General features: G+C 38.7%; 3 protein-coding genes and 1 long non-coding RNA gene across 6 annotated transcripts; 2 read left to right on the top strand and 2 right to left on the bottom strand.

Moving 5' to 3' along the window:
• Nucleotides 1–6794: 6794 nt before the first annotated feature.
• On the bottom strand, nt 6795–9404 carry gbx2 (gastrulation brain homeobox 2). The gene is made up of 2 exons (XM_067458350.1): nt 8473–9404; nt 6795–7442 (listed from the first exon to the last, which is right to left on the bottom strand). The coding sequence occupies exons 1-2, from the start codon at nt 8981–8983 to the stop codon at nt 6928–6930; spliced, it is 1026 nt and encodes a 341-aa protein (XP_067314451.1). The 5' UTR covers nt 8984–9404; the 3' UTR covers nt 6795–6927.
• Nucleotides 9405–19774: 10370 nt separating this feature from the next.
• LOC137093532 (uncharacterized) lies at nt 19775–22276 on the top strand. The gene is made up of 3 exons (XR_010908480.1): nt 19775–20867; nt 20998–21091; nt 21468–22276. It is a non-coding gene; the product is annotated as an uncharacterized lncRNA (long non-coding RNA).
• Nucleotides 22277–32278: 10002 nt separating this feature from the next.
• Nucleotides 32279–98649, bottom strand: iqca1 (IQ motif containing with AAA domain 1). 3 transcript variants are annotated; one of them, XM_067459334.1, is made up of 19 exons: nt 98398–98649; nt 95151–95478; nt 94761–94880; nt 94435–94620; nt 91053–91124; nt 89904–90106; nt 82869–82953; nt 82558–82707; nt 80064–80139; nt 54289–54395; nt 53891–53989; nt 51367–51431; nt 50875–50957; nt 48838–48945; nt 38376–38575; nt 35610–35696; nt 34303–34480; nt 33122–33360; nt 32279–33020 (listed from the first exon to the last, which is right to left on the bottom strand). In XM_067459334.1, the coding sequence occupies exons 1-19, from the start codon at nt 98406–98408 to the stop codon at nt 32868–32870; spliced, it is 2550 nt and encodes an 849-aa protein (XP_067315435.1). In that variant the 5' UTR covers nt 98409–98649; the 3' UTR covers nt 32279–32867. The 3 variants fall into 3 exon arrangements, with proteins under 3 accessions (XP_067315435.1, XP_067315436.1, XP_067315437.1); XM_067459335.1 differs by having other exon boundaries at nt 94435–94617; XM_067459336.1 differs by lacking the exons at nt 94761–94880; nt 95151–95478.
• A 3050-nt stretch (nt 98650–101699) lies between these two features.
• ackr3b (atypical chemokine receptor 3b) lies at nt 101700–108513 on the top strand. The gene is made up of 2 exons (XM_067458349.1): nt 101700–101849; nt 106679–108513. The coding sequence occupies exon 2, from the start codon at nt 106727–106729 to the stop codon at nt 107813–107815; it is 1089 nt and encodes a 362-aa protein (XP_067314450.1). The 5' UTR covers nt 101700–101849; nt 106679–106726; the 3' UTR covers nt 107816–108513.
• Nucleotides 108514–130692: the final 22179 nt, after the last annotated feature.

Here is a 130692-nt window from a genome sequence, read left to right as displayed (position 1 = left end):
TTGCTACGTGGCAAACAAGTTACCAGTAGGTTCAGTAGATTCTCAGAAAACAAATGAGACCCAGCATTCATGATATGCACGCTCTTAAGGCTGTGCAATTGGGCAATTAGTTGAAAGGGGTGTGTTCAAAAAAATAGCAGTGTGGCATTCAATCACTGAGGTCATCAATTTTGTGAAGAAACAGGTGTGAATCAGGTGGCCCCTATTTAAGGATGAAGCCAACACTTGTTGAACATGCATTTGAAAGCTGAGGAAAATGGGTCGTTCGAGACATTGTTCAGAAGAACAGCGTACTTTGATTAAAAAGTTGATTAGAGAGGGGAAAACCTATAAAGAGGTGCAAAAAATGATAGGCTGTTCAGCTAAAATGATCTCCAATGCCTTAAAATGGAGAGCAAAACCAGAGAGACATGGAAGAAAACGGAAGACAACCATCAAAATGGATAGAAGAATAACCAGAATGGCAAAGGCTCAGCCAATGATCACCTCCAGGATGATCAAAGACAATCTGGAGTTACCTGTAAGTACTGTGACAGTTAGAAGACGTCTGTGTGAAGCTAATCTATTTTCAAGAATCCCCCGCAAAGTCCCTCTGTTAAAAAAAAGGCATGTGCAGAAGAGGTTACAATTTGCCAAAGAACACATCAACTGGCCTAAAGAGAAATGGAGGAACATTTTGTGGACTGATGAGAGTAAAATTGTTCTTTTTGGGTCCAAGGGCCACAGGCAGTTTGTGAGACGACCCCCAAACTCTGAATTCAAGCCACAGTACACAGTGAAGACAGTGAAGCATGGAGGTGCAAGCATCATTATATGGGCATGTTTCTCCTACTATGGTGTTGGGCCTATTTATCGCATACCAGGGATCATGGATCAGTTTGCATATGTTAAAATACTTGAAGAGGTCATGTTGCCCTATGCTGAAGAGGACATGCCCTTGAAACGGTTGTTTCAACAAGACAATGACCCAAAACACACTAGTAAACGGGCAAAGTCTTGGTTCCAAACCAACAAAATTAATGTTATGGAGTGGCCAGCCCAATCTCCAGACCTTAATCCAATTGAGAACTTGTGGGTGATATCAAAAATGCTGTTTCTGAAGCAAAACCAAGAAATGTGAATGAATTGTGGAATGTTGTTAAAGAATCATGGAGTGGAATAACAGCTGAGAGGTGCCACAAGTTGGTTGACTCCATGCCACACAGATGTCAAGCAGTTTTAAAAAACTGTGGTCATACAACTAAATATTAGTTTAGTGATTCACAGGATTGCTAAATCCCAGAAAAAAAAATGTTTGTACAAAATAGTTTTGAGTTTGTACAGTCAAAGGTAGACACTGCTATTTTTTTGAACACACCCCTTTCAACTAATTTCCCAATTGCACAGCCTTAAGAGCGTGCATATCATGAATGCTGGGTCTTGTTTGTTTTCTGACAATCTACGGAACCTACTGGTAACTTGTTTGCCACGTAGCAATAAAAAATATACTAAAAACCTTGATTATTCTGGTTAGTCACATTGTACTGCTATTATTTTGAACAAGACTGTATATATATATTGTTTATATAGTCCTAAATTAGCATTTACTTCACAGATTTTAAATCAACCAAATCTGTTTCGTGAAATGTTAAGTTAATCGAAACACGTGTATGTTTTGTGCTTCTCGAATGTCCACAGCCCGAACGCCTACTTTGGGTTTTTCCGCGGGTACGGTCCGCTCTCTGGCCTCCGCGGTGCAGATGAAGGCGTTAAAGCCGGGCCCTGCCGACTCTCTGTGTCTCTAATGAGATAAAGATCCTCTAATCCCCTTCTCATCCTTTCCCTCGCAGGAAGAGAGCCACAGCTCCACAAAGCATCCAAGGAGGGGATGTGGGGCTTGAATCTGCCCCCTGACCGGGAGGACAAAAGAGGCCTCTGCAGCCCAGGAAAACAGATGTAATTAAAGAGATTAGACAAAGCAGAAAGGCAGAGAGAGAGAGAAAAGAGCAATCTATAGAAAGAGGAAATGTTTCGTGGTTGAGAGGGGAAGTAGAAGCGTGATTATGAGTGACTGGCAGGAAGTGTGTTTGTTTTCTTATAATTCCTTTCACAAACATTTGCAGCTCGTAAGCTGTTGAAGGTTGACAGGCCAAAGGAGGCATGGGAAATGAATCCTTAAAATGTCAGTGGTGGTCCAGAAGCACAAAACCCTGAAGCATCTTGTCCAGATCTAGTCTGATCATCTCTCATCATAAATCAGTTCCACTTAGAAATCCAATGAGGCAAAGCACTGGTTCAGTGCATTAACAGAGCTGTTCATCTATCATGATATGTGTGTGTGTCCCTCTCACACACACAATAATGGCATTAGAAATGCTAGAGAAGCCCTGAAATGAGGCGTGAGCTGCACCATCATGTTGTGATGATAATCCAAATGTTCAGAGAGAAAGAGCTGGAAAATCACATTCTCTAATACGCGTGCAGGCGGGTGTGTTGTAATGCACTTTGTTTTAACTGCTGTAACTCAGTGTCTCAAACTTTGATATAATAATCTCATATTTCTCGGCTACAATTTAAAGTAGTTAATAAATCTACTAAACTAAATTGTGTGAATTAATGCCAAGTGCAAAGAGTGCGGTTCTTGATCATGGAGTGGGGTGAAACATTGATGTTTAAAATTGCATGCATAAATATACTGCTAATCAAATTTGTTCAAACTTTTTCAAAATGTCTCTGTGTGTGTGTGTGTGTGTGTGTGTGTGTGTGTGTGTAGTACTATATGTTGTCCCCACAAAGATGGCAATATCTGAAATCCTTGTCCTTGTGGAGAATTTTTTTTTTTGGTCCTCATGAGGAAACCAGCGTATAAATCATACAGAAGGTTTTTTTTAAAAATGTAAAAATGCAGAATGTTTCCTGTGATGGGTAGGTTTAGGGGCAGGGTTAGTGTAAGGGGATTGAATATACAGTTTGTACAGTATAAAAACCATTAAGTCTATGGAGTCCCCAAAAAGATAGCAAACCAGACGTGTGCGTGTGTGCGTGTGTGCGTGTGTGCGTGTGTGCGTGTGTGTGTGTGTGTGTGTGTGTGTGTGTGTGTGTGTGTGTGTGTGTGTGTGCGCGTCTCTCCCAATTGTAGTCTACTGTCCTTTTTTGTGCAAAATGCTAAAGTATTTCCTTTTTTGTTTTTTTAGCCTTGGAACTTTTTAAAAATGTATTTAATATATAAATACATAATCTGTTATACAGTTTATATAAAACTGAACAAAAATCAGATGATACCCCTTCTGTCATTTAACATGAATTCATATGATCTCAACTCAAATTATAACCCAGTCATGAAATTGTACTTACCTCAAAATTCAGTTTTTTCAATTTAAACAGTATTTTACACAGAATCTGTAAATATTATACATACTGTGTGTGTGTGTGTGTGTGTGTGTGTGTGTGTGTGTGTGTGTGTGTGTGCGGCCATGTTTTTGTGACATATGAGGACACAAATGTGTATAATGACATATGACATAGGCATTACAAGGATAGGGTGAAATATGAGGACATTGGCCATCCCCACTTTTCAAAATGCTTATAAATCATACAGGATGAGTTTTTTTTTTTTTTTTTGAGAAAGTAAAAATGCAGAATGTTTCCTGTGATGGGACAGTGTAAGGGGATAGAAAATACGGTTTGTACAGTATAAAAACCATTCCGCCTATGGAATATCCCCGTGTGTGTGTGTGTGTGTGTGTGTGTGTGTGTGTGTGTGTGTGTGTGTGTGTGTGTGTTTCTCATCCCTTTAGCTCATTTCTAAAAGGTATTATAACTCACCCGCTCTCCTTTACATACACAAACTGACTGCTTGATGCTCACTGAAAAAAACATGTTTAATAATTAATAGCAGTTGTGATTGTTACTATAAAATCATAATATAGGAATTTCCCAGTATTCGTCTAATTATATATATATATATATGATAAATATTAAGGAAAAATCAGCATCTATAAACTACTGCATTATTGTGATAGATCTCTCATAAAGCACTGACATATTGTGTACTTAATATACTGGTAAAAGATTAAATGCTATTTAATAAATTAGGTATTTATTTAATTTGTCACTATACAGATCTATAAATGAAAATGAAAAACAATTTTAATTTTAAAAGTTTTTTTAACTGTTTAAAAAGAGAAATGAGAAATGTTTGTTAAAAAAACAGAAGTTTATAGATGTTAATTAATTAAAATGAGTGTTTGTCATTCTCTCATTAGTTATCACTTTGTTGTTTATTACAAATTTGACAGAAAGTTCGCGTGCGTGCGTGCGTGCGTGTGTGTGTGTGTGTGTGTGTGTTTCAGTGCTCTCCGTCAGGATTAATCATTGGAGGTTAATTTGACGCTGTTAATTTAGTGCAGGAGGGACAAGCTGGAGTGAAAAGCTGAGGCTCGAGCCAATCCCCGCGGGCCCATTTATCTGTCAGCCACTACGGCCAGCCTTGATTACAATTTTCAAAAAAATTCATTAGAGTTTAGGCAATTGTCAGATCTCTCGTTCTCTGTCTTATCGGTTCTTTCTGAAACGTCTTTCTGCTTTCTGCCCAGTTCTCATGTCACTTATTGGACATGAAGCATTGTCTATTTTCTAACATCATTTAGACCAGCACATTTCAATTGTGTGTGTGTGTGTGTGTGTGTGTGTGTGTGTGTGTGTGTGTGTGTGTGTGTGTGTGTGTGTGTGTGTGTGTGTGTGTGTAAGTGATTATGAGGCACTGATGATGTCTGATCTATTGCAATGCTCAGGACTTGCACTTGTATACAACAATAAATCTACTACCAACAAAAATTATATTTCTCCAGGAAGAAAAATTTGTATTCCAGTTTGATAATCTGCAGTCATAACCACTGCAGTCATAATAACTTTTTGTTTCACGTTACATTTTTTCATTTTGCTCTATATACAAAGGTACATGCTACAATAAACAACCTATGTTTTATGATTTTGCGCAGTAGACTGTAATTAGCCTACACGTTGTTTTTGTTATTATTAAAGTAATTAATTATAATTGCATATATGTTGTAACATGGACACAGAATGTACTAGATTATTTTACTCTCATTTACCAAGTATTTACTCATTTCTACTTGAATAAAAAAAACTATTAAATAAATACGTTTCCTAAATTAATAAAATGTTACATAGATCGATACATATTACAAATTCGAATTATATTAATTCTGTGTAAATAAATCATGTTCTTAAATGTCTGAAATGAATGTGTAATTTGGACTTTTAAAAGACGTAATTGACACGATAACTGGGTTTTAAGTTTGCTGTAAATAAAACTCGTTTCAATCTGTCGAATTTGGAATCAAATTTGAATGATCCAGTACGTTTGTTGAGAATAATTACGACATGCTTGCTGACACAAATGCTAAAATATATAGCTACTATTATATGATTATATTGATCAATTAAATATTAAAATTAATTTTCTTTTTAAAACGATGTTATACTAATTAATTGGCATGTGTTATTTGTCGAAATGAGTACAGAAAACAATATGAACATAAAAATATAGACATTTCAAGAGCAGCGAGGAGTGAGTTATTGCATTGTAATCGATTGCATATAGGCAGAGGCTGTTTGCGAAATTATATTTGATTTACATTTGCGTTTTAAGATTTCCCGACATGCCCCGTGTGGGACGAATAGGCTCGTTACTTTTCATCCTATAAAATAAGGCAGGTCCAGCAAAGTGACGCCGGCCGGAGATCAAGGCTGACACGCGCTTGTGTGTCTCTCACCCTGACCCTGAAATCTATTCATGACCACACCCTCCTGTCACAACAGCAGATTCAAACCTGACAAGGTTAGATGATTTCACATCATGTGTACTAACAGAGCAGCAACTGCGCGGAACAGATGGCGCCAGCACAAGTCATACTGCAAGTGCAGTAAAATATCATTAGTAGGCTAGTAATTGTTATTATTACATATCATTTTTTAAAATATAGATACAAATTATAATGAAAAAAATAATAATAGAGACAAAAATCTAGTCGTAATGGATTTGATATATATATATATATATATATATATATATATATATATATATATATATATATATATATATATATATATATATATATATATATATATATATATATATATATATATATATACACATAGAATTACGCGCACTTCAGTGAATGGGTGATTGGGTTTAAAAAAAGGACAAATTTCTTTACAATTGTTTATGGTCCAGCTTTAATCCACACAATAATCTGAAGTCAGTAAACTCATGAAACGTTAGCATTTTTTTTCTCTCACAATATTAAATAAATTAGCAACGTGCCCGTGACGTCTGAAAGGGTTACAGAAAAAGGGAAATGAATGCAAGAAAAAAAAATTAAATAAAGGCTATTTACCATTAAAAGAAAATAAAAAGCACATATTTAACAGGTCGTTTTATAAATTCGAGGGAATGGTGTTAATTTTACAATTAACTGAATTATATTGTGTTCTTCAGCAGAGACCAGAAGTGCTCCTTTTAGGATAATATTCATCTCTGCCAAAAGCACATGAACTAGACAGTCACACAAAACTAAACATAAAACTGATTATGCTTTAAATACAATTTGTTCGTGATTTGGTCCAAGGTTACAAATAAAACTGCAGTTTGAGCTGAGTCTGTTGCTGCTTTTTTCCCCGTTTGAAGAACTTTGTAATTTAAACGAAAACTATATATATATATATATATATATATATATATATATATATATATATATATATATATATATATATATATATATATATATATATATATATATAGCACAAACTAGGTTGAGTGTCCTGGGTTCCTCAGAAACATCAGCCTCAAGAACAGTTTGGTCATATTTAGGATTCGCTGATTTGTGTCCTCTCGCTAGAATTGTCTCGGTCCTCTATAGTGTATCAAGGTCTGGCCTGTTCTAACTGTTGGTGTTGGCTGCGTATTGCAAACCGACTAACATGCACCGGAATGGGCACCACAATTTTCGGGTTTCTGGAGGGCTCTCCGGTTTTGGAGTTCACGTTTCCCGCTTTGACACGTTTCCATTTGGCTCTCCGGTTCTGAAACCAGATCTTGACTTGAACCTCGCTGAGCTTTAAGGCATGGGCGATCTGTGAGCGTTCTGTGAGGGATAGATATTTCTTACAGTGAAACTCCTTTTCCAGTTCTAAGAGCTGCTCGCTCGTAAAAGCCGTCCTCCTTCTCCGATTTTTTCCGGTGGACGTGGTGTTTCCGGTCCCATTCCCACCGTGGACGCCATCGTCCAGTCCTCCGTTGTCTCCATCTTCCTTCTGACACATCGCGTTCCCGGGCCCGTTGTCGTCGGAGCTGTAATCTAAATCACTGTCCATGGAGAAGCTCTCATCTTTCCTGTGACACTCGTCCTCCTTCGCGTCGTCTTTGCTGTGACCTCGCACTATCAAAAACAAAAAACAAAAACAGATTTACTGTGAGAATCATCTAAACAATAGTTTAAGCATCTGCTGTGAAGACACTGGTGTTTTTATTTTTAAATAGTGTGCTTGGGAAAACAAGTTGTGTGTTTTCATGAGAATCGTATCTAGTCTTGTCTCGCAACACATTCTTCCTGTTTATTGCTGCCACTTTTACGCGCTATTACGCACGGTGATGGATCTCTTAGGAAAGTAGTTTACACAGCTCAAAACAGGACCTCTGAAACTGGCCTAAAAGTTTCTCCCCTTTCTACATCTCTTAAGATAATTTGTGTTTTTTGAAAATGCACTATTGTACATTTATCTTTATTTATTTTTTCCAGTTTTCAATTACATATGAAATTATACCTTTAGCTAATATCCCTTTTCTTTACGTTGCAGACATGGCCTATTATAATAATGTGGAGTACATTTATTTTACACTGCATGCATATAAATGATCCAGGCGACAGTGAATTTTGCTTACGGTTTTATGGACATTTAAACACCGCTGGCCCTCCGATCCCTCAATTAAAATGAGCTAATTTAGTCTTTGATGGCAGCTCGGCCTCGGGCACTTTTCCCTGGAAAACTTGATATGAGCCTTTAATTCACGTTTGTGACTGAAATTCCACAATCATGACATTTTATTTCCGGGAGATTTTGTATAATTATATCCGTCCCTCCTCGGTGCAAGTCGGTAAATAAAATTTAAGTGACAAAATCAATTTTAGCGTAGGCCTAAAGCAGACGGGTTAAGAGTGGCCCACACAATTTGATTGAAGCAGTACGAATAAAACGTATAACATGATACATATAACAATTTCAATTATTATTTTAGGCTACACTTTGACATTTGAGAACACCAGAATCAAAACTATGCGGGACTGTTTTACTTTTATTTAAGTGCATGGGATGATCAGTTTTGCTCTTCAAATACTATTTTTAAAGGCTTCTCAAAACAATAAGGACTTGGTTCAACGCAAACCTATATCACAGTGCGGGCTGGCTTACCTGTGGAGGTGTGCACGGACTGCGAGTCGTGAAATGACGGAAGGGTCGTTGAATCTTTCGTTGGAAACGTTTTGCCATCCTCTCCATCCAAACGAATATCCTGAGATTTATCAAACATGGCGTGAATAGACTGAGACCCGAGCTTCCTCGCCGCGTCCTGGTGCTGCTGAGATGGCGAGGCGGAGAAGCCGCCGGGTAACGTGGCCATTAGCGTGGATGTGAGCGCCATGCCCTGCGCCAGACTGGAGCAGAACCCGCTGGGTAAGCCCGGGATCGGGTGGTGCGGATGGGTCGCGGGGAGAGCGCTCTGAGGGAGAGTTGGAGGGGGTGGCGGTGGCGGCGGAGGTAGCACCACTGACCGGTAGGGCATAAACATGGGGTAGCCCGTGTACACGAAATGTCCCGGACTGGGCTGCGGTGGACCCCCGATGAGCGAGTCGATGCTGAATGCAGTGGTGCTTCCCACCGGACGCTGCATCATCATGAACGGTGAACTGAAAGCTGCACTCATATGATCTTATATGGACAGTTTATAAAGTCCTGAAATCTGTGGGAGCAGCTGTCTCCCCTGTGCTTCTCAGATGAGGATCTCACTGATGGACAGTGTCATGCACTGACACTCTCTGAGGTTTTGGTAATCCTGCGAATGACTCTCTGTAGGCGCAGTTCGTAAAACCTCTGCATCTGTTTCGACTTAGTTCAGTGCCAAGCTGATTTTGTTCGTTATAAGAACAGAGCGAGACAAGTGCACTGAAACACAAACACACGGCGCAAATCCCTTGCTGAGAAATGTCTGGACGAGAAAAAGGTCGAGCATCTCAGATGCGCTTTATCGTCCTCCCTTGAGTTATTTCAGCGTCCTTGTCCCTTCTGCTTGGCGGCGTTTCATTCCGACCTGATGGAAGTCACAATAAATTGTTCCTCGCAGTATCAGCTGTGATCATCCACTGAAGTGTGAGTTTGAATTACGCTCCTTCGGTTTAAGCGTCTCCACCGTGCGCTCTGGACACGCCCACCGCGGCTCTGCGCTCGCTATTGGTCCGGTTTCATCCGCTTATGTGGAACCGTCCTGACGCGCCAGAGCCGCGAGCGCTGGCTGCTGTCTCTTAAATTAGAACGTCACTAACACAGTCTCACATTCCAAAACAGTCAAAACAAGAATCATGTGAGATGTGATCTGATGTGTATTTTGGCAGTGCTATTGCTATTGCATAGTCTAATGGTCGTGCTAATGTTTTTTTTTTTTTTTTTTTTTTTGCATTTCAGTTAACAAAAAACACCCTTTTGGCCACAGCCCATGCATATTCTTAATTTTTATAATTTAATTTTGTAAATGTAAAATACATAGTTTACCGTTCCGGCCCCTACTAGTCGCCCCACTAGCGACGGCCCAGCACATGACACTGACATTGGCCTGTTCATAATGACATGAGACTCTGGCCTTTATAGCAGTCAGTCATTTCAGACACCTCATGCCCCGATCTGTGAATCAGCGGTTATAACCCTCATTCGCACGCACGCTGTGTTCTTCACATCAGTAAACAATCCGCTCTGCATAAATACATAGTGAAGTATGAAAATGAAAACCTATAATTCTCTGACGTTACTTCAGATAAAGCTTGAACCCCAGCAGGCAGGCACAATTCTAAAACCCTGAATAAAGGGACAAAACAATAATGAAATTGTTAGTGTTTTGTGGAGGAGGGGGATTAAATAATGAATTATTCAGTAGAATTGCTGATCAATAAATGTGTCTCAATGTTTGTAAGATCTTTGGTCGTGTGGGCATCCTTTAGGCCACATAATTAAAAGGAATGCCCCGTTTTCCTCGTTCACGCTGGTGATTAGTCCTAATCTTTGGGGACCCTAAAAACCTTGACCTGAGCCCCCACCTCTGCCTCCGTGCCAAATCAAGGGCAATCCCCTTACCCCCTCCCTCCCCAGGGTCACAAGGACACAGTCTCATTAAAGACAGGCTGATCCGCAACTGCAATGCAGACATTAAATAGCAGTATTTTTCAATTAACGCTGACAAATTCAATCAAAATTCCATAGATTAGGATGAAATGAGGCATGGGTCATTTACAAGGGGATTTAATTGCACCACCATTAGACAAATAGTACAGCAGTCACCGTTCCATTATCAATCATGTGAAGGCATCAATAGTACAGGGAGAGGATGGGGGGATGGGGGTGCTTTCTAATACGCTGCACCGCGGAGGAGCTAATAAATACCCTCTTTTGTACTTATAAATTATCCAGTTTAATTAACAACATGGATTATGATTGGAATATGATTTAATTAAACCTTTCCTGCATGGTGGAGTGCAGAATCATCCATTATGTAGAAGCGAAGGGGAGCGTTACCGTGGGCTAAATTAAGAAAGGCCCAGAAACACTGACAGACCCCGAAGACATTCTGAACGGGACGACAAGCGCGCAACTGTGTGGTGATAACATGCGGAGGAGTTCTGCGCTTTAAACAGGAGGCTGCGCCGGCCCTCTACATGCTTTTAATTGTATAGCATACAGAAGGAGGGCCCGGAGAAAATGCCCCGCATCTGAGAAAGGTTTACTCAGTGGGCAAACCAATTAAAGACCTCTTATTGCTACTCGATGCAGTTTTGCAGGGGAAATGGATTTTGAAATGTTGCCTGCAGCATTTGACCATTCAACATTATTTAGTTACTGTGTCTCAGGCTCAACCTTTTCATCAAGATCCAAATGTCAGCTATAATTTATTCGGCACAGTTCGCTTCTCCCAATGAAAACACGAGTCGCTGTTTCCCTCTCTCTGATCCAGTCGCATTAGGAAAGGGCATAGGCTCACTTTCATATATATGTTTAATTTGCTCTCAAATTGTTTTGGTCATAGACAAACGGCTATTAAAAGCCTGACCTTCGATTTCAAATTATGAGATCTATTTGAAATCAATTGATTAACCTTTAAATGATCCCCTGATGATAGCAGATCAGACCCATTCAAGGCCTGGCCATGCGTGACTGGTTCTCCCTGAGGCTCAGGGCTAAGCACAAAGATTGATCTATCTCAGTCAACCAGTCCTCAGGGCTCCACACTGTGCCAGTCAATAACCACTGAGTTTAAGGCTGCTCGTATCCTTACACTCACCGCAAAGCGATAGTCTAGACATGTATTATATACTGTGTAATATGCACTACATCAGGACTAACCCCCCCCCCCCCCCCCTAAAGGACTTAGGAAAGTATGATCATCAAAGAATCAAGCATAATATTTTTGATAATTATTACTCAGCATCTTTAGCTTCTATCCCAACCAGTTTTCTGTTCATTTAATCATTTTATAAGAACTATACATTTTTGTTTTCAGCAAAGTACAGTGCAATAGAGCTGGAGTGTTGTTATTTCCCTAATGACTCTCCATTGTGCAATGTGAGCACACTCTGCACATCCTTCACAACAAATCTAGTCCTTCCCAATTATAGAAAACAATTAGTTGCACAACAGGTATTTTGCATCTGCCTCTTTTGCCTCAAACTGCCTAAAACCTAACAGCAATTTTGGTGATTTATTTTGGCCGCAGTGAATCATTTAGCCCCTTCAGCTGAGATTTTTACACCAAAATCTATCCCTTACACCTATTTAAACGTCTCTAAAAAATGGATTCCACTAAAACTAAAATTGAAATCATTGTAGACACTTTTTTCAATCTTATTAGCTACATGTACAACTCTAATTACAGCAATGAACCATGTCATTATGCACAATGACGTCATGGTCAGGACACGCTTGCAGTGCATTGAGACAAACAGGTGTATTGTCACTTGTGAAAAAGAAGTAGCTTACTTTTAAAAACGTTAAATAATATACTATAAAAGAATATCCTTAAGTGTGTATGGGAAGTCATGTTTAGACACTTATAGGGAAAGTTTAGCCAAAAATGCTAATTATCCCATACTCATATCCCATCCCATTTACTCACACTGCAAAAAATGCTCTTCTTACTTAGTCATTTTGTCTTGTCTCTAGTCTAAATATCTAAAAATTCTTAAATCAACATGCATTTACTAGATAAGTATAAGATAACATAAGATTTTTTTTCTTGTTTAAATGATAAATGATTGACATCTTGTTTCTGTCCCAAACAGAACAAAGATTTTTTTCTCTCCCCATTGGCAGATCATTGTGCTTGTTTTAAGCAAAAACTCACTTTTTTTGGATTTCCCCCCAGAAAACAAGACAAAATATCTGATCTCATTTTACTTACATAGTAAATATATCTTGATTTAAGAATTTTTTGATATTAAGATTGGAAACAAAATAAAAACAAAATAAGAATATTTTTTTGCAGCTGAATATGACATACAATAGGAGTGATATTAAAAAAGATCCTGGCTTTATAATCCAAGCTTTATAATAGCAGTGAATGGCAGCCCAAAATTTGAAGCCCCAAAAAAAGTGCAACCATCCATTATAAAAGTGCTCCACACGGCCCTGGGGGTTAATAAAGGCCGTCTGAAGCGAATCGAAGGGTTTGTGTAAGAACAATATCCATTTTTAAAACTTTATAAAAAGTCATCCAGACCATTTTCCGTATTTTAATTTATGAAGAAAGTGTAAAACCAAATTAAATTAAATGGAATGAGTTGATCTTAAGTATAGGACTTAAGTACATCTTTACATGCAATTTCATATTTGCTGCTGTTGAAATATGGTTAAAGTCTGCTGCTGAATTTACTAGCATTTTGGTAAACTAAAATATAGTTTAACTTCAATTCTTTTGGAACTTATATGTTTATTACGTGTGTTAAGATACACTTAAATATACTCAAAGCTTTAGTTCACCCCAAAATGTAAAATTAAATGAAAAATAAAATAAAAGAGAAAATGACCCACCCTAATGTCCACGCAACTACCACTGTCACTTTAAAAAGATTGTAAAACTAATCCATATGAATCGAGCGGTTTGGGCCAAATTTTTTAAAGAGACCAGATCACTTTTTTTTGATGAACAGATTAAATTGAGTCTTTTATTCACATATAAACATAAACAGAAGCTCAACAGCAGTTGCTTGACACGCGAGAACAAACCTCATTGGTTCTTGGACGCTTAAACGTGCTGCATAACTCACAAGGACAAACCTCGTTGGTTTACGCATTTTAAGCAAACATGCTTTTGTGATAAAAGTTTTTTCGATCACTCAATTCGATCTGTTCATTATATAAACCGATAATGTCTCCAAAAAATGTGGACTAAACATCTAGTTTTATTAACTTTTTGAAGTGTCAAAGTGGTGGTTGCTTGGACTGTCAATGGAGAGACAGAAATCATTAAGATTTCATTTAAATAACTTAATTTTTCTTTTAAAGAGGAACAAAAGTCTTGTTAGTTGACGTGGAATGACAGGGTGATGACTGAATTTTCATCTGAACTTTTGGCTTAACTAACCCTTAAATACTGGTTATTACATTGCTTTACATCAATCAAAATAAAGTTGACAAGAATTCCATTCAAGTCTATGCAGACACAAACACTGTCTGGCAAGTGCAGACTGAATGGAGTGTAAAAGGCAGGTCAGTGTCATAACTACGCTAGGCATGTGCTTTACGCCTGTTCAGACTCCCACTTGATTATGTCAGTTGGCTTTGTGAGACATATACTTCTATCTCAGGACACATTTTCATTGCCAGTTATACTTGGTAAATAGGCACAGAGCTCCACACAATACTCATAATAAAGCGTAATTCAAACCTTCAGTCCATGTTTAATATGCCCCACATTAAAGGGATCACACCACGACACAAGTGTATGCCATGGTCCAATTCATCTTGCTTTATTAAAGCGAGGAAATGAGGTGAGGCATCAGTGCTTTGCACCCTCAGGGCACGTTCAAGACAGATGAACAACAGGGGCAAGCACAATGATACCACAGGATTAGCACCCCACACACACTGGAGCTCTGTTCAAATGCATAAAGCAGCAGAGAATGGCTTAACAAATCCTCAAAAGCAACATTCTGATACTGTCACAACCACCTCGCACATTGTACAGCTCAAGGAAATCAATACTGCTACTAAGTGCATCTATAAAAGACCACCATAAACATGCCAGCTCATTCAGCCCAGTCAGTGGACTCCGTGGAACTAAGAATCGACTGTATGCTCCCTTATTTATTAGTCGTTTTTTTGTCCATAAATATATTTTCAGCAAATTATGTTATTAAACATACAGTTTATAATAAGAAGCTATTTTCATTTATTGACAATCAACATCTAATGTCAAGAACTGATGGACAAGGAAAATAAAGTTGTAAAACTTCACATCTAGTATTTGTTCTGAGTTCATGTTAATCAATGTTAATGGACAGAAAGAAAATAAATATTGTGGCTGACCAGATGTGGAGGGTTGTAACAATTTCAAAGTACTTGACCCACAAAAACAAAAAAATAAGAATAAAATAAAAATCTTGTTATTAAAACACACCACTGTTATGTTTTTAGAATCATTAGTTTAGAATAATTATGTTTTATGTATTTGTTTTAGAAGTGTCCTTTTTCTGTTTAATCCTTTTTTAATTAAAAACCTTAAAATGAAATAAAAAAGTGAGAATATTGGTAGAAGATTTATACAGTAGGCTATATATATACTTTGTGGATGAATACACTGTTTTAACCAGATATGTATAAGATATTATGTCAAAAAGATACTAAATTGTGTTCTAATTATAATGTTACAAAACTGGCAGTCTCCCCTACACAGTAGGCCTGCACAGAAGACAGTCACATTAATCGACAGCGACACTTGCAGGACATAAATAAAACTACACACTACACACAAAACGTGTATCGCTCTTTGATTAAATATTATTATTTTACAGAAATTATTTACAGCACATATCCAGGCACATCATATAGGCTACAAAAACATCTAGAGTCGCCTTTGTGCACAATACAAACTCGCACATGAACACAATCTGTAGGCTACATTTTAAAGAGCTATGAGGAATTAGATTACGAACAGAAACGAGACCCTTGAAACCACAAATTAAACATCCTTAATTGTCTTGCCCCAACCATCAACTCCGAGAAAAACTACCAGACATGTCAATCACAAGCACTTCTAAACGCCCATGAAAGGGAAATCCAGATGTGCCCTGATTATAGTCATTTCAAAAGCATCAGCAGCCTTCACTCTCTAGGCCTCCAGAAACAGACATCGAGCTCCATGACTAGACATCAAATTCTAGCCGTTAACAAACTGAATTAAAGCCGTTAAGACTTTCACGGGATAAACTGTCCAGACGGTCAACATTCCCAGTGCTCTGTTCCCATTAACGTATCAAAATTAAATTTCCTGAAAGTTCACCTCAAAAGCTCTCCGACACGTCCCAAAGCACATTCATTCAGCGTAATAATATAAATAGTTAGTCAAAGTAATAAACACAATTAAAGCCATTTTCTGACGACACAATTGGGTTGAAGTAGACCCAATTTATTTTCTCTCTCAAGAGCAGTCTGACTAGCATTAGTACCCGGGGCTTGTCTTGTAATAGATTGGCTAGACAAGACAAGAAGTGTTCATGTGCTCTTTAACACGTGAAAACAACTACATTAGAACATAGCTTACACACACATATTCTCCTTTATAATGTAGCCTATTTGTATGATCTTCCACTTCTGTGTAAAATATAAACTTTGAAAATTTTAGAAGTCAATGTGAATGTAAACTTAATCTATTAAAAACATGGTTAAAATTGATTTCTTGTCTTGTTACAGTGCCTGCACTAATGGTAGCTTCATAGGGCTGTTTTTGACAACTCTGAGAAAGAGCTTTGATGGATTTAAGAGCAACCTTATACTGCTCCCATTTAGTTCAGCCTCATCAGTGGAGGTGAGGAAGAAAAAAAAGAAAAACAAAACTCCAGGTGACACACAAATTGACCTTTATGCGCTAGAGAAAAGATAGGTACCTGTAGCCTATAACTTGTTGCTTGTCTAATGCTTTGGCAACATTGTACTATCCGACAGTCATGTCAATAAAGTTGAATTGAATTGAATTGAATTGAATTGAGAGAGAGAGAGAGAGAGAGAGAGAGAGAGAGAGAGAGAGAGAGAGAGAGAGAGAGAGAGAGAGAGAGAGAGAGAGAGAGAGAGAGCGAGAGAGAGAGAGAGAGAGAGAGAGAGAGAGAGAGAGAGAGAGAGAGAGACTTTTCATTTATTACAATAAATACCAAACCTTAAAACATCTTTCACAGTAAATTCATTAACAATTCATTAATGGTTATTTATAAACTTGCTGCAAAACACAACTCTTCATTCACAACTGAGCATAAGGCTTCTCTATGACACCATATAGATTCAAACTTCATCAAGTTATTCATGACTTTATAAAATCGAAAATCAACAACAATTCTGGATTTCATCATTACTTTAAAAACCCTCTCCACATCACTATCATTCCTTTGTTCTATACGATTTCTCCTAGTAATGTAGATTGCCATTTTCGCTTTTCCAAGTACAAAATTCAACAACTGACATTCACCACGTCTACTTTTCACATATTTAAAACCCAAAAATTAAAGTCTGCACAGAAAAAACCTCATTGAAACAATCAAAAATTCCTTTCATCAATTCAACAATGGTTTGAGAGAGAGAGAGAGAGAGAGAGAGAGAGAGAGAGAGAGAGAGAGAGAGAGAGAGAGAGAGAGAGAGAGAGAGAGAGAGAGAGAGAGAGAGAGAGCGTTAACCCTGTACAGATATCCGTTTGATAAAGTGTAATGTGTCTTCAAGGATGGTGGATAAACATCATTATGAGAAAAGGGCCACCATTTGCTTAGACCTTCAGAGCTTTAATGAGTCTTTCTTTGCTAATTAGTCTATACGAGCTCAACTACAGCACAGACCTTTCACTGCAAAAGCCAAGCCTGCAGAACACACAGAAATCCGCAGAGCACTGTGGCAGACATGAAGAGATTTGTTTCTTGTATGTTTACAAGGTTAAGTGGCTTACTGGCGTTTATTAAAAATGCATTTAAAGTGCAATTCAACATGATTAGTATGTTTTTAATGCCTGAATTAAGTACATTTTTATTTATTTATTATGATAATCATAATGATTCAACTGCCTTAAAATCATAATAAAGAAAAAGGTCTCATTAATGTAATAAAATGACAGAAAAGAAAATCATCCAAACTAGTTCCTGGACTAATCTTTTATTATGTTGTAGTAAAAAAATGAACAGAAGTGCTTCACTTCTCATAAATATTTAAAATCTTTGTCTACCAGGTCATGCTGTCAGCAACATTCAGAAATATGCAGTAAAAAGCATAAAACAGGAAATGACATCATAGTGAGGCACTCGTAGTAATGCAATGTAACCTTTCAGTGAACAGTTCTTTAAAAGAACCATTCTTAGTGTGAAGAACAAAAAAATATAAAAAAATATATAAAGAACCTCTTCCTGCTGTAAAAAAAATGCCTTTTGTGGAATGAAAAGGTTCCATGGATATTTGAGGTTCTTCAAAGAACTAATGATGCCAATATGGCAATATTTTATATACAGTATTGAAAAAAAAAACATGAATACAAAGTGTTTTTATTTTAATGTTAATTTTAAGATTTTCCTTTTATTTGGTGTGGACACTTGTTTTTGACTTTGATGTTGTTTTGGGAAAGACAAATCAATCACTTTGGATTTAAAGATAGTACCAGTTCCTCTAACATTTTTCCTGCTTTAGTCTGATTTTGGAGGGGACATCTAAGTAATTAAATTCTGCAGAATGGATTTAAATATGGTAAAAGGAACAGAATGTATTATGTAGCCAAATTTACTAATAAATGAGCAGGATATAAGTTTGTGAATGATGAGCAATTCTGTGGAAATCTGCAGAGCTTTGGTCATAACTACATATGCTGGCTTCTTCAGCATGTCTGCGCTTGCAACATAATGGATGAATCGTCCCTCTTGCCCTCATGTTCTTCTATAATAATGATCTCATCCTAAAGACCATCTAAATGCTGGATCTACCTTCTGCCCACATATATCATCCATTCATCACCTCTTACTTACAGCAGGAGATGGGTGAGTTATATGTGTTTTTTGTGTATGAACATTTGCTTGAAAACATATGAGAATATGTGTGTAGACGTGTGTGTAAATGGTGTGTGTGCGTGAGCAGAAGGGGGAGTGTTATGGGCTTTTCTAATGTAGCTCTGCTGACAAGGGGGTGTGGATTCTGAATGGCTGTGGTTTGCAAGGTCACTGTGTCAGATTGGGTTCTATAATGTTTCCATGATCATAATAACAAATCCTCAAGGTTACAGAGCGTTGATCTTGATCATGAGGGAGCGCAGGGGTGGAATACATTCAGAGGTCCAATATGCCACTCAGATCAGAATTATGCAACCATCTACATTCCTTATGTTAACCGTTGTCCTTGAGTGTTCTACTCCCCATAAATAGATGTTCTTGAATGGCGGGACCTTCATGTGTGGAACTTTCTGGACCCTCAGGATAGAGCTGGTAACATGAAAAAACATTTGTATTTTTTTTTGGCTTTTACATTTAATGGCATACAAGCATCTTGTGAAAAATGCATGGATCTATAAAAGAAAATCAGGCATACAGAAACAAGTTAAGTTTAAGGTGCATGGCAATTGTAATGGGCATTGTGGAAAGATGTGCCAGTTGCTGAAAAAAGAGATGGGGGTAGTGCTTTTACCCCAAATGTCAGGATGTGACCTGATAATTAAAACTTGTACAGAAGCACAGATAAACAGATAAAATAGGGCCATAAAAATATGAACTTGTTCCATGTTAGGGGTAAGTTGAAATATGGGATTATACTGAACATGTACAAAGTTCTTTCATTAAAGGGTTAGTTCACCCAAAAATGAAAATTATTTCATTAATTCCTCACCCTCATGTCGTTGGACACCCATAACACCTTCGCTCATCTTCGGAACACAAATTAAGATATTTTTGTTGAAAGCTGATGGCTGAGAAAGGCTTCAGATAGGCCTCCATTGGAATTCAGTAGCCTACATTTCCACTGACCCACTCACAAGACGCATAAAGGCACTAAAGACGTCGATACAAAGTCCATCTCACTACAGTGGCTGTACAATAATTTTACAATGTAAAAAAAATTCTAAAAAAAAATTCTAAATAATGACTTTATCCGCCAGAGACACGAGACCCAACACTCTGGACGAGCTTAAGGCCGCTATCGAAGCATCCTGGGCCTCTATAACACCTCAGCAGTGCCACGATCGCCTCCATGCCACGCCGCATTGAAGCAGTCATTTCTGCAAAGGATTCCCAACCAAGTATTGAGTGCATAACTGAACATAATTATTTGAAGGTTGACTTTTTTTTGTATTAAAAACAGTTTTCTTTTATTGGTTGGATGAAATATGCTAATTTTTTGAGATTTTGGAATTTTGGGTTTTCGTGAGCTGTATGCCAACATCATCAGTATTAAAACAATAAAAGACCTGAAATATTTCAGTTGGTGTGCAATGAATCGAAAATATATGAAAGTTTGATTTTTATCATTATATTTTGGAAAATAATGAACTTTATTACAATATGCCAATTTTTTGAGAAGGACCTGTACTATGGGTAATTCATGTATGCTATATTGTACAGCAGCAGCAGGTCTTACTTGCTCACAGCAGCGTGTCGTGTATGTATTGGCAGTAAAAAGTTCTGCAAGCAGTTCTATTCTGCCAAGATCAAACATATCAACAGTGGCATATCCATTAATGGCCCAGTATACTTAAGGGTTAAATCGAAGCACAAACTGATGAGACATCATTTCGAACAAAATCATGCCAGAACAGTCATTTTCACACATGATTTGGTACCTCTTAGTCCAGACCTTAAATTCATTGACAGTCTTTGGGATGTGCTAGAGTAGACTTTACTGAGTGCTGGACTCTTGCATTGTCAGTACAAGATCCTGACTAAAAATTGATTCCCCCTCAACATTTATTTCCATCAAGAGGTACATCATTTTTTGGTCAAGATCTTGTACTGACAACGAACTTAAGGTCTGGACCCAGAGGTGCCAAAATGTGAAAATTTTTCTTCATGCTTCCTCTCAACTTGTCTGCAGCTAGTGATGTGGGACAGCAGTCTCTGTGCTGGCCTGGCAAATAACAAAACTTACAATTGAATAAAGAGTTATGTGAATAATCACATGTACTTCTGTTTCGTAAAAGAGTCATGTTAGGGCTTCCCCACCCCTGTCCAAAAAGCGGCAGCAGTGGCCTGTGATTTCCCAGATTCCCCTGCTGGAGCTTCTGACTGGGGCAGGCTGGCTGGTCATTATGTGGCAGGGCAGTGGTGTAATTGAGATGAAGCACACCTGGACTTTAATTGCTCACTCACCTGGTTCAGCAGCCCCTCTTTGTAAGTAGCACTGCCCTACCCTGTCACTCTCACTGTGGGACTGAGCAGCAGCATAAACAGCTGACATACAGACATTAGTTGACCTTTAAAAGTAGTTATAAAGGTGTAACCAGTCTGCTGTCCTCCCCAGGTAACTCCTTGTATGGATAATGATCATCTGAAATGCCTGAGTAGTCAGACCTCTCTCATCCACACAACTGGCCTGATTCCTAGACACAGGTTTGGTGAGTTCATGCAGTTTACACTTTTTTGAGAAACTGCTATTAAAAAGCATATTTTTCAGACAAGCCGAACAATTCTAACTGTTCAGAGGACTCATATTGTGTTCCTGCATTATGTAAACACTATGTAAAACAGGTTGAAGCCGAATTAAACCCATGCTGTGCAGCTCTGCAAAGGAGTTTTTTTTTAAATACTAGAATATGTTCAAATTAATCACTCTTGATTTGCTGCATTAAAAAGTCAGACTAATTAACAAATGATTAGCAAATGATAAAGAATTACATGATGTTGGGCTAATTAGCATAACATTAATTGCTTTGTTTTATAATACCCAGCTGGCTAATTGTTCTTTCTCTCTCTTCTCCATAATTATTCCAGAGAGAAAGCGACTGGGGTTTTCTCTCCTCCTCACTGATGGGTCCTGAAGCTCATGGTTAGCTGCCTTTAGATGAAGTATGTATATGAGGATGATACTGCCAGGTAGCGGCTCCTGACTGTAAATTTAGGTAGCTAGATTCTGGGTCTATGATAAACATTTTGTAAGCTTTATTATTGTAATCGTTGAGGACACACAGAAGAAGAACACTTTTTGGCAGAGGCTGTGTTATTCAGCCTGAGGCTGGCGCTCCAATGTTGATTGATATGATTTAAAGGGATAGCTTTAAAATTAAAATTCTGTCATTAATTACTCCCTCTCATGTTGTTCCAAACCCGTAAGACTTTTGTTCATCTTTGGAACTCAAATGAAATCTGAGAGCGTTCTGTCCCACCATTGACAGAAAGCCAACCACTCATTTCATATGGATTTGTTTTACAATCTCTTTATGAACTTTTTGAAGCATCAAGGAAGTAGTTGCGTACCTGTCAACGGAAGGACAGAAAACTCTCAGATTTCATCAAAAAGATCTTCATTCTTGTTCCGAAGATAAAGAAATATCTTGCGGGGTTTGGAATGGCATAATTAATGACAGCATTTTGGGGTGAACTAACCCTTTAAAGGTGCACTATGGAACTTTCCGTCCACCGGAGGGCGCCTATTCAAAACGAATGCGTAGTTTAATGACGCAAAGTGTGAGCGCAGCATCTTGGGAGATGTGGTCTTCTCATCACAGCCGGTGGAAAATAGGACTCGGGCAGAAGTCACGTTCATGCATGCGGTTATTAACGTTACTGTAGTCTAAAGCAGAGCAGGACCGAGTGTTATGGACCTGATCACAGCTGCTGGAGTGATTGTTAAACAAATACCCGCCTCGCGAATACCGGGACTTTTATTATGACGGGACGGGACACAGTCGCCGGGCGCCTGCACAGATCCGCTCTTCCGGTTATGATTTTGAGGTAATGCTGCTCTGTTTATCATATTAGATACATTTAAGTGTGTTTAAAACGATGTTATGACTTTACTCCGTGCGTTCAGTTGTTCACACTGCTAAGAGTAAAGCGCTCCTGCCAAATAAAAGCCGAAACCGAGGGTAACGCAGATATGACGTAATTGACAGGCGACTCCCTCAAATGCAATGCTGAAACGTCCCTGTCCTTAGTTAAAATAGCAATTTTCTCACAATTTACAAATAGTTGGAAACATCTGGGATATTGTAGGTACTCAACTGAACAAAATATATAACACTGGCCTAGTGGTTTTTGGATATTTTACTGCAAAAATACTACATAGTGCACCTTTAAGAGCACAGGACATAGGCATAAAATGATATCTTAGAATTGCCTTAATGTAGTATTTATGGTCTCTGAATTTTATTTTAAAATATTACAAGTTGTGGAGGAATTCCAGTGAGAAACAGAAAGCTATGTCTATTCTCAAACATAAAACACCACAGATCTATAAAAAGGCTATTCACATTGAGCACATTTAAATGAAAAGGATTTATACTTTCATTTATTTTATATGCTATAGGAAGAACAGACATGTTACTGACCTGAGGCTGTCAAATACAGTATATCCGGAAAGTTTTCACAGCGCTTCGTTCAGGTGCATTCTGTTTCTACTGATCCTCCTTGAGACGTTTCTACAACTTGACTGAAGTCCACAAGTGGGAAAATTTCGATGATTAAACATGATTTGGAAAGGCACACACTTGTTATAGGTCCCACAATAACAGTGCATGTCAGAGTACAATCCAAGCCAGAAAGTCCAAGGAATTGTCTGTAGACTTCTGTCCGAGAGACAGTATCGAGGCACAGATCTGGGGAAGGGTACAGAAAAGTTCTGCAGCATTGAAGGTCTCAATGAGCACAGTGGCCTCCATCATCTGTAAATGGAAGAAGTTTGACACCACCAGGACTCTTCCTAGAGCTGGCCGCCCAGCCAAACTGAGTGATCAGGAAGAAGGGCCTTAGTCAGGGTGTTGACCAAGTACCTGATGGCCACTCTGCCAGAGCTCTAGTGTTACTTAGTGGAGATAGGAGAACCTTCCAGGAGAACAACCATTTCTGCAGCACTCTACCCAATCAGGCCTGTATGGTAGAGTGGCCAGACGGAAGCCACCCCTGTAAAAAGGCACATGACAGTCTGCCTGTAGTTTACCAATAGGCACAAGAAGGGACTCTCAGACATGAGAAACAAAATTCTCTGGTCTGATGAAACAGATTAAACTCTTTGGCCTGAATAGAAAGCGTCATAGCTGAGGAAACCAGGCACGCTTATCAACTTGCAAATACCATCCCTACAGTGAAGCATGGTGGTGGCAGCATCATGCTGTGGGGATGTTTTTCAGCGGCAGGAACTTGGAGACTAGTCAGGATCAAGGGAAAGATGAATGCAGCAATGTGTAGAGACATCCTTGATGAAAACCTGCTCCAGAGCACTCTGGACCTCAGACTGTGGTGACGGTTCATCTTCCATCAGGACAATGACCCTAAGCACACAGCCTAGATTACAAAGGAGGTACTATGGGACAACTCTGTGAATGTCCTTGAGTGGGTCCAGCCCGAGCCCAGACTTGAACACGATTGAACATCTCTGGAGAGATCTGAAAATGGCTGTGCACCAGTGCTCCCCATTTAACTTGATGGAGCTTGAGTGGTCCTGCAAAGAAGAATGGAAGAAACTGCCCAAATACAGGTGACGTGAAAAAGACTTGAAAAGTACTTAAGATTTGAGGCTATAATTGGTGCCAAAGGTGCTTCAACAAAGTATTGAGCAAAAGCTGTGAATACTTATTTATGTGATTTTTTTTTCATTATTTACTTCTTTCACATTGTCATTGAAAAAGAGAAGCGCTGTGAATACTTTCCAGATGCACTGTAAAAGCATTTTCCCAGTATTATTAATAGAAAGTTTATTCTGAGTTATCTGGTCTTTAATAATATTCTTAAAATGTTAGTACAAAAATGTTATTCAAAAATGCTTTTTTTTGTTGAAACATTTTAGTTGGATGTTTGCCTAATGGTTCTCAGATGTTAGTATTTAAATCAATATTTTGGGAAAGTAATATAATTTCTGGATTATCACATTATGTTTGCTTGTGATCAATTCTGACTAGATACATACAAGATATGTGAAAATTTTTCCTGAACAAGTAGTGATATTTTATGGCATTTTTACTGCTATAAACTTAAATGCTTAAAATATAAATCATTGAAGGCTTGCCATAGTTTATCAGGGTAGAGAACACGTTTGAACACAGCTTTTACTTGTTGAATAGTGCAATGTTGTTCATTGTTATCCAACGTCTGCATAGTTAAATTTTTAATAATTCAACTTGGAGTCAGTAAGACATGGTTTTTTTTTAAAGTCACAGACTGTATGTTCAGCAGACTTTTTTTTTCTTTCAGTTTTACTGATTTGGTGCCCGTTGACAATAATGTATAAAACAGTTGCGCTGATTACAATTTTTGTAGGATCTGCATACTTTTCCAGGATTCTTTGATGAATATAATGTTCAGAAGAACAGCATTTATTTGAAATAGAAATGTATCTATTTATATTATAATTATCATCTCTGATGATCGGGTTGGCTTTATCTTATCTAGAGCAACACTGTAGGCCACCAATTCTTCATTTTAATAAAATTTCATACACATTCCCAATGAGCAAACTATGCACTCTACACACAGAGATTTAGTCAAATGTGACAGCTTAAGAGAGGCTATCCTGTGGGTCAGTTTCCCAGATAAATCTCCTGTCATCTGGCCTATTTCGAAGGCTCACTTAAAAAATCTCCATTAAATCAGGGACAACTTCTTAATGGCTCTGTCTCATCCTTCAGCCCCTAGGCCAAACCTAGGGTTACTAAAGTTGTAAAGGCACAGGCAGGCTGCATCACTATAAACAGTACCTCAGAGGTCAACGCTTGCTGCAGGAAAGGCAGAGCTGCATACGAAAGCCCTGGACCCTGGAGCAACAGGACAGGGAAATAAATAGTAATTGCAAAACAATGGTTAAAAGGCTCCTTGAAATGAAGGAGTTGCTGTACTTTATTTTACAGCAACGGCCACAGGGCGAGAAAGGACTGCGTTCAGGTCTCAATGAGACAAAAAGATGCATCTGACTAATCCAATCTGAATAATGTTTAATTATTAGCACTCCTGAAGGGGAGAAATGTAGGGGGAATGACCTATGAGAATAATGTACAGCCAAACGAGGCATTTAATTAAAAACAGTAAAGAGCACTGCGGGAAAAGATTACTTCAAATCATCTTTTTTATTTTCGGTAATTAGGTGTGCAAATATAAGCCAGTGCACTTGGGCACGTGCATATCAACATCTCGCATTTAAATGAGCAAGTCAAGAAAAAAAGAAAAAAGAAAAATTAACCCTCTTAACAGCTTAAGCTTTAGGGCTCTTTTTGTTCTTTGGGATAACACACACACCTATTTGTTTTTGTGAAATGTGGGGACATTCCATAGGCGCAATGGTTTTTATACCGTACAAACCGTATTTTCTATTCCCCTACACTGTCCCTGCCCCTAAACCTACCCATCAGGAAACATTCTGCATTTAAAAAAAACCTTATAAGCCTTTTGAAAAGTGGGGACATGGCCAATGTCCTCATATTTCACCCTCTCCTTGTAATACCTGTGTCATTATACACATTTGAGTCCTCATATCCTTATGGGGACATTTGGGACGCACGCACGCACGCACACACACATACACAGAATATTAATTCAATTAGATGTGAGCTGAAGCTACAAAGAGCACATTGAGGTGACTGTGGTTGTCATGCCCTAAAAACCTGGTGAGGAGGAGGAGATCCGGTAAGATCAGAGTCGAAGACTGGGGTAAAGATAGAACAAGGCAACCCCCCTCCAAAAAAAAGAAGAGAAAAAAAAAAGAAGAAGGAATATATCTGGAACAGCCAAGGATTAGTGGTGAGGGAGTTGATGATGTTGCAAACAAGGGGTAGGAGACATTACTGAGAATGAAGGAATTTAAAATAGGTATCTCGTCCCAGGGGAAGAGTCTAAAGAAAGAAGGGAAATGGGTCAGCTGTTTGGCAGCACATGCTGTCTCATAAGCAACCAGGGCAGAGATGTCGCACTGCAGCCCTTCTGGCAGACACAGCATGACTGAAGATTACATGGGCCAATACGCTCTGATACTGAGAGCTTCCATTCTGTGGAAGAACCTACAGTATTATATGGCTTGTGTTTTACTCTCTCTGTGAGCATTAAGTAGTTCTGAAAAGTGTTTGAACAATTAAATGCAGAGAGAGAGAGAGAGAGAGAGAGAGAGAGAGAGAGAGAGAGAGAGAGAGAGAGAGAGAGAGAGAGAGAGAGAGAGAGAGAGAGAGAGAGAGAGAGAGAGAGAGAGAGAGAGAGAGAGAGAGAGAGAGAGAAATAATGTACTCACCCTCATGCCATTCCAAACCTGTATGACTTTCTTTTGGTAGATAAAAGACCTTTTTAAGAATGTTGGTAGCTAAACCAGCAGTCTCAGCTCCCAGGTTTTCCAATGAAACTTATTATCAACATATCTTCTTTGTGTTAAAATGCATGCAGTATTGGAACAACATAAGAGTAAATAAATGTGTAAACAATTTGGTGATCTATCCCTTCATAGTCAGCATGAAATGGAAGTTGCAACAGGATTTTCTCTCCTATTGTGATGTGTATTCAAGTGAAACTGCTTTTCAAACAACAACAAAAAAGTGCAGAGTGATCACTCTGTAAAGTGTTCACATTATTAGACATTACCGGGAGGCAAAGAGCAAGGTGATCAGATCCGCAGCCGAAGCCACAAACCACTAGGTGGCTTTGGTTTAAGAGCAGAACCGTGGGCATGCTGCTGGGACACAGGCCGGGGTCTGATCAGCTTTGGCCGGGTTGCCCGGGTAGGGTGTCTGATGTGAGAGAGACTCGAAACACCCAATGCATCTGCATGACGTATCTTTTACCTACACTGTAAAAAAATATTGTTGGTTTAACTTAAAAAAGTAAGTAACCTGGTTGTCTTAAAATTTTGAGTTAATTGAAATAACAACTTTGAGTTGATACAATGAAGGAAATTTGTTTCATAAATAGAAACTCAAAGTATTATTGTATCTGAACCACATAAAAATTTGATAAATCATGAAAATAGCACAATTTGGCATATTTCACTGCATCATCACAAATACAACACACAAAATTACCCAATATGCTTACAAAATCTTTTAATAATATTTGAATAAAGGTTGTCGATTCTCAAAAATGTTCATTGTATTAACTCAAATTTTTTATTTCAATGAACTCAAAATTTTAAGGCAACCAGGTAACTTATTTAAAAAAAAAACTTATCCCCGCTATGATAACAGTAACTTTATCAAATGTTTACAAAACAAGTGGGAACCCAGTGTGCCTGCCTCTTTCTCTATCTCTGTTCTGTTACGTGAAAGAAAGTCTAAGGCCTTGTCAGGCCGTTTAACAAACCAATATAATCTGCTGCCTGTTACCTGTCAAACTGAGACTAATGTGGGTGAAAAAATTAATACTGTTAAGTTAGCACTTTTAAACATCTGTTCACTTAAGAACAAATCATTCCTAGTCAGCGACTTAATAACCACAAACAACCTTGATTTCTTGCTTCTAAATGAAACGTGGTTAGAAGAAAACTGTAGTGCAACAGTCCTCAATGAAGCAGCCCCTCCTAACTTTACTTTTATGAGTGTCTGCAGAGCTGTTAGGAGAGGTGGGGGTGTTGCTGCTCTTTTTAAAGATTTCTATCAATGTAAGCAAGTATCATTTGGTGACTATTTGTCTCTAGAATATCTGGGTATTGTGTTAAAAGGTTCTCCACGCATCCTGCTTATCATTGTTTACAGGCCTCCAAAGTACTCTCCAGCCTTTATTGAGGAATTTACAGAACTGTTATCAATAATTTCCTCAGAGTTTGACTGTTTTGCTATTGCTGGGGATTTTAACATTCACATAGATAATATTGAATCCAGTACAACAAAAGAGCTCATGACTGTTCTTAACACTTTTGATTTGACACAGCATGTAAATGGACCCACACACAATCGTGGACACACTCTAGATTTACTTATCAGTAAGGGTCTAAACATTTCATCGATTGTTATTAAGGATGTGGCACTGTCTGATCATTTCTGTATTTTCTTTGACATATCAATCTCTCCTGCCATTGAAGCTAGATCTGTCTCTGTCAAAAAGAGATGCTTAAATGAGAACACTAATGTGCTGTTTATGAAGGCTTTATCTCTAAAACCAAGCATATCTGCAGACTCTGTTGATTTTCTCCTTGACTCCTTTAACTCAAAAGTTAAGAGTGTAATGGATGATATTGCCCCTCTGAAAGTCAGGAAAAAGAGTGGCAAACAAAAGGCACCATGGAGAAACTCAACAGCAGTTCAAATAATGAAAAGACAATGCAGAAAATCTGAACGAAAATGGCGGAAGACAAAACTTGTAGTCCATTATAACATCTATAAAGACAGCCTTCATGCTTTCAATGTTGAACTAGGCAAAGCTAGACAGACCTTCTTCTCAAATATTATAAACAAACACATAAACAACACGCGCACTCTTTTTGCTACTGTAGACAGACTAACAAACCCCCCGAGTCACATTCCCAGAGAAATGCTCTCAGACAGCAAATGCAGTGAGTTTGCTTCCTTCTTCTCAGAGAAAATCAAAAATATCAGAAAGGCGATCAGCACATCCTCTAGTTGCTCTGGGGTCAGTCAGATCAGACCAAACCCTCGGAAAATTACTATGTCTGATTTCGAAACAATTGACGGTAAAATTTTAGAAGACACAGTACAGCATCTTAAAACATCAACCTGCGCCCTTGACGCACTCCCCACTTATTTTTTCAAAAGTGTGTTTAACTGTTTGGAAGCAGATCTCCTAGAAGTGGTGAACTCCTCACTTCTCTATGGGACTTTTCCAACCGCCCTTAAAACTGCAGTAGTTAAGCCTCTTCTGAAAAAGAGAAATCTAGATAACTCCATACTGAGCAACTACAGACCAATCTCAAATCTCCCCTTCATAGGCAAAATCATCGAAAAAGTTGTTTTCAATCAACTAAACAAATTCTTAAACTCAAACGGATTCTTTGACAATTTTCAATCTGGTTTCCGACCTCATCACAGCACAGAGACAGCACTCATAAAGATTATAAATGATATTCGCTTAAATACTGATACAGGCAAAACATCAATTGTGGTTCTACTCGATCTCAGTGCTGCATTCGACACTGTTGACCACAACATACTTCTAGACAGACTGGAAAACTGGGTCGGGCTTTCTGGGATGGTCCTCAGATGGTTCAGATCATACTTAGAAGGGAGAGGTTATTATGTGAGTATAGGTGACCATAAGTCTGAGTGGACGTCCATGACATGTGGAGTCCCACAAGGGTCAATTCTAGCACCTCTCCTGTTTAACCTGTATATGCTGCCACTGAGCCAAATAATGAAAAAGAACAATATTGCTTACAACAGCTATGCTGACGACACCCAGCTCTACTTAGCACTATCACCTAATGACTACAGCCCCATTGACTCCCTGTGCAAATGCATTGATGAAGTTAACAACTGGATGTGCCAAAACTATCTTCAGTTAAACAAAGACAAAACTGAAATCACTACATTTGGAAACAGATGAAATTCTCAAGGTGAACGCGTATCTTGAGGCTAAAGGCCTGATAACAAAAAATCAAGTCAGGAATCTTGGTGTGATTTTGGAGTCAGACCTGAGTTTCAGTAGTCATGTCAAAGCAATAACTAAATCAGCATACTATCATCTGAAAAATATTGCAAGGATTAGATGTTTTGTCTCCAGGCAAGACTTAGAGAAACTGGTTCATGTTTTCATCACCAGTAGGGTGGACTATTGTAATGGACTTCTCACTGGCCTTCCTAAAAAGACCATTAGACAGCTGCAGCTCATACAGAATGCTGCTGCCAGGATTCTGAGCAGAACCAGAAAATATGACCATATCACACCAGTCCTCAGGTCTTTACACTGGCTTCCAGTTACATCTAGGATCGATTTTAAAGTTCTACTACTTGTTTATAAATCACTCAATGACCTAGGACCTCAATACATCGCAGATATGCTGATTAAATACAAACCCAACAGATCACTCAGATCAGCAGGATCAAGTCAGTTAGAAATACCAAGAGTTCAATCAAAACAAGGAGAGTCTGCTTTTAGCTATTATGCCAGCCGTAGTTGGAACCAGCTTCCTGAACAGATCAGATGTGCTCCAACAGTAGCCACATTCAAATCCAGACTTAAAACACATCTGTTCAGCTGTGCATTTACTGAATGAGCACTGAGCCACTGTACGTCCGACTGATTGCACCTTATCTATGCATCATTTTTTAAATAATTTTTTATAACTGTTTTAGTTTACCTGTTCTTTTCTTTATCATCATTTTATTATTTTTAATTCTCTTTACATTGTATTCTTTTTCTTATGCATTTTTTAGCCCTATTTTAATTCCTTTCTATGTAAAGCACTTTGAATTGCCATTGTGTATGAAATGTGCTATATAAATAAACTTGCCTTGCCTTGCCTTGCCTAAAAAAGAATTTTTTTTTAATGTGTAATGTCCAAAGGTATTTTGTCTTCTATATATCTATTATTTTGTAAATTTAAACCTAACACATTTCTTTTTCTGAAAATGTTTTTGCATTTAAATAGTGCTTGTATATTGTATATTGTATATAGTGCTCTATATTGTTATCCGATGCAATGACATCCATTTTTAAGTGTGATTTAAGTGTGCCAACATGTTCATGAGCTGCTGTATCAGAGTCTGAACTTCAGGATATTGACGAGAGAAAAGATTTCATGTTCAGGTTTGTCCTTTAATGGCTGTTTGGCTTCAGGTCAGGTTTGGAACGCTTTCATTGGAGTGACCAAGCTCTTGTATCAACTGCGAGAAGCTTCAGTAAGGTATAATGTTTTATGTTCTCAGTAAAACGGTCTGATAGTCATTGCAAAACAATTTTTCTCCCAATGGCCAATCTTTAAACTACAGTAGTATTAATGCACACTTTATTCAAGTAGTATATAATTAGCCAACAATGCAACTGAAGAGGGCACATGATACTAACCAAACACACAGATGAGAACTAACATAATCCAAACTAGTTGTGGAACGAGTAGTTTTTTTTTTCAAAAACAAAAACAAAACACCATACAGAATGCACTAATTGATAAACAATGGAAAGGATTACAGTTTTTCTCAGTCGCTTTTCTGCATTTCTCACATCACTAGTTACATTTGCACAACAGTTAGGTCAACCAATACAACATTTAGTCATTTGTGCACATCATAGTAGCAGTTTCTCATTCCTTCCAACAAATACAACTCTCTGCTTTTATAACATTATCATTTAACTTTGTCATGTCAGTCAAAATGAACTTTACTTGTAAATGCTGAATAGTCATTCCATATTATATTTCTCATATCATTGCTTGAGTCATTGTTTACAAAAAATTTGAACTAGTTGTCAAAATCTGTCAAGCAAACTTTACATTTTTTTTCTCCTGGAAATGTCTCCTAAATTGACAAATTTCTCTCAGGTGAATCTCTATTTTCACTGATGTGAAGGGGTGTGTGAAGCATTAGTTCTATGTATGCTGTTTGTTCAGTTCCAATATGTACTGCAATATTGTTTACAGTTGTGCACATCTGGGAGTTTATGTTTGATGTAAATCAGGGTGTATTTGTTATTTTTCACAATGCAGTGAACAAATTAGAATTGCAAAGAACATGCAGTAAAAATGTGAAACATACTCAGTGTCTTATACTCAGTTACCTCACTAAATACAGTTGTCACGTTTCTGTATTTTTAAATGGCTGTGCAAATAGTATATAGGCTAGTGCTGTCTTGAGCATTTTCAGATAGTGTCACCAAGATCAGACTTTTTTGCATTGTAAAACATTTACAGAGTACATTGTTATGATGAAAACATGACAACGCCATTTGACTATCTTGTTCATAAACAATGGTGTCAGGAATTTTCCTCTTTATGACACTGACACTTTACTTGCTCATGAGGAATGAGCTATCCATTTTGAGTAAGTGACACACTTTTTCAGGTTATCAACTAGGTTTTGCAGTTTGTACTAATTGTTTTGAGAACTGCATTATCTGTTGTGCAAATGTAAATAGTGATGTGAGAAATGCAAGAAAGCGACTGAGAAAAACTGAAAACACTGAAGCAGACTTTTCTTTGGGAGATGTGCTATTGCCCTCTGCTGGCCACAAGATGAACTGCGACTGTATTTTTTTAGGCTCTGCTTGAATGACCACAACCAGCTGTTTTGCCAGTAAGAGTGTCCATTTAAAGAGAATTTTTCACTTCTTTTTCTTTCTCTTTTTATTCTTCCCCTCTTTTCCTTTCTTTTGTAATTTTCCTCCTTTTGTCTTCCCTTTCTTGAGGTCTGCTTCCTCACTGGCCCTGGCCTCCCGTGCCCTTTTTTTGCCCAGAGGTGTCCGGCTGTACCACACCTATCATTGCAGAAAATAGAATCATAATTAACAATCAGTATGCAAATAAATAGCTGGGTTCAACACATGCGTCCCTCCAGAAAGCACCATAAAAAACTGACCTTAAAAGCCTCCTCCTCTTCTTTGTAGACAGGGTCTTGTCTTGCAAGAGGGGGGATGAACTCCACAGCAGTGAGGGGTCTCTTGGTCTGCTGGTTGAGGCGGTGAGAATTTAGGACAGTTTGGACCGCCTGAAGAATGTGACCCTGAGTGTAACCATCTGTAACTTTAGCTAGAGAGCTCAGGTCCAGCTTAGGGCCCAACTGAGCACCACCTGCTTGGAGCAGCTCCTTCCACAAAGCTAAACATAAAACATATAAATTAATATAATAATCTAGATAAAAACAAACAAAAAATTCAGGTCTCCAATTGAAAATTTTCTAGTGACTGATCACATCTAAATTTTTCAGTTGGCCGAATTGAATTTCTGTGAATTGATGCAATTGAATGTGTGTATATGTATAAATGGTATTAGTATAGCAATGCAAATTGGAATTACAAAGATAAATATGATACAAGTATGATAATTATGTAATAACTTAAAGTTACAGTTCACCTCAAAATGAAAATCACCCCATGATTTACCATCCCAGGTATATATGACATTCTTCTTTCAGACAAATACAATCAGTTATATTAAAAATGTCCTGGCTAATCCAAGCTTTATAATGGCTGTGAATGGGAGCCCAAAATTTGAAGCCTAAAAAAGTGTATCCAAATCCATCCATTATAAAAGTAATCCACACGGCTCCGGGGGGTTAATAAAGGCCTTCTGAAGCAAGGTGACACCTAGCTTCTGCCAGAATGCATTCCATATTAAACTTATGAAGAAGTATAACGCCTCTCACAGTTTAAAATGCTTACGCTATGTCCTACATTTACGTCAGTTATACTTTTTTTTTGTAAATTGAATATGGAAGGCAGTCTGGCTAGATATATTGTAGTTTACAACCTGTTAAATATGGATATTATTCTTACACAAACTTCTCTTCTCTTCATTAAGCCCACAGAGCCATGTGGATTACATTTATAATTGATTTTTGGGCTTCAAATTTTGGGCTGCCATTGTGAAACTTGGATTAGCCAGGGCATTTTTTTTATATAACTCAAATGTCATATACACCTGACTTAAGGGTGAGTAAATAATGGGGTAATTTTCTATCCCTTTAATATGTGAAATGAATCTCAGTTTTCAAAACTTATTTACATATGTTGTTATTAACACAAACAGATGATTACTTACTAAATCTTGAGGCATAATCTGGTCTAGGGATCAAAATGATCTTCTTGAAAACTTTACAGAAAGGTTTGATGTCTGCATCAAAAGGTCTGTGTGTCGTTCCCACCACTAACACACGGTCCTCTGGTTTAATAGATTTCAGGACCTTCGGCAGGTTTTTCTTTAGTCTTTTGGGTTCCATCTAAAAAATTAAAAATTAAGAAAAGGCTGAAAGGAAGAAAACAAAAGAGTGCTGCAGGGAAGATGTAGGCCCTTTTAGCACTTTTGGTTCCATCTTGTCCCGATTCTTGTCGTTATATTGACCAAACAGTACAAACAAGACCAGTACTGCATATTGATAAAAATATGTATTGCTCTCTCCACATGTAAAATCAATCGATTCATTCAGGAATTTTCAAAATTTTGTGTTTTATATCTGCTGAGGTTGGCCTGAAGTCTCTGTCCAGCCTCTCTCAATGTCAGCCCATGGGTACTCAGTAGTACCAGTGGGTACCACGCCTGCCCAAATCGCATCTGATTCCCCTCTTTCCTTCTCTTCCCCTCTCTACCCTTCTCTTCTCCTCTCTAACCCTTTCCCCTCTCTACCCCCTTTACCTCTCATCCCCCCCTCCCCTGTCTTCCTCTCTTCTCCTCTTCCTCCACGGGCTCCCCCTCTCATCCTCACTTTTCCTCTTACTGCGCATTGCTTTCCATTTTTGTTGAAGACATGGTGAACTTACATTTTGCCTTTTCATAGTGCTTAAACCTGATCAATGTGTCTAGAATTAAGCACCAAAGTGTGTGCACACCTGGTGGCTGTGTTTAATCAATTTGTGCGTGGGTGTGTTTTGCTTTGAAATTGCAAGGAAGTGACATCATGATGAATTTCAAATGCAGTTGTTTTGCAAATAGCTGTGTGTAGTGTTTTGCAAAAGGTGTGAAGCTAGCAATGTGCTTACAGTTGTGCAAATCTAGGCCAGTGTTTTGGTCCTTGAGTGTAAGGTTTTGCTAATTGTGGGACAATTTTAATTTTAGTGTGTAAGCCATTAAAAAAAAAACTGTAATATTAGCACAGCGTATCTACATTTTTAACCACAAGAGGACAGCAGAGTCCACCCCCTCACATTGACAATTGCTTTAAAAAAGGGGTTTACATTCATAGGATTTTGTGAATGAAAGGCTGAACAAATGAAGAAGAATATCACAGTTTATAGTCTGGTTTTAGACTTGTATGTAGGTTTCAAAGTTGGTTCAAAGTTGTGTTTATTTAGTAAGTGTTCTAATGACTGCGAGTGTAAGCCGACACGTTCTCTCACTGCTGATTGACAAACCTCTTTCTCCAGCTTTGGAACTTTCTTGTAGAATGTTTTCTCAGCATCGCCAATCCAAATGACCGAGGGCTGCAGCTGGCGAGCCACCTGCCAAAACACGACAATGTTCCTCCAGAGCAGGCCAAACGGTACAACAACACAAACAATCATCAGCTCACACACACAAACAATCACTTATCGGCCAGAGCAGAAACAACACTGACTGTAATCAACATTGCCCTTAAAACATGCTACCACATTAGTGAAGGCAGTGCATGCATGCTTTAATGTTATTTGACTGAAAACAATGCCTTCAGTTCACTACGTTTAACAGAAATTGATGAAAATTCCACAGACTTGCATTTGTTCCCTCAAATTTTAGTTGTTTCTGAGCAAAAACAGACACCCTGTGTACATTTTTTTTTTTTTACAGAAATTCTATAAAATACTACTTAACTATAACTACTTCTACAACTAATAGATTAAAAACATATATTATTTATACATTTATACATTTTTTTTATACATTACGAGTGTTTGAGAGTGTTCTAGGGGGAAATGTGAGACATGTTTTATTATTATGTATTCTATTTTCCTAGTGCTGTATGTGTACATTTTTTTTTTAATTGATCTGGAAAGATATATACTTTGAAAAATGCTATAAATTAAAAATTTAATTAAAGGAGTGGTTGTATGCGATTTCACTTTTTTAGCTTTAGTTAGTGTGTAATGTTGCTGCTTGAGCATAAACAGTATCTGCAAAGTTACAATGCTGAAAGTTCAATGCAACTGGAGATATTTTCTTTTAAAGTTATGGCAGATTATTGCCTACAAAAACGGTTTGGACTACAACGGGCTTCTTCCTGGGTTGGGGACATCATAAACCCTTGCTAGTCACCGCAGATGTGACTTCTGCCCGTAATGGTAAGGGACGTGGCGTTTCCGGAGAACCTGTGCTTGGCACTTCAGCCAATAAAAATACATGAAACTACATTTGGCCATCTAACCGATCTAAGACCATTGTGTTTTTTGGAGGGATGAGCTTAATAGAAGCAGGAAGCAAAGGACAGTGGAGACAGCGTTGTGGAATAAAGGTAAAATATAAGAAAAATACTGCGTGTTTAAGAAAAAATAAAGACATGTTATACTGCGCCCCATACACACAACCAAGCCTAGAAAAAAAAAAAACACGGAACCACCCCTTTACATTTTTTTTAGCATATCAATTTCTAGATTATTATTATTTTTTATTTTTTTGTATATATTTTTTTGAGTATATATGGCATATATGTTATTAAAAAAACCTTCTTTAAAAAAAAAAGAAAAAAAAAAGAGGCAATTCTTCACAGAGAAATGGTTATCATGTTTGGGGCCTTTGGCATCAAAAAAGTTGAGAACCACTTGCCTATAAAGGTCATCCTGTTATGCTGCATGCATAAATATGCATACAATGCATTGTATACATACTATACTGTAAGAAAGTGTAATAGAATGTTTTCGCCTCATTCTTGATTTCCTGAGAGAAGTCAAGTGTGGCCTCTGAGAGCTGTACGTTTTGGAAGTCAGTATATTTGAACTCCTTTTATTAACCGATGAACTTGAAATCTCGGCTTGTGTTTTATGATGCAGTCCATAGCGAATTAATCAGCACGGCATACTTGCAAACAAGATTTCTCAGATTCAGTTCCACAATGAAAATCAATAGATATGGGGATCCTGTTGAGTTGAAACCCTGTTCATTCATTTAGCTGTAATTCAAGAAAACACTAGCCCCTTTCCCACATATTTGAGTTAACCTTCTGGATTTGTGGATCTGTTTTGGCCTCCACAGGAGCAACATCAGAAGAATGCGGTTGAGATTAGAGGGAACGGTAACCACAAACTAACTTCCCTAAATATATGTAAATAAAACCTTTCTCCAATGTTTGTAAAAGAGAGCTTTGCAGTGGACAGGAAATTTGGAGAAGTGATTCATCTCAAAATGGCTAAGTGAGCAGGAAATTATGCTGGCACCTGGTTTTATACCCAGCATGCATTAGGAGAGGTGCTGAAAGACCACCATCCGACACAATGCTCAGCGCAGAATTTTAGAATCCCCCTGCCTCATCCTGCCCTGTTTATCTGCTGTGCCAGATGCTCTCAGGAAAAGTTCTTCTCTCAAAAAAACTTCCAATCGTGGTATTCCCCTCTCTTAAAGGACACAAATATGGCCACAAGAAATTATCCTGGAGGGTTACAGCACAATTTTCACAGCCAATTATTGATAATCTGTAAATTATTTGCCATTATTCCATTATTATTTGTCCATTATTTGTAATTTATTACTAAAGCTTTATTTATAGAAGGAAGAGGTAATATGGGGACAAGTTGGCCTCCTAGGTTAAACACGCGAGTTTATTTATGTACAGTACTAAACACTTCTTGAAATGTTAAACAGCAAGTAAACAAAGTCTTTCTAGAAGTATTTTGTTGCTACATTGACACAGGGAGGAAAGTTTTTCCATTTGCATTAGTGTTTATGTTTGGAAGGCATGCCAGAATATTTCTCATAAACAGAAAAAAAATAATGCAAAGCCTGATGTTTCACTTCATTTTAGAAGATAAATTGATGATTCTGACGATAAAGCTTGACGCAAGCTGCAGTATGCATATCAATCAGGTGTGTTGGTCCTATCAGCTTTTATGAAATGTGGAGCTAATGGAAGCTCATGGAATTTCAACATTTCACTTTCTTAGAATCTTAGCTTTCTATATTCCCAGAATGAATCTCAGATGGTTTCCCCTCACCTTGAAGACCATGTGCAGGAGGAATTGCAGCCCGCTTTTGCCTGGATATTTGCCAGCTAGTGTTGCAGGGGAGAGGTCAAATAAGTTAGCACCAGTCTCATTACACAGGGCATGGACCAACATCTTCTTGCCAACCCCTGCCGGCCCTGTAAGCAGCAGAGCCCGGATTAGGGGCCCTCTCTCATGGACACACTGAGAGCCTATGGAGAGCAGAAGAGGGAGCAGTGACAGTGAGTTTTCATTCTAAAGGTGAAATACTTATACTAAGCACTTTTAAACGCAAGCAAAAGCACCCTCAGTTGATACTGTAAAAATATTGGTGAAAAAGATTTGGCATATTTGCAAATTTGTGTCCGAACTCTGGAGAGCAACATTTTAGTGACCGTATAGTGATCTTGGCTCACTTTCGAGGCTACAGTCTATAACATTCATTGGATAAAATTATTGTTGCTAGGAGAACCAACAGCCAATTGCCTGCAGCAAAATTTTCGAAATTAACATCTAAATATAAATGCCACTCTGCAGGAGACAGAAATATCCTCCTGAGACCCAGAATAGAGGTTTTGCCTCGGTAGAGGGCATTACATTTTAGCAAATTTCTCTGACAACATGCACAGTTTTAAGTCAGGAAATATATGACTTTCTTAAGAAAATATTATTGCATGTCTTTTTACATTACATATTGTCCCAAAACACATGCAAATTAGATACCAGAGGCAGACAGTTTTTCTTTCTTTCTACTCAAGTACATTTCAAGTATATACTTTATCGGTGTTTTTCTTTGGGAAACTTTTACTTCACTACATTCCAAAGCATAATATTTAATGTCATACTTTTTAATGCACATTTCATAAAAAAAAAAAATCGTTTTTTTATAACCTTTAAATTTTAATTACATTAAGCATATAGTACTTTCTTACTGGTACTCAAGTAGGGTTGGGTATTGTTTTTTTTTTTTTTTTACTATACCGGTGCCAAACCGGTACTTTTAAAATGGTACCGGTGCCTAAACGGTGTCTGAACCGAAAAAAAGAGCCACAATATGATAGTGGATGACATTAAAGAATGGCTTATTATTGATTTTTTTAAAATGTTATTCTTTAAATTTAACAATTTATTAAAAGTTTAAAGTATACTTAAATATATAAACAGATACAAAACACAATTTACTTAAATTGACAGTAAAACCTAAGCCACCTAACCCAACTACAATAGGCCTAATTTAACACAAAATAACAGTTACAGCACTAATAACAGCAAAGTAGTCTGTATTCTTTGGTCTCCTATGAACCAGCTTCAGTTCAGTATTATTTTGAAGAAATATGACCATATTCTCTGGCTAAATATTTTAGAATGCCTTATTTTTCCATGGCGACACTTCGAACTTCTCCTATGACAAACAGCTGCCACAATAGCGCTGTATGACTGCTCAGCTGTATCGTTTTTTTCTTATTTTTTTCTCTTTTTATTCAAAATATTAAAAAACTTGTTACCTATGTCATGAACTATCTGATATTCTGATTTTCAAATATGTGTAAGTGAAGGTTTTGTCCTTTAAAACCCTTATAAATGATCATGTTACTTGATCTGTAATGCCTGATGGAAGCCGCCATGTTAGTTTGCGCCTCAGAGAATCGGATCTGTCGTATTTACATCACGTAAATTCATCCACGTCTCACAAAATACATGCGAGTGAGTGACCGAAGTCGAGGAAGAATAGAGTAAACTACAGTGTAACTTATATAATATGTATCTGATATGAATAAAACACAGTCAAGTTATAACTGTCTGAAAGGTTTGTCATTGTCGCTATAGACATCAGTGTGTGTTTGCTAGTGTTTATGCATTTAAATAGTTGAAACCTAAAATAAAAATGATGTGGTTGAAAACACTGAATAGTTGTGATATGTGACGAGTGCTGAGTATCTGTCTCTGGCTCAGCGCCAGCCAAAGCGCGAAAGCACGTTTGAACTTAAAGGGTTAGTTCACCCAAAAATGAAATTGATGTCATTAATGACTCACCCTAATGTCATTCCTCACCCTTAAGACCTCCGTTCATCTTCGGAACACAGCTTAAGATATTTTATATTTAGTTTGAGAGCGTATGCAAGTGTATGCACACTATACTGTCCATGTCTAGAAAGGGAATAAAAACATCATAAAAGTAGTCCATATGTGACATCAGTTAGTTAATTAGAATCTCTTGAAGCATCGAAAATATATTTTGGTCCAAAAATTTCAAAAACTACGACTTTATTCAGCATTGTCTTCTCTTCCTTGTTTGTGTTCAAACCTCAAATAAAGATTCAAACTGTTATGAGTTATGAGTTATTACCGTGGGTTATGAGCATTTTCTGAGAGGAGCGCAGGTGACGTTGAGACTGATAAAGGATCAAAATGTCCTTTATATACTCAGGAGCATGCAATGCTTTATAGACAAACATTAACACCTTGTATTGTATTCTATATTTTACAAGTAACCAGTGAAGAGATATCAATACATGTGTTAAATGTTAAAAAAAGGTTATAGGACTTGACTGAAGAGCTGAATTGCAAAGCTGGTGCAAACATGTCCATATCACTATGATAATATGCTTTATTAACTGCTGTTTTCTCACTACTGTCATTTTTGTTGAGTTTATTTTGTTAGGAAAGTGTGCAGCACATATTTTCAGAGGGAAGTTCGCTAACAGTATCGCTGGTGAGATATTTCAAACTTCTTTTTACCCCTATGCGAAGATGGAAAAATAACTTTGCTGTGAGTATATAGGGGCCTTAATTTTCTGTGTTCTGTCCCTATGTTATCAATCTTGATCCTCAGATAACCATCTGTATACATCGGTGGAATAAGAGTAACTGTTTATGTCATCTCAAGAGTATTGTCAGATAATTTGTCAGAATATAACATTGCTCTTACAAAGAAGCAAAATCCCCTTTGACTCCAGCTGTTTAAAGTCTAATGCACCACACCCAATCATTCACCTATATCTAAAGACAGGGAGGAACTCCCTACAAACTCTATACTCATTTGATTAGGAAGTCAGATGTCAGCAAAGGTTGATTTCTTTGGCTGCCGGTGCTCGGTAATAGAAGAACAATAGTTTAATGGCTCTCTGGGGCTAAGACACAGGTGGTGTGAGGTTCCTCTCATGGATGCAGTGGTAAAAGGGCTCCAACTGGACAGAGCTCAGGATGCAGTGAGCTAGCATGAGACCACACAGGCACACAAACAGAAGCGTACACAAATATACGTCTACCAGTGCGCACACAAACGTCCGGCCACACACACACACACACACACACACACACACACACACACACACACACACACACACACACACACACACACACACACACACACACACACACACACACACACACACACAAACATGTCCGCCCAGAAAGAAGGCTTGCACATAACAGGTGCTGCGCAATATCACGTCTCTGTTCTCAATGAGTCCCAAAAGTGCTATAAAAGTATAGTGTTCCAGATTCGATATCTTTATATTCAAGTCATTATTCACTGAAAATCTTGGCATCCACCCATCCCTCGCATGAGAGTTCATGAAAGCAATGTCAAAACTGCTCTAAACGATTAATTTACAAATCAGAATGAACCAGACCTCACTAAAAGACTTAAAAAAATGGTCATTGAATAATTAATTATTAAAATAATAATAACTTAAAGTTCTCTTTGTTAATTACAAAACTTGTAAATATTAGAATAAATAATCAGAATATTTAATACCAACTGAGGAGTATGTCTGAATGCATATTACTCAAAAACTACTTCCACGGGAGAGGATATGAGTATTGAGGCGAATGGACGCAACTCATGCTGCTATATATGAAAGTAACAACATAGAGGATGTAGTATGTCTTAATTTAATTCATAACCCATATTCATACTATATAGAATGTACTTTTTTAAAGTAAGTTCAAATTCAATATATTACTACACAGACAGTGTGATTTCAGCGTTACTCCCTTTATTAGCAGTAAAATGATGTTAGAATGGTAATTTTTCTTTTCAACTCTTCCTTGAAGTGAAAAGAAATACGCACAACCCTGCCTAAGACAAAAGGCAGACATTGATAACATAGAAAGAACTGCAGTGATACAGGCTAATATTTTGTATGTGTGGTTATTTTTTCTCACAATTCCAGCTCTCTGTCATCTCAGTGACAACTTCACAAATATAAACCAACCCAGAAACGTCACACTTTAAGGACTATAAACACCAGGGGCGATGTAATTAGAAAAATCACCACATTGTGCTATAGCTGTGTTTGCATGAATAGGGCACATACTAATTCAAATTCTAAATAATATACAAGAAGTCTGAAATCACAGTAGGTTGATGCCAGGTGTAATGTTTTTTTTTTGGGTGAATTTTCAGTGTACATGCTTTTTGTGCCATTACCCACAATCCCTTGGACATTGGAAAAGGATGAGTTTGTAATGTTTTACTTTTTTGTCAATAATGAAAGGCCAAAGCTGCTACTGCTGCATTTTATTAAACATAAAAGTTAAGAAATCATTTATTTTAAGGTATATAAATTAGCTTACTGTTATTAAGACACATGACGCACATGAATAGTTCTACTTTTACTAGACATCAGATAAATGGGATAAATGTGTGTTCCATTTGTACAAAGAAATCAGAAATTCCCAGTAACCGGAATGCCGCCTCAAGTCGGTGTTCCAACTTTGAAACTCGCAGAGGTGTAAAGAGTACCTAAAAACCATACTTATAGATACATTCATACAGATTGTACAGATCTTTATACAGATCTTATAGCAAAAATGACTCCATTATAAATGACCAGTCACTAATTTCAAAACTACTTGAGTAAAAGTCCTAGAGTATATGATTTGAACTGTACTTAAGTATTTTACTCATACTGGCTCAAAGATGCACCATACCTCAACACCTTAGACCAGGGGTCCCCAATCTCAGTCCTGGAGGGCCTCTGTCCTGCAGAGTTTAGCTCCAACCCCAGTCAAACACACCTGAAACAGCTAATCAATGCCTATAAATCCATTGATTAGCTGGTTCAGGTGTGTTTGATTGGGGTTGGAGCTAAACTCTGCAATCCAGGACCGAGATTGGGGACCCCTGCCTTAGACACATGCCAGTGAACATAAGAAACTATTGATTTGCAAGATGAGAAATCATGTTTATTTTCTAAAATCAAAATAAAACGGATCACTTCAATATTTCAATAAATAAAGGTTAACACAACAGCCTAAACGTCTACAAACTCTCCAGTCATAGTTAAGCTCAAGCACAAAAGGCCATAAGAAAACTGATATCCACCATAAAATAAAGTGAATTAAGCGACTTGCACTGGATGTGCTGGTTTCGGCTGCATCACCAGCGGCAGTCATGAACTCATCTCAGAAATCAAACACCTGCAGTTCTCAACTACCCACTCGGAATAGCATGAAGTAGCCTTGTTGACCATTTTGGGTGAGTAAAGGCAAACCCCACAAGATGTAGTCAAGAACTGTCAACTGCTGCAGAAAAAGTTTGGTGCAATGCAAAATGTGCATTACTCATCACAAATGTATTGGAGTAAAAAGTACATTTACTTATTGAAGTCAAAAATGTAGTCAAGCAGAGATTAAAAGTTACAAATATATTTGATACTCAGAACTAGAACTATAAAGTAGCCAAAAAGATACTTAAGTACAGTAACCAATTACATTTACTCAAATAACCATTGAAACCACCATTGAACTGCAACAACCAAATGAGTATCCAAAATGTCGGCTCAGCACATCAACAGTAAATGAAGCTAGTAATATATGGTTGATTAGCACTTCTTGCGGTTTAATGGAGAGTTCAGCTTTTTAAGCAGGTAAGTGCCACCTTGAGGAAGCCCATTTGTGTCACATAAGCCCCGTTTCCACCACAGGAACTTTACCCAGGAACCAGGAACTTTGGGTGGTACTCGGTGTGTTTAGACGGCAGGAGCCAGGGTCTAAATGAAGTTCCGGGTAAATATTTCCCCCTCCAAACGGCCCTGCTCGCGAGGTAGTACTTTTTCAAAGTTCAGGAACTTTCGAGGGCGGGACTTGGGTGCTGATCATGCTGATTGGTTTAGCATTTTATTTCAACCGAGGTTCGGTCTATACGTTCAGTAAATATCAGTCTTGCTCTCTGTCTGATGGCCCGCGTTCATCTCAGCCATCTCACGTGCAATGTCCGTAATCGCTGATAATAATATAAATTGTCATTTTAAATCTAGCTTTACAAGCTTTCTGAATATGCTGCATGCTGCTGAATCTGCATATAGTGCTCTTTTCTGTCGTTGTTAATTACCTTGTAAACCTTTACATAACCAGCAAAAGCAGCACATCTTGAATCTCTTCCATACTCATTATTAATTTTTTTTCACCATGTAAACGACCTGACCGATTACTTTGTGCTTCCTTACATGACGTGACAGCGGGCCGCGCTCATGTTGACAAGAGAGGAAAGTTAATTTTTCTGATGGGCAAACTTTTTATTTCATAAGTTGTGAAGATAATGTTGGAGTAATGGCACAGCGTATATTGCCCCAGGCAGTTTTTCCCTGAACTGCGCCTGACAGAAGAATTTTTCTGAGATGATTATTGCAATTTACAACAAATAAATAGCTTATTATATAATACTGTATTAGTCCTGGTGGCCGTTAAGAGTTGCTATGGCCTCAGTTAACACATTCCAGCTACTGGAGAAAACAGCATTGGCATTTTTGATGCGGCAGACAAACTGCATGTGACAAAATGATTGCGATTGAAAGTCATCACATGTAAACACCAGATCGGTTTAGATAACGTCTCATGTAAACAGTCCACTAAATCTTTCAATCGGTACACACAAAAATGATTACTGTCCATTGTCACTGACTGGAACAGTCGCACACAGTCCTACATCACCGGACTAATTTGCCTTATCTTCTCGGAACTTTAGATCGCGGTGGAAACGCAGACAGTTGCAGGTCTGGGGGGGAGAAAAGTTCCTGTAAAAAAGTTCCTGGTACAAATTGTTCCGGGTAATTTTGGTGGAAACAGGGCTATAATGTTTCATGTTATTAGCCGATAGCATTTCACACACAGTGCTACACAATCAAAAGCATGTACTTCCCCAAATGCATACTTTTATTGCGCACTGTAAGTTAGCAGATTGGAGCACAGCCCATATGTGTGTTTATGCGTGAATGAATGTGTACTTGCATGTACACTTCCCTAGTACCACGGTTTAAACACAATTATCCAAAATTGAATTACACTTCCTAATCTCTCCCAGCAGCTCTGTAAAAGGGTCATTGTGTTATGGAGGAAGTTCATTTGACCTCAGAATATCTGCATGTTTATCAAGTATAAAATGGTTTACAGACAAGCACAATGAAGAACACTGTGAGAAACTTGTGCTTTTATACAACCACTTACAAGGTGGTTGTACTAATCATAGAGCACAGTTCATGAATTTCACACTGTCCCAGTTAACAGCTGCTGGCTTTGATTTGCTCAAATCAGATTAACACTAGTCTGCCCTTTAAAATGGTGGGAGTGATTATATTTCTAGGGATGGGTAGGTGAGAACTACCTGAAATGCAAGAAAGTCAAGATCTAACAAAACTTGATCTCTGGAGTGAGAACACAGATCAACTTCCCATAGGCTAGGGCAGTTAGTCACTTTTAAAGAGGGAACAATCATCTAAAGAAAACTAAAGAAAACAAGGATTTATGTCACGCACAGAGTATAGAAAGTGGATCTTTTCTTCCTCTTCGTTCCTCTTTTGTGTTAAAAAGACCAGTTTAGACCAAACCTTTTTTTGTTTTGTTTTTTGTTTTATGATGGTTTGTGTTTATTTGATAGGGAAGACCGGGGTATCGTTGTAACACTTTTTTCTTCTGTACTTAAAAATACCCTTTTTTTTAAGCTATAGTCTAAAGCTTTTAAGCAAAGTACCCACATTTGTATACTACAAATGGAAACAATTTAAAATTCTCCAACTATATGACAGACTTTGTGAGATGATGACAAATACTAATTGGTCCTTTATTACAACCTACCCCACTATTGGGGTTGGCTGTAACACATACTGGGGTAAGTTGTAACAGGTAGACAAAATGCACAAAAACTAAGGGTCCTCCAAGTGATATGCCACAACAACAGTTTTATTTTAAATGAATGGCTACAACAGGGGTCCCCAAACTCGGTCCTGGAGGGCCATTGTCCTGCAGAGTTTAGCTCCAACCCCAATCAAACACACCTGGACCGAGTCTGGGGACCCCTGGGCTACAACAACAAAATATGTGTGAATATGGGGAGTGTATGTGCATATTGTTTGTGTTTGTGCATACACACGTGTGTTTGTTTGTGCATGTCTGTATGTGCACATTCATATGGGTGTGTGTGTATGTATGTGTGTGTGAGAGAGCAAGAGTAAATTAACATAAACATAGGAATTCTGTAGAATTATAAAAATCACAGAAATGTTCTTAGTTGCATTTAAGTGAATGGTTGTTTCAAAAAAAAAAAAAACTTGTTACAACCTACCCGCCACTGTCACTCATTGTGTATCTGTATTAGCACGGTGGTTTAAAATTGGCAGGAGATTAATACACCATTCCTTACTAGAGAAACTACACTTTGACCTGATATAACTCATACAACATTATTTAAAATGATAGAGGTACTAAATAAAATATAATCTTGTTTTTTATTTTTACTGTCTTACCTCAGAATTAGATTTTCTGCTGTAGCTTTAGGAGAGATAGCAACAGACTGGAAAACCTCCATGTGGGATTGTAAAGGAAGTCAGAGGAAACTGTCATGACTCCTATCTTATCCGTGATTCGTGGAATTGGTAGTGTTACAACTTTCCCTGTGTTACAACTATACCCAGTCTCCCCTGCTGATTTAGATCGATTTTTGACTCAACTTTTTTCAAGGACAATAAAAACGTCTTTAAAATGAACCATGCCAAAAATGTTCTGTGTGAGGAAACAATTTTGTAAATTAGACAAATAAAGAACATTCTAACAAAAAGCACTTGCTCAGATATTGTATTGGTAGTAGACATATTACAGGTGAATTTGGGCCAAAATACTGCTAAGTTTGATGAGGCACAGTCTTTGAAGTCAACAACAAAAGATATGGAATTATTTGGATGAATTGTTTGCAGAAGAAAACAGGGTGAGTTTTCATTTTTTATGTTGACTTTGAAAGTTGATTTATTTCACTCTGCTTTCGCTGTATTGGGAGCAATCTAGTTTTGCACTTGCAGTGTTACTATCCTCTGGGAATGCCATGATGACAGACCGCTGGAGAGACATCACACTCTCTATACCACAGAGATCTTCAGGGATACAGACGTCCTGACTCCTTTGTGTGATTGTTTTGCTGCTGCTGACTGAGGTGTCTTTGTTTTACCGCTGAGCTCTGTTTATGTGGTAACCCTTTTCTGCCTAGGGCCACGAATCACTGAGGGACAATCTAACGCTCCCTGCAAAACGTTGTTAAGGTAACAGCCCACCAGGGCAGTGTGTGTATGATCTGGCCTGATCCCTGTGCTGATCTCATTGTGCCCATGACTGGGTTATTAAATGAGAAGTGTGTATAGAGTGATGTTGGTGTTGATACGGTGACACAGGACACCGGGCCTTGCTATGGCAATGAAGCATTTGCTCCAGAGAAAATTACAAAAGACCATGAGCTGTTTAGTAGGGTCAAGTACAGTTCAGAAGGGCAGACAGGGTGCGTTCTATTACCTACATTTACCCAAACCAAAACATGTGTGCGTGGATCTAATAATGCTGCTCCTGAAAAATTGATGAGAGCCACTCTAAAGTTCCCTAGAGGCTCTCGAGCGCAAAGCTTGTTCATAGCTTCAAACTGTTTGGAGCTACATAATGCTTGTCGGTCTGTTTGGACCCAGAAGAGATACATAAAAAAAGCATAGTTTTTAGTATGGAAACCAAACTTTGCAGATGAGCCAAGACTATACATGATTTAATTATTTAGTTAATATATTTTTTTAAAAGTTTAGACTTTTTTAGACTTTTTGTTCTGGGTATCTAAGGCTTTATACATGAAGTTATATAGTCTTAGTGTATTATTATTAATATTATTATCCTTTTACACCAATTAGTTAGATGTCCCAAAAAAAATGTGTAAAATATTTGTTATCCTATTTCCTATCTAAAGCACATTACTGGGACCAGATTTTTTTTTGATACACATGAATACAAAATGCAACAAAATTCAAAATTCCTATCAGATTTAAATGCATAAAAGGAGTACATATTTAACTCTCATTTTAGCAGTTTGGCAGAACGTTTCATTACAGTGACATCACCAGAGTAATGCCAGACATGTCCAATTGTTTTTGAACATTGCATGATGACTAAAACAAAGAGAAGCAGAGTTGACTAGGTCTGACTAGTTAGAGCTGGTTACACTCACCCAAAGGGAGGATGCCATAAAGTGCAATGAGCTGTCTTACATCAGAGAGAGATGGCATGGGCTCAATATCTGCCTGCCGCAGAGTTGTGCCCAAGTAACTGTATTCACCTAGAGAGACAAGGAAAAATATATACCATAATGCTTTAAATATGCTATCAAACATCAGGCATCAATGGCTGCTTGCCAGCATTGGATCACGTCACCATTACACGCTTTCCATGGAACGTAAATAACGTCAGAGTGACAAAGTTGTTCCAACACATAGCAGTCAATGTTATTTCTATATTTTAAACGCCACACCCTGTTCCCGAAAAACAAACTAAATAGAAAGTACAATTTTAAGGTTTCAATTTTTTTTTGCCATTTCAGAGATACATTTGGTTGCTGTGCTGTGCAGATGAACAACTGATGACTCATAAAATCCATTGTGATACACACACACGTTGACAAGGGTGTGATTCACTGTGCATGTGTCTGTGATCAAGTCGCTATAGCAGTAAAACCCAGTCTGAACCCCTGGGCAAAGCATTTATCATAAAACTAATTCACTTGATTCAAACTCTGAAGACTTGATTCACTGATGTAACCGTCTGATTTTAATGTGAGATGTAACAAATGGCAACAAATGAAAACCAATGAAAATAGTGCAGGTACAATGTAAGTTCACATCAAAGCTATAGCTCTGACACTGGACTTTATGTACTATATGTGTACTAATTAATTCCAAGAATTATCAGCATGAATGTTAAAATGTTTAGCAAACAAATGACGGCGGTTTGGAGCCCCCATATGTGTGACCACAGCCATTGAACTGAGACTAGAGTCTCTGTTTTCATGTGGCATTACACTGTGCCAGGAAAAAGGATAATGTTTTTTAACAGGCTGTGAACTTCTGCAGAACCTTATTTCACCAAGTATGACATGTTCCTGGATCAACATCTTTGTTGATCGTGGAACATCATTCTAATCAGCCAATCAAAGTTTCCAGTTTATGTCAAGTTCATGGTTAGGTGCTTCATTTCCCTCTGAGTTTAGGGAGAAGAAGTTATTGGTTAGGAATAGGGTTAAGATTCAATTTTCGGATGGGGATGTTGTTCCAGGATCAACAAAATATGTTGACCCAGGAACGGCGTGATTAATTCTGCAAAATCAGGACATGCTGAACTTCTTGTGCCAATCTAAGATCTAGTCTTTTCTGGTACCACTGGCAGAGTGAACTGTTAGTTCTGACCAATAATAATAATAATAATAATAATAATAATAATAATAATAATAATAATAATAATAATAATAATAATAATAATAATAATAATAATAATAATAATAATAATAATAATAATTAAATGGACATTAAAACACATTAAAAATTAGTACATTTAAATGTGTATATTATATAATTATATTTTTAACAAAACAACTTTTGTTTTTAAAGGTTCAAACTTTAATTGTATTTAATAACTTTAAATGTATTCAGAATTTAAAATATGCTTTTATTTGATATTTTTACTTCAGACATTTTACTGACTGTTAAAATGTCTGACTGTATGTCAACTTACTCTCACTACTAGTTTTAGTAGGTTAGTGTTTGGGTTAGTCGAATAAGTTGACATGTAGTTGAAAAGTTACTTATACTGAGTAGAACATAGACTCTATTAAATAAGATTGCAAATTAGAAAATAAAGTAAATACAATTACATCTCAAGGGGACTATCCTGCTAGTAATAAATCTAAGGAAACATTTCTGTTGGGGGACCATCAAAAAGTGTATTAAGCAGATGACCTACCAATACTCTAATGACAATGACTCTAATGGAAGTTGCAATTTTACTTTATGAATTATTTAAATAAAGTGTAAAATACATTTTTACACCATTTAAAAGATACTTAAATTGGAAGGAAATTATTCATACAACTGAAATCTTTTTGATTGTAATGTTTAGTTAATGCATAATTAGGCAAGTAAAACAATGCATGGGGTCAAGAATACATCACAGAATGTTAAAAACTAAAAAGATCTCAGTGGTGTTTAGTTTTTACCTATGTAATCTGACAACTTGACATTCATCGGCCTGATTATGAAGCCTTCCAGAACAAGCTCCTCATATAGAGATTCTATGGTCCTAGAGGGAAGACAAAAGAGAGGTAGAGAGAACGTTTGAAGGAGAGAAACACAGACAGAGCATTGCAAACAAGGGAGCAAAATGATCAGTCATGCTCTGTATCTGACGCAACCTTCTATTACATCACAGCGTTCAGAGCCAGCCATGAATTCTTTTGCTCCAAATGGACGCTGGCCAGTCACCCCCTGAGTTCCAAACCCTGACATTCACAACGCTCGAGCACTTTCCAGAAGCACAATCCATCTATTGCAGAACTCGCAGTGCACTGGTGTTTAACATATGACCTACATCTCTTACTTTCAAACAGTGGCAGGGGTCAAAATGCTCTTTTACCAATGATTAAACTACATTATAATATTCTTGAGAAATATACTTTAAATGCATTTTAAACAAGTTTATTTATTTATACCTGTCAGCTGTGAGGTCCTTCTCTTTCTTCTTCTTCTTTCCAGTCTTCCGCCCTTTCTTTTTTTTCTAAAGCAAAGAAAATGTGTTTTAAGTTATGAACAACAATATATGGACATTTTTATGAATCAAGAATGACAAGGGAAGTAAAGTATGTGTCAGATGATACAGAAATTATATTTTTCGTTCTGATTTTGAGATTGAAATAAGTCTTAACAGGAATCAAAGTGTGATTAGATTAGTATCATACTGTAATGGAAGTATATTTTCCTTTTAACACCAATGGATATGTATGTGTGTTTCAGTATATTAAAAATCATCTGATTCTACAGTGTGACATTTTAATAACAGGTGTGTGGCATATGCGCTTGCATCCAAAATGTAGAAATCCTGAAAATCCTCTGGTGACTTGACATAAACAAACACTGTGTGGCACGAAGAGATGGGCTGCATGTGTGTGTTTCCCTGATCATCTAGAATGAACTCGCAGTACAAATGTTTTTATGCAGCTTACCAGAGACACCCTGGAACCTGCTGTAATTCAGGGCTTTTCCAAACCACTAATGAACTAAACTAGCAGCCATGTAATTCCATGAGGTATGTGTTACCAAACGTTCTAAATATTTGTTTGGCGAGGAATTATAAATTCCACTTACTTCATTTTCTCAGAAACCACTGGACTGAACATACTGTGATTCCCCAAAATATTTTTATGGAAAATATTGGATAATATTTGGCAGGTCAGTTTGTTATTCAATCATATTAAGACCAGGAAACTTTCTCCCAAAGAACACCAATGCCAGCAATTATATAACAGACAGCTTGGGCGTTACATGTTCATTTAACCAACAAACCCTCCCTGTTGCATAATGTTCAATTTGCTGTACCCAAACTGCATGACTTCCTAAATTCACAAAATTCCAACAAAGTTCAATGTGCAAACCAGCTAGATGAATTAACAGCTGGAATTTAGTCTTACATCAACAGAATGGGGTTTGCGTGTGCCTTCATCTGCAGAATGATTAATGATAAAAAACATCTTTGTGTATAAATTACAAACGTCAGACAGACAGCGTCTGTGACCGATTTAGCTGTCAAAACCTTTCAGTGTAAAGCAACTCAAGCAGGGTGCCAAATATGTTGTTGAGGAATTCTAGCTCTTGTGCTGGCATGCAATGCGGCCTTTTTCTGTGCTTCTTGTTTTGGAGAAGACACAATAGTGACTGATTGCAGAAAATGGAGATGTGTTGGTCTCCTATATATTCCTATATATTTACAGAGCCATACATATATTCACATACATACACAAACCGATCTGTCTTTTTATATGTATATAAATCTGTCTAAATATAAATGTCTAGTATCGTCAGTCATGATGTAGTAAGTCATGGTGTATCCACATTCTGATAATTCTGCTTCCAGGTCAGCTATTTTTGTTTCAGAATAATAAAAAAATTCAGATAACATTTAAAACAATACAATTATGACACATTATGAGATGCAAAGTCACTATTTAAGATATAAAGTCACATTGTGATATATGAAGTCGCAATTATGAGAAACAAAGTTCCAATTGCACAATGTAGTCACATTGTGAGAAAGTCAGTTATGACAAGTTATGAGAGGTATGCAATTATGAAAAAACATGGCAGCAATTGCAAAACAAATAGTCGCAATTATCTTTTTTTTTACTCTGTGGCAGAAACAGACTGTCTATAGTTTTAGAATATGTGTTGAGATGAAAATATATACATGTCTATGACTCTACATACACTATTACAGATTATGACTTTACCATAATATATATATATATATATATATATATATATATATATATATATATATATATATATATATATATATATATATATATATGGGGACACAGTTAGGGGGGACACAATTTCCAAAATCATGACAAAATCATACTAAGTGATGTTTTTTGAAAATGCAAAAAGTTTTCTGTGATGGATAGGTTTAGGGTTAGGGGAAAGAATATACAGTTTGTACAGTATAAAAATCATTACATATATAGGAAGTCCCATGGAAACGTGTGTGTGTGTGTGTGTGTGTGTGTGTGAGTGCGTGCGTGTGTGTGTGTGTGTGTGTGTGTGTGTGTGTGTGTGTGAGTGCGTGCGTGTGTGTGCGTGTGTGTGTGTGTGTGTGTGTGTGTTTGTGTGTGTGGTAGAGAAGGTGGGGAACAGGGGCCCTATCAAAACACAAGCTGACGAGGGCAAGACACCTTTACTAATTCTCTGTCCAGACCACATTCCTGGTCTTGAGTGCAGATCACTGTATGACCCCAGGGCCCCTCACACAAGGTGCATAAACAGAGGGCAGAGAGTATATCCTAAGATCTGGATCCATCCAGACTAAAAGACACATTACAGGGTTTTACAGGCCAGTCACTATCTATAATCTGTGCAACATCAGGGAGCACTGAGCATCTGTACACTGTCACTCATGCAGGGAATTTAAAATACGCTTAAGGTCTTATCTCAAAGGAAAAAGTATGCATGTCTGCCATTCACCTTTTTACTACTTTTCTTGACTTTTTTCTTTTTCTTTCCCTTATCTCTATCCACCACCAGCTTAAGGTTCTTCAGTTCCTGCCTCATCAGCTCGTCCACCTGAGACAAAGAAAAAAACAAAGATGGAGAAAGAGGAAAAAATGTGATGGAATGAATTGAGCCACAAGGGAAGTAAGGTGTTTTGCTTTCGTAGAGTGTTTTGGCTTTAATAAAATGTAGTGCAGAAAGAGTGTTGATTTTTTTTACTCCCAACCAGGGTTTGAATTCATATGGGTCCGAGACAAAATAATGAAGCTGAGGGCCTCACTTCGTGTACTATTGGCAGGTTAAAGATGTGGGGAAATGGGACCTTTTCATCACAGACCCCTGGTTCCCCCCTGATGACAGCTCTACTCCACCTGAACTCTGAGCTCCTCTTCAACTTCCAATCTCTTCTCCTCTCGCACCAACTGAGCATCGAAACTTTGAAGGAAGTTCTGTTTTTCATCTCGGTTATGCCAAACCTCTGCAATGCACAACAAACCCACAGAGGGTGCTGATTAATTTAAAACTAAATTTAAACCACAGATATGATCATATATACCACAGGGAAACCGCGATGGTTCATTCATCTAAAACATACAGGCATTTTCTGACATGTGAAAACAAATTCGAGTTGGACACAAAGCATCAAAGTATAGCCAGGAGAACATCAGTCAGCACTGTGTGTAAAAGAGGAAACAATTCTGAGAGGTCTGTTGGGCCTCAGTCGGACCTCCTGCGTGTGGAGCGTAGAGGAAGCACAGGTGCTGTAGTCTGGGTGAGAACGCAGCGTCTGATTGTACTCCGTGCTGCGCTCTCACGCGCCACATCCTGACAGGAAGTCCATTTCCACCCACTTCCTGTCCTGGCTAAAGGCAGTACGCCAATTTGATTCCAACTGGAAGACTGGAAACTGGAAGAAAACTGAATGGCAGGGTCTGACCTTACAATGAGTCTGAAGTTGTTTTTCCCTGTTTTGTTATTTGCATATCACAGAGAAACAGCAAACTTCTAAACTGGCCAGGACAAAAGTTTGTGAAAACGTGCTAAAATATGTGACCTGGGCTGGCAAAATGAATCGCAATGAGTATGTTTTCAAAAATTAGTTATTGTTATTTTCACATTCTCTATTAAAGGAGTGGTTGTATGCGATTTCACTTTTTTAACTTTAGTTAGTGTGTAATGTTGCTGCTTGAGCATAAACAGTATCTGCAAAGTTACAGCGCTAAAAGTTCAATGCAAACGAAGATACTGTCTTTTAAATTTATGGCAATTTATTGCCTACAAAAATGGCCGGTTTGGACTACAACGAGCTCTTCCTGGGTTGGGGACATCATAAACCCTTGCTAGTCACTGCAGATGTGACTTCTGCCCGTAATAAGGGGCGTGCCGTTTCCGGACAACCTGTGCTTGGCACTTCAGCCAATAAAAATACATGAAACTATTTCATTGCTGCCTGATGAAACTCACATATGTCCAAAACGGTTACTTTTCAGGAAGTGAAAAAAACACTGTATTTCAAAAGCAGTTGAATGTAGCGTTGTCATACTTGGTACGGCATCTTTACATGTAACCATATTCTTATCAGTGTCATGATATAATCCACATTTGACCAAAATTGAGTTTAAATGGTCATAGCCTACGTGCATATTTTACAGTAACAGTGGTCGATACGCGTTCTTCCGATCATTAATCGCTTCCGTCGCGTTTCATATTTCACATTCATTTTCAGCGTTTATTTGCGCATCTCAGTTAACAACGGCTCTGTGTAGTAATAGCTGCTCTATGTGAAATCACGCACCTGAGGGGATTTACCGCTGATTAGAGAACCGGCTTTACTGACGAGATGCGCATTAACGACCGGCCGATCGTGATCGGAGCAGCTCTACATTTCAGTTATGAATACATTTTAGACTTAATTGTTTGGCTGACTCAATTCTATTTACTACAAACCTTTCTCCTCATTGTTGACCCTCGCAATCACCTCAATATCATTGTTAACATTCATCAATTCACACAGCTCCTTTACAGAGACAGATATCCTGAAGGAATGGAAAAAATATATAGCGCTATGTCCAGTCAACATTGTTTCACTTCACTTCGGAAATCCATGCGTTAACATCTTCACAATACGATGAAACTTCATGAGACCGGCGATGCTTCCACAGGGTGGGAGATACATGGCGTGATTGACAGCTTTGACACCAAATGGATATAGCCTACTTGAAAATCAAATGACATGATTTTACAACTTTTCATTGGTTATTTAGATATTTAGATAGCCATTTAGATATGTGAAGCATACTGTATACTGAAATTAACCTGGACATTCAATGAAAAATCAAAAAATCGGCAAAATGGACATACATGGTTTTCATCGGACAGCGACGATTTGGCCATCTAACCAATCTAAAGCCGGGTGCACACTGTGCGATTTTGGCAACGATTTGGCCGTCTGAGACAAATTTAGCAAATCCTAAAAGATTCCTCTGATCCTAGGCTAAAATCTGACGTATTTGGTCGTTAGTTTGACATGTTCACCGGCAGCCGATTACTGACCACTGCGATCAAATTTTACCTGATGGGTCCTACTGTGCGATTTTTCAAAATCCTTTGCAAATGTCCCTTGTCAGACTGTACGAACATGATCCCCGATATAAGCCATGTCACACTGTAAGATCTCAGTTGGCATTAATGTCAGACTGCACGATAGTGACGGTGCGCTAAAAAGGGACGCGCACAAGAAAACTCGCCCGGTGTTTTATATCATCAATGAATGGCACGTTCGGTGACAGTGAGCTGCATTACACTCAGGACTGAAATGCTGGCTACAAAGAAATCTCTAGCACTCGTTTTGGTCATAGTTTGTCTTGAAAAAGCGAGATATTTGACAATTGTCGTAGGAGAAGTCACACTGCAGGATTTTGTGGCAAATCTTCTGACACTGCCAGAATTTCGTACTGTACTCTACAATTTTTTGGGGTTACAAATATCAGTAAATTGATTAGTGCAAACATAGTAAATCACCTTATAGGATTATTTAAATACTCTTCTTCCATACATTTTGCATCTGAAAGGAAAACGTCTCAGGTTACGTATGTAACCCTAGTTCCCTGAGGGAACGAGACGCTGCGTCGAAACGCTGTGAGAACGCCTCTGCGTTAATGCGTCGTGAAGCGCCTGTAGAACCATTCCATCGGAAAAAAGATCGATCGTCGGCGTGATGACGTCATCGACCAGAAGCTATAAAGCGTCCGTGAAAACAAACAGGAACTAACTTCTGATAAAGCCTGAAGTAAGTGATCACGGACACGCCGGGAGTATGGCAGAGCGACGCAGCGTCTCGTTCCCTCAGGGAACTAGGGTTACATACGTAACCTGAGACGTTCCCTTTCGGGGAACTCGAGCTGCGTCGAAACGCTGTGAGAACGCTTATACCCACACCGCCATAGGACCAAGTGTCTCGTATGTGTGAGGCCGAAGCGCACACGGTTACGAGAGTACCTGCACCCCAACAGTAGATGCCAGGTCTAGTTCATAGAACCTGACGAAGGTTAAAGGAGAAGACCATCCGGCCGCGTTGCAAATATCGTGGAGGGAAGCCCCCGACAAGAGTGCTTTAGAAGCAGCCATTCCCCTGGTTGAATGTGCCCGGACAGCCAGTGGAGACGGCTGCCCGGCCGCTTCATAAGCAAGTGAGATGGCCTCGACCACCCACTTGCTCATCCTCTGCTTGGATACTGGAGCCCCCTTCTTAGGGGGTCCGAAACAGACAAATAATTGGTCAGATTTTCTCCACAGGGCAGCTCTGTGGACGTATGTATCCAGTGCCCTCACAGGACACAGCAGATTCAATCTTTCCTGGTCTGACGTCTTAAACGGAGGAGGACAGAAGGCTTGGAGAGTGATGGGGCCCCGTGGGCTCGTAGGAACCTTGGGAAATAACCCGGCCTGGGATGCAGAAATGCTTTCACCATCCCAGGCGCAAACTCTAAGCATGAGGGCCCTACCGACAGGGACTGAATATCTCCTATTCTTTTGAGAGATGAAATGGCCAAAAGAAAGATGGTTTTCAGGGTGAGGAACTTGTCCGAAACCTCCTCCAAAGGTTCGAACGGTGGTCCAGACAAGCCCCTCAAGACAATGGCCAAGTCCCATGCTGGGACCCTCGAGTGCATAGCCGGCCTCAACCTCAAAGTGCCACGGAGGAAGCGTGTAATTAGAGGGTGTCTTCCCAAAGACACTCCACCGAAAGGGACGTGGAAGGCACCCAAGGCCGCCACGTACACCTTTATTGTGGAGGGGGTCAACCCTGCCGAGAACCTTGCCTGCAGGAACTCCAGCACTGTACCAACCGGGCAGTTAACCTGTTAAGCTGATTTCTAAATTTTGAAAAAATCCTAAGAAATGTATACTCAGACTAAAACAAATACAGTTTGTGAATCCTTTGCACTAAAAGCATAATTATGGTCTCATTTGAAAGCAGACACCTGGCAGTTTACTGTAAAGTCAAAATGATAATATTTTTTATAATAAAAAAAAGCTATAATAAGCTTCAAAGTTTTGTAAAGTTATTAGAAATGTATTTGTATGAAATATCTTTATGAAAATAAAATTGAAGTGGGCCTTGGAGAAATCTAGAAATGCACTACAGCTAAAGCCACAAGTCTGACCATGTTATATTTCAGATCTGAAGATGATCAGTCTAAAACTCTGAATTTTATTAAACGTTTTACAAGATCGTTTCATGTGATTTTATTTTGAGATATCTCTAAAATATCAACTGATGTTTATTGCCATGTCTTCTCAGCTTTCATTCTCTATTTTGCCTCTATTGTTTAGAGGTGCAAACTGCCCCATTCAGTTTGTCTCCCAGGCACACATTCACACTTCTGCGGACTGGTTATGGCTCTAATTATTATTCTTTTGTCTGCATTATAATTACTAACGATTCTCTATTCAAACTGTTCTATTCAAACCTCATTTCTAAATCAAACCTCTCACTTTACCCTCACTGAGACTCTATCGAATGCATTTCGTCCAAATAAGCATTTCAGTAGTTTTACATATAGAAAATGTTCATAAAAATAAAGTATTTACTCAGTGGCAGGTGCATCTAGGGCAAGCTAGCATGTTAGCTTAGCACACCAGCAAAACAACAATTTATACGATTAAAATCATGTTTTATTCAAAACTTGCTTCATATCACTTTATAATTTATAAGTCGAGTGTTTTATATAAAAATATGTGATCTCATGTAGCTTCGGGTCAAAAAATCTGACAGAAAATATACAATGCTAAAAGCTATGTGGAATAGCATTGCATTATAAATATCATCTATTATGAAACCACCCAACATGGCATAAAGAACACAGACCAACCATATATTGCCGCGATTGTGTGTTTATTGTCTTAAAACGTGTCTATCTGCATAAAATAGTGATCTAACGGTCGCTATAAAGTTGTTTTGGTCATGTCAGATACTTCCTGAATGTCACATGGTGTGTCTGTTCTTCATCTATGCATAGGGGAGTGAATTTTCAGTAGTACAGCTTTCCAGCGCCCTCCGGCTGCCAGAATGAATTGAAAACACAGCATATCACAGTATACTGCGCTCATAATCACACATCCGCGGATTTTGGATAAAGATTGAATAAATAATACTTCTCTGTATAGAAATTTGACTCAAACATGTGAGAATCTATCAATATTTCTCCACATCTGCACACATTTGAAGTAAAAACCCTGAGGGAAGTTGTTTTGTCGAGTGTCTTCATGACGACCAAAGAGGAGTATTTTATGAATGGGAGCAAATGACGCGCATATTACAATCAAAAGGTAGCGACGCCCAAGATCATATTCATAACTCCTGGCACATATTAACACATTACGGTCATTATAAGACTTTGAGAATAAAACAGAGGTAACAAAATTAAACTTTAGTCTTAGATCTTTTTAATGATGTATAGTTTGTCAAGGTAATTACTTACATCTGATAGTAATTTTGAGCTAATTTAAGCAAAGAGAGTTTCAGCACGTCCTCGTCCTCGTGACGGTTATCAGGTTAACTGGGTCCCACTGGCGTTCTCTGCACCATGCTGAGAAAAGTCTCCATTTCAAAGCGTACAGCTTCCTTCGTTTACGGAGCTCTGGAGTGCAGGATGGTCTCTACGACCTTGGCCGAGAGACCTTCCTCTATGAGCCTAGCCCCCTCAGAGGCCAGGCCCACAGTTTCCACATCTCCGGGCGTGGGTCCAGGAATCTCCCGCCCGCCTGAGAGAGTAGATCCCTCCTGGTCGGAATCTCCATCGGAGAGCCTTCCAGGAGAGATATCAGGTCCGAAAACCACACTCGGGTCGGCCAGTATGGAGCCACTAGAAGTACCTGGGCCCCGTCCCGGCGTACCCTCTCCAGAACTCCTGGAAGCAAGACAATCGGGGGGAAGGCGTACAGAGGCAGCCTCGGCCACTCCTGTACCATGGCATCCAACCCCAGCGGGGCTGGATGGGTCAGAGAAAACCACTGCGGGCAGTGGGAATTCTCCGCCGAAGCAAATAGGTCTATTTCTGCTCTCCCATATACCTTCCATAGGAGCTCCACCACCTCTGGGTGGAGTCTCCATTCCCCGGGCCTCGGCCCCTGTCTCGACAGGCTGTCTGCTTCCTGATTCAGGGCCCCCGGGATATATACTGCCCTGATTGACAGCAATTTCCCTTGGGCCCACAGGAGGATCCGATGTGCCAATTTGTCCAACGGACGAGACCTCAGACCCCCCTGGTGATTTATATAGGCGACCACCGACGTGTTGTCTGTCCTGACTAGCACGTGGTGGCCCCTGAGGTCGGGCAGGAACTGTTTCAATGCAAGAAACACTGCGAGCATCTCTAGCCGATTTATGTGCCAGTGCCGCTGATGTTCCTGCCATAGACCCTGGGATGAGCGACCACTCATGGTCGCCCCCCAGCCCGTGAGAGAGGCATCTGTCGTTAGCATTACGCGACGAACATGAGCCCCTAACACGGGACCCTGAGATAAAAACCCCGGGTTTTTCCACATGACCAGAGCACGTAGGCATCGCCGCGTGACTTTGATCGTGCGGAGCGGATTTCCCCTCGGGGAGAACCCTTTTGTTTTGAGCCACCACTGCAGTGGCCTCATGTACAGTAGGCCAAAAGGTATCACGTTGGACGCTGCTGCCATGAGACCTAACAGTTTCTGGAACTGTTTCACAGTGACGGCCCGGCCTAGCCTCTGTTCTTTGACGGCTGCCAGGATCGATGCTATGCGTGTTGGCGATAATTGCGCCCGCATAATTACCGAATCCCAGTTCACACCTAGAAAAGTGGTTCTCTGAGCCGGAGAAAGCACACTCTTCTTGGCGTTCAGCCTCAACCCCAGCTTCGACATATGGGCGAGAACAGCATCTCGATGCTGAACCGCCATCTGCTCTGTATTCGCTAGAATCAGCCAGTCGTCGATATAGTTCAGAATGCGGATGCCCTGCAGACGCAGCGGCGCCAGAGCTGCATCCACACACTTGGTGAACGTGCGGGGTGACAGTGCTAGACCGAAGGGAAGTACTCGATATTGGTATGCCTCTCCCCCGAAGGCAAACCTCAGGAACTTCCTGTGATGTGGAAGGATGGAGACATGAAAATACGCATCTTTGAGGTCTATGGTGACAAACCAATCCTCCGACTTGATCTGCGATACAATCTGTCTGAGTGTAAGCATCTTGAATTTGAGCTTGGCCACCGAGCGATTCAATAGCCGCAGATCTAATATCGGGCGTAAGCCCCCATCCTTCTTCGGCACGATGAAGTAACGGCTGTAAAAGCCAGACTCCCTGCTGGGAGGGGGAACCCTCTCTATAGCCCCTTTTTGCAGGAGTGTCTCTACTTCCTGTGCCATTACCAGAGCCTGCTCCGGGCCCACCTCTGTAGGTAGGACACCGCTGAAAGGAGGTGGCCGACTTCTGAATTGAATGGCGTACCCCTTTTCTATTATCTGCAGGACCCAATGAGATATATTTGATAGACGTTTCCACTCGTCTAGAAAATCTACTAAGGGAACCAGCCTCTCGAGGCTGGCCTCTGGTGTATTTTGAGCAACAAGCACAGTGCCCTGAAGCGGCGGACCGGCAGGGAACGACTGACTTGACTGCTCGGGGGCCCCCCGAAGGGGGCGCGGACCACCCTCGGGTGGCCCACGGAGACCGACTGCGCCCCGGCATTGCGGCGGGGTTGGCAGCGCGGCCCCCCGAGGGTGCCGCAGGGAAACGGGTACCGTTGGCAGGGGTAAACACCGTTTCCCTACGGGGGGAACCACCCTCAGCGTCCTGACGCTTCTGGCGTCAGGAACGCTTCGACGAGGCCTTCTTGGCGATCAGGACTGTCCTCTGATCAGCCCTGCCCCTCGAAGGCCTCGTCTGAGAGCGCCGCCCCTCGTCCCCGCGCTGAGGGGGAGCTCGGGTAGCGACGCTCTGCTTTTGTTGAGCCCTGTGTGAGGAGCTCGTACTCGGTTTGGGCTGCTTGATTGTGTCAGCAGCAGCCCCAGGGGCCTGGACCCGGAGAGGGAGGAACTGCTTGAGCGCCGCAGCTTGCTTTTTCGACTCCTGGAACCTCTCGGTGACAGTGTGAACTGCGTCACCGAAGAGGCCTCCAGGAGAAAGCGGCGCATCAAGCAGGAAAGCTTTCTCCCTCTCCTTGATGTCTGTGGGGTTCAACCATAAATGCCTCTCCGTGGCCACCAATGCTGCCATAGAGCGGCCAACACATCTGGCCGTCTCTTTGGTGGCCCGGAGAGCTAAATCAGCGGAAGATCTCAATTCTGCTACAATATCTCCCCCCACGACATCACTACCGTCCAAATCCCTCAGCAGGTCAGCCTGATATGCCTGCACGATAGCCATAGTGTGCAGGCATGCAGCAGCTTGACCCGCTGCCGAGTACGTTTTACCCACCAGCGCCGACGTTGTTTTAAGAGGTCTGGTGGGCAAAGTCGGGGCCTTAAGGGACGATGCCGAAGAAGGCGAGAGATGGCTCGCAAGCGTCTCTTCAACCTTTGGCATCGCCCCATAACCATATTGTTTCAGCCCGGCGATGTTACTGTAGACCGAGGTCTGCGGGCTGAAAACTCTATATGATGCCGGTCTCTTCCATGATCTTGCCACCTCGGTGTGCAAGTCATGAAAGAACGGCAGGCCCCGCCGCTGAGGCTCTGAAGCGCGAGACGGCAGGAATCTTTCGTCTAATTTGCTATGACGCTTTCTTCCTGCCTCAGTTCTTTCAGTGGGCCAGTCGATGTTTAACCTGGCCACTGCTCGCGTCAGAACCTCAACTAGCTCCTCACTAGCAGGGGACTGAAGTGGCGAGTCTTCAGTCTCGATGCTTTCAACGTCCACCTCCTCAGAGCTGGACAGATGAAGCACAGGCGACTCTCTCGGGGGGGAAGAAACCGCCATGCGTGCTTCCATGCCCCGAGAAGAGCCGCTGGATGGAGCAGGTGAGGGCAGAGATAAGGCAGCGCCCGTCTCTAACCCCTCTGCCACATCCAATTGTGATCCCCACGGCGGCAGCGGGGACCAGAGCCGCGGGGAACACGAGCCGAGGCACCCTCCTCGAAGAGTGCCCGGCGGGAGCGCAGCGTTCTCAGTGGTAATCGCTCACAATGCTCGCAAGCAGCCCCCTCGAGGGCTGCCTGGGCATGCTGCGTTCCCAAGCATGCAACACAGAGAAGGTGTGTGTCCCCACCCGTGATGTAGCGTGGGCAGGGAGGAACACACTTTCTGAAATTGCAGCTCTCACTCGCCATCTCTATCTATTTTATTTTTCTCTTTTTTTTGTTAATCTACTGATATTTAACAAAAAGGGTGGAAAATCTCTGGATATAGACAGACAAAAACACCAAATAGACAGACAGGTTCACACAGATCGCTTGCTGAAGGCTCAGAAGCTAGTTCCTGTTTGTTTTCACGGACGCTTTATAGCTTCCGGTCGATGACGTCATCACGCCGACGATCGATCTTTTTTCCGATGGAATGGTTCTACAGGCGCTTCACGACGCATTAACGCAGAGGCGTTCTCACAGCGTTTCGACGCAGCTCGAGTTCCCCGAAAGGGAACTCCTGCAAATACATATGCAATAAGGTCAGGCACAAAAATAAAATAAAATAAATTAAATAAAAATCCCGCCCACGCCTTTTCAGCAATAATTTATCACTGTGTGTCTTTAGTACATCCTGACAGGTCATTTTTTAACACCAAAAGAGGGTTTAAATCTGGCCCTATGTCTATAATAATGATGCAAATTTTGAACATTTGGGACAGATTTGGTAGCAAATTCTAGGCTCACATCTTTTGTTCTTGCATGTTTATGTCGTGTCTACAAACAAAGACACCTACATTGCATGTGAGGTTGCTGAGGAGGGGTTGTAGCTTGTTGCTACGACAAATAGTGTTGTTGCGTTTAATTTGAAGTAGTCAGCTAACAGGCATTTACAGTTTTTTTCAGTCGCTAACAAGCGTTTGTCCAATCAGTTGTCACATTTTCAAAACTCTAAACACAATTAGCACAGCATTGTTTTTTTGTGGCCATACCATTCACACATTTCATGTCGTTTTCACACAATATGCAGTCACTGAACACATTTCCACAGTGCTTACATTTTCTTAACAGACAAGCTATACCTCCCAACAAAATGATGGATTGTTTTTGTTGTATTTACGAATGCTAACACACAACATCCCACAATAGCAAAAACAATATTCCAAACTTTAGATACAATATAAAACCCCTGCTTCAGCAATGATATCAGTTAAATATATATATATATATATATATATATATATATATATATATATATATATATATATATATATATATATATATATATATATATATATATATATATATATATATATATATATATATCAGCTGATAATAATTCTATTCTCACTTGACATGTCAATATGTCAATAAGGTCATACAGTAATGCATATGTAGAATGTTTTGTCCCTCTAAAGAATACAACGTCTTACACCCTCTGGGAGAAGCTCCTCAATAATGAACAAGAGCTTGCCATTGTAGACATGGTTCTTGAAAATAATGCAATAAAACCGCAAGATATTCAAACTAGAATTGTGGCGGACCATGAGATTTTTGACAATATCGGTAGGATTAGCCTCACAACCATTACGTGGGCATTGTCCAAACACAGAGTGCGGATGAAGCAGCTCTACACTGTTCCCTTTGAGAGGAACAGTGAGAGAGTCAAGGAGCCCTATTCACCTTTCCTCAACCCAATAGAGGAGTTCTTCTGTGCATGGAGATAGAAGGTTTATGACCATCAGCCACATGACCAGATGTCCCTCCTTGAAGCCATGGATGCTGGCTGCAGGGACCTCACAGTTCGTAATTGCTAAGGGTGGATCCGACATACCAAGTGGTCTTATCCCAGGTGCATCGACTTGGATAATATCAGAAGTGATGTATGAAAACATGTGGCCTAACCCTGAAGATCGCAGAGATAAGATACAGTAATTTTGTGCCTTTTTAGTGTCTCTCACCCCCTCAATTTTGTTTCATCTTTTAACAGATATTGCTGTTGTTTTTTTTGTTTTGTTTCTAATGCTCTTCTGTGTTTCATGGATATTTTGTTCACTGTAAACAATACTGTAAATCTTTTTTCTGTTCTATCATACAGTGTATCTACTGTACCTCCTGCAGTAAAGAGTAAAGAAAAAATGAATTGCTTTTTATTGTAATGCTTTTGAATATGAACATGTGAACACTGTACATGTGGACATACAGTTCCCAACCAAGAAATTTAGTGTAAAAACGGCGGATTGCATGTTTTGCATGCAAATACTGGTAAAACTGAAACAAAAGTCTGTGCAGTTTTAGTAATGTTAACAATAGCCAGTATTTTGAATCCTGCTGTACTTTGATTGACTGCATGTACCTTGTGAAGTGAAAACAAGTGTTATTCTTTGATAGAATAATTCAATTTTGAGTCAGTTTTCCAGTGTTTTGGTAAAGTTAGTGTGTGCAGATAAAGATGTGTTCTGTTTTGAAATGAAGAGTTAGTGTATATTTAACAAAAGATGTTTGTGATAAGAAAATTATCCATTTGGCTAATTGTGTTTTGTAGGTGTTAGTCTGTGTTAAGAGTTTAGAAAAAGTATCTGAAGTATGGGAACGTGCTTGTTAGCGATTGAAAAAAACTGTAACATGGAAAATTATAAATGGCAACCCTTGTTGACCTCTGAGGAAACAAGTATTGTCAAAACAAAGAAAATTGAACTGCACAGACTCAAACTGTGATCAGAGAGGGAATGTGATAGAACAAGATCCAAACCACAGTGGCAGATTTAATACTTACTGTTAATATTTATTTTTATTCTGATATATAGTTTTGTATGATGTTTTTACTGTCAGTGGGTTTAGTGCAGCATGATAGATCAGCACTGATATGATCACCATAAACATTGCGCTTCCTCTAACAAAGAGCTGTACTGAAGAACAAATGACTGCTCTGCAGTCAAGCATTTTCAACCGCAGAATGGCGATAGACCAAAACTCAGTAGAGCAGTTCGAATTAAAAGTAAAATTTGAAAGTTAAGTTTAACCGTTTATTTTTTAACATAACATACAAATAGTCCATGTTTACATTACAGTACAAAATTATTCCTAGCTTCCCCATTTGTATAGATGGTGAGGGAATTGAAAGATTTCAGTTTCTAAATTGTTAACAAGCATTGTTCAATACTGAAACTGCATTTTCAAAACTCTTCATACAGTCTGCATTACCAAGATACATTTTGGCCAAACAGTTAATCTAACCTCCAAAACTCACTCAGACCAACAACATACTTCATACATGTCTAAAAGATAAGCTCAGTCCACCAATCACTGGCAACAAATTCTCTGAAAACATGCATGTCCCTCATAACACGCTGACCTAAACAACATTAGCAACAGGGAGCATTACATCAAGTATGACCTTTTATTTTTAAAGTTTGAATGAGTGTTCACAGAAACAGCATTTCATTACAAAACAGATTTTTAATTTATTGAATGTACAAACCTGATTCCAAAGTTGGGACACTGTACAAATTGTGAATAAAAACAGAATGCAATGATGTGGAAGTTTCAAATCTCAATGTTTTATTCAAATACAACATAGATGACATCAAATGTTTAAACTGAGGAAATGTATCATTTAAAGGGAAAAATAAAGTTGATTTTAAATTTCATGGCATCAACACATCTCAAAAAAAGTTAGGACAAGGCCATGTTTACCACTGTGTGGCATCCCCTCTTCCCTGAAAGAGACGATGTCTGGATGGGAGCATATGTTGTTCTAGAACTTGGATATACCTTACAGCATTGATGGTGCCTTTCCAGATGTGTAAGCCGTCCATGCCACACACACACACACACACGTAACTATACCATCAGAGACGCAGGCTTCTGAACTGAGCGCTGATAACTTGGGTTGTCCCTGTCCTCTTTAGTACGGATGACATGGCGTCCCAGTTTTTTTGAGATTGAAAGAATTCATCTGACCACAGAACAGTTTTCCACTTCACCACAGTCCGTTTTAAATTTGCCTTGGCCCAGAGAAAACGCTGCGCTTCTGGGTCATGTTTAGATATGACTTCTGAGCTGAGTTTTAGCTGGCAACGTCAAATGGCACAGTGGATTGTGTTCACCAACAATGTTTTCTGGAAGTATTCATGAGCCCATGTTGTGAATTCCATTACAGTAGCATTCCTGTAGAGCCAGTGCCGTCTAAGGGCCCAAAGATCATGGGCATCCAGTGCGGTTTTCTGGCCTTGACCCTTACACACAGAGATTGTTCCAGATTCTCTGAATCTTTGGATGATATTATTCACTGTAGATGATGGTAACTTCAAATTCTTTCATATTTCTCTGAGAAACTCCTTTCTGATATTGCTCCACTATTTTAGCACAGCATTAGATTCCCCATTGGTGATCCTCTACCCTTCCTGACTTCTGAGAGACACTTTCACTCTGAGAGGCTCTGTTTATACCCAGTCACGTTGCCAATTGACCTAATAAGTTGCAAATATGGGTGTCCAGCTGTTACTTATATGTACATTTAACCTTTCAGGCCTCTTATTGCTACCTGTCCCAACTTTTTTGGAATGTGTAGCTCTTATGTAACCCAAAATGAGCCAATATTTGGCATGACATTTCAAAATGTCTCACTTTCAACATTTGATATGTTATCTATATTCTATTGTGAATAAAATATAAGTTTTTGATATTTTCTTCACACTGATTCTTTTTTATGCACAATTTGTTTAGTGTCCCAACTTTTTGGAAACTGAAGCACACATATGTAACACGAATGAATCAGAAATAATTTGTTTCTTTATTCACTTTATTTGTGAAAATACTGTAAATAGGTGGAAAAAAAACATCCTGAAATTCCAGGGCAAAAAAACAACAACAAAAAACAAAAACAAAAAACAAAAAAACAATCAACACATCCACAACACATGTAGTCTAATCACTTTTATGTTTCAAAATAATTACTGCAGAAATGTTTGAAATTTGCCATCATTCTGATTTGAATGTGATATGTGAAAAAGGAACAATATAGAGCAACACAAAGAAAGTAAGAAAAATGCCTGCATGATGGAGAGCAAGATGAGTACCGGGACAAGAGAAAGGATTGGGACAAGGAGAAAGTAGAGATTGAGGAGTTAGAATGCATGGTGGCGCTCAAAGAAGGGCCAGAATTAGGGTAACTGATGAAACAGGAGCTACTATCATAGACCATGTCATAAACCATAGGCTATCCTACAGGGAGTCTGGTGAACGAGTACAGCCAAATCTCAGCCGGGACACAGTGGCATCCATTATCCAGAATTTTCAATAAACCCACAGGTAGGATATTGTTTAAGGGCTTCTCCAACTGCAAAGTGTAAATACTTTTACCATGTATTACAGTGACTGTATGCTTCTGGTCTCTAATATGTAACTGTATTTTGTCTATCTAGAGATTCAATATCTACCTCTCTCAGGGGGCAAATGAAAACTCCTAAATGAAGAACATGAACTTGCAAAAGTTAACATGGTGATTACTGATAATGAAATAAAACTGAAGGGCATTCTATAAAGCTACTCCGAGATGGGTCATTTTTTGTGTTATTATTGAATTTCTGCAGCAAAAGAAACTAAATTCATGCAATTTACTAAACCCAACAAAACCAAAATGTGGAGAGGCTTCAAAAGACACATAATCTATAATCAATACAATATACTGTCTATTGTATAAGGGCAGAGCTGACACATAAAATAATGCAGTTTCTCTATTTCCATCTGATGTTAGTGTTTTTATGACATTGTGTTATTGCATTTTGAAAATTAATGTTGGAGTTTAGTTTACAATGTGTGATTTTGAGAATGAAATTAACTCTTTTGCCAATTGTGTGTTGTAGTTGTGTTGGTGCGTTAAGAGTTTAGTAAATGAGTTAAAAGTATCGGAAAATTCGTCATATCAATTGTAAAAAACTGTAATAGTATTGGATTTTGGATTTTGTTATTGTTTTGAACTTAAGTTTAACAGTTTTGAAAACGTCTCGGGTTATGTATATAACCCTTGTTCCCTGAGAGGGAACGAGAACTGCGTCAGAACGACGAATTTGGGGATACTCCCTTAGCAACAGCGCATCTGAAGTCTGAATGAAGTCTGAATGAAACTATTCCAATCTTAATTGGTGTTGTGCATTACGTAGATGTGACTGCATACCCAGAAGCTACATAGGGGGGGAAGCGCTCTCAGGCGATACGCGGTGTGGCGACGAGACACAGTAATCGTTCCCTCTCAGGAACGACGGAACGACGAATTTGGGGAACTTGCCGGCCTCTTTGAGCACGCAGCCAGCCGAGAGCGAAGCACCCTGAGCATCAGCTTATCACAATGCTCACATGCGGCTCCTTCGAGAGCCGCCCTAGCATGCTGAACACCCAGGTACTTCACAGAAAGCGAATTTGTGTCCGAGCCCGCATGAAACGGGGACACAGGTGCACACATTGCTTGAACTCTCTCTCAGTCGCTACTCACACAATATATATATATATATATTTTTTTTTTTTGGACAGACAACAATACTGCCATACCTTTGTATGGCAGTATTGTTGTCTGTCCAAAAAAAAAAAAGACTTTAACTTTTAGTTAAAAATTTTAGTCCAGTTTAAAAAAAGACTTTAACTTTAAGCAAAAGACTTTAACTCACTGGAGTGTGGAACTGAGAAAAATGACTTTAAAGATTTTTTTGTTGTCCAACTAAATTAGTTATAGGTAGGACACTGGAAATCTGGCATTTAGATGTTTTAGTAATGAAAATTATCTACATACACTTTTTTTTTAACTTAAACTTGACTTTTGACCCCTATTTTGAAGTTACTGCACTCTGCCTTTGTATTGTCTGCAAAACATGTGGAGTCATGCCAAGGCAAAAGGCAGTAACTTCCATATTATCAATATTTGGATGCTGATCACCATTTACAAAATCAATATAGTAACACCAGTATAAAATCTAATGATCATGGCATTTATTTTGGATGATTTACAATTAATTATAGCCATCTTCTTATTACCATCATGTGCTTTAGTTGCATTCTGATGCCATTATTAAGGACACAATACGTCTTGTAAAGAGTATCTTCATTGGTGTGCAGCAAAACTTACAGGTTGATAGGTGACACTGAATTATATGAACAAGATAAGATTATTTCTAATGACCAAACATTTGCACATATAATGCAAAGATATAAAAAATAGAACAAATAACAAATAATGTAAAAATGCATGGGATTGGAATAAGATAAATAGCAAATAGTGCCGATGGTTAATCAAGGGTTAAGTTTGGCTATCACGCTCTAATGACAGCGCTGACTGGATCGGATTCCCCATTCATAGGAGTAACAGAGTAATTATTTATTGCAATATGTTTTTAATGTTTTTATCTAGTAAAAAATGATACAATAGGCTACATAGCTTAATTACTTTTACATCTTTGAATGAAAATCGCCTAGCCTAAAAGGACAACTTTTAGATTGATGTGAACAAGTAGGAATAATTCTCAGAATGCTTGTGGATTAAACATCTCCGATGACGTTCATTGCCATGGATTTTATCGGGTTTACAAGAAAAGGTAGGATATATAGATATAATTGTGAACTGTTTCTAATGATTGTATGCGTGATCGCACGCTGTCACGGCATTCGAGTGCACACAGTCGTGCAGTGGGCAGCCCCAAACTGCCTGACAGGCGCGCTGAGTGAATATTCTGCATTATGAAAACATGTATGACAGTATACAGGCTACACCGTAACTTAACCCTTTAGAACCTAAAGCTAAAAAGGGGCGTTTTCACATATTTTGTTTTTTTGACTGTAGAATTATAACAGAATGTGCTATCCTCAAGTGCAAGGTGTTATTTTTTTCAGAAGACAACTGGCTTTCAATAAATTACAGTTATTGACCCTCACTGTATATGGTAATTTTGAAAATAGAATTTAAATAGGCAAAAACTGCAAAAACGGGAATACATTTTACTGCTTTTTATTGAGAAAAAATCAGAAACCCACTGAACGAAAGAATCTAACACTTTAAACTTGAAGAATAAACTATAATACATATATACAAGTCTTTTTGTGACACTGGGTTGCAGAGTTTTCACTCAGGAGCCTTTTTCTTTACCCCACGGCCCCTCTGAGGTGGTGTTATGGAGGGCCCGTTTGCTTTTGTACAAGCCACACTGGGGAAAAAAAACAAAACAAGCTTGTATTACAAACTCACAATATATGTATAAATGTATTTTCCATTATAAAATAATACATTAAAGCAAAATTGTAAAAAAAACTAAATAAACACCTATAAATGCAACCAAATAACAATGACGTAATAATACAAAATAATTACTTACACACATGCCAACACACACATGTACACATCACACACACATGTAAACACATACACATGCATGTAAACACATGAACACAGACAAACACATGAATGCCATGCATGCAAACACATTTGAACACACGCAAACACATGAATGTAACGTTAGTGGATGTAAACACATGAACGACACATGCAACGCATACGCGCGTGTACACACACACACACACACACACACACACACACACACACACACACTATGATGCATGAAACAGGGATATTTTGAACTAAAACATTGAATCTATGCCTATTTCACCGACATTTCTCACAGTTTCAGCATAGAAAAGACAAGCTTCACTTACCAATCCATGTCTAGATCAAGGGTAGCAACAAATGCCTCCTCAACATCTGAATATGCAGTCTCTGGGTCTGAAGAGTCCCTCTCAGCCGCTTTCCAAGTGTCAAAGATAAACTCAATAGCCTCCTATCTTGTATACACTGTCTTCACCATGCTTTTGTCCTTTTTTAATTGTGTTTTGGAATCTAAAAATCCTATAAAACTCTGCCGCGCTCCGTATCTCCGTTCTATTCGCCCCTTCCCGCTCCCCCCCGAAAGCCGCGGTGATTTGCCGATGGAAAACATGACATTACCGTAATAAGCCGTATATAGGCGGAAAGCGCAGGCTGTCTACTTTCAGGAGCAATTTAAATTATTATGATAGTGCAAAGGGTTGAAGAGTTACGGTAACTTAAATACAGCTTGGTTGGCTGTGTCGTCGCGGACGATGCCGTCGGGCTCTGAGGGTTAAACGCGGCAAACTTTAATAGACAGTAAAACAAAGGCGGGACACCATAACTGCATGTCGGTACCGTAAATTAATTTAGACGCATGGCTAAACAAAGGCAGAGTACCGTAACTCAGTTTGAGCTTTCTAAAACAAAGGCAAAGAGCGGCAACTGCTGTTACGGTGTTCTGCCTTGGTTTCTCCTGGGCTTTTGGAAGTTACTGTTAAGATAATCCATAATTTTCTCAAAAAAACAACAGAATTGACTAACGATATTTATCCACATGATAAAGGAGGTCTTGAATGTCCCAAAAATGTCAATAACTCATTTTCGACCAAAAACGAAGTTACGGCCTTTTGCCTTTGCACGGCAGAATAAATAGACAAACAATTGACACAGAGCGCTATGCTGAAGAGCGATAACTGCCGTTACTATGCGCCGGCCCCCCTTATGTAGCTTCCGGGTATGCCATCACATCTACGTCATGACGCAACACCAATCAAGATTGGAATAGTTTCATTCAGATTTCAGATGCACTGTTGCTAAGGGAGCATCCCCAAATTTGTCGTTCCGACGCAGTGCGAAGTTCCCTCGATATAGGGAACAATATATAAATGTGCAAATTTGTATGTAAGTACACAGAATTTTAGCGCTTGTTGTGTCAAAGTGAGAAAATAATTCATGTAATTTTAAAGATGTAGTCACTGAATGTATTTTGCACCAATGCAATAATAAATGATCCACAGTTTTGCTCATATAGACTGCTGCTGTGACCACTGTGTGAAGAGTTTTGAAAAAGTGACCTAAGTATCAAGAAGTTTGTCATAGAAATTGTAAAAACCTGTAACATGGAAAAGGAATCTCTGAATGTTGGCGTGGCAGTCTTTTTTTTAAAGTTTCTATTAAAAAGTTCACTAGTCAGTAGTCAGTAGATGGACCCTGTTGGTGGATTTTTGACTGATTAAGCATGAGGCAGTCTTTGAGAGAGATCATTCTGATTGGCTGTTCAGGTTTTTGAACCAGTGAACAAGAAGGAGTTGAACTGATTGTGTAAGAAGTGATTTTGTAATGACAAGAAGTCATTGTGTCATGATTGTACAAATGTGTAATGGTGACGTAGCCAAGACACATAAATAATGGCAGGATTACAAACGAGCCATTTCAGGCAATGTTTCCTGTTGGGAAAATTACCTCCCTTTGGTGTGGACTTTGCAAATTTGCATATCATATATATGCACAAACAGCTATATTGCACACTAATGGAATAGTAAAATAAAAAAGCATAATAGGTGCCCTTTAAATTCAGAATTTCTAACACTAATAAGCAGTGCTGTCAAGTTCACTTAGGGGTCAAAGGGCACTGATGTTAAAGCTCACTGGTGGAACCTAAAAATAAGCATAGAACTTTGAAATGAGATCCCTTGCTGAGGTCAGAGGTCAAACTGTTGTCCACAAAGCCTCCTTTTCAAAGTCACATTTTCAAAACATCCCGGAGCAATACGATCCATATAATTGCCTCGTTCCTTCAGAGGGATGCATTCACATAGCCTGGCCTGTTTGTTTAAAGACAACATCCACCTAACTCTCCCGAAAACACATGGCTGTTAGGGGTCAGCATTTTAAACCTACTTTATTGGGACTGAAGACCTCTGAGAACGGTCCAACCTCACACAGTGCAAGAACAACAGACACTACTGTGGACGAACAGAAAAGCAGCAACATTTCTTGTGACACGACGGCCAGTTTTGTGGGAAGGGGTGGCCACACACATCTGCTCTGACCGAACATGGTGTATATACAGCACATTTGCCACCCACCATTTGGGGATTGAGTGAAAAAACACTTCAGGGCTGGAGGGTGGTCAGCTGTATCTACTCCGCTCGGCTCCGTAGCGGCCTGTTATCTTCATGGTATGGTCTTTTGTACCATTTGTCAAGATTTGTATGCTGGTCAGTCTATGATGATGGAGCTGCACTCATTCTGAAAGCCTGTTTTGCCTGTTTGTCCCCGTCATTCAGCTAACAGTGAGAAACAGACACTTCCTTAACACGGCTCTCTTCTGCCAAGAGACTGAAATGAAATCAATCGGTCACATCCAGCAAGTGCACCATGACGTTAGGATGCAGGAAGGGAAAGAGGGGGGCAAGGGAGTGAGAGGGGAGCAAGCGCCAGACAAGACCAAACAGGCAATCTCAATCTTACCCGGAGTTCTACAAATGACTTCCGTGGCCTCTCTATAAGCCATTCTCAACCGCGGTGCGATTGACTTTCCCAACAGAGCTTGTACCTCTGGGGATCATACTGGCTATCGTCTGATTCTGGATAAATATGGTGCTCACCTTTCCGCCTCATTACATCTAAATAAACCCACCACATGATCAAATCCCAATTACAGACAGCTGATAAAACAGTGTGCTGCCGATTAACTCACACAGCAAAGACCCTCGGCTCTAATTAGCTGTCTCACAGGCAGGATGTGGGACATGGACTTAACCCTGTTGGTCTGTTGATCACATTGTTTACTGTGACAAGGCAGTTTTTCAAGCCAGGAGAGGGAAGAACATTGTGAAAAAGAAGTACAAGTTCACATGCTTTTAAAAAGAGTAGGCCTACTTATTATAGAAATGTAATTTGAAAGACACTTATTGTATGTTAATTGCAATTAAATTAAACCACATTATAGCTTAAATTAAAAGCAATTAGCAATTAAATTAAAAGCATTTAGACCCACTTCAATAGTACAATTTCCTAATTATTTCTATGATCTTTAAAATATGTTTAAAATTTAAAGTGCCAGATTGTACTGACAAGCATTTAGGGTGAAATAAAATATACTTCAATGTAATTTTTATTGAAATTCGTATGAAATGTATTTCAATTTATTTTAATAATACATTTATAATGATGACATTGCAACTGAGTACATTGATATATTGACTTTAAATGTAGTATCAAATAAAACACTATTACAACTATAATCAAGCAATTTACATAAACTTTAGCATGTTGGTCATCGCATTAAAATAAGTGTATTTTTTATAGCAAAATTGTTCAAACCTAATGATTTAAATTGTTCTTACATTATTACAAAGCACATTTTTAAAATGCAATTATACTTAAAGTCCCATGTAGTCATCAATTGTATCCCTTAAAACTCATCTTTGATCACCAAAATTACATTTAAAAAGGTTTTTCCTGTGATTTTTTTTCTTTCATTCATAGCTTAATATAGCTTGAATGCAACTCAACAGGGGACAGAAATCTCTCTTATTTAAAAAAAAATATATATACTTCTGTCAGGATCACTATTGTCAAAGTGACAGACAATTAGAATATGGTTTAGAATGGCGATATGGTTCTTTTCATGGGCAAGAATTGTTCTGTCGACAATGCTGATGACAGCAGTTTGGTTGGAAAATATAACAGATTTAACCGACACATTGTGAGACGGACATCGCTGTTCACTCAGCCTATCAAATATTTGGAAGGTGAGCTCTGATCTCTGTTTTTCATTACACCTTTAAGCTTCATTCCTCAGGAATGTAACCCTTTGCTCGTGAGCAATGTGACATTTGGAGGAAAATCTTAATGAAAAGAATTAAGCAGCTTTGACTAGGCATATAATTGCTTCCTGCAAGTTTACAGCTGCTAGTTGGCTGAAAAATCTTTCGGTCAAAAAGGCACTTCCACATGCACACACTTCCACAAATAGCCTGTAAAAAAAAACTGGAATATTTGTAACTAAAAATAAATTGTAAAGGGGGCACAGTACAAAAGCTGTACTGAAAACGGCACTTCTACTGTATCCAAATGGTTATAAATATTCTATTCTATTAAATGATATTGTATATTTAAAATGTTTATTAATCAATTTTTTTTTTAACTTAAATAATAGGTGCTAAGATAATATAAATAAGATAAATAAGACTGTCCAGCTACAATAGCAGCAAATATTTAATAAAAAGAGTAGGCCTACTTTTAACTCAGTATATAGTAGGCTACATTTATGAAAAGCTTTACAGCTGCATACAGTCGAGTATGACACCTGCAATAGTATTCATGCCACTGTATACATGCCAATGCAGCTGTTGCACAGTAACTGCAGCTTAGTTCAAGTTGCAGTGCAGCTGTCAGTCAAACCAGTTGTTGTACAGATTTGAAGTAGCCTTTTATTAAATGAGTATTACATTACATTCACTACGAGTATGCTTAAATGTAGTTGTACTGCATAGTATTTTTAACTGCTATACAGTTTATTATTGTGCAGCACAGCACACTTTTACTCTGCAAAAGGCGACACTACATAGATTTCAGTAATAAATGCCAAGAGGGAAAAAAGGCCAAGTGGTATTTAGTGGTCTTTTAATGGTCTTAACTATTTTAATCACAAATCACTGGTTAGGCATTTAGCAAGAATGTTGCACAAATACTGTAGTAACTTAGCATGGAATAGCCTTCCTCGACTTGCAGACGGCTTTTTACAGGAAGAAGAGTTCAAATCAATGTTAATGGCGATATATACAGTATATAAATATACAGTATCCCAGTTCACAAGTTTAATGTGAGACCAAATATTCACTGGATTCAAATCTGGACACTGACCAGGCCAAAACATGATCCTAATGGACTTGTTCTCAAGAGACTTGTTGGTTATCATTGCAATTAGGGTAGGAGCATTGTCTTGTTGAAAAATAACATCTAATCATTCCTTTTTAAGAATGATCCTCTGCAATATTCTTCTTTACTCTAAAACATTAAATTACTTTTCACAGCAGCTCATAGCAGCAGCAGCTGAAGAGGCTACCCACACAATGGCAGCTCTTCCTCAATGTTTCATGTGGTAGAGATGCATTTATTATTATATTTCTCAGCAGATTTTCAAAGACACTGCTCTGGAGCATGCAACTCAAGTTTCATTGTGATTCATCACTCCACATACAACTTATAAAACATAATTTTGTCTTTGAGGTTCTGAGACAGCAATGGCTTTTTAAGTAATGCAGTTGCTTAAATTTAGCTAATTTCCTGACCAATAATTTGTAATAAAGACAGTTTTTTTGGCCAGGAGTGTATTGCAGTCTTACTGCAGTTTTACTGCAGTTCAGTAAAGGAGAGATTATGCATCAAAGACCTGCAACTGATGTGACTTGACGTCAACTCTTGTCTTGATGAATCCATGTGGAGGGTCTGAGAACATAAAGAACTTAGCAGATGTGAAGTGGTGATGTGCTTTAGTGAACCTCTATGTTCTATAAAGAATGATAGACTCATTCAGAGTTACAAGCTAAACGCACAGCTGTGAGATTCAGTGACTTAAAAGACAGTTTTCCTTATCAGATGTTGACTTTAAAAGACACCTCAGACCTCCTTGCAGGAAGTAAACGAGTCTAGCAGAAGTGGAAGAAAAAGATCTTCAAAAAGATCTAACAATCTGTGGCTGACACAGGATGGTTTGTAATGGACCGGACCACAGCTAAAAAAGGGTTGCCCATGGTAATTTCCCACTGGTGTGTAATGAACAGTGCAGTTTGTTTATGGAAGTTTTCTAATCACTGAACTTAGGCAACAGTGCAGGATGTTGTCATAGCAATCTATCCTGGAAAAGCTACTAGACTGACATGTTCAGAATGGATTTTTGCAGACCTCTGGTTCACCTGCTCCCTACTGACACAAACACACAGGCACACACAAAACCATTCACATGGTTTTGGAAGATCTAAGATCTAGCTCTCTACCCTGTCTTCATGGATCATTGAAACACAGAAGTGCAGTCCAGTCTTCCTATTTCCTGTTGAGAGACCTTAAACCTCTACACAAACAGGAACTAGTGTCTCAGTCATTAACATGCTTGTCTTGTCAAGAGGTTTCAGGGGTGACTTGATTGATTTGCTGCTCTACAGGCAATGCTGAAGTTGAGTTATGACTTCTAAACACATTCTCATCACACATTGCAGAATAAGACCCAAGTGAAGCATCAGGTCAGATCAGACATATAATGTGTTAAAACCATTTGTGTGAATGGGAAAAAAGGAATTCTTTACACTGTTAAATAAATGGCCAGATTTTACACTATTCTACAACCGCGATACTCCACTGTAAATTATTTACAACTATGATTATTTAGGTCATACATGCAAAATATTAAAAAAGTACAATACATAAAAAATGGCACAGTAAATATTTAACTTTTACCCTTTAATTTAAATTTATACAAAAAAAATTTGTATAAGATTTAACAGTGAAAAAAAGTAAAAATATGTTCTCAGAAACAAATTGGTGATTAGGATCAGGTTGTTTTATTTAAGTATGTATGCTTTTATGAACACATTAAATCATTATCTTATTTTTTTACAGTATAAAGAACACCCTTTTATTGTTGTTCATAATAAATTCTGTGAATAATATATTTTTTTACAGAAAAAGTTAACATTTTAAGTACAAAATATTTAATAATAATTAGTACATGTATAGTTAAAATTTCATAATAAATTATCTTTACTAAAATTGTGTACACATATTGATTAGTTTTACAATCTCTTTATAAATGTTTTGATGTGTCCAAGTGGCATTTGTGTGGACTGTCAATGGTGGGACAGAAATCTCTTTCAGAAATGTCTTCTTTTGTGTTCCGAAGATGAACGAAAGTCTCACAGGTTTGGAAGGACATGAGGATGAGTAAATGATGACATCATTTTCATTTTGAACTTAACACAACTCAGGGGCAGTTTTTCTCTTCTCAGGGGTAGTTAACAATAGGTCAATTAATCGTCTAAATGGTTTTGAATTGTAAAATATACAACCATCTAAATGCCTCAAGTAATGCCTTAAATACTGTGTTTTACAGTGAATGTCTAGCAAAACAGCTGCCTGTTATTTACCATAAGGAACAGAGTCTGATTTACAGTGTACACTTGTTTGGAGAGAACTGGATGAACGGCTATCACTTCACAAACAAATGTACCCAGATATACGGCCTGTGAAACCTGTCCTGGCCATGAAACCAAGGCAACTGGGGAGTTGACAAACGACTGCTGTTGATTATAGAACGAGGAGGAGCTGGACTTCAATGTGGCGTCAGGAGACTCAGTTTTAATGAGAGGGCAAGAAAACATATCTGTAGTCACAAAAGAAGGGGGAAGGAGAACGAAGTATAGAGAGAAAGAAAAGGAAAGACGCTTCATGTGGGGTGGGGAACCATCTGGACCGGTCTTGACCTGAGAACTGACATGGCCCTATCATTATTGGTTACTTAGACGTATTCCAGACACATCTCATGTCACAACTGTGATGAAAGCTCACTCGCTCATTGACCTCACACAAACACTATTGACATTGTTGAGAATTAGTCATTTGGTCAGGGAAAAGCTGCATAAATTATCGATGACAGACACAGACTGCACCCCTTTGCCGTCATTTCCCACTTACCTTTGTACAGTTTGGCCCCCTCGACTACCGTAGGAAGGAAATTACTGGGAGTCATCTTCCATCCTTTCTCTTCCTCCTGCAAAACAGCCAGTTAGTATTAAGGTGGGTCATTCATAAGCACAGCATGGTTTCTAGTAAATTAACTTTACATGGTGGACAAGGAAAGTTCTCTGAAATAATATAAGTCAAGTTATGGATAAATCAGCCCAGACTAAGATTCCACACGTGTGATCAAAGCTCTTCCCAGGGCGATGTGCTTGCATGCTGCTTTGGTTCGGGGTCACCCTCAGCACTGGCATTTTAATGATGTGAATACACAGCGGGGGCTGAATGCGATGCTGCGAGTATGATTTACAGCGCCTCCTGTTTTCCTTTCTCTCAACTAGGGGTCGCACATTAAAAGTAAATCAACGTCCTCACATACTCACGCGAATGTTTGGCTTGCATGTCACAAGCACACACTCAGACCGCAGAGTGTGTCTTCTCAGGAGCAGAGCTTTTCAAAAGGAATAAACCAAATGGAGGCTGTATATTTTATGGGCTGTCTTCCTTTAAACACATTTCTCCATTAGCAACTAATGACCCCCAAAAGAGACAGAAATCCATCTGAAAATATGAAAGGCCCTTAAGTGCCTGGAAGCATTGATTTATGATTATTCACGTGGCATTAGACAGAACTTCCAAATGAATCTAGCAGCTTATATCAACGATTCCTATGGCCAGGTCAGGAGTAAAATGGATTCATGTGCCAGGTCTAATATAATTTAGCTGCAACTGAATTTGTCAGGTAATATGCAACAGCCTATATATATATATATATATATATATATATATATATATATATATATATATATATATATATATATATATATATATATATACACAAGTATATTTTTATAAGTTTTAGAATTCTTCTATTTTTATAAGTTTTATTCTTTCTTTCTTTTTTCTTCTTTTTTTAAGATAAGACACTTTAAAATTAATCTTGAAAATTTCCACATTTACTAATAAATTATAAAACTCAAAGGTTGCACCTGCTAGAAATAAACAAGCTAACATTAACTAACAATGAACAGTTTTATTAACTAATGTTAACAAAGATATAAATACAAAAACAAATGTTATGACCCACACAGTTTTAGAAACATTCTTTCCTTTGTAAACTATGTATTTGGTACGTACTAATTTTTCATTAACAAGGAGCCTTTGAGAGGCACTTGGAAATTTAAACTAGGCCTAAACTAGGCCAACATAAGAGCTCTGACAAAAAAACAAAAAAAAAACCTTAATGAACTATTGAAAGGTTCAGCTTACATACAGGATGTGAGCGTTTGAAAAAGCTCCGATTGGCCTTTCGGCCTCATTGTGAGCAGATATCAGTGGTTTAGCTCTCCAATGAGGATTACAGGTGCTCTTATGAAGGAAAGCCTTAACAAAGGCTCCATTCTAGATCTCCGGAACACAGCCAATCAGCATGAGCGGGTATTTTTATCGCTTGACTGGCTCACAGTAATCACTGGTCAGCATATGACGTTCAGAGGTCAAATCAGAGAACATAAAACCTCACATGAACCTAAGTCACTTTGTACTGCTTGCCATGCCTAAGCTTTAATACATCATGGTGTAGTTTATCTCAACTCTTTGTTCAAATAAAATGTAGGAACACAGGAAATCAGGATATCATAGTAGAGAAAACAGAACCTCTATCTATGTTTAACAAGAGGAAGTTCTGAATAGAGAGAGCAAGAGGTTATCAGGGATACAGTAAAATCTTAGTGGAACACTGCAGGAACGCTTTGCTGAAATCATAGATATTTCCGGAGACTGTGGATGAGTTTAACAAACTAACATCCTCACCATTCCTCATCTTAATCCACCCTGAACAGTACTCAGCCAGGGATATTAAGGTGCATTTACAATGTGTAATTATGCATGATAATATGAGTGTACGGAGTATGTTAAATGTCTTTTCTAAGATGGAACAATGCAAGTGCTGGTTTGAAATGTCATAATTCTCTCATATATGCCTCTTTTAACTTAATAGAGAAACTTTAAGCCTTCTCACCTAAGGGAAATCTGTAAAATGAACACAGATGTTGATAGGAATGCCTGTAAACCTGCTTTCATCTAACTGTAATGCAAAAAAGCCTATATGTTAGATGAACTTGCCTGTAATGGAGAAGTCAATGTCTTATTGCATCATAGTCTTGTTACAAGGACAATAAAACACGAAACGAGAAAGCACACTGAAAAACCAAGTGATTCTTCTGTAAAACCTACTCTGTAATCAAATTATCTGCCTAAAGTCAGCTCAATGCAGTTCAACCAATGAAGTGTTGTTCACTGTGTGTGGGCATGACCACAAAGGTCATCGGAGTCGGTAGACACTCAAATATGTGCCACATCAGCTGATTTAATTCTGCAGATACAGATACTTTAAAAAGCCTTTATTGATTTCTGTGCAACTGTGATATGGTGTTATGAAGCCATCTACCTCTGTATCTCCTTTCCCCTTCTGTCCTTTCATCTTCCCTTTTTTCGCTTTCTTCTTCTCTTTGCGGTCATTCCCTTTTTTGTCCTTATCTTCTTTCGATTTTTTCCTCTTCTGCCTCACTTCTTCGTTAGCAGCAAATTCAGCAGCAACCTTCAAAACATTTACTATGTGTAAACATTCTTAAACAAGCATTAATGGGAAAAAAATCTATTCAGCATCTGAAATGAAATAATATTTCTTAGTAAAAGTACAGTAAATGGATCTGTAACTGCCTTTCTGGATGGATTTAATGGACTTATAAGTTAACTAACCTGCTCTGGTGTCTTCTGAGCAAATATGGATGCAGATCCTCCATCCTCAGGGCTTGGGAAGTCAGGGAACTTCCCGGTGGCATCTCTAAAACACAAAATAGTATATTTAAATAAAACATGTCTCCAATTGAAAATTTTCTAGTGACTGATCACATCTCAATTTTTCAATGGGCCGAATTGAATATCTGTGAATTGATCAATTTTTCAGTTGGCCGAACTGAAATTGATGCCATTTAATTCAAAGAAATTAAATTTGGCTAAAATTTAGATATGATCAGTCACTTGCAAACATATATATATATAATTGTGATGACTGGGTGAGAGCATCTTCACGCCTCCTTGTGGGCTGTTTCTGGTCTTCAGTGGTCAGGGTATTTAGAAAGTAGTCCAAGGAAGGAACACTGTGAACAGGGACAGGGTCATTAACGGCCAAGGCTCATTGATGCACGTGGGGAGCAAAGGCTGGCACGTGTGGTCCGATCAAACAAACAAGCTACTGTAGCTCAAATTGCCCAAGAAGTTAATGCTATACAGTATACAAACATACACTTTTTTAACTTAAATAAAGTGACATTCTTTCAAAAAAAAAAAAAAAAAAAAAAAGAAAATTCTATTGAGAAACATAGAGAAAGACCAATTTCACATTAACTTTTTTCAAATTTCTCTCTTAACTTTTTTTTTTTTTTCAGAAGTCCCTCCTAAAACAGAAAATATATGGAAAGAACTCTGTGTGAGAACAATTTTCCTAAAGATTTTTTAAAGATGAGGTAAGGCAGACTTCATGTCTGTGTGAACATATAGATAAACAAAGCAGATCGCGTGAACAAAGGCAAATCAATCATATTTGAACTGTGAACTTCACACATGGGGAGGATACATTAGCCAGGTCCAGCGCTGACTCTCAGGGGAGCTGGGGCAGGTTTAGAATAACAGGGTAAAAGTGTCAGTCAGGGCCCAGCCTGAGCTCTTTGCTCTAGCTAACTTAATCAGTAGCTCACAACTGAAATTCACGTCCAATGTGGTAGCACACGCTGAAAGCTTCTGCTACTGTCATGCAGAGTGATTGAATTTCATATAAATCTACAAAAAAAAAAAAAATTTGTTTATACTGAACATGCTTTTTATTTACTCCAATAAAGAGATCATATAATTTCAGTGGCGTTGCTTCTGTTAGTATTTTTTCCATTAAATTTCCCCATTTGGAAAAAAAGTTGTGAGCTATGAACCCAGCAAACAGCTATGAGGTGAATCATGGCATTATAAACTTTTATTTGAAGCAAAAAAGTATCTGAAAATCTATAAAAAAATACAAAGTACAAAACGACTTTAGTAAGGGAAAGAACTACAATCCCATGATCTATTGCAAAAATTTGACATAATCAAATTAAATGGATGGCTGTTAAATATAAAATAAAATATGTAGAGTCGTTGATTCTATATTTTTGTATTTTGACAGCATATCGAGACTCAATTACATCATTGGACATGATTTTCTCATCGCGACTCTAATTGGTGGATTTGTCTGTAGAGAACCATGGGTAATGTAGTTTTTCACCACAAATTCAAACGTTTTTAAAATAGGTTGACTGACTAACTAAGACTACTTCAACAAAATCCTATACTATTGTTTCCGAACAAACTCAACTGTCTTTAAAGGTTATCATTAAAAATCAATTTCCCTATGAAGAAATTTAATGAAGTTTTTACTTCTGGAACCCGACTGCTACACTCTGTCAGCAGGTTGAAAAATGTAATAATGGTGAGATGTGTATGTTTTATAGCATACGTCTGGCTGGCTGCTCAAATACGCCACCTTCACTTCAACAGCACATGGAAACCACGCCAACATACTTCACCTTGCAGGTCCTGACCCGGGATCCCATACATCCCTTATACAACCAGCAGGGACCCAGCAAGGTCACTGGAAGGGGCCAGAGAAAGGGGCCAGAGAAAGGGGCCGCTAAACGGAGACAAAGCTACTGAACTCCCCCCACCACATTGTGTTGTCCAACTGAGATGACTTATGACTGTTGTCTCGGCATTAATGGGCAGCAGCATGCATTGGCAGGCCGTAAATCAGGCTGGAATGCACTAATCAGCCCAGTCTCACTCTACACCGTGTACACTTGAAAATCGCCCATGCATTAGGTAAGCATAAACAGCCCTGGGTAAAAGTGACCATCGCTTTGACTGCTTACATTCCAGCCCCAAAAGGAAGAGACAAAGGACCAGGAATGTACTTAACAATTAGAGTGAAATAATGGGTTGAGTGAACGGAGAAAAGCAAGGAAAAGCTCTTGTGAGTGTGGAAGCAAATTAATAGATTATCTAAAGGAGACATTGGGTACGGGAAGTCTTGAGTGGTAGAAACTTACATAGATGTGATTAGTTCCAGAGATTCTGAACAAGTAATTGAGGGAATACTGAGGAACAAAAGTCTTCAAGTGGAAAAACTTATACTTCTCCAGGATAAGGAAATATCTTATAAATAAAACAAATTTAAAACATATGTGCCAAGTTCCTATAAATGTACTCTTTTTATCCATAATGTTTTCGTATTGTACCATTTTTACCAAAAAAAAAAAAAAAAAAAAATTCAATTTCATGACTACGTTACCATCAAGTCAAGTCCACTTGATTTATATAGCGCTTTCACAATGACGATTGTTTCAAAGCAGCTTTACAGTGTTAAACAATATTGCAAAAAAATTTGATTCAGCTGTACAGTCGTTCGGGAGAAAACGGTGATGTTATCATCAAGTAAAAATTATTAATATATTTTCTTTATTGAATAGTCATTTTTGTAAATGTAAAACATTTTCAAGATAAAAAGTATTTTTCACCATTTTCCACACCTTTTTTGGGGAGTCACATAAAATAATGTCAAATTATCTGAATTGTTAAGAGACCTTGACATAGTAGGGTCTGGAGGAGTATCACTATCTGATATAATTTCCTATTTTATGTTTTTCCTATTTTATGTTTTATTTTATCTTTTTTCATGTTGGTTTGACCATATCTTTGTTGGTTGCTTCACATGACTGAATTTGTAGTCCATTTTGTAGAATTATTTCATATTAATAAATAACAATTATTAATTATAAAATTAATAGAAGGCTTTATTAAATATAAATATTTGCTTCTAATAAATAATAATAATATAGTATAATAATACAATTATATTGTAAATTATATTGAACTACTTAACAAGGGTTCCCGTTCAAGGAACTCGAGCTGCGTCACCGCTATGGGAGCTATGGGAACGCCTCTGCGTGATTGCGTCGTGAAGCAAGTATGTAATCAGTCCAGTGGAGAGACGGACCGTCATAGGCGGGTGACGTCATCGACCCGGAAACTATAAAGCCTGCCGGCAAACACACGCCCCCAGCTTCTGCTGCCTTCAACAAGTGCTCTATGTTTCATTGTCCAAACTGTCTCTGTGTTGTGTCTGAGTTCAGACTTTGTTGTTTTTTCACAAAATACACACATTACTGACAGTGAGAGATTATGGCGAACGAACAGTCGTTCAGAAGGTTGTGTTCCTCCCTGCTCGCGCTTCCTTACGAGTGGGGATACACACCCGATGTGCGTTGTTTGTTTGGGTGAACAGCACTGCAAAGAAGGATGGAGGGTTGCGCCCATCTTAGATCTTTGCGTTCTGAACCGCTGTGTAGCAAGCTCAAGTTCAGGAGGTTTTTACGCAAACAGAACGTGTTTCAGATCAGGTCCGAGGACAGGTTTGTCACGATAGATCACAAAGATGCATATTTTCATATCTCCATCCTTCCACAGCACAGGAAATACCCGTGGTTCGCTCCAGGGGAGAAGCTTACCAATATCGGGTGCTCCCCTTTGGTCTAGCACTTCACCCCGCACGTTCACCAGAGTGTGGACACACATTAAATCGACGACTGGCTGATTCTGGCACAGTCAGCTCGTCTCGCGGTTCAACATCGAGATGTTGTTCTCCCCCACACGAGGGAGTTGGGCTGAGGCTCAACTCCAAGAAGAGCGTTCTTTCTCTAATGCAGAGAATAACGCATCTAGGTCGGTCTCTATGCAGGCCCGGTCAGTGCTTCGCATAGGGTCGACCGGCTCTCCTCCGGGGGCAGACGGTGTTACCTCAGTACACGGTACCCGTCTGTCCTCGGCCTCCTCACAGGGTCAATCCACCCACCCCACCCGAGCGCTGGGGCGTGGAGAGCCCTCACGGGTCATCCGAGGATGGCTCACGCCCTCTGAGAAGGGAGGTGGCACTGTCGAGTCAGTTGTTCCCTGCCGGTCAGCCGTTTCAGGGCACTGCACTCATGGTACAGAGTACATCAGAGGCCTCAAGAGGGGTGAAACTAGGCCAGTCGCTCACTGTGAAACAGTTTCAGAGGTTGTTGGGTCTCATGGCAGCAGCGTCCAATATCATTCCGTGCGGCCTGTTGTACATGAGACCGCTACAGTGGTGACTCAAAACCAAGGGCTTTCCCCGAGGGGAAATCCTTTCCGTGTGATCAAGGTTACACGGCGGTGTCTCCGCTCCTTGGTCATGCGGAGGGACCCTTGCTTTCTAGGCCAAGGCCCGTTACTGGGGGCACCATGCCAGCGGGTATCTCTGAGCATGGATGCGTCCCTTACGGGCTGGGAGGGGCGACCATGAGTGGTCGCTCGGTCCACGGCCTATGGCAGGAACACCATAATTCATGGCATAATTGTCTAGAATGCTGGCAGTATTTCAGGTGCTGAAACACTTCCTGCCGTATCTCAGGGGCCATCATGTGCTCGTTCACACAGACAGCGCATCGGTGGTCTCCTATATCAACCATCAGGGAGGTCCGAGGTCATGCCAGTTATACAAGCTGGCGCTCCTTATTCCCCTCTGGTCCCAGTGGAACTGCTCTCAGTGAGGGCTATGTACATTCCTGGGCGGTTGAATGTGGAAGCAGACATCCTGTCGAGGCAGGGGCCGAGGCCCGGGGAGTGGAGACTCCACACCGGGGTGGTGGAGCTCCTTTGGGAGAGATTTGGCAGGGCTCAAGTGACCTGCTTGCCACTCACGAGAATATGCACTGTCGTCTGTGGTTCTCCCTAGTGTCTCCAGTTCCTCTCGGACTGGATGCTATGGTACAGGAGTGGCCGAGGCTGCCTCTGTACATCTTTCCCCTGATTGCTCTGCTTCCGGGAGTTCTAGAGAGAGTGCGTCGGGACGGGGCCCATCTTCTGTTAGTAGCCCCATTCTGGCCAGGCCGAGTATGGTTCTCGGACCTTGTGTCTCTCCTCGACGGCTCTCCCCTGGAGATTCCGATCAGGAGGGACATTCCCTCTCACCAGGAGTTGTGGAAATCATGGACTTGGCCTCTGAGGGGGCCCAACTCATAAATGCTGGTCTCTCAACCGAGGTTGTTGTGACCATTCTACACCCTAGAGCTCCTTCCACGAGGAAACTGCACACACTGAAGTGGACGCTCTTCACCTTATGGTGCAGAGATCGCCTGTGGGATCCAGTTAACTGCCCTGCGAGCGCGGTGCTGGAGTTTCTGCAGGGGAGATTCTCCGCTGGGCTAGCTCCCCCCACATTAAATGTGTACGTGGCGGCCTCAGGTGCTTACCACACACCTTTGAGTGGGGTTTCTTGGGGCGACTCCCTCTGGTTATTCGTTTCCTTCGTGGCACTTGGAGGTTGAGGCCTGCAGTTAGCACCAGGGTGCCGACCTGGGATCTCTTGGTCCTTCAAGGTCTTTCCGAGGCTCCCTTTGAGCCGCCCAAGAAAGGTTTCGAGAAGTTTGTTGTTCTAAAGACGCTTTCTCCCTAGGAGTATAGGAGATTTACAAGCGCTCTCTGTGGCACCCTTGTGTCTGGAATTTGCGCCCGGTATGGCCGAGGCCTTCTTTTACTCTAGGCCGGGCTATGTTCCTAAGGCTCCTCGAACCTTTGTACTGCAAGCCGTTTTCCTCCGTCTCGGGTGACGTCGGACCAGGACATCTTATCTGCTCATGCACTGTTTGTGCCTAGACACTTATGTCCACATAGCTGCCCTGTTGAGGAGAACAGTACAGTTATTTGTCTGTTATGGACCTTCCTCCGGGGGGCAGTTTTAAAGCAGAGGATGAGCAAGTGGGTGGTCGAGGCCATCTCACTCACTTATGTGGCGGTCGGGCAGCCTTCTCCTTTGGCTGTGTGGGCCCACTCTACCCGGGGTATGGTGGTCTCTCAGGCTCTCTTGGCAGGGGCCTCCCTGCAAGATGTTTGTGATGCGGCAGGGTGGTCTTCGCCTCATACCTTTGTCAGGTTCTACGAACTAGACATACATTCTACTCCTGGGGCTCGGGTGCTCGCTCCTTAGACAATTCAACAGGCGGGCACCCGGCTCGTATGGGGACGTGGGTATTCTCGTTCCCATAGCAGTGACGCAGCTCGAGTTCCTAGAACGGGAACGTCCCGGTTACGTCTGTAACCTTATTTCCCGGAATAGGAACGAGACGCTGCGTCACCGCTATGGGAACGAGAATACCCACGTCCCCATACGAGCCGGGTCCCCATACCCGGCCATACTCCCCAGATGCCCTCTAGCGGCTTGTTTCAGGCCTTCTCAGAAGCTGGGGGCGTGTGTTGGCCGGCAGGCTTTATAGTTTCCGGGTCGATGACGTCACCCGCCTATGACGTTCCGTCTCTCCATTGGACTGATTACATACGTGCTTCACGACGCAATCACGCAAAGGCGTTCCCATAGCGCCCATAGCGGTGACGCAGCGTTTCATTCCTATTCTGGGAACGTAACCGGGACGTTTCCTTTCAAAACTCAGTTTTTTATATTATATTATATATATATATATATATATATATATATATATATATATATATATATATATATATATTATCATAGATGTATTGTATGTATGTATGAACTGGATTATGAATTTATTTTTGAATAATGCATAATTTGCAGTCTTTGACCTATATGTGATTTTTTTTTTTTTAGCTAAAATGTAATCCAGCTTAGTGTCAGTATCAGTATTTTAGTATCAGTGATTTTGGTGTATGGCTTACCGACACTCAATAAACCACTGCCTTATTTGTTCTTGCAGGCTTTCTTTAATATCTGGGCCATCCACCGATTTCACTGACTCTTTGATGTTGAGAAGTGCCCTCTGGTACTCAGCCTCATGCTCCTCCTGCACGCCATGCCTCCTACTTTGCACCTGCTGGGCCTGCAATTGGGCAGGGCTGGGTGTTGGTTGTTGGGCTGGTATCTGGAAATATGGAACCAGGAGAAATCAGAGGAAAAAAACTGACAATGAAGGGTACAAAAAGTTCAGAATGTGGTTTGACCAAAAATTGCAGAATAAATGTGCAAAACAACATTCATGAAGAGACTTGCTTTTCATGAACAGTACATTTCCAACTAACAAAAATATATTCTAAGAATATTTTGCTAACATTCCCATTAAGTTATAACATTTTTATTTCTGTATGTTCCCTGAACTTTCAAAATGTCCAAAAAAGATTTCTATTGAATATTCTGACTATAAGTAACGTTAAACCTACATGTCTGCTAACTTTTATTATAGAGTATTAGTAGACTGGCAAGGTGGGGGTTAGAATAAGTTGACATGTACTTGCAAAGTTACTTATAGTCAGTAGAATGTCTGTTGGAGGACTATCAAAACAAATTCTAATAAGAGTTAGTTGACATGTAGGTGCAAAGTTATTTATGCAACAGTATGTTCAAAAGGGACCATCGAAATAAAGTGTTACCGAATATACTATTTTATATTTTTGCAGGCATTATAGGAACATTACTTTTGAAAGTTTTCCGAATGTTCTGAAATAAATAGTAACACCAACAATATAAATAGTCATCCTTTACTCACCCTCAAGTTGATCCAAACCTGTATGAATTACATTCTTTTGCTGAACGCAAGAGATCACATTTTGAAGAATGTCGGTAACCAAACAGTTGATACACTGGCTTCCATAGTATGGAGAGAGAGAGAGAGAGAGAGAGAGAGAGAGAGAGAGAGAATGGGCTCCATCATATCTTATTTTAAAATGCATACAGGTTTGGACCTTAAGGTTCAGTAAATTACAATTGTATTTTTTGGGGGGTGAACTATCCCTCTAAAAAATGTCAAACGTTTGCCAAAGTTCTGAAAACATTCTCTGTTAGCTGGATTGGCAGAGCATCCTGGTGTTTACCATTCCCAAAAATATCATCTCTTCTAGACACTCCTTTTTGACCCTTCTCCTGTCTCGATAACCCCGCCAAACCTAGAAGATGGAGTGAAAACACATTATAATAGCAGGAAATATGAAAAACTTAGGCTGCAGACACATACCAGAAATGATGCTATCAAAGTCTATTTCAAATCAAGAACATTTATCAGCTCTTGTGTTATCTGGTGAAAACAATCTACTGTCTTCTTGCATTCACTGTGGACTTTTAGATGAGAGGAATGTAAAACAGCAACCAATATTCTAATCTGACAAACATATTTTCCTGTCCATTCGTCAGTCAGAATGTGAGGATAAGATCACCTCAACATTAAATCAAATCAGTCTCAAGGCTCAGCTTGTAGTCCATTAATGCAGTCAAGGGTTTTCAATTATGTCCTATATACTTTTAATAAATCCTTCTTTTTTTATTGGAACGACAATGATGCTAAAACAACAATAGCCAACTGAAGAGCGAGGATTATGTTTCCAGGGTTTCTCAGCACAGAAATCTGCTTTGTTGTGAGCTATACAGAAGGAGAAAGAAGGGAGGATTAGACCTTGTAATAAAAGCCCTGCAGTGTGAGCCCAAAATCTCTGTTTATCACCTCATGTAATCACATTCATGGCATTTAAACAATACAGTACTTGTTGGATGAGCTATTTAAAAAAATATTACACATAGCTACAATGTTGAGACTCTGTGTGTCTCATATGTGTCACAGGTGGTTGAGCACAAATGCTCAACGAATGAGCATATAAACACAAACTGTCTTTATTAAATCCACAGGGGAACAATGCAAACACAATTACTTTACAACAACAAAAAAACTGAACCAGACCAGACTAAACTAGGATAGACAAAGGAACTAATGAGTTAATTAATCAACAATAGGTGAAATAAATGAAACAGGCACAGACATGGAAACTAGTTCTACTTTAGGGTGTTTATATGACAATGATAAACAGATGCAAACATTGTCAAAATGGTCCCCGTTCCCGAATCTTTGAAAATTACTAAAAAGGCTGCATTATGCATGCATGCATGCCAGGCCAGTAGTTGATGTTGCTTTGTCAAGAAACACCCCGTAAAACCCTTAATACGTATGCGTGAACATATAATAATCATGTGCAACATTTTCACAGGCTTGCGTTTTTGTTGTTCACATGGAGACAGTAAAGGTATCGGTTTGCACTTTGATACCTGTTTTTTAAATCGTCCGTTTTCAGGCTCCCAAAACGCCTTTCCGTGTAAATGAATAGCCGAAGTGCATTAAAGTTTTGTGTTTTCAGATGAAAACGGTGTTGTGTTAACACACCCTTAGAATGACAGAACCAAGCAAAAATAAACAGAACATAATTCTGACAACAGGGACCCTCATCTATGTTTTTGTACCATTTCACTCAGCAATGTCAGTTTCACACCTGCACTAAAAAATTCAGATCTCCAAAATCATATCTGCTATCTCTTTCAGGCTACATCTATGTCTGGGTTCACCAACCGTAGCAAGAACTCACTCAAAAAGACGTCAGGATACATGAGCTCAGATTTCATGATTAGGATGGCACTGAAAAATAACACCTAAAATCCAGAAATTCTTTCCTTTTCCTATCTCTCAGCACTCCAATGATAATCTCCCTCCACCTGCCAAAGGGCCTAGAAGCACATTATTCCCACATATGAGATGGACATATATCTTTTATGCTTGGATGGGATCACATGTCATTCATAGTCCTTTGTGAGAGGACTACATGTCAAATGTGACAACTGATGACTGTGAAAGGACATGGCCTGACCTCTACATTTGAGTTCATGCACAGGTAGGGCAGCAGTCATACCTCCCTTGTGTATGATTCTAGAACATCAATAATAGATGACATCGAATGAGTGGTTTGTGTACTCATAACTTTACCCAAAACAATAATCCAATAACAGTAACCGCATAATTTATTCATGCAGTGCATGCTGAGGCAACATTACTCAATATGAAATTATTCATGCAGACCGGGTGTGACAGTTAGGACATTTGGGGACATTTTATTGATTAAATATGGCTTTTATGTTACAATTAGGCTAACTTACATTTCTTAGTATTTGTGACTCAAAATGTCCCATAAACATTATAGAATATGTAGTTTCTTTTTTACAGTGTTGTTTTCTTTTGCAGAACACAACCCTATATTAGCCAAAAGCATTTGGGAAAGCCCTCCAAATAATTTAATTCAGGTTTTCCCATCACTTCCATGGCCAAAATTATATACAATCAATCTACAAACATTTGTGAAAGAATGGATTGCTAACAAGGGCTCAGTGAATTGCCATCTGTGTAATAAGTCCATTCGTGAAATTTCCTCACTACTAAATATACTACGGTCAACTGTTAGTGGTATTATAACAAAGGGGAAGCGAATTCTTAAGCATACAAGACAGTTTGGACAATTTCATGCTCCCAACTTTGTGGGAACAGTTTGGGGATGGTCCCTTCCTGTTCCAACATGACTAATGGAAAGCCTTCCAAGAAGAGTTGAAGCTGTTAAAACTGCAAAGGTTGGGCCAACTCTATATTAGACCCTACGGATTAAGAATGGGATGTCATTAAATTTCACCTGCATGTAAAGGTAGGCATCCCCAAAATTTTGGTAAAATAGTGTATTTCAAAAAGAATGTTTCAGATATATATATATATATATATATATATATATATATATATATATATATATATATATATATATATATATATATATATATATTTTTTTTTTTTTTTTTTTTTTTTACATTTTTTTTTTACATTTTTTCTCTGTTCTCAAAGCCAATGGGATCCAAGCTTGAAAATGGACATAAAGCATAACCATATTACACACAATTCAATGTTGCCATTTTCGATGTAGTCTGTGCATCTGTGCATTGATCGTTAAAATTCATTTGATTCAAGAATTGTTAAGGGCTCAAAAATATCTGTTAATCATTCAAAGTGATCATCTCGCTTCAAAAACTTGGAATACCAGTCAAAACATGGATTAATTGCACTTTATGTTTGTCATTTTTAGAATGTGAAAAGTCTCATTGACTTAATATGGACAAAAACAATTGCAAAATATTTTCTATTGTGTTCTGGAAGAGGAAAGAAAGCCATGCCATTTTGAAACAACATGAAAGTATGTAAACAATGACAGATTTGTCATATTTGTGTGAACTATTCCTTTAAGTTTGCGCAGTCATTCTAATATTAAAAAAGTAACATTTATAATTTAATTGAAAGTTTTTCTTATCATTCATTTGCTTTGCCAGTTTCAAACTCATCCATGCAATGCATCAGTGATTTCACTGGATTGCAAACTCACTGAAAATCAACTGAATTCCTCATACCTTCTGAATGCAGGTGGCTGCCCCGTCAGGGTTCAGTATGCTAGAGCTTGAACCCTGAAGTCTTCTTTGTTCCTCCTGCCGAATCGTCCTCATGAAGTGAGCTCTCAGCCTTCCCTGCCGAGCTCGCTCACTGACCTGCAGCAGCCACACAGCCCGCTCTATAGACATGGACTGAACCAGCACCTGCTAAATGAGAAGACAGAACCACCAACCTGAAGTACATACAGAATTTGGTACAACCATTATTTTTCTTACAATGCATGTTTTGTTTTTGTATTGAGAGAATATATATTTCACTGATGTGTTTTACATGACGATACACTTACAGTTTTATCTTCCTGACATCCTCCTTTAGCCAAAATATGGGCCAACATCTTCTCCCTCTCTTTTAGTGCCCTCATCTTCTCCCTCACAAAATAGCGTGGGATAGGCACCTCAAGATCCTCCTATAAAACAAATTTTTAAAAAAAATCGGCCCTGAATAGAGCAGGTCACATGTAAAAGTGGCTGTGCACTAGTGACCCCAATTAGCATCCACTTAATTCATAAAAAACAAGAAGCTTAGCCTGCTAAATCCACTTTGACATTGAGCACTTAAATCTTCCTCAAGCCCAAATCTTCAAAATTCCCTCTAGGCCCACTCTTCTACATTTACAGCCACAACAGAACAGACAAAAACATTCCTAGCGGACTGTACAGTGTATTTTCTCACTCACAGGTGTCATTTTGAAGTCCTGTAATATGTCATCAAAGTAGTGAAACTCTGAGTACTCCAGCTCCACCATTTCATTCTTCAGCTCTACAAGTCGTCCCATCACTCCCTCAAGAACCTGGTGTACAACCAGTCTCTTCTGGGGGTGAACAAGCTGATCATAAACCTCCTCCAGGGCACGGAATATCTTCAGGTAGCGCAAGTAGAAAGTGGCCAATGTCTGAAAAACCTGCAGGCGGTCCTTTTGAGGGTGGAGTTGCATTGTGGGATATTCATCCTCCAAAAGGTTATCCAAAGCTCCCTGAGCAGCATGCCACATTTGGCCATATGAACTGGGTAAAGGAAAGATATATTTAAGTAATGGTAGTTTATTAATAGTTTATAATATGAGATAATAGCCCTGCAAATTTTATATTTTTAACATATTTCAGTTTTAGTAACAGTTTATTTAAATGTATGGAGCAGATAATGTGGATAAAGTATTGTGTATTTATTAATGGTGCACATCTTTGTATTTATTGAAAAATAAAGGTATTTTTTAATTTGACTGAAAAGCAGTTAATTTTATTAGTTTATGTTTTAGTGCTGTCAAATCAATTAATTACGATTAATCGCATCCAGAATTTACATGCACATGAACTTTCATGACATCCCATTCTTAATCCAGAGGGTTTAATATGGAGTTGGCCCACCCTTTGCAGCTATAACAGCTTCAACTCTTCTTTAGCTTTAGGAGTGTGTTTATGGGATTTTTTGGCCAATCTTTAAAGGCGCATTTGTGAGGTCAGGCACTTGGACAAGACGGCCTGTCGATTTCATGCCAAAGGTGTTTTGTCTGATTGAGGTCAGGTCCTCCACACCAAACTCACTCAACCATGTCTTTATGGACCTTGATTTTGCTTCATGTGGGAAGGGGCCATCCCAAAACTGTTTGAACAAAGTTGGGAATATAAAAGTGTCCGGTAAGCTAAAGCATTAAGAATTCCTTTCACTGGAACTAAGGAGCCAAGCCCAACCCCTGAAAACCCCCACAACATAACCCCTCCTCCACCAAACTTTACACTTGGCACAATGCAGTCAGGCAAGTACCGTTCTCCTGGCAACCACAAACCCAGACTCATCCATCAGATTGCCAGACAGAGAAGTGTGATTTGTCACGCCATGGGACACGTCTCCACTGCTCTAGAGTCCAGTGCTTTACACCACTGCATCCAATGCTTTGCAGTGCACTTGGTAATGTAAGGCTTTGATGCGGTTGCTTGGCCATGGAAACCCTTTCTACAGTCTCTCTACAGACTGTTCTTGAGCTAATTCTGAGGTCTGACTCTGCAGAAAGTTGGCGACTTCTGTGCACTGTGCGCTTCAGCATTTCTTTCACAAATGTTTGCAGAAGCAGTCTGCATGGTTCTTGATTTTACACGCCTTTAGCCATTGAAGTAATTGGAACACCTAAATACAATGATTTGGACGGGTGTCCCAATACTTTTGGCAATATAGTGTGTACATATAATATACTGTCTATATCTACTGTCTATATATATATATATATATATATATATATATATATATATATATATATATATATATATATATATATATACTGTCTTTCATGAATATATTTAAGAAATGTTTGCATACTGTTTACTGTATACTTATATAATTTATATTATATAGGGTAAACGTACATTAAGCTCACCAAAATCTACATTGCCATTTAAGTGCACAGGGTATTGTTTTGAGTACAATAAGTAATGTTAAAATAAAAGATTAATCTCTCACACAGTAATATTTAATTTATTTTAAATGACAAAAGCATTTAAATTAAGACATCATTAAATGCAAAGTCTGTTTGTGCTTAATAGGTACATGTTTTAACCCTTTAAGCACACCCCTGTTCCCATTATGCATGTATGTGTGTGTTTTTATATACACATAATAATGATACATATTAGGCCTACACACATATTATGTAAATACAAACTTTTATTCTGTATCGGATTAATCGTGATTAATCTATTTGACAGTAGTTGAGTTATATAGAATTTTCTGTATTAAAAAAATCTTTGAAATGCAATCAACAGAGACATAAAATCTGCGATAGCACTTGTTAACAGGTCTAATTACACCTGTTGAGTGCACCTGCCCACTGGGGAAGTTTTCCTGACCATCAATTTTTAGGCCCTCAGGCCAAAATTAACACTGCCAATGCCTGACTGTGCAATCACAATGTGGGAAACCACAGAATGCACACTGAATTCACCCTAAGTCAGCATATAAAGCCACATAATGGACAAAATCCCCTGACAAACATTATTTCTCCATTATTCGTTTTCTAAAGTTGAAAACACATGGCTCCCACAGATGTCCTCTGACCTCTTTGACTCCCTTGCGTGTGGGTGCTCCTTTTGTGATTGTTGAAAGAGTTCATGGCGAGGGTGAAACCACCTTCTTTTCTTATTCTGATGGGCCCATACAGTATTGTTCCCCTCTGGGCATTAACACTGCCAAGAGCTACTCAAATTGTAGGGATGGCAAAATCAAAGGAGGGGATGGGATTGTTAGAGTGGGTGGGGGGCAAGGGAGGAGTTGTGGGAGGAGGTTAGAAGGGAGGTTGTAAAAGAACATTTACAATAAAATAGAGAGTTGCCTCTTACAGATATCTTAAATATAGCAGACAAAGGAAGAAGTACTGCAATTCATTCAAAATCTGCAGTAACTAATGAATGTCCCTTGAAAGTAGTGCTTGATGAGGAAAATTCCCAGATGTACTTTCAACATGGGCAGTACTACTATAAATAAAATGCTTTGCTTTAGAATATTAATTGTATATGGTGACTGAAAATATAACATGCCTCCACCTACACCACAGCTGACCTGAATAGCTTCCTATTGGGGACAAAAATACTGGTTCTCAGAAGTTTTGCTCTATGTTGTCATAGGAACTGCAATACAATGTGTACTTTCTCCTAGTAGGCGTTTTCCCAAACTTGCGTTTTCAAAGAAAATTATTTTGCACCTTCTCTTTTCAGAGAAGTCTTGCATATTCTCTTATAACATAGGCAAAATATTCTGCGCGTTACAGAGATGTAACGTTAGACTTGTAGTTGTTCACTGCGTAGGCTAACACATATTCCAGTTTTCTCACACAGACACGGTTTTCGTTCATTATTAACTTTTGGCATCATATCAAAATTCCCGTTTCGTACAAAAGTGCAGAAGGTAAAAGAGCAGTTATAACCTAGGCTACTTACCTCTGCGACATCCTTGTGATTCCACGCGCTACAGAGTTTAGTTTAGAAGGTGCTGTAGGCTAATTAAATATCAGAGGGAAAACATAATTGCAAGCCGCCGCTTTAGAACCTAAAATAGTTAAACGAAGCGAGGTAAGGCATCCAAGCAGTAAGACTTGATTATTCATTAGTTAACCATTTTTTAACTAGAGTTGGACGAGTCTCGCGCCAGACAGGCTGCAGCAAGCTGCGGTTTGCGCTCCGCTTCTGACAGCTGCCATGGCAACGAGATCAAAGCCTCTTCACTGCTTCTGAGACAGGGGGCATCTATGCAGCCAGTTAACAACGGAATACAATACTCTATCAACTTAACTATAACACTTAATGCGATTCTACCACATAATAAGCTCTAGTCTGTCATTTTCATCGTTTTCTTATCTTATCCGATAAGCCGCGAGCATGTCAAGTCTCTGTTACTAACACGCTCTTGTTTGGCATCCCGCTGTGCAAAACAACACAACACAACGACGCTTGCGTTGCCGAGCTCATTCAATGTATAAATGCTTTTCGGCCATTTGTTAACAAAGCTATTTGGAAGAGTCTTTCTGACGCAGCACGTTTTGATATAATTGATGTCACTTTGGATGTGAGCATAATCCTAGCTTTATATCTGGTCTAAGACATATTGTTTGAATTCAATAGCCATGCCATGTGGGCAGGTAGCCTATGTAAACGCAGACTGTGGAAGTGCAGTGTGAAATGTATTTATCAATGGATGCATCATTTGTCCTTGTCTCCCTATACCTTCCTGGTGGTCCTACCATGGATAATAGCCTAATTTTTAGAAGTCCCAGTCATAAAATAAAATTTTTGCTAAAATTTCTATTAAGTTATGAAAACGTTATTTTATAAATATCCTCTGAATGTTCAAAATGTCCAGTTTTTAAAATGTGTTTTAAAACCTTTTTCTTGGTTCTTGGAAACATGAGCCTAAAGAAAACATTAGTGGAACGTTTAATTTTATACTAATTAAGAAAAAAAAATTAAAAGTTATTTTTGAATATAGGCTACTTTGAATATTCTGAAAAAAGTAGTCAGTAGCCTAAGGTTTAAACATATTAGACGAATGTTCCAAAAACGACTCATAACGTAACATATCATCTGAACTGCATTCTATTAATGTTCCTGGAAAATTGTTCATGACTTTCAGAGAGCCATGCTGAAGTCAAGTCACCTTTATTTATTTATTTATTTTATTTATTTTTAAATAAGCCTACAGATTGTTTCAAAACTTGCAGTGATAACGGAAATAATGCAACAACGTTTGTTTCAGCTATAAAGCAGATCTAGAAGGAAACCTAGTCCAACCTAGAAAACCTAGTGTCCTAGTCCAGCTTAAATTCAGTGATGGAGGCAGATCAATATTATTGTTGAATATTTAATGCTAGAATGTTAGTAGTTATGAGATTGTTAGATGGGATGATCCCTTATGGCTTCACTTTGAGGGGAGAACAGCTACTGGCTGTTGATATTAGTTTAATAAAACTGTCAAGAAATTGTGCTATATTTTTTGTTTTATAGACACCCCATGAGTAAGCTATTCTAATCCAAAACCAGTGTTCTTTTGTGAAAACCTTTCTTTTACAGACACACACACACACACACACAAAAACCAGACTCCAGTGAAATCTTAATAAGATGGAAAGACCATTTTAACAATCTTTAATTTGGAACAGTCTCAGTTTACCAGGCTACACCCTTAACTAAAACCAAATGTCTTTCAAGCTGGATTTGCATGCTTCTCACAAAAGATCTGATGGTTTCCACCCTGCATAGTCAGACTCTTCATACAGAGTGCATTGACCAATCAATTGTTATTGAGTCTGGTGTGAAGTTGCTTTTAATGTAGGAACTGTTATGATTGAACGTGTATTTCCCCATTTCAGGATTGGCTCCACATGTGTATTGTCCAGGCAGGTGTTCTGTGTAGGCTAATTAACATCACATGTTTACGTGCATAAGCACGTTGATACATCTCCGTTAATTATTCACACAGTCAAAAAATAATGCTGGCAAAGACTTCATCTAGCTTATCTCTTCCACAGAGGAAGTCAAATTAGGTTTTGCAGTTCACTAATGCACTATTAGTGTTTATGCTTCTACAATCAAATGCATCGATTCACTTCCATACCTCTGAACAAGGTATCTCATTAAGATCCCATTGATATAGTTAAGTATATGTTTCATTTCAGTTTCCACTTTTCCAAGCCACATACAATAGGCACTGGCCATTAGCCAGAAAATATAAAGCTAAACAGAGGCCAGCTGAAGATTCAGAACAGGTGAGCTTCCTAGTGCCTAAATTTAGCAAACTGCTTGGAAGTCTTTGAGGGATTGCCAAGAGGATGCAAAAAGAATGAAAAAGTCATGGGACAGGAAAAATAACAAAACAACATTCACCTGCTCCTATTGCTACAGCGCTGTGTGAGCTAGACTTTACTATGAAGCACAAAATAAATAGAGCATTAAATCTATTTGATATGACTGATAGTACAGTGCACTTAACTTGTACAGTCATTTTACTGGTAATATTTGTATTATACTATTTTATAGGGCTAATTATTAACAAAGCTTATGCCTAACAGATCAGTTGGTACATTCAAATATGAATATAGGCTATACTGTAAAATAAAATTCAGGTCTACAATTGAACATTTTCTAGTTAATGATCACATCTAAATTTTTCAGTTGGCCGAATTGAATTTCTGTGAAATAAATTGCATCAATTCACAGAATTTCAATTCGGCCAACTAAAAAATTTAGATGTGATCAGTCAATTGGAGCAATTTTTATTTTTTTAGAGTGTATATGTAGCCATTTGAACGGAATAATATGATGTTAGCAATATAGGCCTAAATTATTTATTGTTAGGCTACATCATTAATGATAGTATAATGATAAAGTGTATTATTATAGGCTAATATATTAAATTATATGTAGAGTGTGCAAATCATGTTTTACTGGTATAGGATCTTGATAATATTAGCCTATGAAGCATATCCAACCTGTGAAACTGTGGAAGTCTTCAATGAAACTTTCGCATCAGATTGGATTCTTTGATTTCTCTAACTCTCATGCGAAAACAAAACACAAAAGCTTATTTTTATATTCGAGCAGTCTTTTTTGTTTTGTTTATATCTCTGTTTAAAAGAGGGTGGAAATCCGATGTGTCGCACGTCCGCCATTCACATTGTTGTTGGACAGAAACTTGAGTGATTCACTTTTCCGATCGGCCTCGGTAGGCGTTACTCTCAGCACTATATCAGCAAGTGCAGTCAGAGCGCAGAGGAACAATCACGCCATCCTCTCGCACGGATAACCACGAGACTTTGACATTTTCTCCAGGCATCGGAAACTAGATACCAAAGGCTACGTTTAAAAGGCTAGGAGCACCAAAACAGACCACAAGGATTGTAAGTTAATTGTACGTCTTGTTTGTGTGTGCACGTGTTTGTGTACAAGATTTTGGTTTTGAAATGCAGCCTCTGCATAGCCTACTCGTATCGGACCATAGCCTACCTAATCATGATACACTGGTGTTAGAAGATATCAGTTTTAAATGCGGTCTTAAAACCTCGTGTAACTCGCTCTAATTCCACACTTTGAAATTTAAGGTACTTAAAAAGCTCTCTTTTAGTAGATTTTTCCGAGCCCGAAACTCTCAGTTGGTGGTGTGGATTAGCAGCGTCCAATCTCGCGGATTTGTCCATTTAATATAGGAAACCAACGTGATGTCTTTTTAAGGCTAAATGTTGTTTAATGTTAAAGACACATTTTAAGAATATTATTATTGTGTCTACATGGTCAGGTAGAGACACTCTTTTTGTTTCTCGTCTCTTTCGGTCTTTATTTTGCTTGGTTTTCTGGAGTAAGTATCAGTTCCTGAGAATCCATTCACGTAAATAACAAGGTCGACTTGTTTGTTAACTGAGGTAGAGTTTTGTTTTTGTTTTGTGGGGATGCAGTGTTCACTTCTGTCATTGAAACTCTTCTCTTCTGTGATTGAAACTCTTCTCTTCTGTGAATGCTGAATATAAATAGAAAATATAAATATATATTTATAGGCTATAAAAACAGTTTTTTTATTCAGTCAATATTTTATAGGCAACAGTAGGCTACACTCTAAACCAGCAGTTGGGTTAATTTTTTTCCAACCCAACTATTGTAAATTAATACATGGCTGGCTTTAAATGAAAAATAGGTTGAAAAAAAAAATAGACATAATTACTAGAGGCAACAATAATAATCAAAAGGTGAAATAATAAATAAATAAATAAATACATGTTTATTGTTTAATTATTATTAATTAAACAGTAATTGTTCATTAACAACATACCTTGGGCTAATTTTATAAGCAAGCAATACAGTATTTTTTAAACAATAGTTGAGATAAATAAATCTACCCAGCAAGTTGGGCAAACATTTAACCCAACTGCTGGGTTAAAACAACCCATTCAATGGGATAAAAAAACCTGATTGCTGGGTTTGTTCATTTTCAACCCACCTTGGGTTGTTTTTAACCCAGCATTTTTAGAGTGATTCGTAAAGACATATTTATTTACATTTTCTTGGTATCTAGTTTCCTTCCAGTTGATCATTATAATTTCAAGGGATTTTTTTTACTCCTTGTATTGTTACATCCCCCCCCCCCCCCCCTCACATTCAGTACAGTGAAGATTTCATGCTTTAACCATGACTGATATTCCCTTATTTCATGCTTGCAAAACACTTTGGAGTGAAACAATACTGAGTTTCAAGGGAACTTGGAGACTTCAAGTGAGAGAGAGGGGGAAGGAGGGGGTTGCAGGGAGAGTCGCTGTGTCCGCACAGCTAAGTCTTTGTGCGGGCAAGTGTGCTTGATGCCTGGGGCCGCGAGATCAGGTGAGGGGGCCGCTGTGTTTGAGCAGTGTAAACGCAACAATTTTACAACAAGGCTGGGGGACGTGCTGGTGGTGCTTGGGGCCGTCTGTAATGGACCGTCACATTTTATGGCACCTGATTTTTTTCAATTGCACCTGGCAACTCAGGTCAGAGGTTTACGCTGCTCTCTCTGTCCCTTAATCTAATGATGTCAGAGCGGAAAGCTGTAAAATAAGTCTTTGTTTAGGAGCCGGTCGTGGATCTTGCAGTACCCTAGGATCACAGCATGCATTAAGAGCAGCTGTGTCTCTTCTCATGTTTCTTTTAATGATATTAAAGTCAGGCGCTAACTGTGTTCCAGGGTCAAAAAAGTGGGTTGATTTGGAATGAAAAATAAACACATTTTATCACCTGATGGCTCTTTAGCAGAACACAACAAGTTTGTGGTTGTGTTTTTTTCAAAACAGATTTTTTGTTTAATATTCTCCATGTTTACTTAAATTATACGCTCTGTCATATTTTTTTGCTTCACTGCACAAAGTTTAGTTTTAAAAGCATTCTTGTGTGTGCCAATATTTGTACTATTTTGCAAACCCTGGGGGTAGAAAATCAAAACTGTGTGATTAGAGATGTGTGTACATCTGGGTTTGAGAACGTGTAAATGAAAAACTTTCCAGCCAGTGTGGTTCTCTGTTCTCTTTAGCTTTTGTCAGTTCAAAGCCTGGCATCCAGTCCTCAAGCTGAGCATATCATTTTGAGAAAAGAACCTTTCACCCCTCTGTGTCACAGAGGGAGCAGCAGCCGCCCATCCTCCCTTCTGTCTATGACTTAACTCACTTCTAAAGGGCATTAGCCTTTCTCTGATGCCTTCAGAAGAGTTACACTCTGCTCTCTATCATTGTAATCACTCGTGTGGCACGTTGGTTGTGCTGAACTTTTTTAAATATCCAAAATGCCTCCCATTTGCCATGGATATCTATCTAGCTTTTCACTAGGTCACTGCATGACAACCAAGGTCTGCCAATAAGCTTTTGCTTAACCATCTGAGTATTGCTTCCGGGCATTTAGTCCTTATGTTCAAAAGTGGGTTGATGTTCAAATCAACCCACTCAAGTAGTACAGCACAGCCTTTGAGCACAGAATCACTTTTCCTTTTCCTTTTTGTTTGTATTATTTGATTATATTACAGACAATACAATGAACACTAAAACAAATTCTCAACAAAACTGCTTCCACAGCTCTAATATTTGCTAAACTTATATCAGTCATAGAGAGCGTGGTGCAACCAATGTGCAGAAACATCTATGAGGATATGTTCATTACTGGATGTTAAAGGGTTAGTTCACCAAAAAATGAAAATGATTTAATGAATTACTCACCCTCATGTCGTTGGACATCCCTAACACCTTCGTTCATCTTCGGAACACAAATGAAGATATTTTTGTTGAAAGCTGATGGCTGAGAAAGGTTTCAGAAAGGCCTCCATTGGCATTCAGTACATTCCCACTCAAAAGACCCATAAAAGGCACTAATGACGTTGTTACAAAGTCCATCTTACTACAGTGGCTGTACAATAATTTTACAATGCGACGAAAATAGTTATTGTGTGCACAAAAATCAACATAATGACTTTATCCACCAAGTTATTGACGTGAACTCGACGCATGCACGAGAATATGATGCAGATCCGCCGTTCAATACATGACCCAGAAGAGGAGGAGCGCCGCTATCGCGTGAGTTCACGTCTGAGACCTACACGGAAGACAATATCTTGGCGGATAAAGTCATTATTTTGATTTTTTTTTGCGCACAATAACTATTTTTGTCGCATTGTAAAATTATTGTACAGCCACTGTAGTGAGATGGACTTTGTAACAAAGTCTTTAGTGCCTTTTATTGGTCTTGTGAGTGGGTCAGTGGAAATGTACTGAATGCCAATGGAGGCCTATCTGAAGCCTTTCTCAGCCATCAGCTTTCAACAAAAATATCTTAATTTGTGTTCCGAAGATGAACGAAGGTGTTACAGGTGTCCAACGACATGAGGTTGAGTAATTAATGATTTTTTTTTTTTTTCATTTTTGGGTGAACTAACCCTTTAAGGTCAATACCTTTCTTAAATATCAGAAGGTTGGACCTTTTTAAAGATCCCATTTTTCGTGTGTTTTTGAAGCTTTGATTATGTTTACAGTGTGCAATATAACATGAGTTTATGTATCGCGTGTAAAAAAAGTATTTTTCACACAATTTACTTATCTGTATACCGCTGTTTTCTCGTTCCTAAAAACGGCCTGATGATTTCCTTGTTCTATGAAGTACCTCCTTCAGAAACACATAATGAGTTCTGATTGGGCCAGCGCTTCCCGTGTTGTGATTGGACAGCAGCTTAGTGCATGTTGCCCGGAAAGGTCCCGCCTCTTACCATAACAGGGAGATGCACATGCTCAATGTGCGCTCTTCTCCATGTGGGAGAGCTACAAGACCACGCCCCCTTTTTTGTGTGTTCTTGTGGGCGGAGGGTTAGTCAACAAACGATTCTAGTGACGTCATTCCTGCAGGAAGTGCAGGGATGTAGTACAAACCGGGCATTCGCTGTAGGCTTTGAAAGGGAACTTCTGTTAAATAAAATATCTTGCTTGGCATTGAACTTTGAGCTTTATCATTTTACAGGTATTATTTATGCTCTAACAGCAACATTACACACTAACTAAAGTTTGAAAGATGAGATCGCGAAGAACAGGACCTTTAAGACAAGACAGGGGTAGTTCATAGGGCAAAATGTCATGTGGTGTGACTCCCCAAAAAGGTACTATTTATAATCCCTAATATATGAAATAAAAACACTTGACATTGAGAAGATATTATATATTCTCTAAGAATATGTATTTTATTCATATATTATATATTTAAAAGTAAGATAATTAAGATATAATCAAATGTTAATACATTTTCCTTGATCGTTATACCACATGCCATTTAAGTTGAACAACATTTCCATGAATAAGTATATTTCTAAGAATTTGGAACATTTAAAATGCTATTTTCCTTTTATTTATTGTGGACAGTCTTATTTGACCCATTGACCCTTCCCTCTTTGATGTTGTGACAGTTTATATTTATTCTTAAATTAAGCGCAACCCAGTAACCCTGGGAAATAAACCCATGCACAGAATTATTCAAGAAAAAAAATCCTCTTAAGGAGTGCAAGGTCCTGCCCTCTAAAAAGGAATCTTGGTGTGTTTGAGATGTTTTAGATTATGTGTGTTTTATAAATAAACATTCTTTTGTTTTATATTTTTCTGTCCCTCTGAGTATAATTGGTCCCTGTTCGTGTTTTTTTTTTCTCTGTCTACATGCCATAACAGCGGCTCTCTTTTTGTTACAGGTCACTGCTGCTGTGTCCCAATAGCGGCAATAACAAAGACGTGGCAAGATGAGTGTGAACGTAAATGACTTAAATGACATTTTGGATGCACTAGGTGATCTGAACTTCTCAACTCTTGACGATAATGTCTCCCACGTGGAAGTGTGTTACAGCACCTTCAGCCAGAAGGCGTTGCTCTACGCCCTCTCCGTGCTCTACATCTTCCTCTTCATCATCGGCCTCGCCGCCAATGCTCTGGTGGTGTGGGTGAACCTGCGAGCCGAGAGGAACCGTTACGAGACCCACCTTTATATCCTCAACCTAGCCGTCGCTGACCTCTGTGTAGTGGCCACTCTTCCAGTCTCCATTAGTTCTCTGCTTCAACTCGGCCACTGGCCGTTTGGGGATGCCATGTGTAAAATTACACACCTGGTCTACAGTGTCAACCTCTTCAGCAGTATCTTTTTCCTTACATGCATGAGTGTGGACCGCTACTTGTCCGTGAAACTTTTTGGAGACGGTCCCAGTCAGAAGAAGAGAAGGACCAGGCAGCTAATCTGTGTGGCCGTTTGGCTGCTGGCACTCTTTTCCGCCCTCCCTGAAACGTACTTCCTTCAGGCTGAGAAATCCAGCCATTCAGACAGCATCGTATGTAAGGCTATGTACCCAGCAGACAGCATTAAGGAGTGGACAGTTGGCATCCAAATGAGTTTCTTCATGCTCGGCTTTGCCATTCCCTTCCCTATCATTGCTGTCTTCTACGTCCTCCTGGCCGGTACCATCCAACCCTCAGCTGACCAGGAACGCCGCATCAGCCGTCGCCTCATCTTCACCTACATTGTTGTCTTTCTAGTGTGTTGGCTGCCCTACCACGGAGCTCTACTGCTGGACACGCTAGCCTTTCTCAACGTGCTGCCCTTCAACTGTACTCTGGAGAATGCTCTCTATGCAGGACTACATCTCACCCAGTGGTTCTCCCTTCTTCACTGCTGTGTGAACCCCATCATCTACAACTTCATCAACAAGAACTACCGCTACGACCTCATGAAAGCCTTCATTTTCAAGTACTCTACCAAAACTGGTCTCGCTAGGCTTATCGATGCCTCACATGTGTCTGAGACTGAATACTCTGCTGTGGAGAACCAGGGACCATTATGAATGTTCTATGATGGTGTTGATCAACACCAGCCCTGCAAAACTCAGAGATAAACAGTCATGTAAATCTCTCTGGACGTTGAGCACCTGAGGCATAGCAAAATTTGATGTTTTGTAAAATAGTGGAAAATCTTAGTACACATACAGTTTGCTTATCTTTATAAACAGATGAATGTTTATGCTTTTTGTACATTATTATGAGTTATAGATGTATTGAGAAAGCACTTGTATTGATTTGATTTGTAAGCGTATTCGCCTTGTAAGTCTAGCTAGGCTTTTGTATCAGTGAAATTGTGAAAAAAGTGAAAAAGTTCCCGTCCTGTTCTCGAGCCACAGAGAGACTCATATAATCCGTTCTCCACTTACCTGTGGCTTTCGTACATCTGCCGGAAATACTAAAGATCTCGTTACAGTTATTTCTGGAAAAACGGAGGAGAATGTTGACAACCCAAACTATTGAGTGGAGAGAAGCAAGTCCAAATCAAGATTAGATGTAGCTATTGCAAACTGATGTTATGCTGTTTGCTTTGCTTGTTGGAAATGTACACTTTTTTTTTTTACATTTCAAGAACAATGCTAGCAGCATTTGTAAATGTTTTGTAAATAAAATTATATTTATATACTCAATGTGTATGTTCTGTGTTTTGTAATATTGTCTGACATAAAAATGTGCCATTGAAATAAAAGATGTAGAAATCTTTTGGAACTCTCTTGAAGAATTTTTGTTTTGTATAATTACCAATTAACCCATAAACACTGTATCTTTTGAGAATATACATTACTTATTATAAAGGGTTTATTTACATTATTCAATACATCAGATATGACCATTAGATAAACATAGCATTTGCTAAGTTTGGCCAATGTTAACTTGGATGTTTGTTCATAACATATTGACTAATGTCAATTTATACAAATTAAAATGTTACAAATATATTACTTATACATTTTGAACATTAATGAATTTATTATGAACAAACCAATCAAATTAACCAATGTTAAGATCATTAATTATCTCGTAATACATAGAGAATTAAGGTTCTACTTACTAGAAAGTTTGATCAAATCATAATTTGTGTAGCTGTGCTGTTTACCACATGCATTTATCATTTTTATTTAAGTTAGACCTACATTCAGACCTATATGATCAAAGTTGATCAAAGATGTTGAGCATTTTGAACTCATGTTCTGTGGAAAACTGATCATATGGCTTATATTGCCATGAGGAGCAGACATTACTCATTGAGCCTGTGGCCCTGGTTCATATGGGTACGGTTGTGTATGTGTTCATATGTGCGAGTGTGTGTGCTTAAATCTCCAGGGGGGTCCGGCTCATTCTGTATCTTCAGTGAGCTCAGCTCAGAGAGAAGGGAAGTTTGTTTAATCCATACCAACTGTTCCAGGAGCCTCGTTTTCTCTGCTTCTCCTTTGTAGTTCTGAAGAAGTTCCAGGTGTTTGTTTCAAATATACCCTGTGTTGTTCCCTGACTGGGTTTCTAGACAGTGCAAATTAGAGAAGGCATTATTACCGTTCCCTTGGAAAGTCATCAGAAAATAACAAGGCTTATTCTTTCCCATAAAACAAACGATATGAAGTACCAATTTATGATTTTCACAAACACTTTAATGTTTTGGAAGGAAAATAACATGACTTGGAAATCCCCTGCATCAAAAGAAATACAGAATCATAGCCTAATCTGTTTACTATGCACTCAAGTCTGTGATTTAAGCGTTATTGCTTATTAAATGTAATAAAAAGACAGAATGTTCTTGGTGCAAACACATTTTTCTTGTTCAGACTGTTTTTTTTTTTAAAAGTTTTTTTAGAATCCCACATACCTCATTTGGAGATTTATAGAAACTGTTAGCACAAAATTATCTAATATAAATCCAGTGAGGGTTTCTCCTGTCAGTGGCTATCCTACAAAGATGTTTTAATGACATGTTCAATTATTATGACCTAAATCTCATAATGCAATGAATTTTTCTAATTTTGAATTTATATATAAAAAACACACATTTCAATATCATTCTTGTGACCTAATTCTTTATTCCTTTTGAATATTATTATTTTAATGTCACACTTCACCTTCAGGCTATTCAGACTAACATTTATCACTTGCTTTAAAGGATTAGTTCACTTTCAAATTAAAATAACCCCATGATTTACTCACCCTCAAGCTAGGTGTAAATGACTTTCTTCTTTCTGATGAACACAGTTGGAGTTATATTTATAAATATCCTGATGCTTCCAAGCTTTATAATGACAGTAAAGGTGTCTATTGAGTTTGAAGTCCATCCATCCATCCATCCATCCATCCATCCATCCATCCATCCATCCATCCATCCATCCATCCATCCATCCATCCATCCATCCATCCATCCATCCATCATAAAAGTAATCCACAGTTGGTAAAGGCCTCCTTAAGTGAAGTGATGCGTTTGTGTTAGAAAATTATCCATTTCTGTCAGTTCCACTATCGTCAAAGCTGATTTACTCTTAGCATATAGTTTGGATTGCCGTTATGGTTCTGTTCTGGGCAACAACTCCCTGTGCATCCATGCAGCCTAGCATGGATAAGAGCAGGGAGAGCAGCGATACCCTTAGGGTAAACAGAGCAGAACCAATAAAATGTATTGCAGATATCATTAATGTTCATATTAAATGTACAAAATAATTCAGGAATTTAGTCTGATTCAAGGGGAATTAGAATACCAAATCCATACTCACATCAGATATTAGCGAACAGCGCGTGTGCGCGCACCCAGATCAAGAAATGAATATTATTTCATTATTTGAGATTCACCAACCTGCCGACTGGCATACGTTTTGGTAGCTTGCCTGGAAAATACATAGCCTCGGTTTTAATGCCTGTTCAGGACGGCTTAATTTGTGTTCATTTGGTAATGCCTTGCTGTGTGTTTAGGATGCAGCTGTTTTGGTCTAAAATAGTTCATTTATAATTAATAGTTAGTTTTCAGAAAGTAAAGTGAGTTGCGTGCATAAACCTCTTGCCCATCATCCTATTTTATACACAACACCCAGGACTACTATTACAAGATATTTCACTCACATAAGTGTGTTGCACCATTTCTGTCAGATCCAATATAGAAGGCACAGAATTGTGTTTTAAACTCAATATGTCTGCAAATCCAGCTCGACCTGAGACTTGTTTACAAACGATTCTGCAGTGAAATGAAGCAAACACACGTACATGTCTTCCCCACGTGAGCTGGAACTTCATTAAAAATAAATGTATCACAGATTCCTAATATTATAATCCAAAGGAAGCTTATGCAGCGACTGTGTTCCTCCACAACCAGGAATACCACGATATATCCTGCTATCTTCTTCGGCATGTTTATTGCTGCTGGCTGGTGAGATCCGAATGGCTCCATGAGTAGGTGGGCGGGGCTACTGAACTACACGTGCTTATTATTCTGTAGATGCGTTATTTGGCCACACGCTGACGTTAAGATGCGCACACGATCGTTTAAAAATAAAATAAAAGCTTTTCTCTGACTAATAATAAAGTTTTCAGCTCTGAAACTTACAGTATATATCAAAAGCTCAAGGAAAAGTTGATTTCTCAATTCATCAATAATTTTTTTATAAAGTTTTAAATATGGATATTATTCTTACAAAACTTGATCGATTCGCTTCATTGATTCGCTTTGCCTTTATTAACCCCCTGGAACCGTCTGGAGAATATTTATAATGTATGGATGCACTTTTTTGAGTTTCAAACTCAATGGACCCCGTCCCTGCCATTATAAAGCTTGGAAGAATCCGAATATTTATTTATATAACTCTGATTGTGTTAATCAGAAAGAAGAACGTCATATACACTTAGGATGGCTTGAAAGTGAGTAAATCATGGGGTGATTTTTATTTTGAAGTGAACTAATCCTTTAAGAAAAGATATTCAGATTTTGTACAGTCAAACTCAGCTGTGCTGTCCATGGACTTCAATTTCTGCTGAGTGATACAGGAGAACGCCTATCCAAAGGTCAGACTAATTGAGAATGTGTATGTTTTTGTGTCAATACTGTGATTTATCACATGGGATATTCCCTGAGCTCCTCTTAATCGGAGAAAGGTGGCAATGGTAACACTGTGCCAAAGAGAATGGCACAAGTGAGAGAGAGAGTGATACAGAGAGCCCTGAGAATCAGACAATAGAGTAGCTTTCGGTGGATCAGTTTACAGGTAGAGAGAAAGTGAAGACTGAAAGGTCATTAGCACTCTAAGGTCATTAATAAACCCTGCTGGGAACCACCCCGTGAGAGAAGCTAATGGGCCATTCAACCACTACACTGTGTTTGGTCTGTAACGCTGCACTAACTCTTGCTTCAATCCTATTGTTTGGTAATGAGACCACAAGTTCAATTTCACATGGTTTGTGTGCGGGTCGAGCTCTTGCTTATTGGGCCGAGATGCGAACCAATCAAAGTTGAGAGACGGGGGAGATGGAGAGGATAGATTAATCTGGAAGGATGCAGGGCAAAAGCGGATATGGAGGTCTGCATAATTATTTTCTTACACGAGTACTTGCTGAAAAGAGAAGGGTTGTTTTGGCAGAAGAACAATGATGGGAAGAAATGTATTACAATGAATTATTTTTCTCTGGGCATCAGATACACTTACAGCAACATACAAAACAGATGACGCACAAGTTCCTTTCCTTGGTTATTTGTACAAAATTCGCATGAAACCACAGTATCAGTTACTATGTGTAGTTTCACTCTGTTTAAATGAGGAACAAGGAAGAATGAACTTCGTAGAACGAGGAGTAAAAAGAGATGGAATAAAGAGAAATTGAATGAGACATGAAAAAAAGAGCGAGACACTATTCCCCCCTAGGGTTTTTAAGCAGTGGATGTGGAAACAAATGAGAGTCATTTCTCTTCCCCAACAGATTTAACCTTTGATACAATAATAACTCTCCGCTACATTGATGGATTTCACCAGCAGAAATATGTTGATGTCTTCAAAATGAATTTTACGGTAAAGGTGTGGTCACATTTACCATTGCTCAGTGAAGTTTTGCTGGCAAAATATAGTTATCTATGTGATCAGTTTCGTGTGAGGACAAAAAAGTTCCTCATGTAGATGTCTCTCATTTTCTCTCAAGTTGGCCATGTGAATTCACCACGCTGACCAACAGATAGCTGCTTGTTTTGAAAGTGCTTACGGTGTGAGCTGTTTCATACGTCACTACACTTTTGACAATAGACAATGGACCTTAACTGCCTGTGAAATTTCATTGAAATTTCTGACCACACCTTAAAGAGGACCTATTATGCCCTTGATTTAGTTTTGGGGGTCTACTATTCATGCTTGAATGTTAAAACAATTTAAAATATATTTTACATAATTGTAGCACTTATTTTACCAATCTGTCTGTAACTCTGTTTAGTTCCAGTTTATATGAAGCCCCTCCTCCTAAAAAGCACAGTGTGCTCTGGTTGGCTAGACCAGTGTGTTGTGATTGGTCAACTGCTTCAAACATATTGTAGAAATGTCATGCTCTTAAGTTTTAACACACTACTAATGCAACTCAACCAGACCCCAGAAATTTTTGACGACCCCGCTCATTTTTTATGAATGCCTTGAGTGGGAATTATTTAAATGAGGAATATTGTGTTATTTATGTTCCCTGATGAAAACTGAATACAATCAAGTGTTTTCAGGGAGTTCATAAACAGTGCTTAACAATATAGAGAATAACTTCCTTTGGAGTGGACTTTATGCTTTGTAACTTTGCAGATTATTCATGCTCAAACATCAACATTACTTTCTAAAGAAAGTTTAGTAACACTTTTTTAGTTTAGGAGTTTTAGGGTCCAATTCTCACTATTACTAGTTGATTATTAGCATGCATTACTAGAATATTGGCTGTTAAGTAGTAGCATGACCAAATTTGCTAAGGGATAGTTTTGGGTGAACTAAAGGGATAGTTCACCCCAAAAATGAAAATTAGCCTGTGATTTACTCATCCTCAAGTCATCCTATAGGTGTATATGGCATTCTTCTTTCAGACATATAAATGTTGATTTATATAAAAAAAGTCCTTTATAATGGGATTGTTGGTCTGTTTTAGAAGTCCATACAATCTGTCGTCAAATAATGTGCTCCACACGGCTCTGGGGTTAATAAAGGCCTTCCGAAGCAAACCATTTGCTGCGTCCCAATTCGCCTACTTATATTACGTCCTAAACGTATGTACTCTTTTTGTGAAGAAAAAGTATATACTTTTGCGTGTGTAGCAGAAAAGTATACAAGCCTCGGGACATACTACGTCGCCATCTTTAATGGACTCTGTCGCTTAGTTACGAGCATCCCGTCACTGTTTAACTGCCTGTAAGGCATCGTCAGATTCGTCACAGTTCAAATCCTCCACATTCAGTTTAATCTCCTGCTGTATCGGAGAGAAATGAAGCCGCACGTCGATCTGCCATTTGTGGGTCTTTAATGCAGAGACTCTCCTCATGTGTTTGCAGTTTAAATATAATGATGAATTTAAAAGTTAATGGCCAAACGTGTCATTACAAAAGTTCTCAATGCTGCTGCAGGTTAAATATAATGTGGACAACACTGAATAAATATATTTTTGTCAGGTTAAATATGGATAGTTGGTCACTCAAACCCCTTTATCTAAACTTCTCTACCTAACCGTCGGACTCGCACATCCGCCATGTTTGTAGTTTTTTAAAGGGGGGGGGGGGGGGGGATGCTGTTTCATGCATACTGAGCTTTTTACACTGTTAAAGACTTGGATTCCCATCCTAAACATAGACAAAGTTTCAAAAACTAATGTTGGACGTTTGATAGAGTATTTCTGTGTCAAAAATACTCCTTCCGGTTTCTCACAAGTTTCGGAGAGTTTTTTTCCAGTATGGGTCGACTTGACGTTAATAGAACGGAAGGTCCTTGTATGGGCCGTACGGGCTCTTCTCCCGGCAGGGTGCGCGCGCGTGACTAGAGCGAGAGAGTAAACACTCTCTCAGGTGCAGATCCAGTTGTCCGTGAACACTTATGTCGGTTATAGTCCGCGCCGTGCTCCACTTTATTCCTATGGTTGACGTCGAGCGACTTCAACGCTTCAGCCCATCATTCCGGGAAGGCAGCGCTGCATTTGAACTGATTTGAACGCAGAAATGATGGGAAGCTTCACAACATCGCTTCAGTTGCATCGCAAATTGGAGTTCCACACCACAGCTGTCACAGGACTTCACTAAATCATACCAAAGAAGTGTATTTTTGACGGAGCGGTCCCAGCGATAAAGGTTCGGTCCTGCTTTGGAAGCAGCCGGTGAGTAAAACTGCTTCAAATGTCTGTGCTGTTGGCTCGTCACGTGAGTAAACATCAGTAAACGACACGATCGCGTGCTTCGTCATTCAAATGCGCAAACGGTTACTCCATTGCTGTTCTCTGTATAATGTTACACTAGTCTGACGTGCAAAACCGTTTTGCTTGCTAAGGTCTAACGTTAGTCGCATACAATAGTCCATAAACCGAATCATGTCCTCATAAACTGCTAGTAAAGACACACAAATGTTGACAGGCCACTAAATACAGTACATACCACAGAGACGGACGTCCTGATGTTGCCGTTTCTCCTGTTCAATTTATTTCTGCCTCAGATTTGATTCTGGATCATTATCTGTATTAGCTGAGATAGCCATGGGTTTCTCCACGCTTGAGGACGTCACCGTTTTGATCGCGATCGTCATTCTTTAGCTCCGCCCATTCGATACGCCTCCAGGCGCTCGTTTTTTTTCCGGAAAGACTCGGTACAGCCTATATTTCTTTTAAAAATATATTAAAACTAAAGACTTTTCGGCGATATGAAGGATGCAATACTACTCTATAGGTACTCAAGATTGACATGAGATTGACTGAAACTGAGTGTTTCACCCCCCCTTTAACGCTTTTTATCTGCGTTTGTAGTTCTAATCAAATCCTCGTCCAACTCTCAATGGGTTGTGGGCAATATCAGTCGTTAGAGTGCACATCGCTCCGTACTTCGAATTCGGACCGGAAATAGTAAACCAGCCGGGTATGTTTGGAAAACTCTTTTCAACATAGCCTACTACGATTTGGGACATACTAATTCTATTTTCAAATACTATTTAGTATGGATAATATGCAAATTGGGATGCAGGGATTGTGTTTTTTAATTTAAGTTCGGCAGATCGCCTTCTGTGGAAAAGTATTGAAAGTGCAAGTTCAAGATGCGTACGCGACATCTGATGAGCAGTAGCCTACTCCTTTGAGGCTCTTTCAACACTTTTTCCATAAACTGAATAAACGGAAGGCGATCAACCGAAACGTTACTTTATAAAGTTTTAAATGTGGACATTTTTCTTAAACAAATGCATCAATTCACTTCTAAAGGCATTCATTAACCTCCTGGAGCCGTGTGGAGCACATTATTTGACGAACAGATGTATTTTTATGGACTTCAAAAACAGAGCAACAATCCCTGCCATTATAAAGCTTGGATTAGCCAGGATATTTTTAATATAACTCAACTTTTATTCGTCTGAAAGAAAAATGTCATATTCACCTATGACTTCAGGGTGAGTAAATCATAGGCTAATTTTCATTTTTGGATGAACTATCCCTTTAATCCCAACACCTAAATTGAACAACTACCTTAATAACTATTAATTAGCAGTAGCCTAATTATCAGTTTATTGAAGAAAATGTATGTTATGGTTAGTAGTGAGAATTGGACCCTAATCTAAAGTATAACTGAAGGTTTAATATGTCAAAAAAAAAGCATAATAGGACCCTTTTAAGAGATGAAATCTCCAGACTTCTGGATGTTGACATTAGAATTCCTTCACACTTTGAATGATTTGCACCAACACGCTTGGCCATGATTCTGACGCACTGTCTAATATGCATGGATGATCTCATTTTTAGAAACAGAATAAAAAATTGACCAAGGAACATAAAACATGATCTGACATTCATGTATGGTTCATTTATGTCGCAATTCTGCACTTAACCATTTCCTGTGAATTACTCAGCATTCACAATGCCAATGAATGTAATCTGTAAGCAGTTGGCTTTGAGCACGGAGACTGTTCCTCTGAGTATGTGCCTAGATGTATAAAAGGAAAGTGGGGGCTGCCCATGTTGCTGACAGACGTGTGGGCGGAGTCTGCGTTTGAGTGAAGGGCAGGGGCACTGCTGTTGTTGTGTGGAGAAAAGAGTTCACAGGAGACCCATAGCCTGTAGCCTGAGCCTTTGGTAGAAAAAACATGGCTGAATTTTAGAATGAGGAAAAGGACTTGCTCTGGCCTCTAAGACACGGTGCATTTGTGTTCTGAAAGCTGAAGACATAGTCAGAGCTTTTTCGGTCTCCCTGCATGGTTCAAATGCAGCAATGGATTTCATTCATATTGAAATGATCGTATAATGTGTGAACTTGAGGGGAACCGAGTTTATTTTTCCTTGAAAACATACCTTGAGAAAAGGTCATTTGTATCTATCTCAGAGTATCTCAAAAAAAAAAAAAATTGCTCAGAGAAAAACCCTCATTTTTTGGCAGATGCCACCTTGATATTTCTACTGATATTTCTACTGATATATCTACTGTACTGTGGGTCACTGTATGTAACATGCAAAAAGTCGGTATTATATTCCTGCTAACAGTTTGCAAGAAGCCTCTATATGATACCATTAATTAAAGGTACAGTGTGTAGCATTTATGAGGATCTTTTGACAGAAATGCAGTATATAATATACGTAACTATGTTTTCGGTGGTGTATAATACTCAATGTCGTTATTATTTCCTTCAAATGAGCCATTTTTATTTCCCCTTACAGTGAATTCACCATTTTACGTCATCATGTTTCTACAGTAGCCCTAAACAGACAAAACGTACAGAGAGCTAGTCACTTTCTACTCTCCCCTACAACGACATTTTTTTGTCCTGTGTCAGCCACCGTAGCTTCTCTATGCTCTTCGAGGCGTGGGTGGTGTGTTGTTGCAATTCACAACCTCACCGCTAGATTCCACTAAAATTCACACACTGCACCAATGAACCATACTTTAACAGCATTTATTATTGTGTTTGTTATTATTACCTACATATACTAATACATGTTCTAAGATTTTAAGTATTATACATAAACATAAGTTAATGTGTTATCAATGAACATTAGTATATTTATAGCTTATCATTAAAGCTACACTGTGTGATATTTTCCCCGATCTAGCGGTGTAAAGGTATATGACAAGCCAGTGAATTTTAGTTTCAGTTCCTCTCAATTCCGATTTCGTTTTAACTCCTACGGTGGCCGATTTAGTCCAAGATTAACATGGCTTCCAGTTTTACCTCGTTCATGACTGCCATCGAGTGTTAAAACGCGAAAAGCAAAGCTTTAATTTATGGGTATGTCCCTCTTTGGCTAATGTACTTTCAAGATGGAGGGGCAACATGGCAAAAGGCATTCGAACCCCTCACCCGTATGTATTTTCAATGGCATATTATAAACTTACGAGAATACTTTATTACTTGAAAGAAATAAATATACATTAATGAGCACATATATTTTTGAAAGAAAGAAATGTTTTTAGCTAAGAATAAACTAAAAAAGTTACACAGTATAGCTTTAACATAGATTGTTGTTCATTATAATTTCATTATTCATGTTAATTGAAATTTAACATGAAAAGGTTCTTTCTGATGAACACATTTGAACCTCTTCAGTTCCCCACACACCTTTTCCTTTCTTTTTGGATTCTTCTTCATGCAATCATACATTACATCAGAGACAGGATTTACTGGTAAATGCGGAAAAGCTCACATATTCACTTGAAACCACTCATCGCCTAAACTTTACACATATCCTCATCTGTAAATAACACTTTGGCCAGTTGTCAAACCCTCAGACTTCTGCTTTCACAAGCATCACAGTAATTTAAGGATACAGGTTTAAAGTTCATTTGATACTACTTATACTATTGTGTCCTTCCTGGTCTCTCACTCACTAACTGAAAACTCAGTATCCAAAAGGACATACTGTTTCAAGACAGAAAGAGAAATAGGTGAAAGTTTCATACTTAATGACGCATGTAACACATTTAGTTTCTTACATATCCTCTTACACCGCTCTCTCTTGTTCAGTGTCACACAGCATTAAGGAAACATTACACCGCCAAATCTCCTATAAGGCCAGTTAAACTGGCTTATTCAGGTTCAACGGTTCTTCAAGCCACCTTTCTTAAAATCTTCTCTTACTTTTCTAGCCCTCATTTTAAGAGGGGGATGGGGGCTTTTGTCTCAATTCCACTTTGTTATCGGGACTGTTTGTGTCCCATCAGGTCTAGCTGCAGCTCACGCTGGCTTATCAGCATTTGGCTATGGTTAGATTCATGTTTAGAGCTGTCGGCAATTGTGAGGCCATTGTGGCTGTCCAGCCTCTGCCAAGTGTCCAGGATTGTATGCAAAGCTTTTGAGAACCGCTCTATAATGCTTTGCTAACTCACTGGCACAGTGAGAGGCAGCGTGATAAGGGGAAAGAGAGAGAAACAGTGTGAAAATGGAGGGCACATTCAATTCAAAACAGCATGGCACGTGAATGAAGAACAGGGTTTTGGCCTTGACCTGTGTTATTGCAATGACTGCTTAGCAAAACTTGATCAAAGTCCACAGGGCAGTGCCACAGATTTGAAATGCTAAAGGCCCCGAAAAATACTTGAATTGGGTGTTCAAAATACCTTTGAAGAGGTATACTGTTTGCTAACATCTCAACATCACCCACACCGCTAGAGGTGTTTTAGATGATTATTTATAGACTATATATGTGCTTTCCTCTAAGTAACAAAACGGAGAAGTTCGTTTTGGGCTAAGTTTGTTCTAAATAACTTCAGACCAGTTCATTCTACAATTTTGCTCTAAGAACGTCAATGCCTAATTCTACTCAGTAGGCCTTTATGAACAATAAGTCATCTAAAATGTTTAAATAAATTTATTTTTTGTGTGTGGGATCTATTTACAAGACAATACAATTAACATTTCATTCCATTTCCATGGGTAACACTGTGGCTAGATGCATGCTTAACTTTGAACTGCATTTTTTATTTATTGTTTTCTAATGTTTATAATAATGTAAAAGTCTGTTTGCAAAGCCTGCACTGAAATTGCGACTGATTTACCATAGAATCCACAGTTAAATACCGAACAAACAAATAATGTTCAATTGAGACATTCAAATTGTAGAAAATAAATAACCACCGGTAACACTTTACTTGAAGGGGTGTGCATAAGACTGACATGACACCTTCATAATCATGACATGACACGTGTCATGAATATGAAGGAGTTTTTATGCATGTTTATGACAACTGTCATTAAGTGTCATTCGCTTAATTATGTCATTTTTAATGCAATGATGACATTTCGGAGTTGTCTTTGTTATGACAACTTGACATAAACCAATACATCATAACCTGTCAGTGTCTTTGTCATGACAACTTGACATTACCAAGACAACATAACCTGTCATAAACAGACATGAAATGACAGCAGATTAATTATTAAATTTAAGAAACTACTTAGCTTTTTGGGTTTACATTACATTAGTTGCTAGGCAACGTGGGGGAGAGGATGCTGGCGTTGTCTGTTCGCCGCTTCTCCACCCACAAATCATGTTAACTTTACTATTAAATTTAGATGTTATTTTATTTTCTTATGTTTGTGACTAGTCTAACAGTCAGAGCTACAATTGGGACTGTTGCTGATTGGTGGCAGCCACTGAGAGGACGTTGTTTGCCGTTTTTTCACCGCTTCTCTTCTGTTTTTGTTTGAATTTGTGGTTGGTTTTGGTGTGAAGGACATTTGATGTTGCTCGCTGCGGCTGCTCTCTCTTCTGGGTGTCGGCTGCTCACTGGTGGTCTCCCTCAGGCTTGAGCTGCATGGTGGCTGAAGTTTGCTCCATGCTAGCGTCATCAGCGTCCGGCATGATGTTGAGATGTAATTTTTACTTGTTATTCATGTATTGTTATTTTTTCCCTTTGTTGCACTTTGAGATTCTTCGGAATGAAAAGTGCGTTATAAATAAAATCTATTATTATTATTATTATTATTATTATTATTATTATTATTATTAAACTGTCATGTGGTTGGTTTTGACGTTGGCTGTCATTAGGCTATTATAATGTCATGATTTTTTTATAAATTTAATTTGTCATTTACATGTCATTAAGTGTCAATACTGTGTCAAAATATTTTATAACATTGTCATGAATATATTTCTTGACCTAAACTACAGTGGTACAAGTTGAATTTGTCATTAACATGTCATTAAGTGTCAATACTCTGCGTGTATTGAGTGTCATGAATATTTAGCTTGACCTGAAATATGGCATCATAGAGGACATCGTACAGAGTCATTAAAAACTATTAATATAACTCAAAATGATAGCGTGGCATAGACATATAAACCTATGATGTCCATGGTGGCACCACTGGTTATGTGTACGCTGTAACAGTTGTTGGCAGAGCCTCAGTCAGGTTAGTTTGTTTAGGTGTTTAATGTCAATTTAGTTTGCAGTAAGTAAAAACAATTCACAACAACGTTATTTTGGGTTTAATATACTTTATTTAAACTTTCGCTCACTCTTTAATGAATAGTTTGAGTTTATTCTCACCATTCCGTTTGTTATGGCGGAGTCCCGTGTGCTGGTGCACCGTCAAAAGGGGATCGGGCGGAAACGTTGGCCCTATATATAATGTTCCGGCCTAGGATCAAGTCGCAAACATTCCTTGTTCAGCCCGGGGTGGGGCTCTAAAGACTATTTCTCTTATTTTTAAACATCGGAAGATAATTTATAAAGTGAAGTCATTTGACAAAGTGTTATTTTTCTGTGTTTGTTTATGTGTGTATATGATGTTGATATATATATATATATGTTTATTTTGTGTAATGGCCATTATTTGTGTACGTGTTTTCCCCTTTTTGCGTTAATTGGTGCTGGTCACCTGTGTATAAATTCATGCAGGGGCGATTCTAGGGTCAGAGCTTTAGGGGTGCTGAGCACCCAATGAGCCCCACTGCCACAAACCTAGAGACACAAGTACCCTAGAGAAGGGGATGACACCATTTGCTATGCAGGGATGTTTTCATTTTCCTCCTTAACACATACATTTTAAACCACAAACTACGGAGTATGTTTTGGAAATTATTTAACCGTGTAAAAGACTAAAATTTTAAATAACACAATTTCTTGCTCCAAGTGCTAGCCTCGCCCATGCCTACAAGGAAAGCAGAAAGCTGCATTTTGTCTAGCTGAGTATTCCAGCCATCTGAAACTTTTGAACCACTGTTCTTGAAAGGCTCTTTTTTGTGTGCCAAACTGAGTATGAGGGTATTGAGACAGTTTTAACTGTTTAGGACCAGTGTCCTTATCCCCTAAGTCTGAACAGCTCTCTTATGTCCCTGCTGCATTTGCTGGGTGCTCTCTATGTTGCACTCCCTCAGTCTCTTCATTTCTTTCACTAGTCAATTCCCTCTCATCCCTTATGGACTCTCCCTGTTGTTTTCCTCCTCCTTTATTATGAAAAAATGTGGTGTAAAATAATGTTACAAAAAATTTTTTTAATATGACCTCTCAATGCCAATACGTTTGTATAGGAGTACACGCACATAAACATGACTGTTTTGCTTGCCACTATTCACTATGTCCATTTATTGTTGTTGTTTCCTCGCCTGATTCTTCCTGCATGCTCTCCCTTTCCCTTTCTCCTTCGCCATCTCCCTCTCTTTCCCTTTGAACTGACAATCATACACAAATATATTGTAGGCAGGAGAGTTGAGGTCAGTCTGTCATGTCACAAAAATGAGACCATGAGACCATTTACAGATTCTAAGGATATGATCTAAAGGCACACAGAGGTGTGTCATTTTAAATATCTTTATTATTATTATTATTATTGGGCTTAGAAACTTTTTAAATGACAAATTCATTTCACATGAGAAGCTTGAGTTTTTTTCACTCCAAACGCCAGGGCTTCATGTTTCCATGACGACTGACCAGAAAAGACGCACGTGACGTCATGTTTACATGACTCTCGATTGTTAAAATGAGTATCAAATTAACGATAAACTTTAACAGAGACACGCGTACGCTTCTGTTTTTGTTTCACGCTCTAGCAGTTAATAAACAGAACTGAACTGAACTGAAAATTGTAACCGGCATTACTTCTCTCCGTTTATGACTATGGACGAGTCACCCAGGTCCTGTGCTACTCCACAACGGCGGCGACCCGCCGGACTAAAGTAACGTTAGTCAGAGAATAAACACTTATTATAGGTGTATCACCATGGTGATTCAGGATACTGACTCCAGTACTCACCGATATGGTTTCGAAATCGGAACAACTCTAGGTAAAAGGAAAGAAGTGTCAGACACAGCTTTCAACCGATCACAACACTACATCACGGGTTCTCACTCTGCGTGTGTTTCGCGCTGGATGACGGTTGTGCTTAGCGGTGCAGGTACAGAGGAGAAGTAGAAGAAGAGAAGAGGATGACACCATTTGCTATGTGGGGATGTTTTCATTTTCCTCCTTAACACATATATTTTAAACCACAAACTACGGAGTATGTTTTGGACATTATTTAACCGTGTAAAAGACTAACAAAAAATTTAAATAACCCAATTTATTACTCCAAGTTTTAGGGGTGCTGAGCTCCTTTTTAGGGGTGCTGAAGCACCCCTAAAATGGGGCTAGCCTCGCCCATGAATTCATGCCTTGTGTTTTTAAGAGTCAGTTCTGTGAGAGGGCAGGTCTTAAAAATTAAATGATTGATTTTATTTCTCGAACTCCTTTTCATATTTTTAAGACATTTGAAATTGTCTATTATCTAACCTTCTGTTGAAGCTGGTGGAGGAAACTTAAAAAATAAAATAAAACATTGTGAACTGAAAAATATTAATGATGCTGTTATTAAAAAATAATTTGACAGCGTATTAACACCTAATTACATTTTACTGACAAATTAAACTTTTGCCACTGAAAAAAATGTATGACATTATAATGGCCTCAGTCAACATCAAAACCAACCACATAACAGTTTAAGGTTAACCCTATAAGCTAAGTAAGTTTCTTAAATTTGATAATCTGTTATGTTATGTTTATGACAGGTTATGTTGTCTTGGTAATGTCAAGTTGTCATGACAAAGACACTGACAGGTTATGATGTATTGGTTTATGTCAAGTTGTCATAACAAAGACAACTCCGAAATGTCATCATTGCATTAAAAATGACATAATTAAGCGAATGACACTTAATGACAGTTGTCATAAACATGCATAAAAACTCCTTCATATTCATGACACGTGTCATGTCATGATTATGAAGGTGTCATGTCAGTCTTATGCACACCCCTTCAAGTAAAGTGTTACCTAACCACCTTCCTAGCATTAGGATCCTTTGGAAAGAAATGTTATTTTTTAATTCAGTGATCCTAAATCGCTTTTCTCTCCTCGTCATCTCACTAACAGGCCAGTGGGCGGGGCCAAAGTTGCAATAATGAAGAAGGCATTAGCTGGGTCTCATTTAGTTAAATTTCGAAGTCTGCGTCCTCCGGAGGACACGTCCTGTGTAGGATGCAGTATATGGAGTGTCCTCAATCAGAATTAAACGAGACGTCCTTTGTAGGACACACAGGCAGGAAGTATCATGTTACTATGCCAACACATTCAGCCTCGTTGCGCTCTCACGGCAGTTATATGAATGAAAATTATTTAAAACTTGAAAATTACTATGAACTGTTTCTTGTCTTGACAGCAATGTACTGTTCTAAACGTTTAAAAAGCCATTTATCCTGTTAAAGGGGTACTTCAGCGCTGGGAAGATGAATCTGTATTTAAACTGGGTCATCAATGCAGTAGAAATGTGAAATTATTTTTGAATTTGGTGTCTTCTTGACTGAGAAAAGACAGAAAATGTATTTTTGTCCCATGGGGATGAAAGACTACAATTCCCAGAATGCTTCGCTGTCCTGTGAGGCAATTCCCAACGCCACCAACTTCATTACTGTGACTGAGTTAGAGAACAGAGAAGACACTACAATTAAAAACTGAACGTGTCTGTTCAATATAATGAGTGAGTCACCGCGCGAGTCTCACAGCACTGAGGACTAACTGCAGGAGTGATGAGAGCTGAGGTAATCGCGACTCCACTCGCGGCATACATTCACAACGCGAGTTCAGTCTGGCTCGTTTCAGTTCATGCCTTGCAAGCTTAACTTTCATAGGAATTAATTTGAGAAGTTAAAAAACTTACATTGCTCACCATAGCTCCGTTTAAATGACTGCCTGTAGCTGCCACCGGAGCTCTCCCTGCAAGCTGAGTGTAATCTCCCATCACCCATGCGCGGATTCAAAACATTTACATTTACATTTACATTTATGCATTTAGCAGACGCTTTTATCCAAAGCGACTTACAATTCAGGAGAACAGGAAGCGACCCGTCAAGAAGAGGCAACGAAACACAAAAAGTGCCCTAAATACTAAGATTTGTACACTGCTCAGAGTAGCAAAGACCAGAAAAGGAAAGAAGAAAGGAGAAATAGAGGGGGAAAGAATTTTTTTTTTTTTTTTTAAACATGCGGAAATAGCTCCCTCTGCTGGCTGTAGTCTTTAGCCTTTGGGCAAACATTCCTCCTATGATGCAAAAATCGTCAATTTGCATCATAGGAGGAATTTTTCCAGAAATAAAATGCACAAATCTCTTGTCTCAGGGGGATATGAGGGGGGAAAGCACAATCATTTGAATATACTCCAGGGTTTCTACTGATACAAAGCCATATGCTAATCGATGAAGTAACCCTTTAACCACAACTATCTGTTTGAGGTAATGGAGCTTAAAAAATAAAAACAAGCTTGATCTTACATTTTGGCAGTGGTGCAGTTTTTTCATATAATTTTAAAAAAAAAATGACGGTTGTTAACGGCGACGCAAAGAATTGTGGGTTATCTCCAGCGCGAAGGCTACACCTCATATACACTCACAAAATCCTGTGAAATCCTGTGAAAGAAGGACACATTCGAAGGTCGCATTTGGTGTGTCCTACTCACTTTTTTAAACCTTCAAATGCGTCCTCCGGAAGACGCAGCCTTCTGAAATGAGACACAGCGATTGATCCCCTTCTGCAGAGTTGTTTTTTCAGGCATGTTCCATAACGAGTCATTCTCTGGGCTTGGTTATAACAAAAGCTGTTTTTGGACCAACAAGCAAGTTTTCGGTTCTCAAACTTAGTTACAGGATATTTTTATAGTTTAATGACCAGTTATACACTATTATTGCCAAAAGTATTGGGGAATCCCTCCAAATCATTGAATTCAGGTGTTTCACTTCCATGGCCACAGGTGTTTAAAATCAAGCACCTATGCAGACTGCTTCTACAAACATTTATGAAAGAATGGGTCGCTCTCAGGAGCTCAGTGAATTAGAGCGTGGTACTGTGAAAGTTGAAACCTGCTGTGCAATAAGTCCTGCTGTCCACAAAAAGTCAAAATTTCCTTATTACTAAATATTCCACGGTCAACTGTTAGTGGTATTATAACAAATGTGGAAGTAATTGGGAACAACAGCAACTCAGCCACAAAGTAGTCTCAACCTCAGACATCACAGCCACGGACCATTGGCTGAACATCTGATTCATATGGCACACCTATCTGGAAACACTTCAGGAGTTTCGAAGTCATCATCTGATTGGTTGAATTATACAGGATGTCTGCAAGATGTGTGCCACATTCTTTAACGGTCCGCCAGGAAACAAATGCCGCGATTCCAAACTCCCTCTTGGAAGAACTCCATTGTATTCACAACTGTGATAATGAGCGCTCATCAGTATCAACTAAATGCTGGATTTTAAAAAGTTAACGACTCCATTGTTGCAGTAAACTTCAACAACGTTCTTGAATGAAAAGTTTATATATGTACACCGGTCTATTATTGCAGGGACATCGACTTAACATTTTCACACCCCTAAACATGAAGTGGAACAAAATGAACTGGTTGCAGTACATGTTAGACAAACATCCTCTGTCCTTGAACAATGAAAGCTGTGATAGAGTCCAGACCTTCTGCCGTCAGTCTGATGGTATGGCCACGTAAAATCACAGAGCAGGGTCAACGCATGCTGAGATGCACAGTCCGCAGAAGTCATTAACTTTCTGAAAAGTTAAGAGCTACAGACTTCCCGGAATGGGTTTCCATGGCTGAGCAGCTGCATCCAAGCCTTACATCACCAAGTGCAATGCAAAGGTTGGATGCAGTGGTGCAAAGCACTGGACTCCATAGCAGTGGAGACGTGTTCTCTGGAGTGATGAATCATGCTTCTCTGTCTGGCATTTCGATGGATGAGTCTGGGATTGGCGGTTGCCAAAAGAATGGTACTTGCCTGAATGCATTGTGCCAAGTGTAAAGTTTGGTTGAGGGGGATTATAGTGTGGGTTTGTTTTTCAGGTGTTGGGCTTGGCCCCTTATTTCCAGTGAAAGGAATGCCTAATGTTTAATCATAACAAATATTGAACAATTTCATGCTCACAACTTTGTGGGAACAGTTTGGGGATGCCCAACTCCTGTTCCAACATGACTGCACACCATTGCACAAAGCAAGGTCCATAAAGACATGGATGAGCGAGATTGGTGTGGATAAACTTGACTGGCCTGCACAGAGTCCTGACCTCAACCCGATGAAACACTTCTGGGATGAATTAGAGCGGAGACTGCAAGCCAGGCCTTCTCGTCCAATATCAGTGCCTGAACTTTACAAATGCACTTCTAGAAGATGGGTCAAAAACTTCCATAAATACCCCCTAAACCTTGTGGAAAGCCTTCCCAAAAGAGTTGAAGCTATTGTAAAAACGGGTGGGACAACTTCACAATAAACCCTACAGATAAAGAATGGGATGTCCTTAAAGTTCATGTGCATGTACAGGCAGGCGTCCCAAAACTTTTGGGAACATAGTGTATGTCAAAAGCTCAAGGAAAATCTAATTCATGACCCCTTTAAATGGATAGTTTCCCCAAAAATCTGAATTCTGTCATCATTTACTCACCCTCATGTTGTTACAAACCTTTCTTCTGCTGAATAAAAATTAGATATTAAGAAAAATATAACCAAACTGTTGGGCTCCATTGAGTTCCATAGAATGTGGGAAAAAATACTATGAAAGTCAATGGGGCCCATCAACATGACATTCAGAGTAAATGATGACAGAATTTTCATTTTTTGGGTGAACTATTGCTTTAACCTGCTAGGGTACCACAAGATTCTTGCTATGCTAATGAATGCATTTACTGATGGACAGTTGAACCTGGCAATGAGTGACCTTGTACTAGAGACAGAACCTGCAGACTGATTCTCTGAGGAGACTACACCTCAGATCAGGTGTGAGAAATCTGTTGCCCCGAGCAATCTGTGGATATTCAACACCAAATCCCAGCACCTGGACATCTCATTCTTTCTCTTTCTTCCACGCTCGATCTTGGTTTCTATTTTTCTTCCTATTCTTCTCATATTTAAGATCTGCCTACAGCTAAGAAAAGCCACCATATCCCATTCGTGACCTCCTGAAACCCTGTTTCACTTTAGAAGACAATTGTTGACCTTTGAGATCCCACATACAGCTTATTGTGTTAACTCTATTTCATAGGTACATCATGGGTATGTGAATTATTAAAGCAAATCTGATCAATGCGTGTTGTAATAATATTTTTTTCGACTTGTGTTATCTTGCCTCATGTTGCACGTTATTTTAGTTTATATACTACTACAGTATTTTTTTATGTATTAAAGTCGTAGAAAATTAGTAAATGTGCTTTTGTCTTTTTTATTTAAATTTCTATTTAACTTAAATGTATTTTATTTGTTTATTTGTATTTATTGTTTTAGGTATTTATTGTTTTACCAATATTTTAGCTTTAATTACTAAACATGATTTGTAATATTTTTAGTGTCTGATTTAGTTAACAATAACATCACTGTGTAGTTCATATGAGTGTTACTGTTAACAAACATACAATAAATCTAAAACAAAAACTAAATGAAAACATCTTTGTTAACTAAACACTGACAAAGGGATAGAATGAATTAACAATCACTAAACTAAACTGAAAGAGCAAACTAAAAATAATCTTTTAATCTAAAATTATAATAATCATTATATTATCAAGATTTGTTGTGGTCTTGAATATGCTCTACCAGGCTTGTAATAGAGTAGAAACACACGGATATCGAAAATTATTTCTGACAATTAATCACTCCAATGGCATAAAAGTAAGTGAAAAGTGTGCTTGCATAAAATGCATTCCCACAATAATTCACTAGAATAACATTTGGCTGAACTGCATTCTGGGGTAATTCAAACAGCTTTTGTCGGTTGGCACAATCTTAAAAGGCTAATATTGCTTGAATGTCAGTTAACCTTATAAGAAATTGAAATAGAAACATGTTATTAAAAGAACTAAAAGACAGAGCAAAAACACATGCCATTTGATATATGTTTTGCTTTATGGTTGTTTTTACAGTATTGGCTGACACATTCAGAATAATGATGTTTTACGTGATTGATGTGTTTCTTAAAACTACAGGAAAACGTGTCCCTCACTTTCCACAAAAAGTGAGCTCAAAAGCAAAGTGTGTTCTTTCAAAACACGAATGAACGCAAGACCTTCAGTGGCTGTGGAGACCTCACCTGAGTGTTGAGAGAGGGGTGGACTAACCTGGGAGGTCTGTGGTCAGGCCCAGGCTGGGTTTACTAAAGGCAGGTGTTGGATTAGTGGGGCAGGGAGCCCACACATTCCTTTGCAAGAGACGCTGAGGGTCAACTTTAAGACATGCTCCACAGCACACAAACGGCCCCATCCTCCATCCTACACACTGAGACCCAGACTAAACGACTCCGAGACGCTGGGGTGAGAGCACATGGACTCATGCACACACATACATTTTAAGAAACAGAGCAGGGTAGAAAAAGAAACTGAGGGAGAAGACACAGTATTCCTTTTCATTGTCTGTTTTATTTGCTCAAAGAAGTGTAAATAAATAGCTATGTCAAAGGACATTCCATGAGATTTCATTTGTCAGTCAGCTTCTAAATCTTTGTAATACCACAAAACAAGACTGCAAATAATCAGGTGATGTGATCAGTGATGTAGCCTATGTTGTAATATGAATGATAATCTACATGCACTTTTTTTTGTGTGTTCTTATTGCCCCCTTGATGCATACATTGTGTGGCATAAGTGTAAATTTAATATATATATAGTTTTTTTTTTTTATTCTTTTTTTCAGTTTTCACTTTAATTTGTTTACATTTTTGTAATTTTGCTTTGTGCTTTTGTCATTTTTATTTGTTTAAAAAAATATTTCTATTGAGCTTTAAATAACTTTTATTTCAGTTTTAGTTTCGATATTGTTTATTTGCCAAGACAACATTTACAATGTTTTGGGTTTAATTTTACATCTAATATTTATATTTTATTTTATTTCAGCTTTATTTCATTACCAAACATATTTTAAATATTTGTTTTTATCTAGTTTAGAGTTCAAATCAGTGTAATTGAATCTAAAATTAAATCTAAAATTAAAACTAACATAAAAAAGTAAGAAAGTAATATAATTGAAAAAAGTGAAACTAAAGTGACCAAAACTAAATCAACCAATTAAAAAAAAAATATATATAAATGCCAATAATAAATAAAACAATGCACATCTTTTTAGTTATTGTTTTTTTTTTAAATACAAAACACATTGTAACTGTTTTAGATTGCATAACCCATTATGTCACTAGATAACGCTAGGCTACCCTTTGAAAATGAATGCTGCTATTTTTAAGT

This window comes from Pseudorasbora parva, chromosome 12, assembly GCF_024679245.1.
Source record: "Pseudorasbora parva isolate DD20220531a chromosome 12, ASM2467924v1, whole genome shotgun sequence".
NCBI classification, from domain to species: Eukaryota; Metazoa; Chordata; class Actinopteri; order Cypriniformes; family Gobionidae; genus Pseudorasbora; species Pseudorasbora parva.
The sequence above is the reverse complement of the archived record's forward strand: the minus strand, read 5'-3'. Positions and strand labels throughout refer to the sequence as shown.

Excerpts from the sequence above, each read along its gene's own strand:
- gbx2 (XM_067458350.1), bottom strand. The coding sequence starts at position 8,983 with ATGAGTGCAGCTTTCAGTTCACCGTTCATGATGATGCAGCGTCCGGTG. Across the intron at positions 7,443-8,472 it reads GTCCGTGCACACCTCCACAG|TGCGAGGTCACAGCAAAGAC; the intron begins GTAAGCCAGCCC and ends TGTTTTTGATAG.
- iqca1 (XM_067459334.1), bottom strand. Across the intron at positions 82,954-89,903 it reads CAGTGGTTTATTGAGTGTCG|AGATGCCACCGGGAAGTTCC; the intron begins GTAAGCCATACA and ends TTTGTGTTTTAG. Across the intron at positions 33,021-33,121 it reads AAGAGGAGGAGGCTTTTAAG|GTGTGGTACAGCCGGACACC; the intron begins GTCAGTTTTTTA and ends CTGCAATGATAG.
- ackr3b (XM_067458349.1), top strand. The coding sequence starts at position 106,727 with ATGAGTGTGAACGTAAATGACTTAAATGACATTTTGGATGCACTAGGT.